Source organism: Gorilla gorilla, chromosome 18, assembly GCF_029281585.2.
Source record: "Gorilla gorilla gorilla isolate KB3781 chromosome 18, NHGRI_mGorGor1-v2.1_pri, whole genome shotgun sequence".
In the NCBI taxonomy this organism is placed as follows: Eukaryota; Metazoa; Chordata; class Mammalia; order Primates; family Hominidae; genus Gorilla; species Gorilla gorilla.
Genome location: NC_073242.2, coordinates 22,630,653 through 22,774,831, shown reverse-complemented (window position 1 = coordinate 22,774,831; position 144,179 = coordinate 22,630,653). Strand labels below are relative to the sequence as shown.

Below are 144,179 nucleotides of genomic sequence, written 5' to 3'. Positions count from 1 at the left end.
TGTGTGGATGAGAGATATCATGGTCAGATTACCTTTAGAACTGGACATGTACAATCAATTCTTTCTATTTGGGGTAGCTATGTTCTATAAAGCTGCCACAAACACTGAATTAGTGAATACTGAACCATTGCTTCTAGAAGAAATATAGAGTTCAGTTCCCGAGAGCCTCTGGTCACAAAGTTTTCATTAACTGATCGATACGTAACTTTGTTTTATGTGTGTTCTTGTTTAAAGTCACCTTATTTAATATAGTTGATTCAATAACATTGAAATAATGGCCAACAGCACTATATAACTCATGCCTGAATAAAGCTTACCTAACACATATATTTTTTCAGTAAGGCACATACAGCCTTCCTGCACTTAGGAATATTAGATAGCACTTCAGCGCTAGGGAGCAAACTCACCAACAAAAGAAAAATGTGAAAATTGTGGCAGTAGGCTGCAAAAAAGGACATGTGTTTACAGTATAAGAGCTGAAACAAGAGGGTAGAGTGTTGCCTTATTTGACCTCAGCTGGGAACAAGCACAGTGGGTGACTAAAATTTTCTGCTGCTTGGCACATGTCCCTAAAGGCATTGCAAGTATTGATTTTAGAGTTACAAATAAATTCTAGTGAAAAATGAAATCCACGAATAATGAGAATTGACTGGGTTTTTTTTTAGTTTTCTTTAAGCCCGTGGGTTGGTTCTTCACCTTTTGGATTTTTCTCCAAGTCTCAGAATACAAAAGATACTCAGAGGTTATGGAAGATGATGTCCTTACAATGGCCCATAAGGCCCTACATGATTTCATTCATTCTCCCTTTTCTTGAGTCTGAGAGTGTAGAGTTAGGTTGTTGATTTGAGATCTTTCTTCTTTTTTAATGTAGGTGTTCACGGCTGTAAATTTCTTCCTAATAACTGCTTAAGCTACATCCTCTAATTTTTATATGTTGTGTCATTTTTACTCACCTCAAAATATTTTCTAATTTCTCTGTTGGTTTATTTTTTAATTTTTCATTTTTTTTTTTTTGAGACAGAGTCTTGCACTGTCACCCAGGCTGGAGTGCAATGATGCAATCTCTGTTCACTGCAACTTCCACCTCCCAGGTTCAAGCAATTCTACCTCAGCCTCCCAAGTAGCTGGGATTACAGGCTTCCACCAACACACTCTACTGATTTTTTGTATTTTTAGTAGAGATGGGATTTCACTATGTTGGCCAGGCTGGTCTTGAACTCCTGACCTCATGATCTGCCCTCCTCAGCCTCCCAAAGTGCTGGGATTACAGGCATGAGCCACCATGCCCAGCCGGTGGTTTCTTTTTTGATCCAATATTTATTTGCGAGTGTCTTAATTGTCACATATTTGTGAATTTTCCAAATTTCTTTCTGTCACTGATTTACAATTCCACTAAATTGTGCTTAGAGTACAACAGCCCCCAAGTGTAGTGTGAAGTGCTATCTAGTATTCCTAAGCACAGCAAGACTGTACGTGCCTTACTGAGAAAGGCATATGTTAGACAGGCTTTATTAAGGCATGAATTATAGCAACGTTGGCCATGATGTCAACGTTATTGCATCAACTACATATTAAATAAGGTGACTTTAAACAGAAACACACATAAAGCAAAGTTACATATTGATCAGTTGATGAAAATGTTGTGACCAGAGGCTCTCGGAAACCTAACTCTGTATTTTGTCTAGAAGCAATGGTTGACCTTCTCCCCATTTTAACCTGAGCTGCCTAATGCACAGTGGGGCTGGGGAGGGGCTGGGGGAAGCAGGGCTGAATCTTGGATCCTGGGGAAAGTTAAAGATGCAGAAGTGATGTCAGCTCTCTGTAGCGCAGTTCCCTTCCTGGTCCTTGCCACACAGCACCTTCTACAGAGACTAGCTCTGTGGGTGGCGGGGACCCCCACAGGCCCCACTGCTTCCCCTCCCCGCTGCCCGTGCTGCTTCTCTGTGCCTGCTGTTGGAGCTCTGATGAAGGAGTAGCTGGCTGCCTTTGAGCTGGAGGGGGCTGGGGCATCTGCCTGGGTCTTTGCGGAGAGCTGCTTATGGGTGTGGTCTGTCCAGGCATGTTGTTTCAAAGGTGGTGGACGTGAGCAAAAGCATCCTCACAGTTGATCAATAACTTTTCTTGTTTTTAAACCATCATGTCTTCATTTTACATTGGAATAAAGCGAGTTTTTGAAACCTGCCAAAAAAAAAAAAAAAAAAAAGAAGAAGAAAGAATGGTTCAGTATTCACTAAGTCAGTGTTTCTGGCAACTTTATAGAACATAGCTATCCACAACAGCAAGAATGGGCCAGGCGTGGTGGCTCATGCCAGTAATCCCAGAACTTTGGGAGGCTGAGACAGGCAGATCACCTGAGGTCAGGAGTGCGAGACCAGCTTGACCAATATGGTGAAACCCTACCTCTACTAAAACTACAAAAATTAACCTGGCATGGTGGTGAGTGCCTGTAGTCCCAGCTACTTGGGAGGCTGAGGCAGGAGAGTCGCTTGAACCCAGGAGGCAGAGGTTGCTGTGAGCCGAGATGGTGTCACTGCACTCCAGCCTGGGTGACAGAGCTAGACTCTACCTCAAAAAAAAAAAAAGAAAAAAAATGTGCATGTCTGGTTCTAAAGGTAATCTGACCATGCTATCGCTCATCCATACAGACTGAATAGGCTGGCTGGACAATGTCCCTTTCACTCCTTCATCCTCCTTACTGTATTCATTTCAACATTGTGAATGGCATTTCATGGGAGTTGGGCATCCCATTGGAGACCTCTGGCACTGCATGATTTCAATCTTTTAAATGTACTTGGTTGGGCTTGTTTTGTGGCCTGTCATATGGTCTATCCTGGAGCCTTACATGATTTAGTAATGTTGCCAGAAGGCTCAGGAAGGTCTCCCGATGCCGGTGAGGCCTCAGTCCTAGCCACTGGCCAGATTCTTTACACTGTCAGGAGAAAAAATTCAGGGATGAGTTAGAATGAAGCAAGAAGCTTTTATTGCAAAGTGGGAACACACACTTAAGAGAGAAGGGCGGGCATGCTTGGGAGAACGAATCTCACACGATGGAGTTTGGGTTTCTAATTCTATGGGTGTCTCTTCAATTAGGGATTGGAATAATCAGTAGGTATTCTGCAAAAGGAGGAAATTTCAGGGACCCCAATTACTGCCTACGTGTTTGCCTGGAAGAGTCATGGACACGTCATCCTGACCAGGGTTTTGGCCATTTTCTCTCCTTTCTTTTGTGTTTTCGGTTATCCTGTGGTTTCTTTGCCTAGTTCTTATTTGAGCTGTTGTTTGGGCTTTTCCATCCTTCTGTGATCACCCAGTGCTGTTCCTATCTCGGTACCACTCAAACCTCAAATCCTACTATTCACCCTGTGTTTATTCCCCTCTAGCCACTCTGGCCTCCTTGCTGTTTTGCAAACTCATCCAGGCACGTTCCTTTCTGAAAGCCTTTGGAGTTGGCTCTGCTCTGACTGGAATGCTCTCCCTCCTGATTTTTGCCTGGCTCCCTATTTCACCTCCCTCAGATCTTTGCTCAAGAGTCACTCTCCCAGCAAGGGACCATTGCTATTTATTCATGACCACGCTATTTAAAATTTCAACCCCATGTACATTTTCTTTTGTTTCCCTGTCCAGCTTTATTTTCTCCATAGTGCCAATTTTCTGTTTAAATTTTTTTTTGCTTTTAAGTATATATATATATTTCTAATAATTTACATCTATGATATAGGTTTCTCTATTTTTATGTAATTTTTAATTTTTGTTGGTACATAGTATGTGCATATATTTATGGGGTACATGAGATGTTTTGATACAGGCATGAAATGTGAGATAAGCACATCATGGATAATGGAATATCCATCCCTTCAAGCATTTGTCATTTGAGTTGCAAACAATCCAATGACACTCTTTATTTTAAAATGTACAGTTAAATTATTATTGACTTTAGGCCGGGTGCAGTGGCTCATGCCTGTAATCCTAGCACTTTGGGAGGCTGAGGTGGGTGGATTGCTTGAGCTCAGGAGTACAAGACCAGCCTGGGCAACACGGCGAAACCCCATCTCTACTAAAAATACAAAAATTAGCCAGGTGTGGTGACACACACCTGTCGTCCCACCTACTTAGGAGGCTGAGGCAGGAGGATCACTTGAGCCTGAGAGACAGAGGTTGCAGTGAGCCGAGATTGTGCCATTGCACTCCAGCCTGGGCAAGAGTGAGACCCTGTCCCAAAAAAAGTTATTCTTGACTTTAGCCACCCTGATGTGCAATCAAATAATAGGTCTTATTCATTCTTTCTATTTTTTTGTACCCATTGACCATCCCACCCCACCACCGTTCTGAGTCTCTGGCAACCATCCTTCTACTCTCTATGTCCATGAGTTCAATTGTTCTAATTTTTAGATTCCACAAATAAGGGAGAACATGTGATGTTTGTCTTTCTGCATAGCATCAATTTCCGTCTGACACGCTGTATCTATTACTTGTTTGTTGTCTGTCTTTCTACATTAGAATGCAGGCTCCTCCAGAGCAGGCATTTCTGCCTTTTGTTCACTGCTCTATCCTCAATCTGAAGAACAGTGCTTGGCACACAATGGGAGCTCAACACATGTTTTGTGAGTGAACAAGTGAGTAAAATAATAGAACCAGTTCTGATTTGGGTTATGGTCATCTCCTCTGTCTCCAGAAGACTATGCTTGAGAAAGAGGTTGTCTCAGACAATGGAAATGCAGGCTGGAGGGTTGAATGGGCCAGTCAGAGACAGTTATGTTACAATTTGTATATTCTATGTGGGCTAGAACTTGGTTATGAATGATAGGCACAGGACCACCTTCATGGGTATGTGACTTGTGTGGTTGTCCAAGGCCCCATGCTTAGAAGGACCTTGGGCTTGGTTTGATGCTTTACTGTCTTGAAATTTTTAGAAATTTTTGAACAAGGGGCTCTGCTCCTTCATTTTATTTCATTTTTACTGGGTCCTGGATATGCAGATTCCTTGCATTTAAGAACACTGATAGGCTGGGCACTGTTGTCCTAGCACTCTGGGAGGCTGAGAGATAAAGATTGCAATGAGCCGTGATTGCACCACTGCACTCCAGCCTGGGCAACAGAGTGCGACCCTATCTCAAAAACAAAAAACAAACAAACAAAACAAAACAAAAACAAAAACAAAAACAGAAAAACTGGAAAACATTGATAAGGGTGGATAATTGCTAGACCAAAACTTAATAGAATCCAACTGAACTTGGAGCTTTTCTAGCAGGAAGAGAGCCAGTACTCAGGTTGAAAACATGGGCTAGACAGTTTAGGCTCTGGAGGAAAAACAAGTAAACTGTAAGCTAACATTCACTAAATTTAAATTCTATGAGAGCAGAGATTTTGTCTGTTTGTATTGGGTAAAAAAAGAAGAATGGATGTTCAACATATGATTATTTCAGCCTGCCTTCCTTCCTTCCCTCCTTCCTTCCTTCCTTCCTTCCTTCCTTCCTTCCCTCCCTCCCTCCCTCCCCCTCCCTCCCTCTTTCTTTCTTTCTTTCTTTCTTTCTTTCTTTCTTTCTTTCTTTCTTTCTTTCTTTCTTTCTTCCTTTCTTTCCTTCTTTCTTTCTTTCTCTTTCTTTCTCTCTCTCTCTCTCTCCCTCCCTCCCTTCCTTCCTTTTTTTTTTTTTTTTTTTTTATGGAGACAAAGTCCTGCTCTGTTGCCCAGTCTGGAGTACAGTGGCATGATCACAACTCACTACAACCTCTCTGCCTCCTAGGCTCAAGTGATCCTCCTGCCTCAGCCTCCTGAGTAGCTGGGACTACAAGTGCATGCCATCATGCCCAGTTAATTTTTATATGTTTTGTAGAGGGAAGTTTTCTCCATGTTGCCCAGGCTGCTCTGGAACTCCTAGGATCAAGCAGTTGCCTGCCTTGGCTTCCCGAAGTGCTGGGATTACAGACATGAGCCAGCACACCCAGCCAGCTTTTTCATATGCTTAAAAAACTTCACAATAAAAAGTTTAGAAAGTAAGAAGTAGAATAACATATGTGGTAATACGTGTAATATAAATATGTATAATGTATAAAATATACTTTGTGGTAGTATCAATGACATAATATGTACATTTCTAGGTTTTTTATTCATTTACAGATGAAGATAATCTGTTGCTCCATGGTCCAATCAATAGCTAACCCGATGATTGATTGATCTTTTACAATGTTTTTAAGCATCTTTTGGTAAATAATCAATTTAAATTAGCAGGAGGGAATTTTGCTATTTGAACCGGTATTAATGGTTTAAGGACTGTCTGTTTTTAAATACTTTGAAATGTGCTTAAATTTTGTTTAATAATATGTTAAGCAATATTTAAATATTAAAATTTTGCTCAATAATCACTAACCCCAGACAAAAAAATTTCACCTCATTGTTAACAATTTTGTGTATTCTTTTAGGCTTAGAAATTATTATATAAATATAGAAAACTACATATATGACCTAAGTGGGCTTATATTTTTCTTTAACTTTTTTTTCACTTAACTATAAATTATGGTAATCTTTCCCTGTAAATCCATAAAGAGGTATCTTATTCTTTTTAACCAGCCTCACAGTGTTTCCAATACTTCTTGGTCTATAGATATTTTTCCTTATCCCATTTAGATGGCAAGTTTTCATGAAAATATGATATAATTATGCAAAAAAGTTTAAAGTTTAAAGTGAAAAGAGAATCTTTGAAGAGATTCCAGGTTTTCTCCAGACCATGCTCATCAGGTTTCCCCCCTCAACTTAATTCAAGATATTTCATAGAAGCCTTCAAATTTTATTTTCTAAAACACTAGATCATGATGTTATTGGTGACTCTGGGGTTGGACAGGGTGCAATCAATTAAGATTACAGTCAGCTCTGAGTATTAGGAGCCCAGATTAATCGTGACTTAAACAACTAAGTAGGCTCAGGCGGAAATTTATAACTCTAATGCATATTTTTTTTGTTTATTTGTTTGTTTATTTATTTATTTATTTTTTAGATGGAGTTTCACTCTTGTTGCCCAGGCTGGAGTGCAGTGGCGTGATCTCTGCTCACTGCAACCTCCACCTCCTGGGTTCAAGTGATTCTCCTGCCTCAGTCTCCTGAGGAGCTGGGATTATAGGCATGTGCCACCACGCCCGGCTAATTTTTCTATTTTTAGTAGAGACAGGGTTTCACCATGTTGGTCAGGCTGGTCTCGAACTCCTGACCCTGTGATCGTGATCTGCCTGCCTCAGCCTCCCAAAGTGCTGGGATTACAGGCATGAGCCACTGTGCCCGGCTAATTTTGTATTTTTAGTAGAGGTGGGGTTTCACCATGTTGGCCAGGCTGGTCTCGAACTCCTGACCTCAGGTGATCCTCCCGCCTTGGCCTCCCAAAGTGGGGGGATTACAAGTGTGAGCCATCGCAATCGGCCTTAATGGATATATTTTAAAAGAATATTTCCTGGCAAGGATGCAGGGAAACTACATCTCTCATATATTGAGAGATTGGTGGGAACGTCATATGGCACAGCCACTCTGGAAAATAGTTTGGGAGCTTCTTGTAAAACTGAACATACACTTACCAAAAAACCTAGCAATTGCATTCTCAGGCATTTTCCCCAGAAGAATAGAAACTTATGTTAAGACAAATACCTGTCTATTTAACACATACATAAATCAGTGTATGTTAAATACCTGTACATCAATGTTCATAACAGCTTTATTTTAATAGACACAAATTGGGAATAAAAGAAATGCCCTTCAGTGGGTGAATGATTAAACAAACTCTCGTGCAATCATACAACGGAATACTACTCAGCAATAAAAAAGAATGAAATATTGACACATGCAATAGCTTGGATGAACCTCAAGGGCATTGTGATTAGTGAAAAAATGTCAATGTTAAGAGGTTGTGTACCACATGTCTCCCTTTACATAACATTCTCAAACTGACAAAACTATAGAGATGGAGAACAGATTGGTGGTTGCTAAGGGACAGGGACTGGGGTAAAAGCATATGGATGGAAATATAGAGGGGCAGCAGAAGGGAGTTCCTTTATGATGATAGACCAGTTCTGTATCTTGATTGCAGTATGGTTACATGAATCTATATATGAGTTTGGATTGCACAGACACCCCTCCCCACCCCACACATAAATGAATGCATGTTAAAACTGGTGAAATAAAATCTGTAGTCTAGTCAACAATTGTGTACTAATGTCAATTTCCTAGTTTTGACATTTTGCTTTAGTTATGTAAGATGTCACCATAAGTAGAAGCTGAGTGAAGGGCTCAAGAAACTCTACGAGGGCCAGGCACAGTGGCTCATACCTGTAATCTCAGCACTTTGGGAGGCCAAAGTGGGTGAATTGTTTGAGCCTAGGAGTTCGAGACCAGCCTGGCAACATAGGGAGATGCATCACTACAAAACAATACAAAAGCTAGACAGGCATGGTGGTGTGCACCTGTAGTTCCATCAACTCAGTTGTCTGAGGCAAGAGGATTGCTTGAGCTAGAGAGGTTGAGGCTGCAGTGAGCCAAGATTGGGCCACTGCACTCCAGCCTGGGTGACAGGGTGAGACCCTTTCTCAAACAAACAAGCAAACAAAACAAAACAAAAACACACCAAGAAAAGAAACTCTATGTACTAATTTTATAACTTCTTATAATTATTTCAAAATAAAAAGTTAAATTTTAAAAAATTGAAAACCAATGATCTAAGCTTCCATCTCAAGCTAGAACAAGAATAGTAAATTAAACCCAAATAAGTTGGAATGAAGAAAATAATAAAGAGTAGGGATCAACAAAGTAATGAAGATACGTTTTTTAATATAAAGTTTTGATCTCTGGTAGTGTAAGTTCTCATTCTTCAAGATTATTTTGGCTATTCTAGGTATCTTGCATGTCCTCATAAAGTTTAGAATTAGCTTGTCAAATTCCACACATAAAAAATGAGCTTGCTGCTATTTTGATAGAGAATGTGCTGAATCTACAGATCAATTTTGTGAGAACTGACATTTTTACAATATTGAGTCATCTAACCATGAACATGCTATATCTTGCCATTTATTTAGTGCTTCTTAATTTCTATCAGCAATGTTTTGTAGTTTTCAGTGCAGGGGTCTTACATGTTTCTTGTCAGATTTATTTCTAGGTATTTGATGAGTTTTGCTATTGTTACAAATGATTGTGTTTTCCATTTCATTTTCTTTTTTTAGAGATGGGATCTTGTCCTGTCATCCATGCTGGAGTGTGGTGTAACAATCATGGCTCATTGCATGATTGAATTCCTTGGCTCAGGTGATCCTCCCATTTCAGCCTCTCAAGTAGGTGGGATTACAGGCACCAGTCACCACGCCTCACTAATTTTTAATTTTTTTTTTTGTTAAGACAGGAGTCTTGCTATGTTGCCCAGGCTGGTCTCGAACTCCTGGCCTCAAGCAATCCTCCCTCTCTGGACTCCCAAATTATTGGAATTTCAGGTGTGAGTTATCACACCTGGTCTTTAATTTGATTTTCCACTTGTGTGTTACTAATACATTGGAGTTAGTGCAGCTGTTCAAGGATGTCGTCAAGAATCAGCCTCTTGTTTTCTGTGGCTTCTCCATCCTTAGCATGTGGTTTTCATCATCAAGGTCACAAAATGGCTACTGCATCCCCATGCCTGGAATACCATTTCCCAAGAGGAAGAAGCAGCAAGTGACAAGGTGGAAAGGAGAGCACTGAGATCAAGAAAGAAAAACTTTCTCAGAAGTCACTACAGATTTCTGTTCTATTTCAGTCATTAGAAGGCAAACTGGGATTTTTAAATTTTTAATTTAATTTAATTTAATTTAATTTTTAGACAGGGTCTCACTCTGTTATTCAGGCTGGAATGCAGTGGTGCAATCACTGGGTTTGAGTGACTGGCTCACTGCAGCCTCATACTCTGGGGTTCAAGTGATCCTCTTGCCTCAGCCTCCTGAGTAGCTGGGACTACAGGAATGTGCCACCGCACCCAGCTTTTTTTTTTTTTTTTTTTTTTTTTTTTTTTAACAGAGACAGGGTCTCACTATGTTGCCTAGGCTGGTCCTGAATTCCTGGCCTCCAGCCATCTTCCCGCCTTGGGTTCCCAGAGCACTGGAATTACAGGTGTGAGCCACTGTGCCTGGATGAAAATGGGATTTTAAAATTAGGTACATTGCTGCTCCAAACAAAATCAGCATTCTATTGGTAAATCGTAAGAGGGGAATAGATATTAGGTGGGAAACCAGCAATGTCAGCCACAACATGGAAAAGGATTTAGCCATGTAGCAGTACATGGCACCATGTACTCCTACCATTCTCTCAATAAGGTTAAGGCACAGTATTTATTTAATGTTCTATGTTATTATGACTATGCAAATATTATCCCCTACTGATCTGTGTCAAGTACTATGATTACATTTCCTCTTTTGGTCAACTTCTGTATTTTCCTTAGAATTATGGCTTCTTCTTTTTGTTTGCTCAGTTTTCTCTGTCACTGTCTCTAATTCTTTCTTTTTTTTCTTTTTTTCAAGATGGAGTTTTGCTCTTGTTGCCCAGACTGGAGCGTAATGGCACGATCTTGGCTCACCACAACCTCCATCTCCCAGGTTCAAGCGATTCTCCTGCCTCAGCCTCCCAAGTAGCTGGGATTACAGGCATGTGCCACCACATCCGACTAATTTTGTGTTTTTAGTAGAGACGGGGTTTCTCCATGTTGGTCAGGCTGGTCTCGAACTCTCGATCTCAGGTGATCTGCCCATCTCGGCCTCCCAAAGTGCTGGGATTACAGGTGTAAGCCACTGTGCCTGGCTGATGTCTCCAATTCTTTCTAAGCTCTCCAACAGAATTGCAAAATTCTGCTAAAAATATTTTTTTCGTGTAGTCAGGCACATCAAGTTTCTCTTTTTTTTTTTCCCCCTCCCTGGACATATCTCTCCTACGGCCTCCTATAATTTTACTCAGTCTGAACTGATTGTTCTCTAAGCATTCTGGAATTTTCTTTGGCCTCTCTCTGTGTTATGTTTTCTGTACCCTGGCTCTCCTGCCGATCTTTATGGCTTAATCTCTCATCTTGGTTGACCATATTTTCCAATAGCTTCCTGACAAAGAAGTCATAAGAAGTACATTTTTTGAGGCAATACTTGAAAATGCCTTTATTCCATCCTCACACTTGATTGATAGTTTGGATACTGGAAATACTAGTTCCTCCTTATTTTGAAAGCATTATTTCATCATGTTTTGCCTCTTGTGTTGCTTTTGAAAGTCTGAGGACATTCTGATGGTCTTTTTTCCTGATTGTCACATTTATTTATTTATATATTTACTTACTTATTTATTTATTTTGAGACAGTCTTACTCTGAGTTAGAGTGCAGTGGTGCCATCTCAGCTCACTGCAACCTCCGTCTTCTGGGTTCAAGCGATTTTCATGCTTCAGCTTCCTAAGCAGCTGGGACTACAGGTGCGCCACCATGCCCGGCTGATTTTTTGTTTATTTTAGTAAAGACAGGATTTCACCATGTTGGCCAGGTTGGTCTCAAACTCCCGGCCTCAAGTGATCCACCCACCTCAGCCTCCCAATGTTAGTTTTTAATGTAACTCTGTGGCCTGTGCTTTTTCATTATAGACATTTCAAAGATATATCTGTTTTCGGTGTTCTAAAATTTCCTATTAGGTTAGTGCAAAACGAATTGCAGTTTTGCCATTACTTTAGCATCAAAATAATTCATGCTTCGGCATGGGTCTTTTAAAAATACATTGTGCTGGATGCTTTTAATCTGGACGCTCATGTTCTTCAGTTCTGGACATTTTCTTCTATTATTTTCTGATGGAGATTACTGCTCTTCTTTTATAACTCCTGTCAGGTGATTTTTAATGTTCAATGAATTATCTAATTTTATTATGATTTTCTCTTTTCTTTGCATCTGTTTTTTTTTTCTATTCTACTTTTTAGGAGATTTCTGCAAGTTTATTTTCCAATTCTTTTTCCCTCTTCTATCAAATCTTTAGTCTGGGTGCGGTGGCTCACGCCTGTAATCTCATCACTTTGGGAGGCCAAGGCAGGCAGATCACCTGAGCCTGAGCTCAGGAGTTCGAGATCAGCCTGGCCAACGTGGCAAAACCCCGTCTCTACTAACAATACAAAAAATTAGCCAGGCATAGTGGCACACACCTGTAAACCCAGCTACTTGGGAGGATGAGGCAGAAGAATCGCTTGAACCCGGGAGGCAGAGGTTGCAGTGAGCCGAGATCATACCATTGCACTCCAGCCTGGTCAACAGGGTGAGACTCTGTCTTAAAAAAAAAAAAAAAAAAAGGACCTCATGGGGACTTGGTAAAGAGTGCTGAAGATTACCTGGGCAAAAACAAAAATTTAGAAGATGCTGTCAGTGACCATGTATATAATGCAATGGATAATATGTACTTGAATTCAAAACTTTAGAAATGAAATTTGAGGATAGAGGAGGAATTTTTAAAAAACTGGTGTGAGTTAAACATATCAATTTTCTTCTGCTCCACGCCAGAATTTTACTAAAATCAGAGTAAAAGAGTAAAAAAGATGTAGAACCACAACAGAGAGCTCAGAAGAGGAGAACCCAGTCAATGAGAGATTGTGTAAGTCAAGATTGCATTGGAAAAGCAGAAACCAACTTGTATATTTCAAGTAGGAAAGGTTTGAATATGGGGAATTTCAGGCTTACCCCACCATTGGAAGGCTGGGAAATGAAGGGCAGGCAAGCCACTGCCACCAGTCTTAGACGATAGCACTGAAGTGAGTGAATCTCACGGCCTCCCATGGAAACTCTGTGCGTCTTTTAAGGGCTGGGCTGGGACTGGAGTAGGACTAGTGAGGGAGTCTTCTCAGGTACAAGTTTTAAGGGGGCATCAAAGAATATTTTAGTGCAATATATACATATATACACATATATATACACACATATACACACACACACACACACACACATATATATATATATATATTTTGTTTTGGAGACAGAGTGTCACTCTATTGCCCAGGTTGGAGTGCAGTGGCATGATCTTCGCTCACTGCAACCTCTGCCTCTCGGATTCAAGTGATTCTCTTGCCTCAGCCTCCCGAGTAGCTGGAATTACACACACCCGCCACCACACCTGGCTAATGTTTGTATTTTTAGTAGAGTCAGGGTTTCACCATGTTGGCCAGGCTGGTCTCAAACTCCTGACCTCAAGTGATCCACCCACCTTGGCCTTCCAAAGTGCTAGGATTACAGGTGTGAACCACTGCACCCAGCCATGCAATATATTTTTAAGCATTATTTATTTATTTATAGAGGTGAGGGGTCTTGCTATGTTGCCGAGGCTGGTCTCCAACTCCTGGCCTCAAGCAATCCTCCCACTTCAGCCTGCCAAGTAGCTGGGACTATAGGCTTGAGCCACTATGCCCATCAAAATTTTTTTTTTCATTGACAAGGAATAATTATGTGTTTATGGAGTACCATGTGATGTTTTGATCTATGCATGCATTGCAGAAAGAACCAATCCAGCTAATTAACATTTCAATGCAATATTTTTTAAAAACAAACAATGTGAAAAAAATCCATGATCAACAAAATGTCCGAATTTTTAGTAAAAACAACATCCAATCCTGCACTTGCACAACCCTCTCTCACTCACGTCTCCCTCATCTCATCTCTGCTCAAGAGCTCTGTGAAGACTGAGTTACTGTCTTCTTGGCAACCCACAGCCCTGAGACGGGTCATTTGCAACAGCATGCCTGAAAGCCAATGAGACCTCAGGTCTGCAGTTTTATTCATCCAGTCTGCCCACAACTGCTGCCAAAGAACAGCTTTTTCTTTTGTCTTCCAAATCTTTGCAAGTACCTCTCATTGGCAAACTCTAATAAAGAGATTCTTGAAAATGTAATTCTGTGATGCAGAGAACACTGTAGAAGAGGGAGGGAATGCTGTCAGGTTAATAACAGACAATCCAGCAGAGAGATGTCAAGAGGTTTCAAAAAGCTGGAAGTCAGGTAAAGATATTAGTAGTACTGAGAATTGTGACTCTCAAATACTTGCAGAGAGGAAGCCAACAGCATGCACATTGACAGAGCAGGAGCATCGCCATCTTGGACAAGCACTGCCATTCTAAATTTCCCCTTGATCAAAAACTGCCTGATTTTAAAGGGCATCAACCTAATGGCTAAGGTCAGCATGAACGTAAACCACAAATGACTTCTCTGACCAGAAACATTCCAAACCCCTCCTCGACCAGAGATATGCCAGCCCTGAGATAACCTCCCCTCTGACCACAGAGATGTTAGCCCCAAGATAACCTCCCCTCTGACCAGAGAAATTCCAGCCCTGCCATGAACTTCTCCCCGCAAGCCTATAATAAGCTCTCACCCTAAAACTGAAAAATGCTCTTAGTCTGTAAGAGAGAGCGCTCCTGACAGAAATCAGCCAGAAGCCCCTCTTAGGTTTATTCTCCAAAATAAACCTGTCTTTGTTGAGCCACTTTTCGTGTTTCTTTCCTCTTTCTTTAACTCTTGCACACATCTTCACAGTCTCTAACATGTCAGCGTTATGGACTGGATTGTGTTCCTCCAAAATTTATTCATTTATTTTTATTTATTTATTTATTTTGAGACGGAATCTCACTCTGCTGCCCAGGGTGGAGTATAGTGACACGATCTTGGCTCACTGCAAGCTCCACCTCCCAGGTTGAGGCAATTCTCATGCCTCAGGCTCCTGAGTACCTAGGATTACAGGCATGTGCCACCACTCCCAGCTAATTTTTTTGTATTTTTAATAGAGACAGAGTTTTGCCATGTTGCCCAGGCTGGTCTGGAACTCCTGGCCTCAAGTGATCCACCTGCCTTGGCCTCCCAAAGTGCTGGGGTTACAGGCATGAGCCACCACACCTGGCCTCCTCCAAAATGTATATGTTGAAGTCTTAACCCCTGGTAACTCAGAATATGATTGTACTTGGAGATAGTTTTTAAAGAGGAAATTAATGTTAAATAAGGTCATTTGGGTGAGCCATAATCCAATATGACTGGTGTCCTTATAAGAAGAGAGATTGGGGCACAGACACAGAGGGAAGACCATGTGGAGACATGGGGATGAGAAGATGGCCATCTACAAGCTAGGGAGAGAGGCCTCAGAAGAAATCAACCCTGCCAACACCTTAATCTCAGACTTTCAGCCTCCTAAATTGTGAAAAAATAAATGTCTGTTGTTTAAGCCACCCGATCTGTGATTTTTGGTTATGGGAGGCTGCATTAGTCAGGGTTTTTGAGACGGACAGAACTAATAGGATAGATGTGTATGTGAAAGGGATTTTATTAAGAATTCACTCATACGATCACAAGGTGAAGTCCTGCAATAGGACATCTGCAAGCTGAGGAGCCAGGAAGCCGGTCCAAGTCCCAAAACCTCAAAAATTGGGAAGCTGATAGTGCAGCCTTCGGTCTGTGGCCTAAGGCCCAAGAGCCCCTGGCAAACCGCTGGCGTAAGTCCAAGAGTCCAAAAGCCGAAAAACTTGGAGTCTGATGTTCAAGGGCAGGAAGCATCCAGCACGGGAGAAAGATGAAGGCCGGAAGACTCAGCAAGTCAAGTCCTTCCACGTTCTGCGGCCTGCTTTTATTCTAACCACACTGGCAGCTGACTAGATGGTGCCCACCCAGATTGAGGGTGGGTCTGCCTCTCCCAGTCCACTGAATCAAATATTAATCTCTTTTGGCAACACCCTCACAGACACACCCAGGAACAATACTTTGCATCCTTCAATCCAATCAAGTTGACACTCGGTATTAACCATCACACAGCCCCAACTAACATAGTTGGGAATTGGAGGCATCAGATGCAGCAAAAGCTGGGTAAGCTTAAGCATGGGGCTTAACATAGGGACCCTAGTTGAAAGTCTGTATGTTTAGACCCTTAGGGAACCTCACTTATCACACACATCCAGGCAATTACACTTCTAGCCCCAGCCCTCCAGCATGAAGTGCAGTCAACAAAGACATTAAACTAGAGAGGCTCCAAGTTCAGAGAAGCAAGGCTCCAAGTTCAGCAAGCAAGTCCTTTACCTAGCAAAGGGATGGAAAGAAAAATAATTCTGAAAACTGGGGAACCAATAGAAGATTGCAACTTAAAGATTAAGACATCAGCCCCTACCTAATCTATTTCTGCCTTTTGGTCCCAGACTGGTGTAGGTGACAGCAGGAAATTGGGCATTCTTTTCAGGAGAAATAGACAAGGCTCTGAAAAGGTCTGCATGCGGTGACATTTGAGGATCTGACACAAATGGCTGGCTTCCTTCTGAACATCTTACATTTGGTCCTCTGAGTTGAAAAGCCCCACCTCACGAGCACAACCTTTTAGTATTTCACTGTTAAAGATAATAGCCCACAGCCGGGCATAACCTCCCGAGTAGCTGGGATTACAAGTACCTGCCACCGCACTGGGCTAATTTTTGTATTTTTGGTAAAGATGGGTTTTCACCATATTGGCCAGGCTGGTCTTGAACTCCTGACCTCGTGATCTGCCTGCGTTGGCCTCCCAAAGTGCTGGGATTACAGGCGTGATTTATTTTTATTTCTTGCTCTGTCTGCAGGCTGGAGTGCAGTGCGATCATAGCTCACTGAAGCCTCAAATTCTTGGGCTCAAGAAGTCTTCCTGCCTCAGCCTCCCACGTAGTTGGGACTATAGTTTTTTTTTTTTTTTTTTTTTTTTTTAATTAGCCGCCACACCTGACTAATTTTTTCAAATCTCTTTTTCTTGTTTTGTTTTGTTTTGTTTTGTTTTTGCCTGCCAGGCACGGTGGCTCATGCCTGTAATCCCAGCACTTTGGGAAGCGGAGGTGGGAGGATCACTTGAGCTCAGGAGTTCGAGACCAGCCTGGCACCATGGCAAAATCCTGTCTCTACAAAGGAATACAAAAAATTAGCAGGGTGTGGTGACATGCACCTATAGTTCCAGCTACTCAGGAAGCTTAGGTGGGAAGATTGCTTGAGCCTGGGAGGTAGAGGCTGCAGTGAGCCATGATTGTGCCACTGCACTCCAGCCTGGGTGAAAGAGCAAGACCCTGTCTCAAAAAAAAAAAAAAAAATTTAGAAATGGGGGTTTTACCATGTAGCCCAGGGTGGTCTCAAACTCCTGGAATGAGGTCTTACATTTTATGATCCTTTGCCTGTCTCCTCCACCTCATCTTTGGCCATTTCCTGCTTTGCTCAGTTCATGGCAGCCACTCTGATCTGCTTGTTCTTCTTGGAACAGGCCAGACTTATTTCCAACTTGGGCCTTTTGCAGTTCCTCTTTCCTCTGTCTGGATGGTCCCCAGATTTCCATAGGTGCTTGTTGCCACACCTCATTCAGTTCCCTGCTCAAATATCCTTCCTCAGAGAGGCTATCTTCAACATTCTACATAACATACTCTCTGCCCACCACTTCCTGTCTCTTTTCTTGGTTTTGTTTTTCTTCCAAGCAATTAACAGTAGCTGAAATTTTATTACACACAGTATTTGTGTGTTTGCTTATTTTCTGTTGTCTTCCCCTGGCATGGAAAATACTTTGTATTTTCACTGTGACACCCCCAAAATCTACTTTTTTTTTTTTGAGATAGGATCTTGCTCTGTCGCCTAGGCTGGAGTGCAGCCGCGCAATCACAGCTCACTGCAACCTGTAACTCCCGGCCTCAGGTGGATCCTCCTGCCTCTGCCTCCCAAAGTGCTGGGATTACAAGCCTGAGCCATTGCGTCCAGCCTGTCCCCAGCTTTGTCTCCCACTATGGAAGCTGGAGGAAGGTGATGGTTCCTTCCCTACTTTCCAGCTGCTAGTGACCAGACCTAGGACCTAGCCCAACCAAATGGATGCTTCCATTTTGAGCTCAGAATGCTGAAGGTACTATATTGGTCCATTTTGCATTGTTGTAAAGGAATACCCAAAACTGGGTAATTTACAAAGAAAAGAGTTTCTTTTGGCTCATGGTTCTGCAGGCTGTACAAGAAGCACCGTGCCAGTCTGATGCTTTCACTTATGGCAGAAGGTGAAAGGAACTCAGCTGTGTCACATGGCAAGAAAGGGAGCAAGAAGGAAGGGAGGAGGTGCCAGGCTCTTTTTAACAATTGGATCTCCTGTGAACCAACAGAGTGAGAACTCACTCATTACTTCAAGGACTACACCAAGCCATTCATGAGGGATCTGCTCCCGTGACTCAAACACCTCCAACTAGGACCCACCTTCAACATCAGGGACCCTTTCCTCCCCTCTCCTCTCCCTCCTCCCCTTTTTTTCCTTTCCTGCATCTCTTTTCTTGTCTTTTCTTTTCTTTTCCCTTCCCTTCCCTTTCCTTCCCTTCCCTTCCCTTCCCTTCCCTTCCCTTCCCTTCCCTTCCCTTCTCTTCTCTTTTCCCTCCCTTCCCCTCCCCTCCCCTTCCATTCCCTTCCATTCCCTTCCATTCCCTTCCATTCCCTTCCTTTCCCTTCCTGTCTTCCCTTCCTGTCTTCCCTTCCCTTCTCGACTCTTCTATTCTCTTCTTTTTTGAGACAGCGTCTTGCTCTTGTCACCCAGGCTGGAGTGCAGCAGCATGATCACGGTTCACTGCAGCCTTGACTACCTGAGCTCAGGTGATTCTCCCACCTCAGCCTCCCAAGTAGCTGTGCCTACAGGTGTGCACCACCATGTCTGGCTATTTTTTTTATTTTTTGTACAGATGGGATCCCTCTATGTTGCCCAGGCTGGTCTTAAATCTCTGGGCTCAAGCAATCTTCCCGCCTTTGGCCTCCAAAGTGTTGGGATTACAGGTGTCTGCCACTGCACCCAGCCAGGGATCACATTTCAACATAAGATTTGGAGGGGAAAAATATCTAAACTATATCAGATAGGAAAGCAAAAGTTCAGAGACATTTGGAAGTTATTCAAGGTTACATAGTGGCTACAGCAGAACTAAGAGGCAAGTGGTGCGGCTACCACTGTCTGAAGGTGGTGCCAGCTTCACCGATGGCGCCAACAGTGACATCTTAAGCAGCATTTTCTGGAGCAGAGTCCTGGCTATGTACTGTCTTCCTTGGTTTCCTAAGTCAGATTCTGAAGCTTTTCTAGCAGTTATGTAAGCTGTTGATATCCTTCTAAAGATCTCCTTTTCTGCTTAAGTTAGCAAAAGTCATTTATGTTGTTTGCAACTAAGAACTTACGATGGGTATACAGGTCAAAGGAGAAAAATGCAAAGCCTCATCTCTGTTGATGCCCAGAAGGCATTTGATAAAATTCAAGACCAATTCCTGATAATAACCCTTCCTGAAGTAGGAATACATGGATACCACTTTAACGCAATAAATAATATATATCTCAAACCAAAAGCAAGCATGCTTAATGGTAAAGCACTGGATGAAATGCTACTAAAGGCAGAAACAATGCAGGCTTTCCTACTCTCCTTACTATTACAGACAAAATTCTGGAAGGGCAATTAGACAAGAGAAAAGAAAGATGAGGTACAACTATTATAAACAAAGTGGCGAGGTTTTTATCTCGTGTGTTGATATAAATTCCTGAAAAACCCAACAGGATCAACTGAAAATTATGAGAAAGAACTAAAGTACATCAAGGTGGCTGGTTACAAAAATATTTTTTTTCCTGTAGACAAACAACAGAAAATATAATGACATAAAATGTCCCATTCATAATAGCAACCAATAGGAATAAACTTATTAGTATTATGCAAGACCTATGGGAGGAAACTATAGTACTGGGAGGGGCATTAAAAGCCCTTGCATAATTTTTTGAAGACAGACTTTATTGTCAGATCAGAAGATAAATATTGTGTTGATGCCAGTTTTCCCTAACTTAATCTATATAAATTAACCCCCCTAAAGGATTAAATTCATTTGAGAGAATAAGCAAACAGACAGATAATAAAATACTAGGAGATAATGCTCTATCAAACATTTCAGCATATTCTAAACCTATGCTATCCTGGAATACAGAGGCTTATCAATGGGATAGAACAGAATTTTTAAAAATCTTAAATATACGGGGCATTTAATAGGTGATAAAAGCAGCATTTTAAAGTAGTGGGAAAATTACATTTAAAAATGGTGCTGAGACAATTGGCTAGCCATGCAGCATGCAGAAAAGGCAAGATCCCTATCTCATTTCTCATGCAAAAATAAATTCCAGATGGAGAGCATAATAATAAGAAAAAAACCCAGAACTGCACTAAATTAAAATACAGATGAATATTCTTATGATCTTGGAGTGGGGGAAGGCTAAGTATGTCAAAAATATTGTAAATCTTTATGAAAAAGACTAATCTGTTTCACTATATAAAATAATTTAGGCTGGGCTTAGTGTCTTACACCTGTAATCCTAGCACTTTGGGAGGCTGAGGCAGGTGGATGGCTTGGGTGGGTGGATGGCTTGACCCTAGGAGTTTGCGACCAGCCTAGATAACGTGATGAAACCCTGTCTCTGCTAAAAATACAAAAAGTTAGGTGGGTGCAGTGGCAGGCACCTGTAATCCCAGCTACTGAGGAGGCTGAGGTGGGAGGATCGCTTGAGCCCGGGAAGTCAAGGCTGCAGTGAGCCATGATCACACCACTGCACTCCAGTCTGGATGATGGAGTGAGGCCCTGTCTCAAAAATAATAATAAAATAAAAATAATAATTTAAGTTCTGTATATGATATGAAAACACTGTAAACATGGTTGAAAGGGAAGTAGGGAATGGTATAGATTGAAAAATAATATAATTTATATAGAAAATAATTTTATGGACCAGGTGTAGTGGCTCATGCCTGTAATCCCAGCACTTTGGGAGGCCAAGGCAGACAGATCATTTGAGGTCAGGAGCTCGAGACCAGCCTGGCCAACATGGTGAAACCCTGTCTCTATTAAAAATACAAAAATTTGGCTGGGCACAGTGGCTCACGACTGTAATCCAGCTCTTTGGGAGGCCGAGGCGGGCGGATCACGAGGTTAAGAGATCGAGACTATCCTGGCCAACATGGTGAAACCCCATCTCTACTAAAAATATAAAAATTAGCTGGGTGTGGTGGTGCGTGCCTGTAGTCCCAGCTACTTGGGAGGCTGAGGCAGGAGAGTCGCTTGAACCCGGGAGGCAGAGGTTGCAGTGAGCTGAGATCGTGCCACTGCACTCCAGCCTGGCGACAGAGCAAGACTCTGTCTCAAAATAATAATAATAATAATAATAATAATAATAGTACTAGTACAAAATTAGCCAGGCGTGGTGGTACATGCCTGTAATCCCACCTACTTGGGAGGCTGTGTAGGGGTGGGTTGCCCCTACACACCTGTGGGTCTTTCTCGTAAGGTGGAACGAGAGACTTAGGAAAGAAAAAGACACAGAGACAAAGTATAGAGAAAGAAATAAGGGGACCCGGGGAACCAGCGTTCAGCATATCAAGGATCCCGCCAGCCTCTGAGTTCCCTTAGTATTTATTGATCATTCGTGGGTGCTTCTCGAAAAGGGAGTTGTGTCAGGGTCACAAGACAATAGTGGGGAGAGGGTCAGCAGACAAACACGTGAACAAAGGTCTTTGCATCATAGACAATGTAAAGGATTAAGTGCTGTGCTTTTAGATATGCATACACATAAACATCTCAACGCTTTACAAAGCAGTATTGCTGCCTGTAGGTCCCACCTCCAGCCCTAAGGCGGTTTTTCCCTATCTCAGTAGATGGAGCATACAATCGGGTTTTATACCGAGACATTCCATTGCCCAGGGACAGGCAGGAGACAGATGCCTTCCTCTTGTCTCAACTGCAAGAGGCATGCCTTCCTCTTATACTAATCCTCCTCAGCACAGACCCTTTACGGGTGTCGGGCTGGGGGACAGTCAGGTCTTTCCCTTCCCACGAGGCCATATTTCAGACTATCACATGGGGAGAAACCTCGGACAATACCTGGCTTTCCTAGGCAGAGGTCCCTGCGGCCTTCCGCAGTTTTTGTGTCCCTGGGTACTTGAGATTAGGGAGTGGTGATGACTCTTAAGGAGCATGCTGCCTTCAAGCATCTGTTTAACAAAGCACATCTTGCACCGCCCTTAATCCATTTAACTCTGAGTTGACACAGCACATGTTTCAGAGAGCATGGGGTTGGGGGTAAGGTTATAGATTAACAGAATCTCAAGGCAGAAGAATTTTTCTTAGTACAGAACAAAATGGAGTCTCCTATGTCTACTTCTTTCTACACAGACACAGTAACAATCTGATCTCTCTTGCTTTTCCCCACAAGGCTGAGGCACCAGAATGGCCTGAATCCAAGAGGCAGAGGTTGCAGTGAGCTGAGATCGTGTCACTGCACTCTAGCCTGGGTGATGGAGTGAGACTCCATCTCAAAAACAAAACAAACAAACAAAAAACTTCTATGAGATAATATCTATAAAGGAATACACCGAAAAGAATAATGGGCAAACGGTGTGTGCAGGTGAATCACATCAGTAAAAATAAAATCGCTAATTAAAAGGTATTCCTAGTTGTTTTCTTGATTGCAAACAGCAGAAACTGACACTGGTTTGTTTCCCCAATAAAGGAATTTACAGGAAACCTATCAGGTTAGCTCACAGAAAGAACAGAGCCAGAGAAACAGGCTTGGGCAGAAACCCAGGGAGACAGACCCCAGTAAGAACTTGCCACTAGAGTAGCAGCTGGACACTTGCTGCTACCACCCCCACACTGTACACCACCGTACTGCCACACTGCTAAATATATAGCTGCTAGATTCATTAATTCACTGCATTATCTCCAACCAACCGTGTATCAATACTTCTAGAGCCAAAGTCTAGGTAGGAACATATAGTTGGTCTTGCTCTGTCACCCAGGCTGGAGGGCAGTGGCACGATCATAGCTCATTGCAGCCTCCACCTCCTAGGCTCAAGTAATCCTTCCACCTCAGCCTCCTGAGTAGCTGGGAGTACAGAAGTGCACCACCACACCAGGCTTATTTATTTATTTTTTTTAGAGACGGGATCTCGTGATGTTGCCCAGCCTGGTCTCAAACTCTTCCCGTCTCTGTCCGCCTATGCTGAGATTACAGGCATGAGCCACTGCACCCGGCGGTGGTCTTTTTTAGGTCATGTTCCTGGGCTCTAGCTTCCAGGGGTAGGAAGGGGAATACCTGCTCCCCGCCACCCTACCCAGTTTTCATAGTGGGATCTTGAGTTGTCCTGCCTAATTTGGTATCCCTTGCAGACAGGAAGTTGGTTGAGATGTTGGATAGCAGAGAGACTGGCACATGATGTTCAACCTTACTCATACAAACAAAAAGTGCATTAATATGCCATCTTTTGTTCATCAAACTTGTCAATGTGAAAAAGACTGGAAAACTCAACAGTATGTTGGGATTGGGAAATGTGCGTTTCCCATTCGTTGCTGGTAGGATAAAACCTTTCTGGGGGTCAGCTTGACAATAGGTGTCATATATGGAATACGCATACCCTTTGATCCAAGGTTTCAGCCTAAGGAGATAGCTACGTGATGGACAAGGTATAGGTCATGATAATATTCACTGCACTGTTGTTTCTAATTTACGTTTCCCGAGCTTAGGGGTAAGGGGTGGTACAGAGAGGGACAATGAAAGATTCACTACAGAATGTTCAAGGTGAGTCTTCAAGAATGATCATCTGAACATTCCAATGAGGAATTTTTTCAAGCCTGTGTCAAATTTTGAGGCTCAGTGGAGACCTATAAGACCTATAAGGTTAGTGAGAGGGGCCCAGACTGGGAAGGCAGTTCTTAGGTATCCCACCAAGAAGTTCAGATATTGTTTAGAGGCCGGGCGCGGTGCCTCATGCCTGTAATCCCAGCTCTTCGGGAGGCTGAGGCAGGTGGATCACTTCAGGTCAGGAGTTCGAGACCAGCCTGGCCAACATGGTGAAACCCCGTCTCTACTAAAAATACAAAAATTAGGGCAACACGCTCGGGTCCCCTTCCACGCTGTGGAAGCTTTGTTCTTTCGCTCTTCACAATAAATCTTGCTGCTGCTCACAAAACAAAACAAAACAAAAAACAAAAAACAAAAATTAGCCAGGTGTGCTGGCAAGTGCCTGTAATCCCAGCTACTCAGGAGGCTGAAGCAGGAGAATTGCTTGAACCCAGGAGATGGGGGTTGCAGTGAGCCGAGATCCCGCCACTGCACTCCAGCCTGGTTGTTAGAGTGAGACTCCATCACACACACACACACACACACACACACACACACACACACACACACACACACGACATTGTTTAGGTATAAAGTTGCCAAATAATCAACCTGTTATATGATGGCTACCTTACTGGGTACCCAATAATGAGTAAGATGGGTCTCTGCTGGGTTGAAGCCCACATATTAGTGAAGGTGATGATTGTAAACTGAATTGCAATATGGTCAAGTCAGTGTCATGAATGAGAGGTGCCAAGAGGGCCTGTGGAAGGGACATCTCCTGGAGGGGGTGATATCTAAGGTGAGACTTTAAGGATGAAAGGAAGTTAGCTAAGTAGAAAGGTTCTAAGTTAGCTAAGGAAAGGTTCAAGGGAGAGGGAACGGCTCCAACAAAGGCCCTCGAGTCTAGATCAAACTGCCCAGAAGTTGAGGGCCATTGCATTCACATTTTAGTGTGAATAATCAGATGGCTTTCTTCCTGGTGTCCAGATAAGAATTTTGACTAAGAGGAGAGTGGAGGCGATTAGGGACAGTGCAGAGCACCCTGGAGATGTCATCATAGAGCCCTACTTACAATGGGGAGGGAGGTCAAAGGTAAAAACCATTCACTTTGAAACATGGTGTAAGGTGGCCTTCATGTTTTAAAAAGGAGGAAGGGCTCTCCCTTCCCTGATTTCTCTCTTCTGCCTCAGGACTCAGACTAGCCCTTTTAGCAGAGGGGAGCCTATAGAGAGGAGGTCATATACTAGTTGATTTTGGACTAAAGGCATCCCAAAGATGTACTATTTTTTGCTCCCTGCACTATTTTTTTTAATGGAACCAACGTTTAAAAATAGGATTTCTGCCTTCACTTAAAACATCAGATGATCTGGTAACGCTGGGCTCCTGTTCTCACATGGGAACAACTGGCTGGAGCTGAGTGGCAGCCACCTCTTTAGAAAGATGTTAATTTGAAGTTTGCTATAGTCCCCATCATTCCTTATATTTCCCCCAACACTGAGACCCAAGTCACTTGAAAGTCAATATGATGATTCAAACACCAGGATTCTTCACTCATTTGTGGGTTTGTGACCTGTGATATTTGTGGATTCGTGACCTTTGGTTTAGAGGTCAAGTATAGGGGTTGTGAATAAAACTTGGGTTTGAATCAGATAAGAACTGTACCAATCTCAAAGACGGTGAATTAAAGATTAAAGAAAATATTGCATGCTTGGCATAATGTGTGGAACACAACAGCTATTGTAAACACCCAGTAGGAATGTAAGCTGGAAGAGGGCAGGTAGAAACCGTGCTAATTTAATCCGCTGGGGATATGACATTTGATTCTAATTTAATAGATTTAATTCTTTGCAATATCCCCAGTAACTTCTGAATGAATGAGTGAGTGAATGAATGAATGGAATGATGAATGATGGGAGAGCCCGGCGGAGTTTTAAAGGCTGGAATGGAAAGGAAAGTAGTTATGATAACAGCGTTTCGCTGGGACTCCAAGGTGCAGCCAGGAAGAAAAGCCCGCTGGGACGTGCCAGGGTCTGTGACTGCGCTCCGCTGGCACCCAGAGGGTAGGTATCTGCAACGTCCCTTGGGAGCCAGACAGGGCTGACTTGCCCAGGACCTGTCAGGGCCATGTCCACCAGCTCTTGCACGATCTGGTAACTGACAGCATCCTGATTCCTGCACGTTCCCGCCTCTGCCATCTGACCAGCAAAGACAGAGACCCACCCCGGGGATCCGCCATCCAACGGGAGCCCAGCCTTTTCCTCCAAGCCGGGACGGCGCCCACACTAGACATGGCCTCCCTCGGGCTTCACGCAGCAGGACCGCGCCCGCAGCCTCCAGGCATCGCGTCCGGCTGGAGAGGCAGCTACCGTCCCACAGTGAATATGGCGGCCGAGGCGGCTTCAGCGCCGGGCGGGCGGCGCCGGGAGGCGCGTCACGTGAGCGGCCCAGCTGGGCGGACCGCGCGCGCGCCCGCTGGCCCCGCCGGCCGCCGCTCGCTCGCTGGCTCGGCTGCGCTTTGAGGTGTGTGGGGCGTCGAGCCCCCGGGCCCGGTGAGGCGCGGCGCTGTGGGATGCGGCGGCGGCCGTGGCGGGGCCGCGGGCCGGGCGGGCGGGCGCGGTGATGAGTGTCTGCGGCCGCCGCCATGTCCAAGGTAACGGCGCCTGGGTCCGGGCCGCCGGCGGCGGCGAGCGGGAAGGAGAAGCGCTCCTTCAGCAAGCGGCTGTTTCGGAGCGGCCGCGCTGGCGGCGGCGGCGCGGGGGGCCCCGGGGCGTCCGGGCCGGCCGCGCCCTCCTCGCCCTCCTCGCCCTCCTCGCCCTCCTCTGCACGCTCGGTGGGCAGCTTCATGAGCCGCGTTCTCAAGACGCTGTCCACGCTCTCGCACCTTAGCTCTGAGGGCGCCGCCCCAGACCGCGGCGGCCTCCGCAGCTGTTTCCCGCCCGGGCCGGCCGCCGCGCCCACGCCGCCGCCGTGCCCCCCGCCGCCGGCCTCTCCCGCGCCGCCCGCTTGCGCCGCCGAGCCGGTGCCCGGCGTGGCGGGGCTCCGCAACCACGGCAACACGTGCTTCATGAACGCCACGCTGCAGTGCCTCAGCAACACCGAGCTCTTCGCCGAGTACCTGGCGCTGGGCCAGTACCGGGCGGGGCGGTCCGAGCCCTCGCCTGACCCGGAGCAGCCTGCGGGCCGCGGCGCGCAGGGCCAGGGCGAGGTCACTGAGCAGCTGGCGCACCTGGTGCGGGCCCTCTGGACCCTGGAGTACACCCCGCAGCACAGCCGCGACTTCAAGGTGAGCCCGCGCGCTGCCGCGCCCCCACTGCACCCGGAGCCCCTGGGGCACCTGCCCGCCCGGGTCTTCCTTCCCTCGGTTCCTCTTGGCCCGGCAGGCTTCTGCATTGGTTGCTCCGAGTGGTCTGGGCAATCGACCAGTAATTTTAAGGAGATTCATTTATTCACTCACTCACTCACTCACTCATTCACTCACTCAAACATGTATTTATTGAGAACTTACTACATACGTGCCCATACTCTGTGATAATAGGCAGTGGGGGTGAAGTTGCAGTGAACAAGACTGTCCGCCTTCATGGAACTTGCATTTTTGTGGGGTGGGAGTGTTGAGCATGGGTTCAAATCCTGGTTCTGCCGCTTACTAGCAATGTGACCTCGGGTAAGTTAAGCAGCCTCTCTGTGCTTACAGTTTCTTCATCTGGGACCTACTTTATAAGGTGGTTGTGAGCTGCAAACAAGTTGATATATTAAATCGAACACTGTGGAATTACCCATATTTAACCGTTTTTTATTTACAGATTGGCACTTTTATAGGGTTCAACCTGGTAAGTAAAATACTTAAATATCATGTGTATTTGCTGCTATTATTTTTGTTATTAAAGACTTGAAGAAGTTAACGAGATAATATCAGATAGTGGTTTGAAGAAAGAAAAACCTGCTGATGTGATTGATGTGCTGACAGGCTACTTTTTATTTTTATTTTATTTTTAGAGACAGGGTCTTGCTCTGTTGCCCAGGCTGGAGTGCAGTGCTCACATAGCCTCAAACTCCTGGGCTCAAGCAATCCTCCCGCCTCAGCTTCCAGAGTATTTAATAGCTGGGACTACAGACACACACCACCATACCAACTATTTTTTATTTTTAAAACACTTTTGTAGAGATGGGGGTTTTGCTGTGTTGCCCAGACTGGTCTTGAACTCTTGTCCTCAAGCCACCCTCCCCGCTTTGGCCTCCCAAAGTGCTGGGATTACAGGGGTGAGCTATACATCCCTGGGGGTATGTATGGCCCTTGGCCAAGCCCTCCTTTGCTGTTTGCTGGTGGGGCTGCAAGTGTAGTGAGAGGGTGAGATTTGAGAGCCGAGTGGTGGGCTGGGACCGGATGGTATGGGACCATTTAGGATGCACTAAGAAATTGGGCGGCTACTCTAAGCAGAAGGGGAACATGATGTGAGATTGTGTAAGGGATACTTTTAGGTGGGACATGAATATGGTATTAAACAGCATGGAATCGGGCGGGGCGCAGTGGCTCATGCCTGTAATCCTAGCACTTTGGGAGGCCAAGGCGGGTGGATCACCTGAGGTCCAGGGGTTCGAGACCAGCCTGACCAACATGGAGAAACCCCATCTCTACTAAAAATACAAAATTAGACGGGCGTGGTGTTCATGCCTGTTACCCTGGCTACTCAGGAGGCTGAGGCAGGAGAATTGCTTGAACCTGGGAGGCGGAGGTTGCAGTGAGCCGAGATCGTGCCGTTGCACTCCAGCCTGGGCAACAGGAAACTCTATCTCTAAAAACAAAACAAAACAAAACAAAACGAAAACAGCGTGAAGTCGCACAGGGAGAAGGTTAATTCCTTTTTTTTTTTTTTCCTATCCTAATCTTGCCCAGGACGAAGTCTCAGCTTGATGTTAGCCTGTTTTTAACACCTCTTGTTCATCCCCCACCCATTTTTTTTTTTTTTTTTTAAACAGAGAGAACAAGCTTCAAGTCTAGAAGCGTTGGCAGGTAACAGTAGCTAGAATTTAATAAGGTTATGTTTTTATTGGGTTTCCATTTGTCTTCAATTCATGGCAAAAGGTACTGGTTTCCCATTGGTGCTATAAAGCTTCTTTATAACAACATTTAAGTGAAAGGAGATGATTTTGTTAAAATATGAAAAGGTCATCTAGCTGAGGATCTGCACTTGTTAAGGTCCTGCTTTCTTGCTGACGAACTACATGGCCAGTGTGCATCTCTCCCCGTTTAATACTTTTTACTTATATTTTATGCTGCTCAACGCTGTTTTTCTTGGAAAAAAATCGTTGCTGTTTGATCTTGGCAATTTGAATGGAAGTACTTGACTGAGATAGGGACTGGAAAAAAATGAGATCTATGTCAGAGATCTCAAAATTATTATTATTATTATTATTATTATTTTTGAGATGGAGTCTCAGTCTGTCGCCCAGGCTGGAGGGCAGTGGCCTGATCTCGGCCCACTGCAACCTCTGCCTCCTGTGTTCAATCAAGCAATTCTCCTGTCTCAGCCTCCCAAGTAGCTGGGACTACAGGCGCCCGCTACATGCCCAGTTAATTTTTGATCCACCTGCCTCGGCCTCCCCAAGTGCTGAGATTACAGGCGTGAGCCACCGTGCCCAGCTGAGATCTCAAAATTAGAAAGGGAGAATGATCAGGAGAACTGACTACTGTAGGTCCACCCCCCGCCCCTCACCCCACCCCGCCCCTCTTTGCTTACAATTGCCTGTAAGTAGCCACAGCATTTGTAAACTTTTCGAGGTCAGAGCCTGGTATTTAAGTTTGGTTTTCTCCTCTTTTCCAAAATGTGAAAATCAGTTTCTACAGCATCTTTGTATGTGAACATTTCCATTGCTTTTTATGAGTTTGTGTTCACTTTTTTATCCATTAAGCTGTGAACAGAAATGGGTCAATAATTCTAGAAGTACAGAGACTGATTTATAGGCATGCTTTGGCAGACATGAACAGATTCTTAGAGGCCTGGCTTTTTAAAAGTAATCTCCTGAACCTTTAGTAGGTTTCACTCTACATTCATTCATTCACCTCCCATTTATTGAAGGCTTCCTTAATCAGTTAGGAATGCCTTCAGCCCAAGAAAGGAAAATCCCTAATGATAGTGCCTTAAGCAATAAAAACCGTTGCAATTGGCAATTGGCACACACAGTGATTCCGGAGGTGGATGGTTCTATGGTTCAGTGGCTCGTTGGGCGCAACAAGGATCCAGACCATTTCTGTATTTCCACCGGTTGTCTTTTTAGCTATCATTGGCTTTTTGTTCTTATGTTTGTCACCTCATGGTTGTCCAATGATGGCAGCCACACCACCCGGCATTCTACCCAGGACGGCAGGAAGTCATTAGGGAAATAAAAATTCTTCCAGAAGCCCCCTCAGCAGGCTTCTGCTGATATTTCCTTGGCTATAACCATGTCAGTTGGCTGTCACGGAGGCTGGAGGGTGGGTATTTGGGTTTTCCTGTCTTCATAGAGGAGATGAGTAAAGGAGGGGTTTACCTCCCAGGGAGCTATGAAGAGCTGAGTCGAGTAGGATCTAGGAAGTTCCCTGAGACAGCGCTTCTCACGCGTCAGTGTGCACATAATTCACCTGGGGATCTTGCTACAAAGGAAATTGAGATTCGGTAGAGCTGGAGTGGTGCCCAAGATTCTGCATTTCTAACAAGCTCCCTGGTGATGCCAGTGCTTTTGGCTCAAGGACCATCCTGTGTATAGCAGGCATCAAGGAACAAGGAAAGCATTACCAAAAAGGTGGCTCCTGAGCAGTGTTCTGAAAGATGAATAGAAATTTGCGGGGCAAGGAAGTGGTGGAGTCGCATGAAAGGGTGTGTGGTTTTGGGAAATAGACATTTAGTGGCTGGCTGCACCGTAGAGAGCAGTGGGGGTGCAGGAAGCCTGGGAGAAGAGTGTTGGAAACGCACTGTGAAGGGCTTCGTGAGCTATGCTGGTTTGGATTTCATCCTCTGCAAGTTGAAAATCCAGAGGTGATTTTTAAGCAAGGAAGTGATATAATTAGATTCTTTTCCCCTTTTTATTCCCCCGGTTAGGTAACTCTGGCAAATTGATTACTTTTTAAAAAAAGGTTTTATTTTAGCTAAATTTGATGGGTATTATTTTGAATATAAAGAAAGTTGAATGCTAAGGCAGGACGCAGTGGCTCATGTCTGTAATCCCAGCACTTTGGGGGGCCAAGGTGGGTGGATCACTTGAGACCAAGAGTTCCAGACCAGCCTGGACAACATGGTGAAACCCTATCTCTACTAAAAAAATACAAAAAGTAGCCGAGCGTGGTGGCACACACCTGTAATCCCAGCTACTCGGGAGGCTGAGGCACGAGAATCTCTTGAACCCAGGAGGTGGAGGTTGCAGTGAGCAGAGATCATGTCACTGTGCTCCAGCCTGGGTGACAGAGTGAGACTCTGCCTCAAAAAAAGGAAAAAAAAAAAAGTTAAACACCAGAAGATGGACCTGAGGCATACCTCACTGTGCTTCGCCTGCTTGGGGTGGACATCGTTATTTCATTCAGATATTCTTCACTTTCAGATCGCTCACATTCAGCCTTAGAATCCTGCTCAGTTCTAGAAGGGCTCCAGGCAGCCACCACCACCTAGTTGAAGTTGGCAGAGGAGATAAAACCAATTTGGCATCTTGAGATAGTTTACCTTGAGGTTAGAAAAGCACTTACTATGTCTTTGTGCTTTTATTATCTTAAAACTTTAAGTTACTAATGCTTTTCTTTGTAAGTTTTTCAATTAGAGTTCTTTCTTCCTTTTTAACCACATTGATTTGAGTTTTAGGAGCTTGCCAAGTAGATGGTTTTTGGTTTTGGATGGGCTAGATGGTTGTTAAAGTTGGGTTTTCATTTCCCAGGATGAAATGAGTTGACTAGCTCAGCCTTGATATGCTGTAAAAAATGTCACTAGCCATGACCTTTATCCTTTCTCTTTTTACACAGATTTTTTGTTTGTTTGTTTGTTTCCTACTCTTAGAGCACTGGTTTTCAACACAGGCACTTTTGCCTGTCCTCACCCCACCCTGCTCCCACCCCCTGGGACATTTGTCGATGTCTAGAACCCTACTTGGTTGTCACAGCTGGGATCAGGGTGCTACTGGCATGTGGTGGTAGATTCCAGGGATGCTGCTAAATGTCACACAATGTGCAGGACAGCCCCCCTTAATAAAGGATTTTCACCCCAAAGTGTCAATAGTGCTGAGGCTGAGAAACTGTTTGGAGGAAAGTTCGGAGACTCAGCGCAAGTTTCCTTTTACTTCCCCAGCCTTTAAAATGGTTACCTTGTTATCTCTTGCTCTCTCTCTCTCTCTCCCCCCCAACCTCTCCCTCTCTCTTTCTCCTTCTCTGTCTCTGAGTGTGTATATGTGTTTGCAGCAGCACTAGGGCAAAACTTGGGCTTCACTGGCAGGACCCTTGCATCACTTTCCTAGTAAAATAGTGAGAGTAAATAAATCACTTTGAATACATTAATATGCCATTTTAAAGGGAATCAGCTTATTGCTTTCATAGGAGCATGGGTGCCCCAGATTCTTACAAATGCTTTCTGAGTTTTAGAGCTCAGAGCCGTTTTGCAACAAGTAAAAAGATGGATGGTCATCTTTCAAGCAAGAAAGATAAATTTTATGGCAGCAGTTTTTAAATTGTGCTGGCAAAGAACAGCTAGCACAGAGTGATCTATTGATAAAAGAATTGTGGGGACTCCTTCCAGATTTGCAGTGAAACAAATGGTAATTGATGAATAGAATTCTCTCTCCCATTTTTTTTTCCCTTGAACTTTGGTGCCTTGTGGTGCTTATTTATTAGTGAGAATTCTCAAGTCACAAAAGGAATAAACTTGTATAAGAGGCTAGTGGTGAACAACCTGGCAATCAGAGGCTCACACTTGCTGAGTTTCCCAGCCTGCTTTTCCATGCACTCATGCTGGGGGTTCTGGTGCTATGCTGCAAACCCATGGTACACAGTTTTTTTCTGGTTTGTGTCGAGCTCTTTAGTATACTGATATTTCAGTGTTTTCCACAAAGCACGCTGACTTCAGGGTGTCCCTTGGAAAAAATGAAATTGTGTAGGTCACATTTAGCTTTGTGACAGAGTATAAAATAAAAAGTACATCCCTTCCTGGTCAGTTCTCTGGTCCATCAAATGCCATCTCTTGAGTTTTAGCAAAGCTCCACATCTCTGAGGGAGAAAGTTGATAGAATCATGAAGTTTTAGACTTGGAAGGAGACTTGGATGTGGTGTGAGTAGTCCCTAGCCTTTCAGGATGAGGGAACTGAGTTCACCCACTAGCTAGAGGTTGAGGGAGCAGAACCAGAATTCTGACTTCCACTGACTGTGAACTCTGTGTACCCCTGCACTGCTGGTGCACAAACTGCGTCCTGGGCCTGGGTGGCCTTATCAGTAGAAGCAATGAAACGACAGGTCTCAACAGAACACATACATGGGCAGAGGGGACGTGCTGAAACGTGTAACATTTTTTCCTCTGAGACTGTGGTGCTGAATTGGAGTGAAAATAAGGTCATCTGCAGCTAGCTTCACATTTGTGCCATTGCTCCTCAGGCTTAGGTGTTTTTGGAAGTCTTTCTTAAAACACATTCCTTTCAGACTGTTTCAACACGTATATCAACACATGTGGATCTCTCTCCAGTAAGCTTTGAGCTGATGTTTGCCACATCTTACCAAGTTTGGTAAAAGTGAAGTGTAAGAATTAAAATAAATTTTCCCTGAGGACTAATTGAGGAATAAAAATACATGGGGTAATTATGAACTCCATATTTTGGACCTGTATCACATTTGCTGCACAGTTATTGTTAGTTTAGGTAAGGGGCTGGGAATACAGGATTAAGTACAAAGGTTATAGGACTAGGTTCTTGCTGTCAGAGAACTTAGCTGCTTATAGAGAAGCTGTTTTAAGTTGTACTGATGAGGAAAGTTCACTGGGAGCTCAGAGAGAGGTGAGATCATTGTGTACGAAAGTGTAAGTAGAAAGATTTCATTTATTCATCCTTTTATTTGTTGTCAGCAATTAAGCATCTACAAATTTGATTTTCTAACTCCATGCCACATATTGTACAAGTCATTTGTTATATAGTGGAAAACAAAGTGATATGATAATGGTAAAAAAATTGTAAAAGGCCATGTGGTCCCTTCCTTTATGGAACTTTTATTGCCACAGAGGAGGCAGATATTATTCAATAAACACTGGTAAATATGAAATTAAAAATTACAGTAGGCCAGACATGGTGGCATGCGCCTGTAATCCCAGCACTTTGGGAGGCCGTGGTAGGCAGATAGCTTGAGCTCAGGAGTTCAAGACCAGCCTGGGCAACAGGCGAAACCCTGTCTCTCCAAAAAGTACAAAAATTAGCCGGGCGTGGTGGCACACACCTGTGGTTCCAGCTACTTCGGAGGCTGAGGTGGGAAGATCACCTGAGCCAAGAGGTCAAGGCTGTGGTGAGCTGAGATTGTGCCACTGCCCTCTGGCCTGGGCTACAGAGTGAGACCCTGTGTCCAAAAAAAAAAAAAAAAAAATTATTGTATAAGTGCTAAAGAGAAATAGATAGGTGTATGAGAGGGAATAATGGGTGTGACCAGGCAGGAAGAATAAAGTGCAGAAGGCGCTATAGTTGGAAAGAGCTGAGGGTACACTTGAAAGTCTGACAGATCTTGTTTGCAGCTAGAGAGAGCCAGGAGGAGAGCGGGATGGAGGAGGTGGAGAGGCAGGGGCCGGGTAGGCAGAGGCCGAGTCTGCCTTGTGTAGCTGTAGTGCCTTACAGACCAAGGTAAGGGGTTTAGATTTTATTCCAAGAGTCAGGGGGGCTGTTATAGGCTTTAAACAGAGTCCTGGTATGATCTTGTGAAAATGTGAAGTGGTCATTCTGGGCTCTGAATAGTGAGTAGAATGGAGGCAGAGACCAGTCAGGAGGCTTTTGTGATGGACTGGGTAAAAGGGATGGTGGAGGGAGGTGGAGAAGTGGATGGATTTAAGATGTGTCTGGAGGTAGACTCTTGACAGAACTTGCTAATGGATTGATTTGTGGCAAGACACTGGAGCAGAGAACGTTGAGGAGAGCATCCAGAATAACTCCCACCTGTTTTCCTGAGCAACTGGGTGATCGCTGGGGCTGTATACCTATTTGAGGAGAAGCAGTTTTGGGGGAGTCAGGAATTCAGGTTCAGATATGTTAAATAGTACACTCATGAGATGTCTAGTAGGCAGCTGGGTAAGGAACTCAGAAGATAAGATAAACATTTTGGAGGCGTTACCAGTAGATGGTATTTAAAGCCATGGGCTATAGACTTAGAATGGGATTTGAAGATAAATAAAACATTGATAGTTAAGGGGAAGAGAGACGACATTCTAGGTTGCTAGGGAAATATTCTGAGCAGAGGTATAGATATAGCATGGTCTGGGGGCAGAGAGCCTTGATTTGGAGCAGATTCTCGGCCTTGGCACTGTTGCTATTTTGGGCTGGCTAATTCTTTGTTGTTGGGGGCTGTCCTGGCACTGTAGGATGTTTAGCAGAATCCCTGGCCTTCACCCACTAGATGTGGTTGTACTCCCCCCTACTCCAAGTCATGGCAATTAAAAATGTCTCCAGATACTGCCAAATGTCCCTTGGCAGCAAAATTGAGAACCACTGATTTGGAATGAAGGGGAGATAAATTTAGATAACTGGGGAGAGGAGAGGGGGCACATTATGGATGGCTTTGAGAGTCTGTCACAACAGTTTAGCCTTGAGGCTGCAATCAGTAGTGATTCAATTGAGCCTTCTTTTTTTTTTTTTTTTTTTTTTTTTTGAGACGGAGTCTCGCTCTGTCGCCCAGGCTGGAGTGCAGTGGCGCGATCTCGGCTCACTGCAAGCTCCGCCTCCCAGGTTCACGCCATTCTCCTGCCTCAGCCTCCCGCGTAGCTGGGACTACAGGCGCCCGCCACCACGCCCGGCTAATTTTTTGTATTTTTTTAGTAGAGACGGGGTTTCACTGTGTTAGCCAGGATGGTCTCGATCTCCTGACCTCGTGATCCGCCCGCCTCGGCCTCCCAAAGTGCTGGGATTACAGGCGTGAGCCACCGCGCCCGGCAAATTGAGCCTTCTTGAGTTGTGCAGAGAGATTGATTTGATGAAAACGATTTTAGAAAAATGGGTCTGATGGTGAGTGAAAATGAATCAAATGGAGGAGAAAATAAATACAGCGAGAAAACAATCACAGGAATGAAGTGAGGAAAAGGAGGAGGAAAGGTGAATCCAAGTGACATTTTGGAGGACATTGGACATTATTAAGAAAACTACAAGAGGTGGAGTGGTAAAGGGAATACTGAGATTTCAGGCCAAGGTGATAAAGAAATAATAGGGATATTTGATATAAATTTAATAGCTGATAGAAATTGAGCACTTAGAAAGGGAAGTGGTTTGTGGAGCATGAGGAGCAGAAAGATTGTGCATTTAATTTGAATATATGGGGTTGGGAGCCATAGGATATGACCTTCCCACTTAAGAGAGGAAGCCTTAATAGACAGTTGGAAATCAGGTGCAATTTAGGACTAGCTGTATAGACTTGGATTCAGCTGCATAGAGGTGATAATTGAAGCCAGGAGCATATTTAGAAGGTCTGAGGCCCATGACTAAGCCTTTGAGGGAAACTAAAAATGAGAGGACAGGAGGAGAGAGAGGACCTCTTAAGGGGCAGTCAGAGAGGTAGCAGGAAAACCAGGAAGGCAGAGTCATGACACCTGGTTTGCTTTACAGTTTGACTACCTGCTCTTAGCGCTGAATACAGCGTAGAGCTGCAGAAATATCAGTTTATTTTACTTTATTCTTTATTTCGAGACAGAGTCTTGCTCTGTTGCCCAGGCTGCAGTGCAGTGGTGTGATTAGTGTGATCTCGGCTCACTGCAACCTCTGCCTTCCGGGTTCAAGTGATTCTCCTGCCTCAGCCTCCTGAGTAGCTGGGATTACAGGTGCGCATCACTGTGCCCAGCTAATTTTTGTATCTTAGTAGAGATGGGGTTTCACCATGTTGGCCAGGGTGGTCTCGAACTCCTGACCTCAGATGGTCCACCCGCCTCGGCCTCCCAAAGTGTTGGGATTACAGGCGTGAGCCACCGTGCCTAGCCTGAATTATCAATTTATGCCCATTAAGAAACAAATCAGGTTGGTATTTTGCAGACAGGATATATAGATTTATTAAGTCTACAGATTTATTGAGCACATTTCCTGTGCTGGTCCTGCATTAGAAGGCACTGGGGATGTGAAGATGAGTGAAGTGGCCCATGCCCTCAAGGAATTCAGGGTTTAGAAGGGAAGACAAATGGGTATAAAAATAATTGCAATAGGATAGGATGAGTGCTGTGCAAACCTGGGGGTGAGGTCACCTGAGGGAGGAATGGGGCCTGCGAGTCAATACCTGCTCCGTGTCTTGAAGGATTTGGTAGGAATTTTCTAGGTGGATAGTGGAAAGGTGGGAAAGTCCTTTGCAGGGCAGCAAACCCTGTAAGTGCAAAGGTTTGGAACCTCAAACAACATGGCTTCTTTAGACGATTTCAAGGTCTAGGGTGGTTGTAGCAGAAGGGTACAAGGTACAGGGTAGGATGGGAGGAGGCCCACTGAGTGATGGTTTGAGCAGGGCTGGATCTGGAAGTCCTTCGGTGCCATGTTGCAGAATGGCATTCTGCAGAGGTAGGCACCAAATAATTTTAGACAAGCTTGTGGTATGATTGTCTTTTCTTTTATTTTTAAAAGAATGGTCACTCAGAGGCTAGGGACATGGATGGGTTGAGTGATGATGAGAGAGGGGAAGGGACAGAACCTGGTTCAGGACAAACAGTATATATCTTAGCCTCTTTGAAACTGGTTACATTTGGGAAACTGAAGCAATTTAGAACTTTTCAAAGATGATAAATTCTATTTTAGACATGTTTTATTTGTGGTCCCATGGTAATTCATGAGGGGAAATATTTGGTAGTTTAGGATAGAGTTTTGGCTAGAGATTTCTATTTGTTATAACACTCCAATTCTGAGATTTAAAAAAAATGTCTTCCCAACCAACGATGTAAACTAGCACTAAATCTGTCATTCTGATTTGACCTAGTTTGGTTCTTTACACATTTGCAGGGGCGGAGCTTCAACTTGAACTTAGGGCAGTGTGACATACGTGCTCTTACTCTGGAACACGTTGCCCTAAGGTGCCATTGATTTACATTTTTGTACTTCTTGTCCACTTACGATATTTTATATGGTTGTTATTCTGGTCAGGCCACTTTGGATTATGATTTTTAAATGCAACTTGTAAAACATTTTTTACATGTTTCTAAAGAACATTCGTAATACTGTTTAATGTTTAATGATTTATATGATATTATCACATTGCTAAGTGATAATTTACTTATTCTGTCCTCTTCCTTTGGATGTTTTCCTCCCTACTCTTTTGTTTGTTTGTTTGTTTTACTGTAATGAACATGAATCGTGTTAATAGCTTTTTGCTTTGTTGGATTGTTTCTTTAAGATATATTTCCAGACATATACTTAGAACATCAAAAACATATGGACATCTTTTTGATTTCTCATGTGTTATATTATGTCGCATGTGTTATATATATGTGTATATATATATATATAAAACACATATATATGTCATGTGTTACATTATGTAGGGAGGAAAACGTCCAAAGGAAGAGGACAGAATAACTAAATTATCACTTAGCAATGTGATAATACCATATAAATCATAAAACATGAAACAGTATTACAAATGTTCTTGTTTGAGTTCTTGTTTTCTTGAATCTGTTTGAGTTCTTGTTTTCACTTTTTTCAGATCATATAATTCTATGTTTAACTTTTTGAGGGACTGTCAAACTATCTTCCACTAACTGCACCATTTTACATTCTCACCAATAATGGATGAGGGTTCTGATTTTTCTGCATCTTCACCAACATTTGTTAGTTTCCATTTGTTTTTGATTATAGCCATCCTAGTGGGTGTAAAGTGGTATCACATTGTTTTTTTTTTGTTTGTTTGTTTGAGACAGGGTCTTGCTCCGTCGCTCAGGTTGGAGTGCAGTGGTTCAGTAATGGCTCACTGCATCCTCAACCTCCTGGGATCAAGGGATCCTCCTGCTTCAGTTCCCCTGAGTAGCTCAGACTACAGGTGCGTGCCACTATGCCTGGCTAATTTTTGTGTTTTTGTAGAGATGGGGTTTTACCTTGTTGCCTAGGCTGGTCTTGAACTCCTGGGCTCAAGTGATCCACCCGCCTTGGCCTCCCAAAGTGCCGGGATTACAGGCATGAGCCACCACACTAGGCCTCATTGTGGTTTTGATTTACATTCTCCTAATGAATAATGATGCACTTTTCAAGTGCATATAGGTCATTTGTATATCTTTGGAGAAATGTCTCTTCAGGTCTTTGCTAATTTTTGAATTAGTTTTTTGTTAGTGGTGGTGATGAATTGTTAAGAGTTCTTTATATATTCTAGGTGTTAATTTCTTATCAGATATATGAATAGCAGCTATTACCTTCCACTCTGTCATTCACTCTCTTGGTAGTGCCTTTTCAGGCACAAAAGTTTTTTTTTTTTTTTGAGATGAAGTCTTGCTTTGTTGCCTAGGCTGGAGTGCAGTGGCACGATCTTAGCTCACTGCAGCCTCCGGCTCCCGGGCTCAAGCAATTTTCCTGCCTCAGCCTCCTGGGTAACTGGGATTACAGGCGCCCACCACCATGCCCAACTAATTTTTTGTATTTTTAGTAGAGACGGGGTTTCACCATGTTGGCCAGGCTGGTCTCGAACTCCTGACCTCAGGTGATCCACCCACCTCGGCCTCCCAGAGTGCTGGGATTACAGGTGTGAGCCGCCGTGCCCAGCCAAGTTTTTAATTTTGATGACATCCACTTTTTCTAGTTTTTCTTTTGTTGCCTGTGCTTTTGTTCATATTCAATAGATCATTGCCAAATCCAGTGTCATAAAGCCTCTATGTTTTCTTCTGAGAGTTTTATAGTTTTAGTTCTTATGTTTAGGTTTTTGATCCATTTTGAATTAATTTTTGTATTAATTTTTGGTAAGGGTCCAACTTTATTCTTTTGCATGTGGGTGTCCAGTTTTCCCAGGACTATACCCTGGTTGACAAAATTGTCCTTTCCCTGTTGAATGATCTTGGTACCCTTGTTGAAAATCAATTGATCATATATGCGAGGGTTTATATCTTGACTCTGTGTTCTATTCCATTGATTTATATGTCTGTTTTTATTAGGCGTTATCTTTATGTATCTTTACCCCACTGTTCTCATTGCTGTGGCTGTGTACAGTAGTAAGTTTTGAAATCAGGAAGTGTGAGTCCTTCAATTTTGTCTTTTTTGAGATTGTTTTGCTTCAGTGTCTTGAGATTATTCCATATTAATTTTAGGATGGACTTTTCTATTTCTTCAAAAAGATGCTGTTAGGATTTTGACAGAGATTGCCTTGAATATGTAGATTGATTTGGGTAATATTGTCATCTTAACAATATTAAGTCTTCTAAGCCGTGAAGATGGGATGTCTTTCCATTTATTTATGTCTTTAATTCCTTTCAACTATGTTTTGTGGTTTTCAGTGTACTGTTTTTTTCCTTCCTTGGTTAAATTTATTCCTAAGTATTTTATTCTTGTTGATGCTATTGTAAATGGAATTATTTTGTTTTATTTTTGGATTGTTCATTACTAGTATATAAAAGTGCAATTGATTTTTGCATGTTGATTTTGTATCCTGCAATTTGCTGAATTTATTAGTGCTAACAGATTTTGGTGTGGAATCTTTAGGTGTTTCTACATACAAGATCATGTCATTTGTGAAAAGAGATCATTTTTCTTTTTCCTTTTCATTTTTAATGGCTTTTGTTTCTTTTTCTTGCCTAATTGCTCTGGCTAGAACTTCTCATACTATGTTGAATAGAAGTGGTAAAAGTAGGCATCCTTGTCTTGTTTCTTGAGCTTAGAGGAAAAGCTTTTAGTCTTTGACCATTGAGTATGATGTTAGCTGGGGGCTTTTTTATATGGTGCTTCTATCATGTTGAGGAAGTTTCCTTCTATTCCCAATTTGTTGAGTGTTTTTTTTTTTTTTTAATCATGAAAGAGTGTTGAATTTTGTCAAATGCTTTCTTCTGCATCAACTGAGATGATCATGGTTTGCTTTTTTCTCATTATTTTGTTAATGTTACGATCAATTTTCATATGTTGAACGTCCTTTCATTCCAGAAATAAATCCCATTTGGTTATGATGTCTATTTAGATTTTGAAGACTGTTTTTGATTTTTAAACTTTATAAGAGCTCTCTATAGAATATGTGTGTGTGTGTGTGTGTGTGTGTGTGTGTTTATAAGGTAACAACTTTAAACATTTGGTACATTTGATAAAAATATTTCCCTCATTCTATTCCTCTTTTAGTTTGGTACTTTTGTATATTACAGAAAGTTTTAATTTATATTTTTTAACCTGACCTTTTCCCTTACTGCTTTTGTTACTATATAGCTGAAAATGGTATTCTTGTATATAGGATAATTTTTCTTTGTTTCTTTCTTTTTTTTTAGCTTTGTTTCTACTGTGTTCTAAAATATTTACCTCTTTAGAATATGGAGTTTACTTTGGTGTATGTGTACAGTGAGGATTTCCTTTAAGGTTTGGTATTTCCCATCTCGTGTAGTATAGTGAGTGGTTAGTGTTCAAATCCTGGCTGCACCACTTGCTAGCCTCGAGACCTTTGACACTTAACTCTTTGGGCTTAATTTCCTCATGTGTAAAGTGGAGATAAGAGTATATCTGTTTCATAAGGCTGTTTTGAAAACAAATGAGAGAAAAACTTGGCAGGGGGCCTGGCATTCCATCAGGGCTCACTGAGAGCTAACTGATGTTGTTACCATTGTTACTCCAACCTTATGATCATCCTGCTTATTTACAAAAGGTTTCTCTGTATTTAGAGTTATGGTTTATTTCTGAATTTTGTATTCTGTTTCATCAGTTCTTTTACTGGTGCTGTTTAGTGTTATTGTTGCTTATTCTTCTTTCTCATGCTACTTAAAGTTTCTCTAAATTTTAGAATCATTTTGTCAAGTTTCAAAAACAAAGTAATCTGTTCGATTTGTGTGTGTGTGTGTGTGTGTGTGTGTGTGTGTGTGTGTGTGTGTGAGAGAGAGAGAGAGAGAGACAGGGTCTCATTGTGTTGCCCAGGCCGGAGTGTAGTGGCGTGATATTGGCTCACTGCAGCCTTGACCTCCCAGGCTCAAGTGGTCCTTCCACCTCAGCCTCCCGAGTAGCTTGGACTACGGGTGCATGCCACCACGCCTGGCTAACTTTTGTTATTTTTTTGTAGAGATGTGTTTTGCCATGTTGCCCAGGCTGGCCTTGAACTTCTGGGCTGAAGTGATTTGCCCATCTCTTCCTCCCAAAGTGCTGAGATTATAGGCATGAGCCACTGCACCTGGCCAATCTGTGTGAATTTTAATGTTAAATATATGCATTAATTTGGGGCAGGTAACCACGTTTGCTGAATGCCTGCCTGTCACTGATAAAATCAACAACTTTCCACAAAATATCAACTAAAAATGCTATAGTAGGAAAGCCTGAATTGACTGATAACTGAGGAAGAAATGGAAAGCTATTAAAGAACTGCCTGTTCCCTCAAAGGGTAGCAGGATTGGATGGATTTTTTCGTGCATTCTTCCAAGGATCAGATAATCCCCATGTTGTATGAACTGTTTAAAAACATATAAAAATCAGTCTCAGAGGCAAAATGATTCAGTTTCCTAAATCCATTGCCGTCTCACCCCAACTCCCTCATGTGCAGTGATTATGTCTTATTCAACATCGAATCTCTGTGCCTGGCTTGTAGGAGGTGCACAACGTGTTGATTAATCTGAGAGGAACATGGCACAACCAAAGACAGCTTGCAGAGCAGCCAGCCCCAGCCTCTGATGTTATAAATGTAGATGTGCTGGTGGTGGGCCAGTTCTGTTGTGGGCTTGGGTCAGACCTCACTTGAGGACTGTGATTACTCTTGGGCTTTAAGCTTTGAGAGGGGAGAGGAGAAATTAGAAAAGGAAATGGCGGGCCTCGTATACAGGATTTATGAGCAGGTTGTCTGAAAATAGGATGAGCTGCCTCACATAATAGTATTTTTCGTATCATCGCACAAGCTTAAGCAGAGTCTTGGGTGATACTGTAGGGGGGCAGTCACATGCCTCATGGTGGATTGGGCTGGATTCACTTACTTTCTTTTCTTTGTCTCTTGCTGCTTTCTTCTGACTTTTGAGCTTATAAAAATGTATGTTAGAAGCAGTGTTGACAGTGTTTGGCAGCTTTATGGGTGTGTGAAGAGTGGATAAGGAGGAGGAGATGAAAATAGCGTAGAGGTTTTAAAACAGGGTGTTTGGGGATGGCACTCTTGACGATTGGAAAAATAAAATGGAAAGCCATTCTGGAGGTGGGTGGATAAGTTTCATTTTGGTTGGGCCATACAGTATTTGAACCTAAGAATCCCAAGAAAACTTTTATTAAAAGCTATATTTATTGAATGTTACCATTTTCAGGTACTGTGCAGTGTGAATCATTTAAGTTTTTGGTGACCCATGTAGAAAGGAACTGATCTAGTCTAAACATGGAACTATCTCTTAAATCAAGATAACAGCTGTAATCATATAGATGCTTTTCCTGAGTTAGTTGTTTTACGTCTTCCTTTGTGTGACTTAAAGTTTTTAGTTTGACTCTGCTACTTTTGTTCTATTTGTGCGTGGCTTGATGGATTTTTCCTGTCCCCATCTATACACTTGTCACAATGAGGGGCTACTAAATAGGGCAGTGTTCTCTGTTTGTGTAGTCCCCACAGCTGTTTCCTATAGTAAAGACTGGAAAACAATGACCTCATAGTTTCCACAAAAAAAAAAAAACCTTTTATATTTAGTAGGGGAAAAGAAATCATTCAAAAGTCAGTAATTTAAAGTTATGTCCTCTGTTGCTTCTTCCTTCAAAAATATTATTGTTTGCTCTGCTAATTAATTGTTCATTGGCTGTTCCTCAAATGACCTTTTATGTTTAACAAACAACATTTTTGCAGTGGAGCACGTCGGGATATCTTGTCTTTCGTTTGATTGTGATCTTTCTCTATTTAGAAATCATTGTTTTAAGCCATGGACTGTGGCAGTTCCTAGAGCAATTGGCCAGTCACTGAACATCTGTTGCTTCTTCCCTCCAGCTGTTGGGTTCGGATGGTAGCAAACAGTGTGTCCACAAATAAACAGTTCACGCTTTAGAAGATTTCATAGGACTGGTCAGGAAATGCCTTTGTTGGTATCTGCTTCTACTGGAAGGACCCCTTCTTTGTAAACACATCACTAGCTCAGTATATGTTTTGGCTTTAATTCTTGGTATTCTTTTGATCTTGAAGAGCAAGGCAGAGAGCCATCTGATTGTCAGGAGATTTAAGAAACAATAATAATCACAGTGATGGAAATGCCGCTTATTTGTGTAGGGCCATATCATTTACAAAGTGAATTCATGTACACAAGCCCAGAGAGAAAAGCAAGCTGATGATGGCAGGTTCCATGTGCCTTTTATGGTTCATTAGAGTTCTTCAGCATCAAATGCCCTCCCATTCATTGCTACACTCATTTTACTGCTTGCTCATTTCAGTCCTTTGGTACTCTAGTGACACAACAGGTTTCTGTGTTTGATCCGGTCCCCAACAACATTTTTGCCAGTGAGTTGGATGAGGACCTAACCTAGGTATATTAATTGAATTTGTAAATGTCTTCTACAAAAATTTGGCTGGGCATGGTGGCTTATGACAGTAATCCCAGCACTTTGGGAGGCTGAGGGTGGAGGATTGCTTGAGCCCAGGAGTTCAAGATCGCCAGGGCAGCATAACAAGATCCTGTGTCTACAAAACTAAAATAAAATACAACTTTAAATTGTTACTATTTTTAGACAGTCTTGCTCTGTCGCCCAGCCTGGAGTGCAGCGGCACGATCATAGCTCACTGCAGCCTTGAATTGCAGGGCTTGAGATCCTCTTGCCTCATCCTCCTGAGTAGCTAGAACTGCAGGTGCACACTACCATGCCTGGATAATTTTTGTATTTTTTTGTGAGATGGGGTATGTTGCCCAGACTGGTCTCAAATTCCTGGCCTTGAGTGATCCTCACACCTTGGCCTTCTAAAGTGCTGGGATTACAAGTGTGAGCCACAGCACCCAGCTGAATTTCTAAATGTCTTGACAGGTATAGCGTATACTCCAAGTTAGAGAATGCAGGTCCGTTAAGATCTTTAATTAAAATTAACAGCTAAAATGGAATAGAATCCTGCATCTTGCATTTGGATCCAAAAATGAACTAACTACCCCATAGCACCTATGTGAAAGGACCTGGGTGTGTTACTAGCACGTGACTTACGCTGATGTATCTGCTAAAAATGTTTAAGGTTTTTATGCTACCTTCAAAGAAGTATCTTGATCTGGGGTGGTGGGTGATACTGCTGTTCCTGTCAGACCACACCTAGGATTTTATGTTTACGTGTCATTCTGGAAACCTAGGATATCATGTAATTTCTGGGCTGACAAACTGTAGTGTGTCTAGAGTTGGTGGTGGAAGACTCCCTAGGGGAGTCTTTCAGCAGGGAGAGGGGATTGCTTTGAGAGAAAGCATTTGTCTTTGCACATAATTCCAACTCCTGTAGTTCCGGCCTTCATTATGTCTCAGTCACACAATTGCAGTAGCCTTCTAGCCCCTCTGCTATTGCTAAACTCTGTCCTTTCTAATTGGTAGTTTTTCTTTTTTAAAATTTTATTTATTATATTAAAAAATATTAGATGGGGGTGTCACTTTGTTGACCAGGCTGGACTCGAACTCCTGGCCTCAAGTGATACTCCCATCTTGGCCTCCCAAAATGCTGAGATTATGGGCGTGAGCCACCACGCCTGGCCTAATTGATAGTTTTGGTTGCTGCCAGATGAATCTTATTAAAGTTTACTTGAAATTACATATTTTTCTTTTCAAAAATTGCCATTGCTTTTTTATACAGAAAGTACCATGTAAATTTCTTAGCTTGGTATTTAAGCTTTCTCATGATGAAACCTTATCTTCCCCCCGTCCCGGAAAGGCAGAGGAACACAGGGAAAGAGCTGTAGCATCAGAGACTTTGGTTCAGATTCTGAGACCTGAGGCAAGTGATGCATTCTTCATAGGACTGATAATCAGGAATAGGTGAGAAATGTATGTAAAGTGCCTAATATGGTGCCTGGCATAGAGAAATCTGTTAGCATTATTATTTCACAGTCCCCTGACTACTTTGCTGGCTATTGTTTGTGCCCTATACCCTCCCACCTGTAGTGCTTTTTCTGTTTTCTCCTTCCTGGGTCCAGAGTACACCCCCACTTTACTAGTTTTAGAAATTACTCTTACATTAAAGTTCCCCTAACCCCTGTAGTTGGACGTTATGGCTTCCTCATTTGAAAGCAGATAACATTTTACATGGAACCATGTTGAAGTACTTGTACACTTCTCTCTTAGTTATGTTTAAATAATAGTAATAATAGCCAAATGTTCAGAAAACCTTTCTTTGTGAACATTTCAACTATATATAACTAAGAGGGGAGAGCAGTACGATGAGCCTGCATTTCCCTGTCACCCAGCTTCAACAACTACCAATTTGTGGACAATCTTATTTCATCTGTATAACCTTTGCCTTTATTCTCCCCACACTTTTGAAGCAGCTTCCAAATGTATTTCATCCATAAATATTTAAGTATATATCTCTAAAAGATAAGGATGCTTTAGAAAAATGATAATGCCATTGTCTGCCTAAGGAAAACTAATATTCCTTAATTAGTGTTCATATTTCTCTGATATTGTTTCTGTCTGTCACACACATATATACGTACACACATATGTACAACTGTGCATATATATTTCCTACACTTTATTTAAGGATCCAAATAAGTTTCCAAAATTTCAGTGGATTGATACATCTGTTGTCGCTCACATCCTCTCTCTCTCATTTATTTTATTTTTCCTCTGGCAGTTTATTTGTTGAATGCGTGTTTGTCTAGTAGAGCAGAGCTCTTCAAATTATTTGTGGTTTAGGACTAATTTTTAAAATTTCCAATCTATTGTGGGCTGTTTGTAAAATACAATACAAATGAATTAATAGAAAAGTGACATAAAAAAGGCGTATGTAAGACCAGCCCCATTAAAAAATTGTTAAATTCAGAAGACATAAAGTTATGGTTTAATTTGTAAATACTTCTAAATGCTTACTCTCAATTTCTATAATCTCATCATGGATGGCAACGGAAACTTCATAGTCTTGATTTTTTGTATTATATTCCAGTAGCTTCAATTAAGATGTTCCTCTGTCCATGTATTTCCTGTAAAATGGTAGTTAGAGCTAGAGGTTTAGAGACTCAAGTTTGAGGTTTTTTTCTCCTTCTCTTTTTGGCAAAACTTTCTGTCGTGGTGTTATAAACTTCCATCAGAAAGCCTGCACTGTTGGGTTCTATCTCTTGTGGTGCCAAGAATCCCTGGTAGTTGTTCCCTCACCAGTTAATTTATTAAGGGTTGAAAGTGGTGAAATTATAATTCTAACATTCCTTTTTTACTTGTTAGCTGGAACACTTCTACAGAGACTCTTGTCCAGTTATTTGGTTTCCCTGAAGTAAATTTTGCAGAAGAAAGGCTAGATAAAAGCTTGATTTTTCCCCCTCCTTTATTTTTGAGTTTTCAAAATAATTACTTGATTTCCAATTGTGTTTAGTGAATTTTTGTAACCTTATGAGCTCATGGGTTTAAGCATATTTGATGTATTCAGTCAGTTATAGTTTTTAACCTTATTGATGCTTAAAATTGTCCCATTTTTGTCCAGTGGGACAAGTCGACTCTCAAGTCGTTTTGACACTGTACTAGTAGCCTGGCATGTCAAACGAGAATGCAAGGATGTTAAGATGTTCCAGGCTCATCATTTCTTGCACCAGATCTGGAATTAGTCATTTCCAGATACTGGAATCAGGTTCCTTTGGTACAGCGGTACTGAGAGACCACAGTTGAGGCATGAGGGATGCACATGGTTTCTAAGAAAGGGGTGATTTCTTTTAAAGCTAAATCATGAATTCACATTGATTATTCCAATACAGGGTTTCGGGGTTTTATTGACCCTCATTGGTCTTGTATCTGTGGCTTGTTCCTCCCATGCTGAAAATCCTATTTGTAACACCAGCATAAATTCTCATTTGCCTTATCCCACAGTATGCTCCTAAGTCTCAGAATAATAATCCCAGTACTACCACCAACAATGTTAGTATTTGAAAATGGCTTAAGACTTATTTGGTAGTTTTTTTGTCCATAGCATATATTCTACTAGGACCGTATGGTACAAATTACTGTGTTTTAAAGTTACTTGGAATAGTTCTCTATGTGGTTTTGTCATCACTGGATATATAGTTAATATTAGTTGTTTCAGCCAGGCGCGTTGGCTCACGCCTTTAATCGCAGCACTTTGGGAGGCCGAGGCGGGTGGATCACGAGGTCAGGAGTTCAAGACCAGCCTGGCCAAGATGGTGAAACCCCATCTCTACAAAAAAAAAAAAAAAAAAACTACAAAAATTAGCCAGGCGCAATGGTAGGTAGGTGCCTGTAATCCCAGCTACTTGGGAGGCTGAGGCAGGAGAATCACTTGAACCCAGGCGGCAGAGGTTGCAGTGAGCTGAGATCGTGCCACTACACTCCAGCCTGGGCGACAGAGAGACTCCATCTCAAAAAAAAATCAGTTGTTTCTTTTTTAATCTTTTTTAAAATGAGGTTTTCTTTTTTTTCTTTGAGATAGAATATTGCTCTGTCGCCCAGGCTGGAGTTCAGTGATGCGATCATAGCTCACTGCAAGCCTGCCTCCCAGGCTCAAGTGATCCTCAGTCCCTGGAGTAGCTGGGACCACAGGTGCTCACCACCATGCCCAGCTAGTTTTTTATTTTTTGTAGAGATACTGTTTCACTAGGTTGCCCAGGCTGGTCTCGAACTCCTGGGCTCAAGCAGTCATTTTGGCTTGGCCTCCCAAGGTGCTGGGATTACAGGAGTGGGCCACCACACTAGTCCATTTGTTTCTTTTTTTGCTTTTGATTTTGATAGATTGGTTCCTATCCTAAATTTGATTTTGTTGCATCATAATTATATTAAAAAATACAATATATGGCTGAAGTCAAATCTGCAAAACAAGATCTATTCAGAAATCTAGCTCTGTCTCTGATCCTTCCACTCTATTGCCTTTCTCCCTAAATTTTATGATTTATTGTTTCATTGTTTAAATATAAGGCAGTATGTGTAGGTATATATTAATATATGTGTGTATTCATATATGGGTGTGTATTCATGTTCTCTCTTATTTAGATAAATGGTAGCACACTATGGATAATTTTCTCCTCTTGCTTTTCTTCGTGTCGCTAACGTATGAGTGCATATCACATGCCCTGCACAGTGGATTATTTTATTTGCTCCTTATAATGTTGTAAGGTAGATGCATGTGTTACAATTTCTGTTTTATAGTTGGAGACAGAGGTATTTCTGTGTAGACCTTTACTTCTCTGAGTCCCTTTTTTATTTCTTTTCTTTTTTTTTTTTTTGAGACAGAGTCTCGCTCTATTGCCCAGGCTGGAGTGCAGTGGTGTGATCTTGGTTCACTGCAAGCCCCACCTCCCGGGTTCACACCATTCTCCTGCCTCAGCCTCCCAAGTAGCTGGGATTACAGGCGCCCGCCACCATGCCCAGCTAATTTTTTTTTTTTTTTTTAAGTAGAGACGAGGTTTCACCATGTTAGCCAGGATGGCCTCCATCTCCTGACCTTGTGATCCACCCGCCTCAGCCTCCCAAAGTGCTGGGATTACAGGCGTGAGCCACTATGCCCAGGCTTTTTTTTTTTTTTTTTTTTTTTTAAAAAGAGACAGGGTCGCTCTGTACCCAGGTTAGAGTTCAGTGGTGCAATCACAGCTTACTGCAGCCTCAAACTTGGGCTCAAGCAATCCTCCCACCTCAGCCTCTGTGGTAGCTGGGACGACAGGTGCCTGCCACCACTCTCAGCTAATTAAAACTTTTTTTTTTTCTTGTAGAGACTGATTCTTGGTATATTGCCTCGGCTGGTCTTGAATTCCTGGCCTCAAGTGATCCTCACGTCTCGGCCTCCCAAAGTGCTGAGATTATAGGCATGAGGCACTGTGTATGGCTGCTATGATTCCCTTTAATCCCCATAGTAACTAGTCGTGACCCTTGTGTGCATATTCATGAGCAGATGAATGAGCAGGGAATTAACTTCTCTATTTACTTTACTTTGAGCAATGATGGGAGCAGAGAAAGGCTGTTTCCAAACTCTAGAGAAGGAAATTCAACGCTTTCTTTATTTGAAGGTTATGGCTCTCTGTAGCTGGAGAAGAATAATAGTAAGAACTTATTCCCTCACCAGAGTTGCTCCCAGTAATTACACAGACACATTAAGTTGGAAAGTTCTTTAATCTTCTAAAAATAAGAGTTCCTTTATAACAGTACAGTGACAACTTGGTAAATCTTCCTCATTTTAGAGTCTTTGTGTCATGGAAGTTATAATAAACTAGGGTAGCTAAGGAAAAGGACAAACTCCTTTAAAAGCAACAGCTCGTGGAAAATATCTACTAGTTAATGATTTCACAATTTTGATAGTGACAGGAAGAAAGGAGAGTAGCTTAATTTCCCTTCAGATGGGAAAGAAAGGAGTATTGGCTGCTTTTTATTTTATATCCAGCTGGAGGAAGGGGTTAGTTACCCTTCAGGCTCTATTGTGATGTCAGGCAGCTGGTTAAGCTGTTGTAGCTGCCCCCACCGCTTCCCGGATTCTGTCAAGCTTCAGAGGGTAGAGCTGGGGGAGGTGGAGGGCATCCAGGGTCAGAGGCTACTCTTTTCCTTTTGAAAATCTGTGAGCCTATGAGTTTTGAATGTAGTGAGACTCCTAGTGCAGCTGAGATCTTGGGCAGGTCACTGAGCCTCAGTTTCCATATTTTCCTTTTCATTGCCACATAGTAATACCATCCTCACAGATCGTGGTGTTTAACAACCATTGACTCCTTTACACCTGAGTGGTGAAAACATTTTAGCAAGAACAACCAACCAACACACCAACCAACCCAGCCTGTGACAGCAGGTCTGGGACATAAGAAAGGGATGCTGGTAGGAGAGAGCTGTAGAAAGGATCTTGCAAAATATCACCATAGTTAAGTGCTGATGAGAAGTACGTTCCACCTCTACACTTTCACTGGGTCTAGCTTTGCAAGTCTGATTGTTTTATAGCTTACCTTTGATGCGTAGATGCTCTAGGGTTTTTTTTATTTTCTTATTTTTGTGAGACAGAGTCTCATTCTGTCACCCAGGCTGGAGTGCAGTGGCATGATCTCAGCTCATTGCAACCTCCACCTCCCGGGTTCAAGCAGTTCTCCTGCCTCAGCCTCCCAAGTAGCTGGGCTTACAGGCACCCACCACCACACCTGGCTAATTTTTGTATTTTTAGCAGAGATGGGGTTTCACCATGTTGGCTAGGCTGGTCTTGAACTCCTGACCTTCGGTGATCCACCCACCTCAGCCTCATGCTGGGGTTACAGGCATGAGCCACCATGCCCGGCCATGATGCTCTAGGTTATGACCACTTGAATTTCAGACTATTTTAGAAGAGGTGGTATTTATTTATATCTCCAGTGTTCTAGTGCTGGATGACTCACTGAGGAGTATGTCCCGGAGAGGGCACTCACTTCTCAGTATGATACATTCTGTGCCATTGTATCGTCGTTGAATAACACAGTGATAATCCGTGTGCCTGGCGTTTTGGGGAATGAGTCTTTTACGTAAGTGACTTCTGAGGTAACTACTTATTTGAACATCAGATCCTTACAATTTTAACCTTTTCTTTTGATTAGATGGCTTGATCATATTATTTTGTACTCTTTGCCAGGGTGAGAATCCTAGACATACTCAGTTGTTCCTTGGTGACTTAGGGTTGTTATGAACATCATAGATTGATCTCCTTTTAGGTAATGTGGAGGTTTCTTTTAGGGCTAGTGGGACTACATAGGCCCTATTGAGTGGTTCTGGATTGCTATATTGTTCGAATTCTTATTTCTGCTATGATATTTCCTTTCATTGCTCCCTACCATCTTCATGCTAGTTTTCTCTTGCTTTATCCTATTTCTGGGATCCTGTACCTCCTACTTCCTCCTGTACTTTTCTTCTTTTTTTTTTTTTTTTGAGACAGAATCTCACTCTGTCTCCCAGGCTGGAGTGCAGTGGTGTGATCATGGCTCACTGTAGCCTTTATCTCCCAGGCTCAAGTAATCTTCTCACCTCAGCCCTCCGGTAGCCGGGACCACAGGTGTGCGCCACCCATGCCTGGCTAATTTTTAAATTTTTTGTAGAAACCAGGTCTTTCTTTGTTGCCTGGGCTGGTCTCAAACTCTTGGCCACAAGTGATCTTTCTGCCTTGGCCTCCCAAAGTGTTGGGATTATAGGCATGAGACACCATGCCCGACTATTTTGCAGTTTCTAACCTGCTTTTTAGTTAAGTAACTAGATAAATAGAATCGGCTCTAAATAAGACTAACTAAACTGAGTTAGAGTCTGAGCGTCTGACTAAATTAAGAAACTTTAGTGTTTTTCCTTTTTAATGTCAACTTTCTTATTTTTTATTTTATTTATTTATTTATTTGAGATGCAGCCTTGTTCTGTTGTCCAGGCTGGTGTGCAGTGGCATGATCTCGGCTCACTGCAACCTCCACCTCCCAGGTTGAAGTGATTCTCCTGCTTCAGCCTCATGAGTAGCTGGAATTACAGGCGGGCACCAACACGCCTGGCTGATTTTTGTATTTTTAGTAGAGACAGGGTTTCACCATGTTGGCCAGGCTGGTCTCGAACTCCTGACCTCAGGTGATCCATCCACCTCGGCCTCCCAGAGTCCGAGGATTACAGGCGTGAGCTGCCGCGCCCAGCCTAATGTCAACTTTTTGAACGAAGTAAGGCATACATACAGAAAAATATATATGGCGTTAGTGTACAGCTTGATGTATTATCCTAAAGTGATAATTTGTCACCCAGATCAAGAAATAGGACATCTCTAACACTCCAGAAGGTACCCTTTCTGGAATGTTAGACTGTCTTCTAACGCCATCCATTAGATCGTCTTCTAACACCATTGATTAAACATAGACTGTCTTCTACCACCATCGATTAGTTTTGTCTGTTGTTGGACTTTATTATGAGTGAAATAAGTATATATTGTTTTAAAAACAGCTTTATTGAAATACAGTTAACCTACGATTTAATTCATCCATTTAGTGTACTGTTCGATTATATTCTTGGAGTTGTGCAAACATTATCACAATCAATTTTAGAACATTTTTAATTATCCCCCCCAAAAACCCCATACTCATTAGCAGTCACTCCCTATTTCCCTGGAATATTCCAGCCCTACATGAACGCTAAGCTACATTGTGTCTCTATCTAGTCTGGGTATTTCAGATAAAAGGAATCATATATGTGGCCTTTTGCATCTGGCTTCTTTCACTTAGCATGATATTTTCAAGATTAATCATGTTGTAGTATATATCGTACTACATTCCTTTTTATAGCTGCAAAATATTCTATTATATGAATATTTCACATTTTGTTTATTCATCTGCTGATGGACATTTGAGTTGTTTCTACTTTGGCTATTATAAATAATGCTGCTGTGAACATTCACATACAGATTTTTATGTGGAGATATGTTTTTGTTCCTCAGGTATATTTTAGAGATGGAATTGCTGGGTCATATGGTAACTGAGTTTAATTGTTTGAGGAGCTGTCAGGCACTTTTCCAACGTTGCTATACCATTTTATTCCCACGAGCACTGTGTGAGGGTTCCAGTTTTTCCATATCCTCATCAACACTTGTTAACGTCTGTCTTTTTCATTATAGCCATTTGAGTAGGCATGAAGTGGTATCTCATTGTGGTTTTGGTTTGCAATAAGTATATATTCTTTTGTGTCTGAGTTCTTTTGCTAAAATTTGATATTAGATAACATCTATTTCTGTAAGAGTAGTGTCTAAAGTTTTGTAGAAAACATGGAAAATATATGCAAGTTGAAATAATAAAATTGACTTACTTGCCTTCCCCTCCCCTGTGTGTGTATAACATAATTGATATCAAACCATATATCCAGATTTTCATCATGTGATCTTTATTTTGTATTGTCTTATGAGTAATTTTCGTCATAAAAACTTTTCAGATCATTATATGAAGGTACTGTAACCTATTTTTGGACATGTAGATGGCTTCTGGTTGTAATGAATGTATTTTGTACATAAATCTTTCACTTTTGATTATTTCTTGAGGCTATATAAAACGAGGAAATTCCTTTCAGTAGTTACCTATTTCAAAGGCTCTTAAATCATATTATTACCTTATTTACAGAAGGATTTTACCACCTGCATTGTTAAGAATGTGTGGTACCCCACTGTTGTAATTAAAAAAGAAATCTTTTAAGTTGCTAAGTAGAAAATAACATTTCATTGTTTTAATTTGCATTTCTTTGGTTAGTAGTGAGGGAGAACAGCTTGATCTATTCTTTGAAGTTACTATATGATAGTAACATTTTGATACTAGGGAATTGCCCTATTGTGATTTCACACTCTTCTCTTTGTTTGCTGTCTGTATATTCACACACTCATCCATTTAGCATCCACATAAGACCAAGGCCTCAACTGACTAGAATTGGTAAAGATTGGGCCGGGCCAGGCCAGGCCTAGGCTGGGAAGGTTCTAAATTGTACTTTGCTAGGAGAAGACTGGAGCCAGGATGAGCTGGAGGTGTCTGTGTTGGTTTTTAGGAGATCTAATTCTTGTGTCCAGGATTGAAAGAATGGGCGGAGGCTGTGATTGATTGGAGGCCTAAGAGTCAGCCTGGCTTGCCTGTCAAGTATCCATAGGGTTGGCTGTGTAGAGTGCCACAGCAGGTCTGTGACTTACAAGCGTCTCAGGCAGTTAAAATTTACTGGGAGTACTCTGGGTTTATGGCGATGTGAATGCATAATTTATAGTGAAACTTGCTGGATCTGCTTATGAATAATCTCCCTTAGTTACTACTAAGTGATGTTGCAGTTATAAAAATGCAATAGCAGAATAATGAGTCAACGCAAGGTTATTTCCAGAATATTTTGGATCCCCTTATAAAATCGGCTGTTCAGTTAAAAACATTTTAGGTCTGTTGTAATAAAATGTCAATGTATTCAAAATCAAGAGGATTTTGCCTCTTGTGTGTGTATATATAATCTGTGTGTGTTTATAGAAGAAATATATGCATCTTTGGCTTAGGGGTAGTTCAAGGCCTTATCTCATTTTTCCTCTAGTCCTTGCCTTTCCCACCTTATTCTGCCTCCTGGGATGTATAGGTCACTTTACTTCCACTTCGGAGAGGAGCACCACTCAGCGAAGAACATTGATTGGCTCTTGTGCTGTGGGCAGGGTCATTGTGCTGAGTTCGTATGTCTGTATGTTCCTCCTCTGCCTTCTTTTACTTGCTCAGAAAGCTGCCACTGCCATTCTTTTTTTCTCTTCCTAGGTTTAAGCATTCATCTCCCACCACCTGGCAAGCCAGGATGGCCTGAAAAGGCCGCTGGATGTAGCTGTAGGGATACATTCTTTTTCTCTCTCTAATTTTTCTTTGATGCTGGCTGCTGTCTCTTTCCCCAGTGGTTAAGATCCAGAGGTTGGTTTGGGCTTTGGGTTTAGAGTTACTATAAATGGAAAACTTTCGTTTAAAGCTCCATAGGTCTGTCTCTTGTTTTTAAACAGCCTGAGATATCATTGACATATAAAAATTGTGTATATTTAAAGTGTACAACTTGATGCTTTTTAAACCCTTACCCATTTGTAATGTTTCATAACAGGAATATATAATAATTTATTAGATATTTAGATTGCTTTTCAGTTTTAACTTTAACTCTTTCAGATTATCATTCTTCCTGTATGATGACCAACTTGCATTGGGACTGGGCGTTTGCGTTTTTATGTTGATTGTAAGTCAAAATTTCCGCTCTTCCTCCTTAAAAAAGGGGTTGTTTTACTATAGTTTTGAATTGTAGATTGTGTTGGAAAAATGAGAAAGAGTCCAAAAAGAAGATACTTTTGAGTTACTTGAGTTAGTTGATTGGGTAGTTAAATACATTTTGGTGACCTGAGCTGACTCTAAACTTGGAGTCAGCAAGTCTTGGCCACTTAAGTTGTGCGGGGAAGGATGGACTATTGGTGGAATTAATCTCCACCAGAAGAGCAGCATGAGCATTTAAGGTGAAGAACACCCCCTTTACATTACTGATGAGAGACAGATGGAGTTCCCTAAAGCCAGATCTTTGTCTCTGGTGTGTTTGCTTTCTCTAGCATCCTGGGACACTTGGGCAGGACATAGTTCTTCACATGCTGCAACTTGATCTTTCTACATCATCTGCATTCCTCCTTATTTCTCAAATAACATGCCAATTAGATAAATGGCATTTTTGTTTCTGGGCCATATTTCAGTCATAGGAAGAAATACAAATTGCAACAAAACACAAACTGCTAAACAAGGAGTTATTTAAGAGCAGATAAATTCCCTGAAGCCTCAAGGTTGGTGCAGCTGTAGCTCAGTCGTGCTTTATGTCTAACTGAGAATTGACATTTAGAATGAAGAACCTGAGCCCTGTATGATGCTGAGTCCTATATGGGGACAAATCATTTTAAGGTACTTTGTTGAAGAAGGATTATGGGCAAAAATATTTTAAGGCTTTTTTAATCAGCTGAGGTTGAAGAATAGTGGTAATTGGCCGGGCACGGTGGCTTATGCCTATAATCCCAGCACCGTGGGAGGCTGAGGCAGGCTGTTCACTTGAGGTCAGGAGTTTGAGACCAGCCTGGCCAACCCGGTGAAACCCGTCTCTACAAAAAATACAAAAATTAGCTGGGCATGGTGATATGCGCGTGTAATCCCAGCTACTTGGGAGGCTGAGGCAGAAGAATCGCTTGAACTCGGGAGGCGGAGGTCGCAGTGAGCTGAGATTGTGCCACTGCATTCCAGCCTGGGGGACAAAGCGAGACTGTCTCAAAAAAAAAAAAGAAAGAAAAAAAGAAGAGTGATAACTTTGAAAAGTTACTTTCTTTCTCTGAGGCTAAGTTTTTTCATATATAAATAAGAATACAGCATAGGGAATTTCCTAAGGGTGAATTTATTTATTTTATTTTATTATTTTTTTTGAGACAGAGCCTTGCAGTGTCACTCAGGCTGGAGTGCAGTGGTGCGATCTCAGTTGACTGCAACCTCTGCCTCCTGGGTTCAAGCGATCCTCCTGCCTCAGCCTGTAGCGTAGCTGGGATTACAGGCATGAGCCACTGCACCCAGCCATTAAGGGTGAATTTTATAGAAAATAACATCTATAAGCAATAAGCGTAATGCCTGATACAGTATAAGCACTCAATAAGTATTAACTGTTATTGTTACCCTTTGCACCAAGCACTGTATTTGCTAGGTATTGGGGAAGTAATATTGAGTAAGACATTATTCCTGTTCACTGTCTAGTGATACATGTGAGATGGTATGTCCTAGAGATATGAATAAAACGTAATATAAGAAGTCATATAATGCACTTATGACAAAGGAGCCTCCCGTAAGTTTTGGTGCTTTTGGAAGTGAAACTCCGGAGCTTTTCCAATGTGGCTGTGTTCGTTCTCAGACTTGGCTTCATATTAGAAATAGTCATTAAAAATAAGTCACACTTGAAAAAAAAATTAGCAGTGGGCTGCTGCCAGGACATGGTTTTTATTTTTAACTTTCCCCAGGCAATTCTGATGTGCAGCCAGGATTGAGAACTAATGCTTTAGATATTTTCTCGTTTTCTTTATCTTTGGCATTTTTAAGGATTATGTAGTATCATAGGGTGATTCTTTTCTTTTTTTATTCTATTTTTCAAAACTAACATAATAGCATCTGTACAGAGTTTTAGACTTTACAAAATGCTTTTATGATCTCATTAAAGCCTTACAGTAATCCTTTTAGAAAAGCATTACTATCACCAGTCCCATTTTGCAGAAAAGATGACTGAGGCTCAGAGAAGCACATGTTAAGTAAAAAATGGTAGAAAGTTTGGGTGCAGTGACTGACACCTGTAATCCCAGCACTTTGAGAGGCTGAAATGGGAGGATCACTTGAAGTCAGGAGTTTGAGACCAGCCTGGCCAACATGGTGAAACCCCATCTCTACTAAAAATACAAAAATTAGCAGGACGTGGTGGCGTGCACCTGTAGTCCCAGCTACTTGGAGGCTGAGGCAGAAGAATTGCTTGAACCCGGGAGGCGGAGGTTGCAGTGAGCTGAGGTTGCGCTACTGCGCTCCGGCCTGGGCAGAGAGAGACTCCATCTCAACAACAACAACAGAGAGAGACTCCATCTGAACAACAACAACAACAACAAAAAAAGGAAAAAATCAAACGTAGTAGAATGAGAACTTGAACCCTGGTATTCATAATCCAGTCTTTCTTTTTCTACTGCATAGTTTCTAGCAGAAAGTTTTTACCATTGTGTAAGTACTTGCTTGGAGTCTTCTCTTGCTACTTGTATAACCTGTTGGGACAACTTTTGCTCCTTTGTTTGTCTGGCTGAATCCACTTATAGGATATTCCTTTCACTATTTCTCCCTTTTATCCTGGCTCTTGACCATACTTCAACCGTTAGTTTTGTGGTTTCACGAGTCAGTTATAATTTCTTGAAATGCAGTAACCATTACTCAACCCCTTTATTATAGCCTTTTCTTTTGGGTGAGGAATGCATACTTTACTAGTCATTATTCAGCAATGAATCCTTGCCACCAGCTCTTTGTGGTACATATGAATTTGCTTAAAATGCGACACTAATCTTATAGCAGTGCAGATATTCTTTGCTATGCAAATCTGTTTGGTTCCTGAGTTTGGATCCTGAGAACATGGATATGATGGACACCTATACTTGAGTTATCCTATGCTTGGCCCTTGTGCCTGGAAGGATCAGGAGCTCTGTACAGGTTGAGCATCCTAAATCTGAGAATCTGAAATCTGAAATGCTCCAAAATTTGAAACTTTCTGAGCACTTACATTATGCTCAAAAGAAATGCTCATTGGAGCATTTTGGATTTTGAATTTTCAAATTTGGGATACTCAGCTGGTAAGTATAACACAAATAATCAGAAATCCGAAAAAAATATGAACTCTGAAATACCTTTGGTTCTGAGCATTTTGCATAAGGGATACTCAACCTGTACCAGGAATAACATCCTTTTCTCTGTGGCCAAATGTGAACAGAGTCCAAGGAATGTGTGTGGCATTTGCCCCTGTCCTCATCAGGTTGTCTTTCCATCCTGGATGGAAGCCCCCTTTCCCTGTGCCTCATTTCTCTCTCCTTTCCCACCAGGGTCCCCTGCTTATCTTTCTGAGGAGGGAGAGTGGTTTGAAGGGTGTGGTGGAGGGCATTCCAGCCCTAGGGGAAGTACATATGAAAGCCTAGAGGCCTTAGGGTCCCTTTCAAGGGCCTTTTGCCCCAGCCAGCAAATATTAGGGGCCTCTCAGTCTTATTTGTCTCCTCTCCCCTCAGAGGAGAAGATAAGGAGGAAGAATGGATGAAGGGCACAGAAGGCCCTATTTATTCTGTGTCCTAGTATGTCACACTATTGCATGGACACTATATTACCATTTTTTCATGAGTCGTATCTGTTTTTACAGTGTTCATCTATTTGTACAAATTTTATCCCTTATGTTTTAGCTAATTATTCTTCATCAACTTAGTAGGCATCCTGAAAGTAAAATTCAAAAGATGAAACTTTTCTCAAGACAAGTGCTTATTATTTTATTTCCAGCAGCAGCCCATAAACCAGATTTCACTTTTAGATACCACCCAGCTGTTTGCATTTCATCTATTTCTGTTTCTAAAAATGTAAATACTATTGTCCTCCTGAGTTCTTCTGGTTTTTTTTTTGTTTGTTTGTTTTTGTTTTTGTCCATGATCACTGGAAACAAATTTTGTGTTTCTTCTGGCATAGAATCAAAGAAAGTGGGCAATGATTGGGTTTGATGAGTCTTGCAAGCTACCCTTCTTCCCAAAAGAGGAGCCCAACTCCCGATCATTCATGTCAGACCAGTATTGCCACATCCATTTCCCATGGGTGGAAATCACCAGTGACCGACCATTGCTTTTTCTTCTTCTTCCTGGGGTTAGGTGAAGGATGTCTTGGACCAGTCAGTATCTTTTCCCTGGAGCCTGGGATGCTTCGACCTCTTTACTAGGGCTCTACAGGAAGAAGGACCCTCATGTCTAATTTTATGGCTCTTTTCTGACCCATGTTTCCAACTCTTTTTTTTTTTTTTTTTCTTTAAGGGAAAAAAATAAAAACATTCTCTCTTTGAAGGGTAAGGAGAAATTTTGTGAAACTTGAAAACCCGGTAAGTGTTTTGCCTTTTACTTTATTATTTAGTAACTATATGCTAAGGATCATCCCAACTGAGGGGATAATAGGAGCAGGGGTCAAACGTGTTTATAGTAGGATGTATAGGATTTAAGTCAGGAGACCAAGAGACTCAGTTTAATATTTTTTTCCAAACAGAAACACTATACCCACATTCTGTAAAATAGACACAAATATGTAAGATTAATTTTAAGAAGGTGCATGTTCTATTTTTTCTTTTCTTTTCTATTTTCTTTTTATTTATTTTAAATAGAGACGGGGTCTCGATATGTTGCCCAGGTTGGTCTTGAACTGGGCTCAAGCCATCCTCCTGCCTTGGCCTCCCAACATGCTGAGATCACAGGCATAAGCCAACACACCTGGCCCACATTCTGTTTTCTATAGAAATGACATACTTAAATAATTTCTCAGATTGTAGCAATGCTTCTATTTACAGAGGACATTGATAATCAACTTTTTCAAAACTGCAAACATACAGAAAGATTAATTTAGGACATCAAATAAACTAAGGTTTAATTATGAAAAAAAATCGTAAAAGGCAAATCAAGGCAACATCAGATGTGACCAAAAACGTATACCAGATCACTTGCCGCGACTCTTGGAGAAGGGCTTGGGTGAAGATTTGGGATGCAGGGGTCTCATCTGCTCATTTGATGAACCAGGATTCGAATCACAGGTTCAGTGAGTTGCCTCTGATAACCAGTGGTTTGTGGCAGAGCCGGAGCTTGAGCTTAGGATTCTTGACTCCTACTGCTTTTCTTTTTTTCTGTGATACGTACTAAAGGATTGGCCGTTAGATTCTTCTATGTTTTGTTTTGTCTGGGGAAGAGGTATAAGATAAGTAGTCCCCTGGGTATCTGCAGTGGGAATAAGTTACCATTGTGAGGGGTAAAAAGAGGCAGAAAGAGGACCTTTTGTGTTTGTGTTATTAAGATTTTCTTTTCCTTAAATTTCCTTTAGGGTCTGATATAGTGGTTTAGGGTGGGGTTGGCCCAGAATGGTTTTTGCCCTAGTTACGAGGATTGTGGACGTTCTGTTACCTGTTGGGTCGTGCCCAACAAACACGTTGTTGAGCAGCCTTGGCACTCTGCCTTAGAACACAGCAGTTGGTGGATAAGTGTGGATGAGTTGAAGTGATAGTGGACAGAAGCGTAAACAAATTTAATGCAGTCTTGATAATTGAACATAGTCTCCACCCTGAAATCTGAATGGATGCTGTGTATAAAATATCTGCTTTGAAATATAATGAAGAGTTTGATTTCAGTTAATTTGTTTGGAATGTCTATGTTGAAACTTTCTTTTTTTTTTTTTTCTATTTTTTCCCCATTGGGAGTCAATTAAGAGAGACGATTCAGGACAGAAGCTTGCTGTACTTCTGACAGTTTGTGTGGCCCAACTCTATGCCATGAGATTGTCATTACCCCTGTTACACCTAAGAGCTCTTCTTGGCAGTTGTCCTCTACTTTCTTTACAAAATAAACTCAAAAAACCAGGTTCCCTGCCTTCCTGTCTCTAGCTTATCTGCATCCAGGACTATCTTTACCTCCTTCTCTTCCATCTCTCCTACCGACCTTCTGTTTAAGGCCAGTTCCTCTGCAGCCTCTTTTAAATCAATCTCTCCTTTTCCCCTTACCAAAGAATCACCATTTTTTTTTTTTTTTTTTTTTGAGTAAGGGTCTTGCTCTGTTGCTTAGGCTGGAGTGCAGTGATGCGATCTTGGCTCACTGCAATCTCCACCTCCCAGGTTCGAGCAACTCTCCTGCCTCAGTCGCCTAAGTAGCTGGGATTACAGGCACCCACCACCACGCCTAGCTAACTTCTGTATTTTTAGTAGAGATGGGGTTTCACCATGTTGGCCAGGCTGATATTGAACTCCTGACCTCAGGTCATCCACCCGCCTCAGCCTCCCAGAGTGCTGGGATTACAGGTGTGAGCCACTGCACCCAGCCTGAAGAATCATCTTTATTCAGATATCTCCTTTCTGTTAGCTCCTTCCCTTAGCCTGTGGGTCCCTCTGCTCCTGAAGGTCCCCTCCAGATGGTCACAGCATCTTTCCTCCATCCTGTTATAACTGAGCTCCTTGGTGATGAAGAATGATCTCTGGCAGTCATTCAAACCCTTGCCTTGTTTCTTTTAACCCTCTCTGATAAATATTCTGCTTCATTGAGATTACATGAGCAAGCAACCTCTTAATTTGCTATTCTGGAGGATCTGCCTCAGAGCCTGCCTGACTTGCCTTTTCTGCGGTAGTTTTCATTGTTGCTTCCGCCTGCGTGGAGGTTTGTCTGTCCTCACTTGTATGATGCCACTCTCTCTCCTGGCTGCCACCTCTTTGCGTCTTCACGGGCAGCTTTTCCGTGACCTTTTCCAGTGTTCAAGATTCTGTCCCGGTTGCTTCCTCTTCTCACCATATGTCCCCTGGGTTCTGTCTCATGTGATAGGTGTGTGCTGCTCTGATTCAAATTTCCAGCTCAGATCTCCTTCCTGAGCAGCAGATTTAACCTCACTTGGGATCATGTTGATACCTCAAATGCAGCTTGTTCAAAACTGTGGTCCCCTAATCTTTTCCTCTATTCCTGGTTCATTATCTACCTAAGTCAGAAATGGGAGACCTTGGTGTCATCTGCTTTCCTCTTTCGATCCGTCAGTATAGTGACACCTACATGTTTGTCTTCCATCCCAAGTCAACCAAGGTTTCGTTAGTGCTAATGATGTTTTTTAATCAATTCTTTTTTTGGGGGGGGACAGAGTTTTGCTCTTGTTGCCCAGGTTGGAGTGCAATGGCGCGATCTCGGCTCACTGCAACCTCCACCTCCCGGGTTCAAGCGATTCTCCTGCCTCAGCCTCTCAAGTAGCTGGGACTATAGACATGCACCACCGCGCCCGGCTAATTTTGTGTTTTTAGTAGAGACGGGATTTCTCCACGTTGGTCAGGCTGGTCTTGAACTCCCGAGCTCAGGTGATCCGCCCACCTCAACCTCCCAAAGTGCTGGGATTACAGGTGTGAGCCACCGCACCCGGCTATTCATTTTTTTAAAATTAGGAAATCTTCTCTTCTGTAGGTCACATTCTTCCATTATACATACTAATGCCTTTGGTTTTGATTCTTCTAAATGAGGGGAACATAAGGCCATAAGCCAAACCATTTCAAGATGGAATAAGATTTTTTTTTTTAATTATTATTCTTTTTATTGAGATGGAGTTTCACTCTTCTCGCCCAAGCTGGAGTGCAATGGCGCGTTCTTAGCTCACTGCAACCTCCGCCTCCTGGGTTCAAGCATTTCTCCTGCCTCAGCCTCCCAAGTAGCTGGGATTACAGGCATGTGTCACCACGCCCGACTAATTTTGTGTTAGTGGAGACAGAGTTTCACCATGTTGGTCAGGCTGGTTTTGAACTCTTGACCTCAGGTGATCCACCTGTCTCAGCCTCCCAAAGTGCTGGGATTACAGGCGTGAGCCACCATGCCTGGGCCTTTTATATATATATAATGCTAAAGGGAGATAGACATGAAGACTGAGAAAAAAGCACTTGAATTTGGTGATTTAGTGGGGAGGTTTTGTACCATGGTGAAGACTTCCCATCATGCCTATTCCTCCTTGTGTTCTGAGATGGTATCCAGTGGTCCCTTCCAGGTATTTGAAACTTTATTGCTATCAGGATCCTTCTCCCTTGTTCATTTTATTCAGTAAGTTGTGTCAGTGACACCTCCATATTCTCTGTGATATCCCTTTGTTTTTTTCCTCCCGAATCTGAATCTCAAGATCTATAAATGAATATTTTCTTGTTGATTCAGATCAAACTGATCATCAGATTGTGATGCAAATCGCAAATCTGTTCCTTCTTTTCACCTCTGTTATCGTTGTCTTAATTGGAATATAGTAGACAGTTTTTAGTTCTCTGGCCTCTTTTATCATTCTTCAACATTTCACACTGTTGATCACCCTTTTCTTCATGAAGCTCTCTTCATTTGACTCTTGGACACCATTCTCCTGATTTTCTCACTACATCTTTGATGGTTTTTTTCTTGCGCTTCTTTGAGCCCCCCACCTAAATATAGGTTACCTCTGTATTCTGTCCTCTGGCTCAATCTCTCATAGATGATGTCTGAGCACTCTCAGCCTTAGTTGAGGTTTCTACCACCACGCATCTGTTGAATTCCAAATCTTTGTCCTTAGCACAGACTCCTGCAGTGAGCCCACAGATCTGTATTTTTCAGTTGTTTACCAGATAACTTCCATTCAGAGCTTCTGTAGAACTTCAGCCACAATGGATTCGAAAGGGGGGACTCATTCCGGGAACTCTTTCCTGGACTTCCTCCTTTTTTATTTTCTGTCTTGATGCAGGGTACTACCAGTTGCTCATCATCTAGGTAAGACACCTGAGTGACATTAATGCCTCCTTCCTCCCTCTCCACATTCATTAGGTCACAAATCCTATTGATTCTACCACTCGAATTCCTAAATCTCTCCCAAATCTGCCTTCCCATTCTGTCCTCACTGCTTTAGCTTAGACTGTCATTATTTCTTGCCTCTTTAGTTTGTTTACTAACTACTCTCCCATTGTACAGTTACCTCCCCTGCTTTCTGTCATTTATTTATTTATTTATTTATTTATTTATTTATTTATTTATTTTTGAGATGGAGTCTCGCTCTGTCGTCCAGGCTGGAGGGCAGTGGCACGATCTTGGCTCACTGCAAGCGCTGCCTCCCGGGTTCACGCCATTCTCCTGCCTCAGCCTCCCAAGTCACTAGGACTACAGGCGCCCACCTGTAATTTTTTGTATTTTTAGTAGAGACAGGGTTTCACCATGTTGACTAGGATGGTCTCGATCTCCTAACCTCGTGATCCACCCTCCTTGGCCTCCCAAAGTGCTGGGATTACAGGTGTGAGCCACTGTGCCCGGCCCCCTGATTTCTCTTTACTCCCATATATAATATGGCTAAAATTTGAGTGCTGGTTATATCTCATTTACAAGTGAAATGTTTGGCATGCATTCTCAAAATCTGTTCATCACACTGAGTCATTATTATCCATTTTACTTTGGAGGAGAGTAGTCCCAGGCCTCACAAATAAGAAGTGGGGCAACAGAGATCTGAACTCAGGCTGTATGCTCCAGAGCCCGTGATCTTAATTTACCAGTTCATTTATGGCTCCCTGTGCCATGTTTGACTGGCCTTTAAAATCTTTCCTGAGCTGGCCTCTAACTTTACTGTTTCATCTCCTCCTACTCTGCCTAATCTGTTTACTGTTTGATCTCCTCCCATTCTGTCTAATAGACCTGGAATTTCAGGCCTATTTCTACCTTGTTGGTCTTCCTTGAAGGTGTCATATTGTATCTTTGTGTGTTTGTGCATGTTGCTTCCTCAGCCTTGAATCCCTGCCTCTTAATCTTCAAGGCCCAGCTCAAATGACATCTCCTGGAAGGGTTTCTTGTCTGTTAGTTAACACCACCGTCCTCTTACTTCTTAATTAGCCTCTATTCTTTTCCCATGATACACATATACACAACTGCCATATTTATATTTATAGAAAGTTTGTAAATATATATATTCATATTTAAATAAACTTTTAGGATAGTTTTAGATTTACAGAAAAGTGGCAAAGGTAGCATAGAGTTTCCACGAAGCCCAACTCAGTTTCCCTTTTGTTAATATCCTATGTCACTGTAGTGCATTTGTTATAACTAAGAAGCTAACATTGGTACATTACTATTGATTAAATTTGATACTTTATTCAGGTTTCCCCAGTTAGTCTCTTGTGCCTTTTTTCTGTTCCAGGCTCCCATGGGATAACACATTACATTTAGTCGTCACATCATCTTAGTCTCTTCTGGTCTGTGATTGTTTCTCAGACTTTTCTTATCCTTGATGACCTTGATAGTTTTGAGAAGTACCAGTCACCTTTTTTTTTTTTTTTTTTGTAGAATGTCCCTCAGTTTGGGTTTTGTCTGATGTTTTCCTTATGATTAGACTGAGGCCATGGGTTTTTGGGAGGAAGACCAGAGGTTAAATGTTCTTTTCATCACATATCAAGTGCACATGCTAGCAACGTGACTTACCACTGGTGATGTCAACCTTGCCCAGCTCTCTGAAGTAGTGTTAGTTACTTTGTTAGTAACTATAAGTTACTTTCTACTCCTCTTTCCATTCTCCTGTCTTTGGAAGTAAGTCACTATCACAAGCCACATTCAAGGTGTAGGGGAGGTAAGCTCTACCTCCTGGAGGGGGGATTATTGATATAAATTATTTGGAATTCCTCTGTAAGGAAGATTTGTCTCTTCTCCCTATTTGTTCATTCAGTCATTTAATTATATCAATTTATACCTTTTTATACTTTGGGTTATAACTCAATATTGTTTATTCTGTTGATCAGATTGTTCCAGCTTTGGTTGTTGGGAGTTCTTTTAGATTGGTTGCTGTGTCCCTTTGACATGTCCCGTGTCCCAATATCCTCGAAACGGCCATTTCTCCAAGGAGCCCTAGTTTTATATTGGAAAATGGTATTAGAAACCAAGATATGGGCACTATCGGATGTGCACGTTGTTACTGGGGTGTCACTACTTCTTCGCCTTTCAGTGTACAGATATATGGATGTGAACCCAAGTTTATATAAATATCTGTAATTATTTATCTGTTCATCTCTATGTTAAGCTAAATAGGAGTTTATACCGACTTCAGCTGATTCATTGCCTTCCCTCCTTGCTTATCTGTAACTTCCCTCTCTGACTATGAGAAACTTGGCATCCATCACCACCATCCCATTAGCTACACTGTAAGCGTGGACTTTCTCCCTGTCCCCCTCACTAGGCTGTTAGTATCTTAGACACTTATTAAGTCTTTGTTGATGAGTGATGAATCTTGAAGTTGTTATGTATCTTACATAATAAAAGTTTAGCATTTTAGCAAAAGCAATGTAAATCAATCTTGTAAAGTTTGAAACAAAACTTTTAACTGCTTTGTTATGTAGCATGTATTCATTGTAGAAAATATGAAAAGTGAGAAGGAAAAAAAGCACCTGTTATTCTATCACCCAGAGATAATACTTAATATGTAGGTATGTGTTTAGAACTTTTTCTTTGTATGTATATGTCTACACCCCCCTAAACGATTTTTACAAGAATACATTCACATTTCACACTATTTATTTATAACCTTTTTTCACTTATATAGTATTTCTTAAGGATGTCATGTAGTTGTATCATAATTTAACTGTTTTTACTGTTTCATCTCCTCCTACTCTTAACCAATTCTCTTTTTTAAGATGTCCAAGTTATTACCAATTATTTGCTTTTATAAACCCTGATTAATATTTTCTTAGAAGTTTTGACAGGCTGTTCTGATGATGTCTTTAGATACACTCCTAAAAGTAAGATTGCTGGATTAAGTGTATTTTAAGGGTTCTGGTACATGTTTCTAGGGGTGAGGTTTTTACACTGGCATCTGTTTTTACTTTGCACTCCTTCTGGGAAGTACTCTCTAACACCGTTGAGATCTTGCATCCCTTTTGGGATTATGAATAAATAGTTTTTCTTTAAAGCCAGGAACTCACAGCTGTTCATGCTGATTTATTTACCTGCATAGACTATTGTGTCAAAGAATGCACTGCAGTACCGGGGAAATTCCCAGCATGATGCCCAGGAGTTTCTGCTGTGGCTTTTGGACCGAGTTCATGAAGACCTCAACCATTCAGTGAAGCAGAGTGGCCAGCCTCCTCTGAAGGTAAGGACTCATGCTGCCCTAGGGCAGTCAGCCAGCCATGAGAGTGTGTAGATTCTTCTACTGAGGACTTGTTGCATTGCGTTAATACAATGAAATTGACTAAGCTCTGGGTGAGTATAAGATTCAGTGGCTACTTAAAGGACATTTCATTTTGTTTACTACTGTGCTGGCAGTGTAAGATACAAGAGCTGTTGTCCCCAAGGAATTTATAGTCTAATGAGAGGGGAAACATTTGCATGTATGATGAGCTTCAGATTAAAAAAAGTGATTCCATTTCACTAAACTGTTTTTAAAGCAGAATATGTTTGCTTTCTATTCTAGTAAGACACATACTCTGTAGTTCACTGGAATGAATACACGATCATAAAGGAAACGTATGGATTTTCTCTGCTGTTGGGATTGGATTTGACCATAGTAGCCCCAGAATGTTCTTATTGAGAAACATAGCAATTAATTCTTAATTTTATACATGTAGTCTTACAAATATGGGTAAAATGACTTATATAATGGAAAAAAATTAGACTAAAGAGTTGCTTCCCTTGGGCAGCTTTTAAAGATTTTGATAATTCTGCTCTGTACTTCAAATTTTAAATTTCTAAGTTTGGTAAGTTTTAAATTATTCTGATTCAAGGTCCTTTTGTGCCTGAACACTCTATTCTGTCATATGACTATATGCGTGTGGCTGACTCTCCCACCAAATTGAGACATCCTCAAGGTCAGGCACTGGGTCTTATTATCTTTGTATCCTAATGTTCTGTACAGTGCTCTCTGCATGTGGTAGCAGGTGCTCAGTAACTAATTGTTAGGCGGAGGGACATGAAAAGTTAAATACAACATGAAGTAGAGTGTGATTAGGCACCAACATACACAGCACAGGTAATAGGTACTAGGGAATTTAGGCATGGGAAGCATTAGTACTTTTTTTTTTTGAGACGGACTTTCGCTCTTGTTGCCCAGGCTGGAGTGCAATGGTGCAATCTCGGCTCACCACAACCTCTGCTTCCTGGGTTCAAGTGATTCTCCTACCTCAGCCTCCTGAGTAGCTGGGATTAAAGGCATGCGCCACCACAGCCAGCTAATTTTGTATTTTTAGTAGAGATGGGGTTTCTCCATGTTGGTCAGGCTGGTCTCGAACTCCCGACCTCAAGTGATCTGCCCACTCCTGCCTCTCAAAGTGTTGGGATTACAGGCATGAGCCACTGTGCCCGGCCAGTATTAGTACTTTTAAAGTGGTTGGGGATTACTTCTTAGAGGAGATTGGGATGGGGGCTTTGAGAATTGGAGGGAAACTGGAGCATCCTGGGGAAGGGGAGCTGCCTGGCTGAGTGCTGTGCAGAGACGATTGCTGGCAGAGTCTGTGTGAGGGGATGAGTCCACGCGACCCACATCCTGCTGCTGTGCTCTGGCTCCTTTAGCAGGTGCCCGTCACTGAAGTATCTGCACTTGATGCATAGCTTGTAAAGGAAGTCAAGATCATATGTGATTCTCTAGCTTCATCTTCAACCAAGAATTGGTCTTTGTAGTCTGTGAAGTTGTACTTTCTTTTTTTTTTTTAGCCACCATCAGAGACTGATATGATGCCTGAGGGACCATCTTTTCCTGTCTGTAGCACTTTTGTACAAGAACTCTTTCAAGCGCAATACAGGTATGAGAAAATCAGATGTTTCCACTTATTTTGTTTACCTGACATCATTCTGGGTGATTTTAATGTCAAGCATCTTACCTTTTTGTTTTGAAGATCTTCTTTGACGTGTCCTCATTGTCAGAAACAGAGCAACACTTTTGATCCTTTCCTTTGCATTTCTTTGCCAATTCCTCTACCCCACACAAGGTAAGAATGGATTTAGTAAAATGAAGACTGTATTTTCTTATGGTATCCCTTTTCCTCTGTAGGCTCCTATTAGGTCTTCTTACTTATTTAGACAGGTAATGGGATTAATAATGGGATTGAATAGAGTCATTGCTACAACCTTACAAGAATAAATGCCCTCCTGAGTTTGCAGGGTGAGCAGGCACATGAGGCAAGCAGGGGCTGTGTAGTCTGGCCCAGTTTGTCATCCACACATAGTATCGGGGTGGGGGGAGGGGGGCTGCTGAGTGACTTCAGGATTCTCTAGAGACCTTACTTTACATTTCTTGTTTCTTAGTTGCTTTATTTTGAACAATTTCTCAACATTTCCAGGAGTTATGCTGTTCTAAAGAAAATACAAAGCACAGAATCAAGTGTAGATATATTTTTGTTTGCTTCATAGAATGTTCATTTTATGAAGATTGCCTTTTCCAAAGATCTTGATGATTGTTTGACAGTTCTGCTTAGAGCCAAGTGAAATTTTTCCATTTGGGCTTCCGAGTAACAGTGTGGGTTAGCTTTGGTTTTTTGTTGATTTCATCTCAGGTTTATTTTGCATCTTCTATATTTTAGTTGAAATAAGTGACTAATGAGAAGATCTGACTTTGATCTGTACAGGCCTCTCTATGTCACTGTAGTGTATCAAGGCAAATGTTCTCACTGCATGAGGATTGGTGTGGCCGTACCTCTGTCTGGGACTGTCGCCAGACTTCGGGAAGCAGTGTCTATGGAAACAAAGATCCCCACTGATCAGGTAATAAGTCTGCTAAGACCAGTTACACATGAGCCACAAAAGTATTGCTTTCTGGTCTCTTAGAATTTTTTACAGTTCTTTGCCAAGTATGGTTGGATAGAGATTTAAAACCAGTTGCATTTAGAGTTTAGGGAAAAAAATCAAGACCCCAAAGACTAAAATGTATAGAGAAACTTTTCATGTTTCATTTAATTGTGTATATAATTTTAAAAGAAGCTGTGACTTTACACCAAGACCTTCTTGTAGCTTTGTTCATAAGGTATAATTACTTAACCCTTCTTAAATCATTCCTGCGGATGTGTATGTGGGCAGTGGAGCGTCCTCGCAGTGTTTGATAGTCAAAGAGGCTTTGAAAACTTGAGCAGTGACACTAGAAAACCCCTTCCCATTGTGATGATAAGAGTGGATATCTTGCTAGTACAATGTTCTGTACGTAATAGATGCTCAATACGTTTTGTTTTCTCATTACGGCTGGACCAGTCTCTTACCTTGTTTAGAGAAGAGAAAGGAAAGTTGTGCCCATGCCGCATCCCTTTTGGGGTAAATGTTTGATAAGCAGTTATGTTGAAATTGACCAAAAATACTTTTGACCTGTTTGGACTTGACATGTTTTTGCATATAGCTTTTACTCAATTTACTATTATTATTTTATTTGGAAAAACATTCCTTATTTAAGATTTATTAAGGAAAGATGACTCAGTAGCTAAATTGCTTTCCCTAGATAGTAGCTTCTGGAAGCTACTGTGTAATCCCTGGAATAATAAAGGTGTTTTGTACTTTGGCCTCATGTGGCCTCATTTGGGAAGTTACCACAGTAAAACAAATACAATCAGCAGTGTTGCCCTAATATGGCAAATATCTCATATTTTTGCAGGCCAAGTACTGGCATGTTGATAAATGTTCATATTCTTTCCTACTCTGAAAAGCCCATTGGCTCTTTCTTCTCTTCAGGATGAGGGAAAGGCAGAAAGGGAGGGAGCGAGGCTTCGGTGGTGTCCAGGGCAAATCTGGTTGCATCTTTAGAGCTTCCAGCACTGTCTGGCTCCTTTTGCATGTGGTTTAAATTGGTGAAATAATTACAAGTTTGCTGTTGACCTCAGTTTGCTGAAGAGAGTGAATTTTACTTGCGTGTTCACCGGCAGAAAAGCAACATGGTCATTAAATTCATTAGAAGGAAAATGTGCCAGGAACATTTTTGCTGGACTATTTGTGGAATATACCACCAACCCCTTTTACCTGGTAGATTTGCAGAATGTTAGTGCTGGTTGAGGGGACCTCATAGGTCCAGTCCAACTCCCTTATTTGAAAGAGGCTCGGAAAAGCCATGTGACTTGTTCAGGTTTGCAGGGCTGGTTGATGACAGGCCGGACTGGAACCTGCATGCCCAATCCAGTGCTTTTTCACTAGACAGCGAGGCTGAGCATATAATGAAGTCTTTAAATGTCTCCAGTGTTCTCCTCTCCATCTTTTGTTTTTCTGTTTTGTTTGTTTGTTTGTATGTATGTATGTATGGATTGGTTGAGACAGGGTCTCACTCTGTTGCCCAGGCTGGAGTGCATTGGTGTAATCATGGCTCACTGCAGCCTCAACCCTGTGGGCTCAAGCAGTCCTCCCACCTCAGCTTCCCAAGTAGTGGGGACTGTAGGCGCATGTCACCACACCCAGCTGACTTTTGTATTTTTCATAGAGACGAGGTTTTGGCATGTTGCCCAGGCTGGTCTTGAACTCCTGGCCTCAAGCAGTCCTTCTGTCTTGGCCTCCCAAAGTGCTGGGATTACAGGCTTGAGCCACCATGCCTGTCCTGTTTTTCTGTTTTATTGTAAAATAACCATTTCAGAAATATAACAGAAAGAGGAAGTATCTCATACTAGGTATCTTAATGCGAAGGGTTACTAACTTTAATACTATGTTATATAGTATCCATTTAGATTTTTTCCGTGCATATATACATTATTTTATATAAGTAGAATCATTTACACATATTATTTTTACCTTGCTTTGTATTTACTTAGATTTTTGCATGTTAGTGCAAATATATATAGTTTATTCTTTTTAGTAGCTTTATAATTCCAGTAAGGCTATACTACATTTAACTAGTTAGTATTTTTGGACATTTGAGTTGATTTTTTTTTCAATACAAATATCCATGGTTTAGGCTTGAAAAATAGAAAATTAAATGATATGGGAGAAAGCCTCAGAGTCAGATGTGGACTCTGTCCTCGACATGAGGCTGAATCGTTGTAGAACTTTAGGCAAGTCTCTTGGCTTCTCTTCTTTCAGTGAAACGGAGGTTAGACATTATGATCTCCTGGTTCTCTTCTACACTAAAACTTAGAGAAACTCTGGAGTTAGAGTCATAGAGTTCTGCATCAGAGTACAGGTGTCCCTCAGTGTCCATGGGATTGGTTGTAGGAACCCTTGCACTAGGATACCAAAATCCACAGTGCTTTAATCCCTTTTATAACATGGCATAGTATTTACATAGAACCTAAGCATATCATCCTGTATACTTTATTTATTTTTACTTTTTATTTTATGGATACATAATAGTTGTACTTCCAATATACTTTAAATCATCTCCAGATAACTTACAATATTTAATACAGTGTGAATGTTATGTAAATAGTTGTTATGCTATATTGTTTAGGGAATAATGACAAGAAAAAATAGACTGTTCAGTATACATTCAATCATCCTTTTTTTTTCTTCTGAATATTTTTGATCTGCAGTTGGTTGAATCCACAGACGTAGCACCCACAGATATGGAGGGGTGACTGTATATTGTTATATAATTACAGAGGGTACTGTGCTTCCAGGATTCTCTCATTAAAGGCAAATAAAGTGGGCTCTGCGAGATGTTTCTCAGACCACTGCCAGTCCTGATGGTCTGGAGAAGTTCATAGAATTGGGAGATCAATTAGTATCGAATTTCCAGTTACCCAACTGTTTACATTTTTCCTATTTTTAGATTGTGTTAACAGAAATGTACTATGATGGGTTCCATCGTTCCTTTTGTGATACAGACGACCTGGAAACAGTCCATGAAAGCGACTGCATTTTTGCCTTTGAGACTCCCGAAATATTTAGGCCTGAAGGAATTCTCAGTCAAAGAGGTAAGGGAGCTCCTGTTTCCATAATGCCACCTGGGTTTGCAGGTTTAACTATAGTCTACCCTTTTAGTTGTCTATTATATAATGATATACATTTTTTTTAAATTGTGGTAAAATACACATAATTTTTTTATGATGGTATAATGGTAAAAATCTTATAGTAATATTTTCCTAGAAGAAGGCAGCTCTTACTGTTTTAGGCAAAGATATATCCATAGTTTAGTTGGGAAAACCTCTTATTGAGATTTAGGACTGACTGTGACCTCCTTTAAGTAGCCTTTTTGGCATCTTATCATGACATTCAGGAAGATATACTATGCCATAGGTTTGTTTTTTTTTTGTTTTGTTTTTGTTTTTTAATTTTGCTATCAGCTCTTAAGATTCTAGCATTTTTGCTATAGAATGTTTTCTTGGTACCTGCTTTTAAGAAATTTGCATGTAACTCTTCATTGATAGGCAGCAAAATGAAGTAAAGCCCTGGACAGTATTTTTCCTCTTACTGCGGTTTGGGCTGTGATTTGGAACTTAGCTTGTCTCCCCACTGTGCCTGGAGTTACAGGGTTATTCTGATTTTAAGAGTTACCAAGCAACTCAGACTTTGCTCCTTGCCACAGCATTCTTCAGGGTTCCTCTTAGGGCTCCTCTTCTTTTGCTCTACCCCAGTGGTTATTAATGCATCAGTATTACCTGGGAACTGGTTAGAAATGCAAATTCTTGGTCCCTACTCCACACCGAGTAAAGGAGAAACTCTGGTAAACAAGCCCTTTAGGTAGGTAATCGTGATGCAAGCTAAGTGAGAACTGCCGCTCTTATCAGGATTTTCCACGCCTTGATTTTTTGAACTGAATTCCCCCACTAGCCTCCACTTTTCTTTTGATTCCAGTTCCATTGCTTGACTTCCACCTCCCTACTGGAACTTCTACTTAGAAATCCTACAGGCATCTTACCCTTAGCATTTCTTTCTTAGATTGGTTGCTCCTGCATTTTTTCTAGAAATAATGGCACTACTGTCCTCCTCTTCACTCAAACTGGATCCAAGCTTGATAACTTCTCCTTCAAAATTCTCATAGAGCTGTTGACACACACTGCATTTTCCCCCTTTATTCTACTGCCACTGAAGTAGTTCAGGCCAGTCCCAACTGAGCTTTTCCAGTAAGTTTTTATCTTTACCACTGAACTTTCTCCTGTCTAGTTATTTCTCCACAGACTTACTCTAATACACAGTTCTGATCATGTTACATGCTATTTATTTACCAGTGGTTCCCCTTTTCTAAGATCAAATCTAAACACCTTGAAAGGAGCATAACCCCCTCCTCCCCTGCCATGATTTGGTCCTTGCCTTTCTTTCCAGTCTCTCTACTCCATTTTCTCTCCTTCCTCGGGTCTTCTCTTTCAGGTTACTCTGTTCTCAGACATGCCATGTGCTTTTCCATGTTCCCTACCATTTGCTGTGCTGAGGATTCACTTCTCCAGCTTCTATTCTCGTTAGCTCCTGCTTTGTTTTCCCGAGGTATCTTCCAGTCTCCCCATCCTGCCAAGCTCTAAGCACTCACTATTCAACTTTCTCTCTCTCTTTTATTCTTTTTGAGATAGAGTCTTGCTCTGTCACTCAGGCTGGAGTGCAGTGGCACGATCTTGGCTCACTGCAACCTTAGCCTCCCGAGTAGCTGAGATCACAGGCGCATGCCACCACACCTGGCTAATTTTTATATTTTTAGTAGAGATAGGGTTTCACCATGTTGGCCAGGCTAGTCTTGAACTCCTGACCTCAAGTAATCCACCTGCCTCAGCCTCCCAAAGTGCTGGGATTACAGGCATGAGCCACCACACCTGGCCCACTATTCTGCTTTCTGTTTCTACAGATTTCCCTAGTCTAGACTTCTATATAAATGGAATAATAAAATACATGGTATTTTGTGACTGGCTTTACTTAGTGTGATGTTTTCAAGATTCATTCATGTTGTAGCATATATCATACTTAATTCCTTTTTGTGGCCAAATAATATTTTATTGTTTGAATAGATCACATTTTGTTTATTCATTGTTAATGAACATTTGGGTTGTTTCCACCTTCTGGCTAATATGAATAATGCTCCTGTGAACATTCCACACAAGTTTTTGTGTGGACTTATGTTTTCGTTTCTCTTCATACCTGGGAATAGAACTGCTGGGTTGTGTGGTAACTTTATGTTTAGTCATTTGGGGGAACTTACAGACTTTTCCAAAGTGGCTGCACCGTGTTACATTTTTATCAGCAATGTTTGAGGGTTCCAGTTTCTCTACGTCCTCGCCAACACTTGATTATTATCTGACTCTTTAATTTTAGCTATTGTAGTGGGTATGAAGTGGTATCTCATTATGGTTTTGATTTGTGTTTGTGACTGACATGATGTTGAGCATCTTTTCTTGTGCTTGTTGGCCATTTGTAGATCATATTTGGAAAAATGTCTATTCAAATATTTTACCCATCTTAAAATTGCATTGTTTGCTTTTTGTTGTTGAGTTTTAGGAATTTTCACATATGCTGAATACTAGACCCTTATCAGATATATGATTTGCAAATATTTTCTCCCATTCTGTGGGTGGTCTTTTAACTACCTGATAATGTCCTTTGAAACACAAAAGTTCTTAGTTTTGTTGAAGTCCAGTTTATCTATTTTTTTTTGTTGCTTGTGCTTTTGTTGTCATATCTGACACTTTATCAAATCCAAAGTCATAAAGATTTACCCCGTAATTTCTTTTAAGAGTTTTATAGTTTTAGCTCTTATATTATAGTTTTTTGAACTATTTTGAGTTAATTTTTTATGTGCATGTGCATGTGTCTTTTTAGTAGCATGATATATAATCCTTTGGGTATATACCCAGTAATGGGATTGCTGGGTCAAATGGTAATTCTAGTTCTAGATCCTTGAGGAATTGCAACACTGTCTTCCACAGTGGTTGAACTAATTTACACTCCCACCAACAGTGTAAAAGCATTCCTATTTCTCCACATCCTCTCCAGCATCTGTTGTTTCCTGACTTTTTAATGATTGCCATTCTAATTGGTGTGCGATGGTATCTCATTGTGGTTTTGATTTGCATTTCTCTGATGACCAGTGATGATGAGCATTTTTTCATGTGTTTTTTGGCTGCATAAATGTCTTCTTTTGAGAAGTGTCTGTTCATACCCTTTGCCCACTTTTTGATGGGGTTATTTTTTTCTTGTAAATTTGTTTGAGTTCTTTGTAGATTCTGGATATTAGCCCTTTGTCAGATGGTTAGATTGCAAAAATTTTCTCCCATTCTGTAGGTTGCCTGTTCACTCTGATGGTAGCTTCTTTTGCCGTGCAGAAACTCTTTAGTTTAATTAGATCCCATTTGTCTATTTTGGCTTTTGTTGCCTTTGCTTTTGGTGTTTTAGTCATGAAGCCCTTGCTCATGCCTGTGTCCCTAAAGATACTGCCTAGGTTTTCTTCTAGGGTTTTTATGGTTCTAGGTCTAAGATTTAAGTCTTTAATCCACCTTGGATTAATTTTTGTATAAGGCGTAAGGAAGAGATCCAGTTTCAGCTTTCTACATATGGCTAGCCAGTTTTCCCAGCACCATTTATTAAACAGGGAATCCTTTCCCCATTTCTTGTTTTTGTCAGGTTTGTCAAAGATCAGATGGTTGTAGATGTGTGGTGTTACTTCTGAGGCTTCTGTTCTGTTCCATTGGTCTGTATCTCTGTGTTGGTACCAGTACCATGCTGTTTTGGTTACTGTAGCCTTGTAGTATAGTTTGAAGTTAGGTAGCGTGATGCCTCCAGCTTTGTTCTTTTTGCTTAGGATTGTCTTGGTGATGCAGGCTTGGTGATGGATTTTTTGGTTCCATATGAACTTTAAAGTAGTTTTTTCCAATTCTGTGAAGAAAGTCATTGGTAGCTTGTTGGGGATGGCATTGAATCTGTAAATTACCCTGGGCAGTATGACCATTTTCACGATATTGATTCTTCCTATCCATGAGCATGGAATGTTCTTCCATTTGTTTGTGTCCTCTTTTATTTCATTGAGCAGTGGTTTGTAGTTCTCCTTGAAGAGGTCCTTCACATCCCTTGTAAGTTGGATTCCTAGGTATTTTATTCTCTTTGAAGCAATTGTGAATGGGAGTTCACTCATGATTTGGCTCTCTGTTTGTCTGTTATTGGTGTATAGGAATGCTTGTGATTTTTGCACATTGATTTTGTATCCTGAGACTTTGCTGAAGTTGCTTATCAGTTTAAGGAGATTTTGGGCTGAGACGATGGGGTTTTCTAGATATACAATCATGTCATCTGCAAACAGGGGCAATTTGACTTCCTCTTTTCCTAATTGAATACCCTTTATTTCTTTCTCTCGCCTGATTGCCCTGGCCAGAACTTCCAACACTATGTTGAATAGGAGTGGTAAGAGAGGGCATCCTTGTCTTGTGCCAGTTTTCAAAGGGAATGCTTCCAGTTTTTGCCCATTCAGTATGATATTGGCTGTGAGTTTGTCATAAATAGCTCTTATTATTTTGATACATGTTCCATCAATGCCTAGTTTATTGAGTTTTTAGCATGAAGGGCTGTTGAATTTTGTTGAAGGCCTTTTCGGCATCTATTGAGATAATCATATGGTTGTTGTCATTGGTTCTGTTTATGTGATGGATTACATTTATTGATTTGCATATGTTGAACCAGCCTTGCATCCCAGGGATGAAGCCAACTTGATCATAGTGGATAAGCTTTTTGATGTGCTGCTGGATTTAGTTTGCCAGTATTTTATTGAGGATTTTTGCATCGATGTTCATCAGAGATATTGGTCTAAAATTCTTTTATTTGTTGTGTCTCTGCCAGGCTTCGGTATCAGGATGATGCTGGCCTCATAAAATGAGTTAGGGAGGATTCCCTCTTTTTCTATTGATTGGAATAATTTCAGAAGGAATGGTACTAGCTCCTAGAATTCGGCTGTGAATCCGTCTGGTCCTGGACTCTTTTTGGTTGGTAGGCTATTAATTATTGCCTCAATTTCAGAGCCTGTTATTGGTCTATTCAGAGATTCAACTTCTGCCTGGTTTAGTCTTGGGAGGGTGTATGTGTTCAGGAATTTATCCATTTCTTCTAGATTTTCTAGTTTATTTGTGTAGAGGTGTTTATAGTATTCTCTGATGGTAGTTTGTATTTCTGTGGGATCAGTGGTGATATCCCCTTTATCATTTTTATTGCGTCTATTTGATTCTTCTCTCTTTTTTTCTTTATTAGTCTTGCTAGCGGCCTATCAATTTTGTTGATCTTTTCAAAAAACCAGCTCCTAGATTCATTTATTTTTTTGAAGGGTTTTTTGTGTCTCTGTCTCTTTCAGTTCTCCTCTGATCTTAGTTATTTCTTGCCTTCTGCTAGCTTTTGAATGTGTTTGCTCTTGCTTCTCTAGTTCTTTTAATTGTGATGTTAGGGTGTTGATTTTAAATCTTTCCTGCTTTCTTCTGTGGGCATTTGGTGCTATAAATTTCCTTCTACACACTGCTTTAAATGTGTCCCAGAGATTCTGGTACATTTTCTTTGTTCTCATTGGTTTCAAAGAACATCTTTATTTCTGCTTTCATTTTGTTATTTACCCAGTAGTCATTCAGGAGCAGGTTCTTCAGTTTCCATGTAGTTGTACGGTTTTGAGTGAGTTTCTTAATCCTGAGTTCTAATTTGATTGCACCGTGGTCTGAGAGACAAGTTTCTTGTGGTTTCTGTTCTTTTACAGTTGCTGAGGAGTGCTTTACTTCCATTTATGTGGTCAATTTTAGAATAAGTGCGATGTGGTGCTGAGAAGAATGTATATTCTGTTGATTTGGGGTGGAGAGTTCTGTAGATGTAGATTAGGTCTGCTTGGTGCAGAGCTGAGTTCAAGTCCTGGATATCCTTGTTAACCTTTTGTCTTGTTGATCTGTCTAATGTTGACAGTGGGATGTTAAAGTCTCCCATTATTGTGTGGGAGTCTAAGTCTCTTTGTAGGTCTCTAAGGACTTGCTTTATGAATCTGGGTGCTCCTGTATTGGGTGCATATGTATTTAGGATAGTTAGCTCTTCTTGTTGAATTTGATCCCTATACCATTATGTAATGGCCTTCTTTTTCTCTTTTGATCTTTGTTGGTTTAAATTCTGTTTTATGAGAGACTAGGATTGCAACCCCTGCTTTTTTTTTGCTTTTCATTTGCTTGGTAGATCTTCCTCCATCCTTTTATTTTGAGTCTACTTGTGTCTCTGCACATGAGATGGGTCTCCTGAATACAGCACACTGATGGGTCTTGACTCTATCCAGTTTGTCAGTCTGTCTTTTAATTGGGGCATTTAGCCCATTTACATTTAAGGTTAATATTGTTATGTGTGAATTTGTCCTGTTATTATGATGTTATTTGGTTATTCTGCCCGTTAATTGATGCAGTTTCTTCCTAGCATTGATGGTCTTTACAATTTGGCATGTTTTTGCAATGGCTGGTACCAGTTGTTCCTTTCCATGTTTAGTGCTTCCTTCAGGAGCTCTTGTAAGGCAGGCCTGGTGGTGACAAAATCTCTCAGCATTTGCTTGTCTGTAAAGGATTTAATTTCTCCTTCACTTATGCAGCTTAGTTTGGCTGGATATAAATTTTGGGTTGAAAATTATTTTCTTTAAGAATATTGAATATTGGCCCCATTCTCTTCTGGCTTGTAAGGTTTCTGCCGAGAGATCTGCTGTTAGTCTGATGGGCTTCCCTTTGTGGGTAACCTGACCTTTCACTCTGGCTGCCCTTAACATTTTTTCCTTCATTTCAACCTTGGTGAATCTGACAATTATGTGTCTTGGGGTTGTTCTTCTCGAGGAGTATCTTTGTGGTGTTCTCTATATTTCCTGAATTTGAATGTTGGCCTGCCTTGCTAGGTTGGGGAGGTTCTCCTGGATAATATCCTTGAAGAGTGTTTTCCAGCTTGGTTCCATTCTTCCCATCACTTTCAGGTACAGCCATCAAACATAGATTTGGTCTTTTCACGTAGCCCCATATTTCTTGGAAGCTTTGTTCATTTCTTTTTACTCTGTTTTCTCTAACCTTGTGTTCTTGCTTTATTTCATTAATTTGAGCTTCAGTCACTGATACCCTTTCTTCCACTTGATCGAATTGGCTATTGAAGCTTGTGCGTGCATCACAAAGTCGTCATGCCATGGTTTGCAGCTCCATCAGGTCATTTAAGCTCTTCTCTTCACTGTTTATTCTAGTTAGCCATTCGTCTAACCTTTTTTTCAAGGTTTTTAGCTTCCTTGTGATGGGTTTGAACATGCTCCTTTAGCTCAGAGAACCAACCTCCTGAAGCCTACTTCTGTCAACTCATCAAAGCCATTCTCCATCCAGCTTTGTTCCATTGCTGGCGAGGAACTGCGATCCTTTGGAGGAGAAGAGGTGCTCTGGTTTTTAGAATTTTCAGCCTTTCTGCTCTGGTTTCTCCCCATCTTTGTGGTTTTATCTACCTTTGATCTTTGATGTTGGTGACCTACAGATGGGGTTTTGGTGTAGATGTCCTTTTTGTTGATGTTGGTGCTATTCCTTTCTGTTTGTTAGTTTTCTTTCTAACGATCAGGTCCCTCAGCTACAGGTCTGTTGGAGTTTGCTGGAGGTCCACTCCAGACCCTGTTTGCCTGGGTATCACCAGTGGAGGCTGCAGAACAGCAAATATTGCTGCCTGATCCTTCCTCTGGAAGCTTCATCCCAGACAGGCACCTGCCTGTATGAGGTGTCTGTTGGTTCCTACTGGGAGATGTCTCCCAGTTAGGCTACATGGGAGTCAGGGACCCACTTGAGGAGGCAGTCTGTCCATTCTCAAGAGCTCAAATGCCATGCTGGGAGAACCACTGCTCTCTTCAAAGCTGTCAGGCAAGGACCTTAAAGTCTGCAGAAGCTGTGTGCTGCCTTTTGTTCAGCTATGCCCTGCCCACAGAGGTGCAGTCTACAGAGGCAGCAGGCCTTGCTGAGCTGTGAGGGGCTCTGCCCAGTTTGAGCTTCCTGGCCGCTTTGTTTACCTACTCAAGCCTCAGCAATGGTGGATGCCCCTCCCCCAGCCAGGCTGCCGCCTCGCAGTTTGTTCTCAGACTGCTGCGCTAGCAGTGAGCAAGACTCCGTGGGCATGGGACCCACCGAGCCAGGCACGAAAGAGAATCTCCTTGTCTGCCAGTTGCTGAGACCTTGGGAAAAGCACAGTATTTGGGCAGAAGTGTCCTGTTTTTTCCAGGTACAGTCTGTCACAGCTTCCCTTGGCTAGGAAAGGGAAATCCCCCGACCCCTTGAGCTTCCCGGGTGAGGCGACACCCCACTCTGCTTCAGCTCACCCTCCGTGGGCAGTACCCACTGTCCAACCGTTCCAATGAGATGAACCAGGTACCTCAGTTGGAAACGCAGAAATCACCCGTCTTCTGCGTCGATCATGCTGGGAGCTGCAGACCAGAGCTGTTCCTGTTCGGCCATCTTGGAACGGATCCACTTCATTCCTTTTTAATGGCCGAACATTATTCCATACATACGTATGCATGTACCACATTTTGTTTATCCATTAATCTATTGATGGGCATTTGTTTTTTTCCTACCTTTTGTCTATTATGAATAGTCCTACTATGAGCATTTGTGTACAAGTATTTGTTTGAATACCTGTTTTCAGTTCTTTTGGGTATATACCTAGGAATGGAATTGATGGATCATATCATAATTCTATGGTTGTCTTCTTGGGAATTGCCAAACTGTTTTCCACAGGAGCTGGATCATTTTACGTTTCCACCAGCAATAGATGAGAGTTCTAATTTCTCCACATCTTTGCCAACATTTATTTTTCATCTTTTTGATTTTAGCCATCCTGGTGAATGTGAAGTGTTACTTCATTGAGGTTTTGACTTGCATTTCTCTAATAGTAAATGATGATGAACATCTTGCCATGTGCTTGTTTGGCCATTTATATATTCTCTTTGGAGAAATGTCTATTCAAGCCTTTTTCCCATTTTAAATTGCATTATCTTTTTGTTGAGTTGTTTTTGTTGAGTTGTAAGAATTCTTTGTAAGGATGTATAATACTAGACCCTTATGGGATATATGACTTGCAAGTATTTTATTTCATTCTCTGGGTTTTTTCTCTTTCTTGATAGTGTTCTTTGACGTACAAAAGTTCTTCATTTTGATGAAGTCTGTTTTTTCTTTTGTTGCTCATAGTTTTGTTGTCATATCTAAGAATCCGTCACCACATCCAAGGTCATAAAGATTTACTCTTGTGTTTTCTTCTGAGTTTTGTAGTTTTAGCTCTTACATTTAGGTTGTTGATACATTTTAAGTTAATCTTTATAAATTGTATGAGGTAGGGACCAAACTCCATTTGATTAAGAGATTGTACTGTCCTCATTGAATGGTCTTGGTGCTCTTGTTGAAAGTCCTTATTTTAATTCCTCTTTTACTTCACCCTCTACTTCCAGAGGCCTCTGGCGCCTCCAGTTTCTGATTCTTTCGGTGATCCTGTATATTGGGTTGGCCAGCTTTCTCCAATGCCAGCTTACAATTCAGTTTTCTCTGGTCTACTCATATTTACAATATTTTCTAGATAGTCTATTATTTCACTTATTCTTCTTTGACCCAGGTGCTTGTTTGTCTTTCTTTTCCAGTTGTTACGTTTCCCTGTATGTGTTTTTGTTTGGATTGTTTCTAATTTTATTGCATTACAGTAAAAAATACCTAAATTATCTTGTCCAGAGAGCCTTTCCTCACTCCCTTTACCTGCAGGCTGGCTGGCGAACTCCTGCTCTTCTGGGCAGTTAACTTCTGTTAATCTCTCACACCAGCGTGTTATGTGGAAATGATTTGTTTTCTTCTCTGTCCTTCTCACCACACTGTGAAGTTCTTTGGAGCTAGGGCCACATTTTGCTTTATCTTGCTATACCCAGCAGTGCAGTGTAGTTCTTAATATGCAGCAAGAGCCCAGGTAATGTTTGTTCAACTGAAAGTTTCTCAAAATCCTGTTCCCACCCCAGTTGCTTAGGGTTAACACTAAGCTTCTATTTATAAGTGAATTTGGTGAATCCAAAGGTTATTGTGTTCTAGCCAGAGACTGCCTTATTGAGTGTGCGTTAGCCTCTATCTTAAGGCCTTAACAGATGTTTTATTCAATACATAATGAGGCTACTGCTTTCCCCACATTACTAGTGAGGAAGCTGAGACTTGGAGATGAAGTAACCACTCCCAGCTCACACAGCCGGCAGTAAATGGGTCCACAGTTTGAACACAGAGCTTGATTTCTGTGCAGTTGACAATGTGGCATCCCCTTATCTCGTCAGGAGTCCACATCAATTCTAGGAGAACAGATCTTCCCACCCTTACCTCTGCCAAGAACCTGGGAAACGAGTTTATTGTCTCAACTTCAGATATCTATTATTTTTATTTTCTCGTACCAGAGTTTAAAATGGTTAGGAAGTAAGATCTACTCCTGTTCCTTTTGTGATTTCTTTATGGTGTTTAAGCTTAAAAAGTTTTCTTCCCTCTAGTGGCTTGACAAAGATTCAGCTTTTTTCTTATTTCTAGTTTGTATGTGTTGTTTTTTTAAACTCTATCTGGAATTTATATTGGCATTAACATTGGCATTAACTATGTACTTTGTCATTTTGAATTGTTATAATGTTGAGGTATCTTAATAGGTTCAGTGAGTCTTAGATTGCTGAGTATTGAGGTTATTGCCAGCATTTTGCTATAAATACTTTTGTGTAGGCCATTTGTATTTTATTCTCTTTCTGGTGGTATTATTATTTATGGTGGTGGTAGGAGGGGTTTCTTCTATTTTCCAGCTGGGATGTCATTTCCCTAGGCTGTACTTCCAAAGGATTAAAGGAATGAGCAGGTAGTCAGGCATTTATTGGGGTTGTGCTGGGTGCTGAGTTGCTGGGTACTTTGATTGACAGGGAGCTCTGCTTTGGGGCATTTGGGAGGATCAGTACTGTGCCTGTCATATATATTTTTGTTAACTTTAATGTGGATTGATCCAGTCTAGTAGACTGTATTCCCAGTTGGAAGATTCTCCTGATGGCTCTGAGTCTAGTAGGTGTAGTGTGTAATTTACCTTTTATTTCTTATAAGTCTGGCTCTTTAATCAGGGAGAAGAAACTGCTATTGAATATTGAAGAACATTCCACATCTTTATTTTTTAAAAATTTGTTTGATTACTGGTTGCATGACCTCACTACATTTTCTTGGTGAATCATCTCAGCACACATGCCCTTCTAAAACTGTATCTAACATTCACTGAAGTGCAGTTTTAATTTTCAGTTTTTTAAGATAGGTAAGGCTAGTTTAAAGGAAATAATAATGGATGCTAAAGAAATTCTCTAACGGCTAGATGAGTAATCTAAGTAGGATGTTTCTTTTTTTGATTGCAGTTTAATTTACATAATGACTTTTTTAAAAAAATTTTCTCTGTTGGGTAAATTTCTTCATAACGAGTGAATAAAAATAATTTTGAAGAGATAAAATGAGTTGTTTTTATTCTGTTTCAGGAATTCATTTAAACAACAACCTAAACCACTTGAAATTTGGCTTGGATTATCATAGACTGTCTTCTCCTACACAAACAGCAGCAAAGCAAGGGAAAATGGATTCGCCCACATCAAGAGCAGGCAGCGACAAGATTGTCCTGTTGGTGTGTAACCGAGCCTGCACTGGGCAGCAAGGGAAAAGGTGAGAACCAGATTATTTTCCAGTAAGTACCTAGACTGTAACAGTCAGTATTTTCAAACATGTTAAAAAGCATGGGCAAAAAGTTCTTACTTTCAGTAGTTAATTTTTGATTCTGATATTTAGAAAGAATACATGTACAAGTTGACCTGATTTGGGTGGTTGGTCGGGGGAGAGTAAAATTAGGAATCTGGGGTTTTGTTGTTGTTGTTGTTGTTGTTTGTTTGTTTGTTTTTTGATATGGAGTCTTGCTGTGTTGCCCAGGCTGGAGTGTAGTTGTGCGATCTTGGTTCACTGCAACCTCTGCCTCACAGGTTCAAGCGATTCTCTTGGCTCAGCCTTCTGAGTAGCTGGGATTATAGGCGCCAGCCACCACACCCAGCGAATTTTTTATATTTTTAGTAGAAATGAGGTTTCACCATTTTGGTCAGGCTGGTCTCAAACTCCTGACCTCAGACGATCCGCCTGCCTTGGCCTCCCAAAGTGCTGGGATTATAGGCGTGAGCCACTGCATCCGGCCAGGAATCTAGTTTTTAAAGTCCCATTTCATATGTGTATTTTCAGTTCAGGCTCCTCTTGGGGCTCTAGACCCATTTCCAGCTACTTTCCTGACAGCTTTTTTGTTTTTATTTTTTTAATTGTTAACATGTCTACTTGGATGGTGCATGTCCCTCAGTCTTCTGTCCCAAATTGAACTTATGTCTTATGTCCCAAGTTGAATTGAAGTATGTCCAAATTTTCTTTCCTTTTAAAACTGGCTCTCCAGTATTTCCCATCTTGGCAAATGGCACCACACATTCATTCAGGTTTGTAAGTCAGAAATTTGGGAGTCAGAAATCTCTCTCAAATTTGTCTAATGCCCTCTGTAAGAGTGTATGGGTGTTTTAGACTATCTTTTAAAGTAACTCTGTCACAGTAGGAATGTAACCTGAGTATTAACAAGAGACAGATATGTTTCAAGGAGAAAGGACTCAGTGTTTCTTAACATTTGTTAGAATAGCCTTTATGTTAGCCTTTGAAAATTTTGCTTTGAAATAAGTTCCCTGCATAGTAAATAACATAAATGTAAAATGTGTTGATATGCATATTTATGCTATTCATTGACAGGTATTTTAGTGTTTACAGTGTGTTGGGCATGGTTCTAAACACTGGGGATTCAGCAGGGAACAAGACAGGCAAGGTCTGTGTCCTCATGGAGCTTCCATCCTAGCTAGGACAGACCGACTATGAACAAGTAGACGTCTTTAACTTCAGACAGTCCGTACCATGTCGAAGGCATTAAAACAGACTAGAATGATAGAGTGTGATGGTGGGAGGCTGGCAAGACTACATTAGGAAGGGAGGTCAGGGAAGGCGTCCCTGAAGAGACTGCAGCCAAGCTGAGCCCCAGTGTGCTGTGTGAACATGAGGGGAAAGGATCCCATGCAGAGCGAACACCTGGTACATGCACACAAGACTAGGAGGAGCTTGGTGTGTGTCAGGCACAGAAGGAATGAAGTAAAGAACCTGTGGAATTCCCTTCATGATGCTAGTCTCTCGAAGAGTGAAGTCATTATTTTAAAAAAATATGGTTGGGTGATTTACATGTACTTGTAACTCATTTCACCTCACAGTAGTTTTTAGGCAGATTGGTTCACTGTTAAGCACCACTATAAGCGAACAGTTCGATAGTTGTTGGAAACTGGTTTCTTGGTGATCTTAGCACCTCTACTTCCCTCTGGGCCTGAGTCAGAGTTAATCTGTTAGATCATTTGTTCATTCATTCATTCATCTATTTAGATGAATCTAGAGATTGTTTGCGCTACTAAGATAAATAAATAAATAAAACAGTGCTTGCTATCAAATAACTCACAGCCTATTGGTGGAGGCAGAAAAATAAGCAGGCATTGTTTATAGCACAGTATACACAGGGAACAAGCCAACAGGGTGCCTCCTGGAAAAGAATACCTCCACTGGGTCTTCACATGAGTGAGTAGGAGACAGCCTAGACTCGGAAGGGTGGGGAGGGTGTTCCAAGCAGAGGGAGTTCCCTGACAAAAAGACATGGATGTGTGAGAGTAGGACACATTCAGGGAATTCAGGTTTGACTGACTGGGCGTGGATGAGAGTTGAGGCTAGGATAGTGGTCCTCAACATTGGCTGCATATTAGAACCACCCAGGGAGGCCCTAAAAACATCTCAGTGCTCAGATCATATTCCAGACTGATTTCATCAGAATCTCTGGGGGCTGGACTTGGGCATCATTATTTTCTAAAGCTCCTCTCGTGATTTTGGTCTTCGGTCTGTGCAGCTGAGGCCAAGAACCACAGTACTGCTTGGACTCTGTGGGACATAGCTCTGGAGCTGACTTTCACTGTCACTTGCTTGCCAGTGCCTCCCTTGTTGTCAGAGACTCAAGAATGTGGCTGCCTGTCTGTGAGACCTTCCAGCCCTATCTAGTCCTCTGGCACCCAACCCCTTATGAGTTCGACCTGTGCTGTTTGCCAGGCTCATGTCCACTCCCACCCACTGTGCTCTCCATCTTCACTGATCCTGCCCCGTTGCCACCTGCTGTCCTAGCACCGTACTCCCCTAGAAGCCATTTTGGTGTATTGGCTATTAAATTTCATTTAGAAATCCAAGGTGTTCATCTCCTTATGAAGAGTTACCATTAAATTTCCTGTTTCTTTTATTTTGAGAACTGTCCTAAAGCCAATTATATTGTGATTCCGTTTTAAGAGATCAAGAACAAAAGATAACAGTGTTAAAGGAATTACTGTACTTTAAAGGTGATTACGTTGTTGATGTGTGTTAGATTTGGACTGCCCTTTGTGCTGCACTTAGAGAAGACAATAGCTTGGGACCTTCTGCAGAAGGAAATCTTGGAGAAGATGAAGTATTTCTTGAGGCCCACGGTTTGCATTCAGGTTTGTAAGCATTTTGATATTCCAGCATAGCATGGATATATACTCAGTGAAGAAACAAACATTACAGTGAAATTTGAGTTTCTTGTGTTTGGATTTCCAGGACTGAGAATTTATCCCTCATTTTATGAAAGAGCTAGCCACTGCAAGGTTTTCCTTGAACTGCTGCATATTCCTTTATAATATTTATCTAATAACGTTCAATACATGATCAGCTTGGAAAGGATTTAGTAGAATGTCTATCTGTATATTTTAAAAATTATTACTATGTTAAGGTATCCGTGGAAGACCATTAAGCTGATGTTTAGTAAAGGCAATGTGTTACTTGTCTTGCATAACATATTTGATACGTAAATCGCATTTGGGTAAATAACATTTAAAGTGTATTAGAGTGGCTCAACAACCTTATAGAATCTTATAGTGAAGCATTTTGCAGAATAAACAGTTTACTGTAACTCTAATCTGTTTTGGAAACGCCACTGTGAAACAGATGCCCTTGAAGAAAAATTTGGCTTAATTCTCATCTAACATCTGATGCAGGTGTGTCCATTCAGCTTGCGTGTGGTCAGTGTTGTTGGAATAACATATTTGCTGCCCCAGGAGGAGCAGCCCTTGTGCCACCCAACAGTAGAAAGGTAAAAAAAAATTTTTTTTTTAAATTACCTTTTAGAATCTCACATATATTCATGTGTGATTTCAAGTGATGTCTTATATAATTTCCACATAAGTGTGCAGGGTTCTTTAGGCTTATTTCGAAATTAAGTACTTATTTTACTTTTGATTTGTGCTTGGGTATATGTTTGATGATCTTTCTTGAAATAAGAAAAGCCCTGGAGGACTTGGGTTAGGAAAGCAAATTAACGTATGTCCTAGGACTGTAGATAAATTACACTTTCATATTCACCAGGAATGAAGTTTTGTAAAGTAACGTTCTAATCAGGCCACATTCTTCCTTAAAACCCTTGTATGGCAACTCGTGGCCTAAAAAATAAAGCCCATGTTCCACAATGTAAGAAGTTCTTCACAGTTTGAATTCCGCTTACTTTTGTCAGGCTTTGCTCTACCTCTCCCCACTTATCCCAAACTTTCAGCAGCATTAAAGTACAGATGATTGTTTGAACAGGCAATACTATTTTATATGCGTGCTTTGCATGTGTGGTTTCCTCTGTCCATAATACCTTTCCTTTAAGCCCTGTTTTATACTTTTCCTCCTCCCACCCCCGGCAACCTGCCCCATAGAATTAGTCACTCTACTCTGCTACCTCTGTGCTGTCTAAATCTGTTATAATGCTCTATTGTATTAATAAAATAATATACATATATACACACTATATGTCTATGAATATATAATATATGAAAACTCACATTTTTTATAATAAAAATTATTATAATGATTTTTTCAACAAATATTGTAGTGCCTATATTTCAGGATTCTAAAAAAGCATACAACATGGTCCTGCTTGAAAGTTCACTGTTTGGGTTTAGAGATGAGAGTTAGTAGACAACAATCCAAAATATTGCAGAACATAAACAAGATGAGATAGGTAATATTAACTGAGTTCTGGGTTTCTCAGGAGATGGCAAGGAGCCAGTGAACTTGGGACGGGGGTAGCTTTGGAGGAAGGAGGAAGAAGGGTGCAGTCTAGAGCAGGCATGGCATGTTGGTGGAGAGGTGGAAAGGTGCAAGGGGCGACTTTGTTCCCAGGGGACTACCGTCCATTGTCTGTTTGGGTGGGTGAAAAATTGGGCAAGAAGTTGGGAAGGTCATAATGACTATCTGAGAGTGATCATCAACCTTATAACATGACACTAAATTTCTTCCAACCTCTTTATTATTAATACTGTATTGGGCTTTTTTAATTTAAGGGTTTTTCAGTTTAGTTGAAATGTAGTTATTAAATCAGTGGTTATAGTGGTCTTGCTGAAAACTTTTTTCTGATGGGGAACTACGATGAAGATTTTCATTAATCACCTGAAATTATGATTTCGGGTAGGACATAATCACATTAAGTAAAATCATTTGTTTAGAAAATAATATGTGGCTTCCCTCTCCACTTCCCTGGTTCTATAGGGCATTAAAATCTTGTGGACCAGGTGGCACCGCTCATGTGAAATTAGTAGTCGAGTGGGACAAGGAGACAAGAGATTTGTGAGTATTTTTAGAGTTAGTATTTATAGAAACATTGATTTAATTATCATTTTTATAGCACACCTTTGATATGTTAAATGAGCTGAAACACAAATCTCTCTTCTCTTTAGCTAAGTATCCAGGTGTGTTGTTAACCCTTTATTTAAGCAGTTTATAATTCCTTTCCTATACATTCTCTCTTCCCAATCCCAGAACCTTAGAACATTTGTTCACTGCTGAAAGAGAAGCTGTATACTCATTAGCTACTATATAGGTTCAATTTACTTTGATTTTTATTACAGGCCCATTAATTCTAGAAAGCAATGTCAGATGCATGTTCTTAGATGTAAAGGACAGGAATATGTGGTTTAACCAGTACAGTTCATGGCCAAACCCAGAAAAATCAAGTTAGTTCTGGAAATAACTTTGTATACAGAGAACTTTTCAAGAACATTTTGGAATATAGAAAAGTTGGGTCACTACTTTTGTTTTCTTACACATTGATTTTTTTTTTTCCTTTGGTTATGAGTTTGTAGTCGCTTCATGAAGCCGTAATTGTATTTTTCCTTCCATTTTGCAAGACATTCCCTGATAGATGCTTTTCCCCCTAATTGCAGCTTGTTTGTAAATACTGAGGATGAGTATATTCCTGATGCAGAAAGTGTTCGTCTGCAAAGGGAGCGTCATCATCAGCCTCAAACCTGCACTTTATCCCAGTGTTTCCAACTGTACACCAAAGAGGAGCGGGTAAGAGACTGGGCAGCATTTCTTGGTTGCTCAGGGCAGTGGGGAGTGGGGCATGGCAAGGTGATAGTGGAGAAACAAATCACGCCCCAGAAGTCGCCGCAGGATTTTGCATATATGTAAGTCTGCACATGTAATGAGCATCTTAATGCTCTTGCTTTTAGGACTTTAACAAGAAGTTGTAAGTTTCTAGAAAACCGTGATTAATTGAAGTACTCTGGAAATGAACCTTCATAGTTCTTTTTAATGGTTAATGATCAAGTTTTCGTGATTTTCTTTCTCAATTTAGAAGTCTTAAGATCTTTTCCTTAGTAACTTAAACAGTGATTCTTGACTTTTTGGTACTAAGAACATAGGTGCCAGGACCTATTTAAATTTAAATTAATTAAATTTAAAAAATTAAAATTAAGTGAAGTAAATAGTTCAGTTCCTTCGTTGCATTAGTCATGTTTCAAGTGCTCAGCAGACACGTGGTGGCTAGTGGGTCCCATATTGAACAGCGTAGATATAGACCAGAAAGTAGAGAGCAAGGCTTTGCAGGTAGTAGGGACCCAGTAAGTATTTAAATGAATGGATGGACAGAGAGATGGATAAATAAGCCTCTTTGAGTGGGGCCCAGGCCTGTGTGATTTTTATGCACCTTATAAACATTGACCAGAGTACTTGGAGTCATCTAACCTTGCATTGATATCTAGGATCATAATTTTGACTACTAGTTGTAACTCTTCACTCTTAAATTAGAGGGAGTCATGCAATTTCAGGATTGAAGGGGACTTTAAAACTCTTTTATTCTAGTGGTTGGGTTCTTCTTCTACTTAATTTCAAATAGGTGATTGCTTAGCCTGAGTTTGAGTATCTTTTGTTATGAGGTAGTTTGCCTCCTTAAGACAGAGATAGACCATGTTTTCTCTGGATGGCTCTGATGGTAACTGAAGTTAACCTGAAATATGTCCACTGGTTACTATACCCAACAGTTGTTCTCTGTCTTAAATTCATTATGACTCAGAAATCCTAATATTATTTTTGTCTGTTGTTCGAATATTTGAAAATAGCTTTTGTATTTCCAGTGAGTCTTCTCTCCCCCACACTGTTTGTAGCTAGTTTCTTTAATAATAGTTTTTCATAAGACATGGGTTTTTTTTTTCACCCCTTTTCCCCCCACCCAGTTTTGCACTCAATTATGAAATAGTTGGCTTTGGAATTGGTTGACTGTAGATTCTCTATGACGCCTTGCCCTGTTTAGCTTTTTTTTTTTTTTTTTAAATGACTTTGGAGATGTTTGATAATGGCACAAAGATAATGGATGAGCAAATCTACTAGATGGCAGCACTGGTATTCCACAACACATCTCACTGATCTAGAATGGTAGCAGGATACCTTTTAACAGGGGCTCATTCATTCAGTAGGTGTTTTTTGAGTACATATCATGTTAGGTATTGTACTGGTACTGAAGAAGTAGCAGGGGCCAACATAAACAACATTTTTGCCTTCATGCTGTTTGTAGTCTAGTGGAACAAGTAAATAAAGGAAGCAAAGTTCCTGGAGGAGGAAGCAAAAGCCCTTTGGCAAGATTGTCAAACAGAAATGAAGCCAGTATGGCTGGAGGACAGGAAGTGAGGGACAGAATTGAGACAGTATATGCTCCATGAGAGCAGGTACTCCATCTGTCTTGATCACTAAATAATTCCAGTATCCAGAGCAGTGCATGGCACATAGAAAGTGACATCTGGCCGGGTGCAGTGGCTCACGCTTGTAATCCCAGCACTTTGGGAGGCTGAGGTGGACGGATCGCCTGAGTTCACGAGTTCAAGAGCAACTGGGCAGCATGGCAAAACCCCGTCTCTACCAAAAATACAAAAATTAGCTGGGTGTGGTGATGCGTGCCTGTGGTCCCAGCTACTGAAGAGGCTGAGGTGGGAGAATCACTTGAGCCTGATGGGTGGAGGTTGCAGTGAGCCAAGATCACGCCACTACTCCAGCCTGGGTGATAGAGTGACACTCTGTTTCAAAAAAAAAAAAAAAAAAAAAGAAAGAAAGTAACATATTTAACATTTATACAGTATTTACCGATTTAGTCGTTCCTCTTTGAGGGATAATCTATTCAACAAACCAGAATCTGTTTAGAGTTTGGGTGCCAGCTCTGGCCACTTTTTATTGTGTTATTCCATTGATGCCCAGCATCTGCAGTTTCCAGAGAGATTTTGAGTTGCACCATGCCCTGGCTAAGGCATTAGTCCAACCGTAACACAGTCTTGCATTAAGTAGCACTTACGGGAGTCATGCTTCTGTTTTCAGCTTGCCCCCGATGATGCCTGGCGTTGCCCACACTGTAAGCAGCTGCAGCAGGGAAGCATTACATTAAGCCTCTGGACTCTGCCTGATGTGCTTATTATACATCTAAAGAGATTTCGGCAGGTATGGAAATCCTTTATCCTCAGGAACAAACAAGTTGTGACAAGTTTCTTATGCCCCCTGCTGATGGGCTCTGTGGGGGTTCTTTGGTATACCTGTTTGATCCAGTGAGTCCTGTCTGTGTATGTTATAGACACACTTTTGCCCCTGTGTTTAGGGTAATGTTTTGTTCTTTCCCAAGGCAAAATTTGATTTTAGTTCAGATTGAAGATATTTTACTTGACTTGTAAATGTCGTGCCTAAATTTTGTTAAGTGTACTCTGGGATTTAAAAAGAACTAAGTAGAGATCCTTTCTGGGGGAGGTAGAATTCTATTTCTACCTAATGTAATATGGGTGTTCTGCTCCTGAGAAGCTGTTGTATGGTTGGGGAGATGAGTCATAAATAAATACAAAGAAAATCTGCTTTGAATTGTATTGCTTTCTGAGTCAGTTTTTCCAAAAAGGCTGTCTATTCCCTGAGGTTAGGATTGTCTAGACAGTCTCATTGTAAGAGGTAAATGGGAAGTAAACATTAGCGGACTCCACAAGGCCTGGCTCTGAGTTTGTATCTGAAAGATGAGCAAGCTTTTACTAGGTGAGGTGGAAGCAGGGATCTCCCACGCGGGGGCAGAGAGAGCAGTGTGTGCAAAGCCCGACAGTGGAGAAAGCACAAGCCTGCACGAGAGGCTGGGAGCAGGCCAGGTGGGCAGGCAGTCCAGAGGGGTGGGCAGTGGCGGGAGTTGATGGAAGACGTGGGTGGATGCTGGTTGTCCAAGGAACCCTTTGGGGGCGGAGTAGGATTCCAATGAAGGGTTATAAGCAGAGAAGCAACCTTACTAAATCTGTATTTTGAAAATATTATTCTGGATATTGTGTAGATAACAGATTAGAGGCTACAAGAATGAAGATCGGGAGACCTGAAGGAGGCCCTTGCCGTCATCCAGGGTGGGCTGCTAGTAGATGGGATAGGTTATGGCAGTAGAGACGGAGAGATGTTCAGGACTGTCTGAGGAGGCAGAGGTATCAGGGGCAACACACAGATGGTCCCCAGGTCTGGGGCTTTCACACAGAGGTTTGAGGTTCAGCTCCTATGGGAGTGAAGAGTGAGCATTTGGCACCCACTGTGTATTCCGTTGGGATCTGCAGGTGGAAAGCTGGCTGAGGGTTTGGATCCCAGCCTGCTGTGTCTCCTTCCCCAGACACAGAGTAATTTCCTGGGCTTTCTGTTTTTTTTTGAAGGCATGTCACCACCCTTCCAGCAATCCAGAGGCAAACCTGCAGTGTCCTCTTTGACTCTTCTTTCTTGTCCCTCTCATCTAGGCATGGCCATGCCTCTTCATTGACTCCTGTGTGTCCCCTCCCCATTCTTGCTGTCAGCGTGCTGGTTCAGACATTTTGTTGCTTTTCAGCTGGTCACTGTTGCAATGATTTTAATTGATTTTTCACCTCCATTACTCCTATTTCTAACATGTTTTGTGCACTGCTTACACAGTTCTTGACCCACAACTCTGGTGACATCACCTTTTCCATAAAAGCCACAGAGGATACACTCCAGATTCTTCAGGCTGGCCTTCCTGACCACCCAGGACCCATCGTCCCTTTCTCTCATGAACATTTTTCTTCCCTTCACAGACCCATACGTGGCTCCTTAGGGTGGACATATCGATGCCTGGTTAATTTTTTAAAGTTCCCGTAGACACAGGAAACATTCAGTCATTATCTCTTCAACTGATGGTTGGATTTCAAAGCATTTCCCTATAGGTTTAATGGAAAATACAGATTACCAAAGATTGCCACTGAGTGGATATGTTAAGCTAAGTCAGTGTTGCCTTGTGATGTGCCTGTTGGAGGATGTGGAGGGGAACAGGCACTGCTTATCAAGAGGCTCTTCTGCACCAGGCGCTGTGGTTTGCCCTTCATGGAGCCATCACATCATTAGTTTTCATGTCTCTTTGACAGAGGTATCAGGAAGAGCCACCTGATACTGTCATTTTTTTTGTAAGTCAAATGCTTTAAAGCCCTTTAACAGATAAGGAAAGGAAGACTCAGAGAGGCTCATTTCCCCCCTCTATATGGATCCTTACTGGTTCCACCTTAGCTGATATTAAAACCTGTTCCTCTAGATAGCTAAAACTATCATCTGTTTCCCTGATTTGTATGTCTTGGGAAACATCAGATAGGTAACTCACACTGCTTTATCTGATAGGATCCACATTCCCCTCTAAAGTGATCTGCCATCTGCTTGCATTAAAATATCACCAGAACTTGTTTTTCTTCTTGCAACAGGAAGGAGACAGGCGCATGAAACTTCAGAACATGGTCAAGTTCCCCTTGACTGGCCTGGACATGACACCTCACGTGGTTAAGAGGAGCCAGAGCAGCTGGAGTTTGCCATCGCATTGGTCCCCGTGGAGACGGCCCTATGGACTCGGGAGGGACCCTGAGGACTACATCTATGACCTGTATGCTGTGTGCAATCACCATGGCACCATGCAAGGGGGGCACTACACAGGTCTGCAGTGTGAGAGGCTGCGTGTCTGTGCTGGCGAGTCCTTCAGACGGGTTTGCTTGTGGCAGGGTGACTTGACTTTAGAGCCTCATTTCCCCTCCGGTAGGCAGTGTGCCAACCGTGAGGGCAGTTTCCATCCTCTGGATCTCTGCCCAAGAGCAAATAAACGAACATTCTTCCTCCTTTTCCTGAGTGGGGTCGTCCAGTAGGTAGCTGACTGATTGGGGAGTGGTATGTGCAGATGGCATTGTCTGGTCAACTGAGGATTTGCTCTTTGTTTACCTAACCTGCACTCCCCATTTACGGTTTTGCTAGGTAGAGTTCCTTGAGTTCTGTCTTCTCTCTCATTTTAAATGATTGTGAACTACTTTTTTTTTTTTTAATTAAAGATGAGCTGTTGCTGTGTTGCCCAGGCTGGAGTACAGTAGCTATTCACAGATGTGATTATCACACACTACAGCCTTGAACTGCTGGGCTCAAGCAAGTCTCCTGCCTCATTCTCCAGAGTAGCTGGGATACAAGCGCATGACACTTTTATAGTGTCTTTAAAGTGACTTAGAAGGGTTTTTCTTTTTGTTTTAAGGTTAAATTGACCTTGTCATTTATAAAAGCAACTATGTTCATCATGAAATTTAGAGTCTAGAGGTGGAAAGAATACCATCATCCATGGGCTTATCACTGAGATAACCACTGGTAACATTTTTTAAAATTGTGATAAAATATACATAACAAAATGTACCATTTTAACCATTTTTAAGTGTACAGTTCAGTGACATTAAGTACACTCACATTGTTGTGCAACCATTATCACTATCCATCTCTACAAGTTTTTTAATCTTCCCAGACTTAAACTCTGTACCTAATAAACACTAATTCCCATTTTCCCTTCAGCCATGACAAGCACCATACTTTCTGTCTCTGTGAATTTGACTACTCTTGGTACCTCTTTTCAATGGAATCATTCAATATTTGTTCTTTTGTGACTGGCTTATTTCATGTAGCATAATGTCTGTAAGGTTCATCCATGTTGTAGCAGGTATCAGAATTTCCTGCCTCTTTAGGGCTGAGTAATGTTCCACTGTATGTAGGTAATATTTTGGTATGTAGTATATACTTGATGTGTTTTTCTCTTAAGTTTTTGCCATTATTTTCCACTGTTGGGATTATACTGGCATTTTGTTGTTGTTGTTCAAGTGAACATTTATTGAGCCCCTCACATCCTGCTTGCCCTGGGCTCTATCACAGCAGAGATCAATAGGTCCCCAGCCTCTGTCTTCTGAGAGTGTAATCAAGTAGGGGGAGATGTGGGTACAGATACGGTTTAAAAAGGAGTCCCACATCATGGGTTCTGTGGTGGAGGTGTGAGCAGTGGGCAGAGATCAGAGCCAGAGGAGAGAGTGGCCAGAGCGTGCTGGAGGGGGAGGGTCAGCTGTTGGGGAAAGGAGCCTGCTGCCTCACCTCATGGGCTAGAGTGGGGTGGATAGACAGGTCACAAATTCAGAAGCACAGCAGCACAGTGAGGGGTGAGTGGCACATGCGCTTCTGCATCCTCATCTTCACGCCTAGTATTGTAACAGAAGTAGCTTGATGTGGACACTTAATTTTTTATAAATACTTTTTTTTTTTTTTTTGCGATGGAGTCTTGCTCTCTCACCAGGCTGGAGTGTGGTGGCGCGATCTAGGCTTACTGTAACCTCCGCCTCCCGGGTTCAAGCAATTCTCCTGCCTCAGCCTCCCGAGTAGCTGGGACTACAGGCACACACCACCACACCCAGCTAATTTTTTTATTTTTAATAGAGACGGGGTTTCACCATGTTGGCCAGGATGGTCTCGATCTCCTGACCTGGTGATCTGCCCTCCTTGGCCTCCCAAAGTGCTGGGATTACAGGCATGAGCCACTGCGCCCGGCCTATAAATACTTTTTAATGACCACAGAATGTTCTGTTGGTAGACCTCTAATGTTATCTAACCCTTCCCCATTGCTGAACATCTATATTGTTTCTGGTTTTTAACTTTTCGTGTAACATTGTTGAATATCTTTATGCTCTTTCACTTTTTTTGAATTTTAATTCTGTATTTCCTTGAGATTGAGTCTTGGAAATGGAATCATCGGGCTAAGGGCCTGCATGAGCCTTTTGGGAGCCAGGCAGATTTCAGGGCTTTATTCGTTGATGTGAGGGTTGATGTGATTAATTTGATTATCCGTGTGAGTGGCTAGGATTTGGATTTCTGCATCCTTCACACTCAGTGTGTTACATATGTATACTTCTCAGGGACTTTCTTTATTAATTCAGTGGTTTCTGCAACAAGACCCCGAGTGCTAGTGCTGACCATTGATTTATAAAGGTAGGGAGAGGTGTGGGGGAGGGGTGGGGTCTGGCCAATCCTGGGTACTATTAAATCTCTGGGACTCTTTTCTCTAGTATTTAGCCATGAACCTCCCTCCCCATCAGCCAAGACAGAGGAGTCCGTTGGCCTTGCTACCTTTCATACTCACTTGTTTCAGTCTGCTCTGTTCCCTTCCAGGAGGGCCAGGGTTGGGGAAGATTACTGGACACAATAATCTTTTATTCTTGAAACCCTTTTAGTTCAGGTTCTTTAAATAGATATTTTTCTTTTTTTCAAACTCATTTTACTGCCTGAAGTTCTTTAAATATTTAAATGCTGCAGGCAGCGATTGTTTGTGAGAGGAATGATCCCAACTTTGAGCGCATCTTGTAATGGAATGGCTTGGATTGCCTCTGCCTGCTGTAGGAAGCGCTTTCAAGGAGAGAAAGAAGCTAGAGAAGTTTAAAAGATGCTCTCACTTCATAGAAGTCAAAAGTTAATGTGAATTAAATGTTTAGATATATTTTGCCTTGTACTTTGGTTTAAACCATATTTCAATGATGATAATAGTATATTTGGTATCTTACATATTTTAGGTTTCTATTTTATGGGGGCCATGTGTACAAATATTGTGTCTTGTTGGATTTTTGCTTTTGTGGCATTACCAGTCATGTCTGTGTTCTTTGGCACTGAGTGATGGAATTCTATACTTGTGGACTGGTAGAATGGAAAGGGACGTGGAGGCCATTTAACTTCACAACTCACCCGGTGTTGTAACACCTTTGCCAGCATCCTTGATTGACGTTCACCAGCTCAGCTTTGGTAAAGAATGCGTTTTCCATTTATAACACTATTTCTCAAGAAAATATGGACTGGCTTGTTACATAGTTTCTGGGAAGAAATTGTTGGGAAGAATAAGACAGGGCTAGACTTTAGCATCGTGTTGCTCTTTATATATAGAATAGATCTTGGAAAATGCCTGGAAACCTCGCAACTACCTTAGAGGCAGTACAGTTTGGTGGAAGGAGCTTGGGTTAGAAGCCAGACACATCTTTCTGGCTCTGTGTCCTGGGGCAGGTAGCTGTTCACTAATTTGGCTACCATGTTAGTGAGCCAGAAGGTGGTCATGCTGATCTCAAGGAACCCATTACCCAGGATGTGCTCAGATGTTTTCTGTATTATTTCCCCTTTCTCATGCTGAGACCCTACCACCACTTTTCCTAGTATATGAGATGTTTAGAGTCTTAGTTTAGAGAACATTTTAAATATTCTTCGCATTGTTGAATGAAAGATACTCTTTTTAAGTTTTTTCTTTCTTTTTTTTTAACATCAACTTTTAAAGTTCAGGTGTACGTGTTCAGGATGTGCAGGTTGGTTACTTAGGTAAACATGTGCCATGATGGTTTGCCACACAGATCATCCCATCACCTAGGTATTAAGCCCAGCATCCATTAAGCTATTCTTCCTGATGCTCTCTCACCCCTCATCCCCGTTTTTAAGTTTTCATTTGGAATGTTTATTTTATTTTTTGAGACAGGGTCTCACTTTGTCACCCAGGCTGGAGTGCAGTGTGTGATCGTGGCTCACTGCAGCCCCAGCCTCCCGGGCTCAAGATCCTCCTACCTCAGCTTCCCAAGTAGCTGGGACTACAGGTGTGCGCCACCACACTTGCCTAATTTTTAAATTTTTTTGTAGAGTCAGGGCCTATACTGTGTTGTCCAGACTGGTCTCGAACTCCATATCTCAAGCAGTCCTCTGCCTCAGCCTCACACAGTGTTGGGATTATAGGCATAAGCCACCATGCCTGGCCTGGAATGTTTATTTTGATGTAATCTTTATTTTGCACTGTTTCTAGCTATAATCGATGGTATAATGATACAATCGATTGTGTAAGGATTCTAGAACAGTGCCTCTCACACCATCTGTGATGAAGAACTTGGTTTTTTCTACTTTAAAATTTCCAGTCCTTTATCAACTAGTGCATTTGTAAGAATACAATAAAAATATCACGGCAGTATCAGATTGCTATAAAAGTTTTTTAAATGCTTTTCTCCTTTTTGGTGCTTCTCTCGTGTGGGCTCGTGTCAGTCCGTGAGCCATAATTCTAGTAGCACTGGCCTAGAGAATACTTCAGAAAGTAGTTCTAGGAAGAAAAGCAAGTAGAATTATTTTGTAATTAATGAGTTTGCTGTGCTGCCTCAGTTTCCACACTGTGACTGAGAAGAGACCATTCTGAAGAGGAGCAGGCTGAAAGGAGGCAAGGCTGTTCTGTCTCCTTCTCTTGGGCATGTCCCTCACAGCTCTGCTCCCACTCACCACTCCAGAAGAGCAACTACTCCCCAGCTGGGTCATGTGTGCATCAAGCCTGACCTGACGCCACTGGCAAATTGCTGTTTCCTTAGAGCTCCATTTGCTGCTTACATTTTAAGTTCTTTCCCTTCTGGTTCCGGCAAGTTCTCAGCTGCAAATAACTTCCCTGCCTCCGTTCATAGGTTCTTATTCTGCTCTCATTTTGGGGGACTTGTCTGGTGTAGCCCTTTCTCACCCGAGTCTCTTTTATCCCTTAAGTCTCCATACTTGCGGAAATGGTTATGGCCCATTGAAGGAATCACTCCTGGTGCCTCTCAGGACCTTATCTGCCCCATCCCTGGGGCCATCCTGAGTCTGTTCCTGCATTCATCTAAATATTCTAGCACTCGTTTATTCTCACCCCAAATAAATGCATATTTTTAGAAAATGTGATCTTAATGTGCTTTTCTGGATCAAGCTTATAACACCCTTTGATATATCCTTGCAGGATGACTGGCTTTGTGAACTCTTAAGTTTTTGTCTGTTCTTGCTGCTACTTGAATGTTCTTTATTTCTAGCTCAGGCTTAGAATTTGGACTGAAAGAAGTCCTCCTGCATTCATGAGCTCATGTATTCTCAGTCTGCCAGGGAACTTCCATGGAGCCTGGTTTGTGCTCCTCCCTGAGGGAAGCAGGGCAGGATAGGGCTTCAAGTGCAAGCCAAGGACTTGATAAGCCTGAAATGAGCTGGGCTCCTGCCTTTCACCAGCTGCACGACCTTGGGCAAGCAGGTTAATCTTTTTCAACCTCTGGAAATTGGGAGTAATAAGAGAACAAATCTGAGGATTAAATGAGATGCTTGGCACATAATAAGTGTTACATATATTTATCTGCTATCATATCATTATATTGTTATTTCTATTCATATTATTTGCTATTTCTAATAGACACTAAAATGTTGCAACACACTGAACTCAGGGTTTCTTCACCCTGGCACCGTTAATATTTTGGCCGGACAATTTTGTCTTGCAGGGGGCTGTCCTGTGCATTATAGAATGTTTAGCAGCATCCGTGGCCTCTACCCACTAGATGCCAGTAGCACCTCTCCCTTGAGTTGTGACAATCAAAAACATCTCCATTCATTGCCAAATCCCACTCCCCCCGCCACAGACACAGTTCCCTGGTTGCGACCCATTGGTTTAAATAAGTGTGCGTTTTCTAAGATGAACTGGAACTGCATCTACTTGGAATAGTTTGGAATTTCTCAAGACATTTTGCTCAAGTGTGATACAGAATTTAGAATTTTTTTTAAATCTCTTTCTGTGTTGCTACACGCAGCCTTAAAACGTTCTTGAGTTAATTAGATGAGCCAAAGAGATGGTGTCTGTGGGTCGCATGAAGTGGCTGGTGCAGCCTCCCCTGGTGCTGATGGCGGGCTCTCTTTGGCAGCGTACTGTAAGAACTCTGTGGACGGCCTCTGGTACTGCTTCGATGACAGCGACGTGCAGCAGCTGTCAGAAGATGAGGTCTGCACGCAGACAGCATACATCCTCTTCTACCAGAGGCGGACAGCCATCCCGTCATGGTCAGCCAACAGCTCGGTGGCAGGTGAGGTCCACTCTTGTTCTTGGGCAGTTTTTTCTAGAGCAAAAGATTGTAATGAATGGTCTAGAGGACCTCTCTGGAGGCTCTCATGACTCTGTCAGTTTGATCAGATGAATCCTTACGTTTCCATTTAATCTGGAAACTAAAATGACTGCAGTAGAGGAAGTTGGGGAGGAATGTGACAGCAGCTGTGGCCCAGTGGAGTTCACTGGGGACAGTGGGTTGGACCTGGCGCAAAGAAAGCTCATGATGTGTTCTTGTGGATAAATGCATGGGTGAGCTGAAAAGCAGCGTGGCATACTACCCCCTGTCCTGGGGTTATCCTGGAGCCTGTCCCATCTGGGCCACATAGCAATCATCTGTAATACAGGTGTAATAATAATGCCTACCTCATGGGGTCGTCGTAAGCATCCAGTTAGATAAATGTGTGTTAAAACATTTTGTAAAGGGTAAAGGACCATTAGAAATAGTCTGCTTTTCCAGTGAGAAGATTGGCCTATTCTGTTAGGAGAAGGATTGATGGCTGTGATAATATTAGGTGGCTTGGGTTTAGCCGGATGACATCCAGCCTGTTGTGTTTAATAAACACAGGGACCAGTACCCACACACAATATGAATGCAGCCACACATAATCCAAACAAGTGGACACACGTTTCTGAATGCAGAGTTTGACTTCAAGAGAGCGTGACAGAGGATTGGAATGTGGTGATGTGCAATCAGGTTAGGGGCTATGAATCCTTGCTTCTCTTGAAGCTTGCAGGGGGTGAGTTCAAAGCAGTGAAAACAAGGCATCTCTCAAGCAGAATGACGCCCTGCTGGGGGCCAAGCCCACCCAGTGTACAGCCACTCACTCACTTAACACAGCGGGAACTCCAGTGCTCTTCCACCAGTCTCACATGTGCTCAGAAATGACACCTTCTTGAGGTCTACTTGAGACAGTCATGCTGCTTCATGTACTCTGTTTCAAGAGCAATTTCTCTTGCCCTAATAAATATTTAAGGACATTCCTGGAACAGACAGGGCAGATTGACATATAGCTGTGTGTGTGTATATTATTAATATTATGAAAATGGTTACAAATTTCCTTAAAACAGTGAGGCTGAGAGAAAAAGAGTACACTGCCGCATCCTCTCTTCTCTTTGTGTAAGAAATATTACTGCAATTGCTTAGAACAGTGCCTGGCATGTAGATGCTTAATAAATATTTGTAGAATGAATGTATGAATGCTTGTCTATTCCATTCTCTTGCCAATTCTTTAGACTCAGATTTACATTATAAAGTATTCATGCCTATCCTTGCATTTTATTACTACAAATTTCATGCGTCAGGAAGTCTGCCTTACATCTTTTCATCTTAACTGGGGATATTCGGGCAGGCGCGACATGACACAGGGTCTGGGAATTGATGCTGACCTCGGGGTGAGGACATCAGCGCCCCCCAGCTCAGCTCGTAGCACCTTCATGAGGGTGTGTGTGGCTCAGGGCTGGCTGAGGGACCCCAGCCTGACCTCTATGCCTGTTTTCTTCTCTGCAGGCTCCACGAGTTCTTCCCTGTGTGAACACTGGGTAAGCCGGCTCCCGGGCAGCAAGCCAGCCAGCGTGACCTCTGCAGCTTCCTCCAGACGCACCTCCCTGGCGTCGCTCTCTGAGTCCGTGGAGATGACTGGAGAAAGGAGTGAAGATGACGGTGGGTGTGGGTTTTTGGTGACAGATTTCCAGAATGGTAACTCACAGACACAGCAGAGTCCCTCGTGTTTTTCCCAGGAGCTAAGTCCCAAGGAGATGGTAGGAGAACCCAAAGGGAGCTACAGGGAGTGGAGCTGTGTAGCTGTGAGTTACGATCCTAAGAAGCATTTTGTATTAACAGAGTCATTTGCTTTTCCTGTGTCCCAGTACTTTCTCCTTCCACTTCATTATTTTCCACTTGTAAGGTCTCTTGTGGAGGCTGGAGCTTTATATACCAATGTATACTTTTTTTTTCCCCCAAAGTGTTTTAAAAAGCAGGATAGCTGGAAGAGGCTCAGAGAGATTGTGCTTTGCCCAGGCCACCTGGTGGGGAGTCGGCTCCAGGCTTGGCACGGAGGCCCCTGGCTCTCTTGGCCCCAGGAGAGCCTCACCTTCCAACATGCTGCTCCCCAGGGAGGAAGCTGTGGAATGTTCTTTTTAGTACAGAAGCATCTAAAACAAAAGCTATTGTTGCCTTTGCATAGAGATAGTAAAAAGTCCGATAAAAATTGAACTTTTTTTTTTTCTTTTTAAACTTTCACTTTCTGCTTGGGTAATGGCAGGATAGACCTTAGTTTCGACAGGGACCCAGGTGGTGTGGGAAGGACCGGGCAGCCACAGTACTGGGAGCTGGAAGGAGGAGTGAGTGCAGCTTCTATAATGAGCACAGTGACTCAATCTGCCAACAAGTCTCAGTCTGCAGCCAGCATTTCGATCACTGTAATCTGCTTCTAGTGGTGATGGATAATTCTGAGAAAATGAAATTGAGTTAAAATTGCAATAGGCTGGAAGAAGAATGCCAGGCAAAGAGAGCTGCACCATAGCTCTAGCTCTGCTACCTCTTCTGGCTTGTTGCCTCTTCCTGTTTATTTGTAAAATAAAAACATTGGACTGCAATTCCTAAGCTCCTTCCGGCTCCTCACATCTTATGGAAAACTGACTGGTGAACCTTTGCTTGTTTAGGCAGAGGTTATTTTCAGTACTGCCTTTAAACTTAGAATTCACTGTCATTTTAACGATAAGCCTCAATAAGGTTTGCCTCAATCTATTTTTAAGCAGTGCAGTTGGTGAAATCAATATCCTTTTAAGCATCATCATTGTATAATGGTGCTGGGTGGTGCCCACAGAATACAGCCTATTTCTTAGGCTCTATAAAGACAGAATTTTGTAAATATCACAACTGTAGTATCATTGTGTAGAAAATTTAATTTAGAATATTTTCTTAGGACGTTTTGAGCCACACCAAATAGGAGTATGTGGTTCTGATTATGAGTATTTTTTTTTTTTTTTAAACGGAGTCTCTCTCTGTCTCCCAGGCTGGAGTGTAGTGGCGCGATCTCGGCTCACTGCAAGCTCCGCCTACCAGGTTCACGCCATTCTCCTGCCTCAGCCTCCCCAGCAGCTGGGACTGCAGGCACTTGCCACCACGCCTGGCTAATTTTTTTGTATTTTTAGTAGAGACGGGGTTTCACCATGTTAGCCAGAATGGTCTCGATCTCTTGACATCGTGATCCGCCCACCTCGGCCTCCCAAAGTGCTGGGATTACAGGCGTGAGCCACCAGGCCTGGTCTCTGATTATGAATATTTTTTTGGAAGTTTTAAGTTACTGGAATTAGGAATATATGATATCCAAGTCTTTTTAGCTCTTTGCGTTGATCCACATCTGTAGTCAACAATGACAGGCCAGCTTACATGTGGAATTGAGTGGTGCGGGGGGTCAAGGGGTTCTGGGTTCTGGTATTAGTTCTTCCTTTAATGAGTTGTGTAATCTTGGTCAAGGACTTCATTTCTGTGAGCCCCAGATCACCTTCAGGAAGGTAATGAAGCTGAGTCAATAGCTCACAGCATCTGTGGAGTGCCAGGTGCTCTGTTGGGCACAGGACGTGTAAGATTGTATTTAATCATCACACTTGCCCTGTGAGTTAGACCAGAGGTCAGCAAACTGTAGCCCCATAGGCCAAATACAGCCCACTGCCTTTCTTTGTAAAGATTTTTGGAACGCAGTCAGACACGTTTTCTTACGTGTCACCTGTGGCTGCTTTCATGCAGCAGTGACGGAGTTGGAATGTTTGGCCTGCAAAGCCTAACATCTGCCGTCTAGGCCTTCACAGGAAAAGTTATACCGAGCCCTGATGTAGGGCAAGGAGGCGAATAGAAGTTTGCTGTGTTAGAATGATCCTGAGTTAGAATGTCCCTATTTTATACATAAGGAAACTGGGCTCAGAAAAGTCAAAGCCACACAGGGACTCCCTGATCCCAGATGGGCTGGCTCTGAAGGTCATGCTCCTTTCATCCCATGAGGCTTACCTTCGTTTCACCTTCAGTGTCTTACAGTGTTGTTAGAATGTCTTCATTGGCTTAACCTAACAGTATTCTCTTTACTGTGTTCAGGAGGCTTTTCAACTCGACCATTTGTGAGAAGTGTCCAGCGCCAGAGTTTGTCATCCAGATCTTCTGTCACCAGCCCCTTGGCCGTCAATGAAAATTGCATGAGACCTTCATGGTCCCTGTCTGCTAAGCTGCAGATGCGCTCCAATTCTCCATCCCGATTTTCAGGGGATTCGCCAATTCACAGCTCTGCTTCCACCTTGGAGAAGATTGGGGAGGCAGCAGATGACAAGGTCTCCATCTCTTGCTTTGGTAGCTTGCGGAACCTTTCTAGCAGTTACCAGGAACCAAGCGACAGTCATAGTCGCCGTGAGCACAAGGCTGTGGGCCGGGCCCCTCTGGCTGTCATGGAAGGCGTGTTCAAAGACGAATCGGACACCCGCAGATTGAACTCCAGTGTCATAGATACACAGAGCAAACATTCAGCACAAGGGGACCGCCTGCCCCCGCTCTCTGGTCCATTTGATAACAATAATCAGATCGCTTATGTGGATCAGAGCGACTCCGTAGACAGCTCTCCAGTCAAAGAGGTGAAACCCCCCAGCCACCCAGGCTCACTCGCAAAGAAACCAGAGAGCACAACTAAGAGATCCCCCAGTTCCAAAGGCACTTCTGAGCCAGAGAAAAGCTTGCGGAAGGGGAGACCAGCCTTGGCAAGCCAGGAGTCATCCCTTTCAAGTACATCCCCTTCTTCTCCTCTTCCTGTAAAAGTCTCTCTAAAGCCCTCCCGCTCCCGCAGCAAAGCAGATTCTTCTTCCAGGGGTAGTGGACGGCATTCATCCCCTGCCCCTGCACAACCCAAAAAGGAGTCATCCCCGAAATCTCAGGACTCCGTGTCATCTCCTTCGCCACAGAAGCAGAAGTCAGCCTCGGCCGTCACCTACACTGCTTCCTCCACATCTGCCAAAAAGGCCTCGGGCCCTGCCACAAGGAGCCCTTTCCCACCTGGGAAGAGCAGGACTTCAGACCGGAGCTTGAGTAGAGAGGGCTCCAGACAAAGCTTGGGTTCTGACAGAGCCAGCGCCACCTCCACCTCCAAACCCAACTCCCCTCGGGTGAGCCAGGCCCGAGCAGGGGAGGGCAGGGGGGCCGGGAAGCACGTGCGGAGCTCCTCCATGGCCAGCCTGCGCTCCCCCAGCACAAGCATCAAGTCTGGTTTGAAGAGGGACAGCAAGTCTGAGGACAAGGGGCTGTCCTTCTTCAAATCAGCCTTGAGACAGAAGGAAACCCGGCGCTCGACGGATCTTGGCAAGACAGCCTTGCTCTCTAAAAAGGCTGGTGGGAGCTCTGTTAAGTCCGTCTGTAAGAACACCGGGGACGACAAGGTAGAGAAAGGCCACCAGCCTCCAGCTTCCCAGCAGCCAAATGCAAATACAACAGGAAAAGAGCAGCTTGTCTCCAAGGACCCTGCTTCTGCCAAACATTCCCTGCTGTCCGCTCGCAAATCCAAGTCTTCCCAACTAGACTCTGGAGTTCCCTCGTCTCCGGGTGGCAGGCAGTCTGCAGAGAAATCCTCAAAAAAGTTATCTTCTAGCATGCAAACCTCTGCACGGCCTTCTCAAAAACCTCAGTGATATTTCTGCAGTCGAAGTGTTTTATCTGTAAAGATGTTTATTTATTTAGAATCCCTGCCCTCCCACCAAAGCCTCCTGTGCTTTTGTTTTGTACTTTTTTGAGTCACGTGCCCGACTGTGTGTGTGTGTTTGTGTGAGTGTATGCGTGTGTGTGTCTAATTCAATTGCAAATTGTTCAGAGCGTCGCCTTATTCTGCCATTGAACCAAATAACAGCCATAGGCAAAACATTGACACCAAGCTAACTGGAATAATTGTAGACGATACCCAGGACGGTCCCTTTAGCAATTGTACATATTTCTTTCTAGAGAACTCTAATGACTTTCTTTGGATATGAGGGTTTTGAAACCTGTGAACCAGAAAAGCTACCATTAGTGCGTAGAAGGAGGAAGGAGCTGACTCGTGTTTCTTCTGAGCAGGACTTGTCCTTACTGTGGATTGTGGGTGGCACCAGGAGCTCTAAAAACTGTGACTCTAACAATGAAACAAATCGAGGGAAAAACTCTTGCTTTCTGCACTTTCGCCCCATCTACCAGTCTTTGTAAAGGGCAATATTTTAACACTAATGTTTCTCAGGTATATACTCAGCTAGTCTAGGATGATTGCACACCAGTAAATGGATTAAAGAGGAAGGTGCCATGTGGGTGACTGTGTCATTTCTCCTACTGCCACAGATGGACATTTTCGAGGTAGAAATGAAGCCTTTCACCACCTTCATATCTGTGGTGACATGTGCACCAAAACCTGTCTTGGCTCTTGGGATAGGTCCTAGGAGGTGGCAGATTGGATAGCCAGAAAGCCAGTCACTCGTTTAATTTTTTTTCCTTCTGAAATTACTAGCTAAGGCTGTTGGAATTTTGCACTGTAGTAGAGCAGTTAACACCTTTGACAGATTCCTGGAAAAAACTTCTAGATTCTAAACTGGGTGAAAGACTGGACATCATTTTCCTTGTCAGGTGTTGCATTTTTCTGTTAGAGGTGGGAAGCTCCATGATGCCCTGTGTCTGTGGGCTCATGTTCCCTCATCTTGTAGCTTGGAGAAGAAAGAAGTTGCCTTCTGCCAAAAGCCAATGGTCGTATGTTGAAGCGTTGTGTGATCAAGTATTACATGTGCACTTCAGATCCTGTCTGTCAGTCTCTGTTAGGGCTGCCTTTCAGTAACTCATTTATTATTTCTTCTTTGTTCTTAAGATTTCATCTCATGCCCAGAACTCACAAGCAGGCTTTGGAGTGTGTTCCATCTGGCTGTGTCAGTGCAAATTGCATTTCTTACAAAGGAGAACCTCACAAAAAAAAAACTTCACAGATAAGCAAAGTACATAGTTTTGCAAGCTTTTTCAAGGTCTCCTGGCAATACTTTCCTGCTCAATTTTTAGCTTTTCTTTTGTTTTTTAAATGTCAAGAGAGTGAGGGTCTTGATTCTCTCTGAATAGCATTTGTCACTTTGCCAGTAAATACAGCATGCTAAGTTTATGTGCTTTTAAATATTAGCGTTTTTCGTCAGACTCTTCAAGTTCTTCTTGAACCCTTGGTGCACAGATCCATATATAACCTCCCTTTTCAGTATTGCTGTGTGTGAATTAACTACAACACATATGCATGCATAGCTATGAATTCTGCACTACCTTTTTTTTCTTTTTTTCCGCCAAGAATATCTCTTGGGAAAAGTTTTTAGTACGTACTTAACTTTATTTTGCTGCTAATTTGCGCATTAGCCGGTAACTTGCAAGTCTGGAGACGACTTAACGTTGAGGGTAGCTGGAATTTTAGACCCTTGGCAGTATTTAAGTTTTAGACATTTAGCCTTGTGAAAGTTACCACAGTGCTCCATGTGATTCATTGACTGTGAGCCTGTTGTCCATTGCACTCAGCCCTGTACTCACCTCTTCACTCGCTGTCCTGGTTTTACTGTTCAGATTTTGGTGGGTTCTCAAAGCAGTACCACTCTCATCTGCTTAGTGCATCTGCAGCAACTGGCTGCCTTCGATGCTGTCATTGCTTTCAGCCCAGCACATCACAGCCCCATCAGTGTGTAGCCACTGCTCTCGTTTTTCTGTATCGCTTTTATCTCCTGAAAAAGGTGCACCAAATAAGAGATCATCTATATCAGGAATTGAATGTCTAACTCAAACCTCTCATTTTTGTTTAATAGGTAGATCTCATTTGAAGTCTCCTATCTGAATCTCTGAAACAATTATAGTTTGATTAGACAAAGGTTTTTAATCACACTTCTTTTTTGCTGTAGTCAAGCATTAATAGAAACTAGTTTAATTTTCACAGTGGTAAATATTTTTATTCTTGAGTTATCTAGGAATGGATTTTCCACGATGTCTAGTGACTTAAAAAAAAAGGAAAAACGTTTCTACAAATCCCTTTGGTTTTCCATGGGATCTGGAATAAAATATCAGTGTCTATAAACTGTGTGTCATGGAGTTTAGTCCTTGTTTCAGGTTTAATAGAAAAAATCAGGAAGTATCATGGCATTGTCTAGACATCATGAAGCTATTTTATTTTCATGGTTGGTAAACAGTGAAAATTTCATTATCTCCAACTACTAGGTACAACTTTAGGCCACAGGAAAGGTTATTTGGCCCAAAAGTTTGGAGGTGCTCCTTGAGGTGGGAAGTATCTTGTGGGAAAGTAGTTACTTGATTCAGTTTAGTTCATTGGTAGGGTTGGGGACTTGGTGTTGGTTTCTTTCTTTTTTTTTTTAATTTTCCCAGCAATATTTAGCACAATGAGCGTGTATGTGCTTTGGGGTTAAAAATTATCTGCTAGGGATGATAGGCCTGGGTTTCTGGTTGACATCTAGATGGGCCTGATTAGAGCAGTCGTCTCCTGGTAGGCACAAAATAATCACCAACAGTAATGTTGTATCTGTAATGTTTGCTTTTTAAAAAAAGTTTTATTCTTGATTTCTTGTAAACATCCATTGCACTGAGGCCGTATCATTCCTTAAGACAGCCCTACATCTTGCCTTGGTAATCCCTTAGAAAATGTGGAAACTCAAACCATTAGGCTCCAGTCATCTTAGACCATTTCCCATCCGTTTTGTATTTTCTCATCCTGAAAGCAGCTGAACTGAAAGTAAGTAATAATATGCTGGACCAGTGGGAACGGATGTGGGAGTATTTGTGGTGTGCTAAAATACTGTAATTATCTGTGAGGCTGCCTGACACGCTTTTGCAATCTTGTTTTCATCATTCATTCTGCAAACATTTATGGAGGGCCTGCTTTGAGCACAGAGGCAAAACTGAAAGCTTCAGGGATTTGCTGTAGCTGAGGAGCCCTGGGAGCACAGCCTATCAAGCAAGGGATGTGATGGTGTCCTAAATGGAGTGACAGTTCTGGGAAAAGAGATCACGTGGATTCCGGTCAAATTGGCTAAGGCTTGTGGTTCTCTTGAGCAAGTCTGTTCTGTCTGGAAACCAAAAGTGCCCTTCATCTTTAGAGACATTCTACTCTTCCATCCACCTTTTCAGACTGAGCTGTCTCTACTATTTAGGGGTTGAAAATCCATTACACAGTCACTTTACGTTAACATTGGGTCATCTATGTTTGTATGAGACGGATGTGGGATTTGAGGGGAACATTGTCATTCCTCTAAAATAACTATCATGAAAAAAATAGCAACAGTATGTAAAGGGACCAAGAGTGGCAGCCTTTAGGGAAAATGGAGCAGAGAAGAGCTGCGAACAAAGCTCATTTATTTGAAATAAGTGTGCTTTATTTCACATAGAGGGGCATCAGACGTTACATTTCATTCGGACAAATTACTGAACAGCCGAAGTGATTGTTTCCTATGTAGGTTATTATAATTATTGGATACAAAGATTTAACTAGTGTTTCTAGTTAAATTGGATTGGATTTTTGAAACAGTATGCAAATCATAAGCACAGTTTCAATAAAACACGTATTCTGGAGGTGCGTGGAACTTTGTATTATTTGTAGTTGAGAAAGGCAAACTTTGCTGACAAACCAGTACCTATCGTAAACGAACACAAAAAGTAGCTGTTACTGTGCAGGCTGTCTTTAACTTTCATTTCATAAAGGGTACATTATTGTTAAACTCTACTACATGGTTTGGGGAGAAATCCAGTGCTTTTATTTAAATGAACACTCTCACACTGCCTTTTGATCAACTTTCAAAGTATTTTGCAGATGCATTTTGAGCATGACCATTTTTTTCCCCAAGTAAAAACAATTGTGCGAGGCCTCCATATAACTCAGAAAGCATGCTCTTACTACCTATGCAAGCAAACAATAAAACATATGGACATGAAATGTTAAGTCTTAAAAAAGAAAGGCAACAATTATGGAGCTCTATTTTTAAATTTGTGATTTTCAAAATGTGGCTTACTCATCATTGTGTAGAAGAGCATGAATGCGATTTCTTGTTTTGCTCTGCATGTATTTCTCTGCTGTTTTTCTGATCATTGGCGAGATTGTAAAGTATTTTGCAAGCAGAAGTGGAATTGGATATGTTGAACACACATCATTGGTGTACATACTGTATTTAGCCTGAAGACTTTCCTAAAGTGTTTTGTTCTAAAAATAACCTGCCATTTTCTATAGATTTTAATTTTTTATATCTTCAAGGGTTCTATTTTGGTCACAAGGAAAGAATGTGGCTTCTAATAGTGCTAAGAATTAAAAGATGCTTTTGTAGAGACTTAGAGCTATTTTGAAAAGCTTTGGGGCTTCCCAGCCACTGATCACAATTAGACTAAGCCCATGGAATTTCTGGGAGTGTTGTGCAGTGGATTCGGTTCTAGATCCATCTTACATTTGTTTAGTGTTTCCCAATTTTTGGGAGAAGGGGTGCACAGCAGATTTGAGAGACTTTTTTGAATCTCACACATGTATTTTCCTCAAGATTCTTTTAAGCCTCTTCTGAATGACTTGTCTGAGATAGTGAAGACCCACATTGACTAGAATCAGCTGGGGAACTTAAAAAAATACGGTGCCTGGGTCCCAGTCCCTAGCTTTTGATCTGATTCATGTAGGGGTGGGATCCAGGAATTACCATGTATTTTAAAAGCTTCTGGGTGTTTCTAATTTGCAGACAGATTGAGAACCACTATGATATGTCATCCCTTTGCTGAGAATTATGGCGAGAATCACTGCCATTTGAATTACTCAGGAGTGACTGATTCCTCAGTTGTGTAGGAGAGGCAGAAAAAATAAGAATAAAAAGAATTGAGAGATACTGATATCAAACTCCCATTTGAAATACAAGGGCCCTTCTGATTCAAGGCCCAGTTGGGGAGCTTGGAGCATGTTGTGAATGGCCTAGCACTCGCCAGTCTGGTGGAAATTGGTGGTCGTAGTTGCTGGAGCAGGCTGAGTGTCCCTGCAGGGTTTGCATCTGTCCCCAGAACCTTTTCCCCAGGCCCGTGGGGGAATAGGGAAGTCACTCTGAGCCAGAAATTGTCGAAGAAGAAAAGAAACAACCTTCCTAGCGTTGGAAAGCGTGTCCCTGCTTTTGATAGAATTATTGCCTTTTTGTAGGAATTACAGTGGCAAACCCCAGGCTGCCGCTGAATTTCCTACTTTTGCTCATTCTCTAGGATAGTTCTTATCCAGAATGTGGTTTCAGGAATTCTTTTTTTTAGTTTGAAAATGAATGTGAAACATTTTATTTGGTGTCTTTTAAAAAAAAAACAAACCCTTATTGCTATTTTTTCGTGTTTTTGTTTTGTTTTGTTTTTTGTTTGTTTTACCATTAAGTAATACACATCCCAGAATTTGGCACTCTGTGTTAACTGTGGAGGCAAATAAAATTTAGTTTTAATCTGTGGTGAGCTGAATGCACTACAACACCTTCGAAGTAATCTGATGGTTTCATTCTGTCGAGCCTCATGCTGCCTACAAAACACCACAATTTACCTGGTGTTTTCAACATTTTAAGGAATAAAGATACAAGTAAACATGCAAGTTGGAAATGTTTCTTTAGAAAGGCCATCCAGAATAGTGATATCTGTTGCAGTCGTCCAAATGCAATATGAAATTTCCTAGGTGCTATTATAAACGGTGTGGTGTCATACCAAATGCAAAAGCAGTTACAGTATTTCCGAAGTTGGAGTTCTCTTTGTAGGCCTTTCAAATACGTGTTTGCATTCCATAGAGGTCTGCTCACCAACTGTGCCTCTCACCACTGGTTAAAATTGAATTTAAGCCCCATTGACATAAGTCGTTTCTTGATTGAACTCTTCAGTTTTTACACTGGAATTTCTGTGGTTGTCTTGAAAGCTGCATGTCACATCACTGTACACAAAGTGCTTTGATATTACTCATGCACCGTGGATAGTGATTTCTGTGTCGTTTTCATTTTCAGTTGTACAGTAATAATGGAAGGCAGGATGTCTTTCCTAGAGGCTGGAAGAAAAGTGTATCGTACATTTTAAATTTATTTTAGAACAATTGCATGAGATGTGTCACTGATTTCTGTTATTTATTTGTATGTTTTATTATTCAAAGTGTATGCACTTTTAAGAAGCAGAATTTATATTTTTATGTTTGAAACATTTTATTTCTGAAACAGCGTTGATTATATAGTATACAGTTGGAATTAAGAGAAAAGTGGAAAATGTAACAAAATACAATAAATTTATTACAAGATGTCCTCTTCAAGCCACATTTCTCCTTTCTCCCCCTTGCCAACTGATATCTTTTTGGTGTTGACTATAATAATAATTGTACTGCATCAGTCTTTACAAAATGCCTTAAAATTGCAGTGTTTAAAACACAAGTTACAGAAAGATGTATACATATGTTTTCTGTGTAAAAGTTTAAAACAAAAAATCACATCCATGCTTGTATAATTTTCACAATCAGGGATGGTTCTTCCCATTTCCTCCATGACAGATTAGAGATAGTTTGTCCTGGGCCATGGAACTGGACAAAAACTCACATTCTGGTTCAATCCAACAGATTTTCAACATTTCGCATTATTTTCCCCCTTTTACCAAACTTTTATGATGGGAAGAAATAGCAGTATAAAAGGGGCCATTCTTCCTGCGCTGTCTCATACCCTAGATATTTAATATTTTTGATACAAACAACATTTTTCCAGCTGTCTTTCCCACCCTTCAGGACAGAACTCCCTACTGAGGATGTCACATCACCTATGGCCACGTGGGGGCACTAAAGATCTCTATTATGCATTTTAGAAGTCCAGCCTGCAGGTGGTTAACCTCTGAGTGTGGAAATGTTTATTCAGTATGAGTTGGGGAGTACGGTATCAGTGAACAGGGGTTTCTGTTTAGGGGAGTGCCACCAGCCATCATTTGTTCCCAGAAAGTGTTGAATACAGATCAGGACAGATCTTGTTTCCCTAAAGCACAGCATTATGGTTTAGGGTTGGGGTGGGGGGAGTTGATGTTCCTGACAAGTGTGAACCACATGCCGTGCTAGGTACAGCACTTCTAAAGCTCTCTAATTTGAAATGGTAAGATTTCGCTTAGGTTCTGTTAGAGAGTTTAACCATGTAGTAAGCTGATTATTCAAGAGGCTTCATTATGCCACAAAGTGTTCACATGTCATAAAATATGTAGATTTAATAGTTATGCAGATATTTAAGGATCATTTTGCCCGTCTCCTTAGGATTTGGAAGATTATCTTTCAATACTTGAATGGTCAACGTCTCTCTGAATACTTTTCGGGTCCCTGTAAATCTTCCTGAAGAAAGCAAAGGTGTGATAACACCCCTTGCCCAGAGCTGCATGTTCCTGTGTGTTAAACTGTCCCGTGGGTGATTCTAGGCCACTCTGACTCCGTGGGATGTAGCTTGAGGTCCTCCCCCACCCCAGTATCCCCTTTCTCTCTCCCAGCTGGGTTCCGTGTCATATGTTCTAATTCTGTGTACGTCATCTAACAGAACGTTGAACGGTTAATCACTTCGATTTACTAATACATTCACTTTCCATTGCTCTTCACTCCTTCCTGGGTTCTCCCAGATGGATGCTTCAGGTTTCCTCTCTGCGACCCTGTTCCTTTCTCAGGCTTCTCCACGAGGGTCATCTGGTAGATTTCACCTTGCTGGGTGGGTTGGGTCTACCTTCTGCAAACCCCTCTGGAATTCGGTCTTGGTTTGGTCTGGTCTTAGCTACGTTTTTCACTCCCTGCCAACACCTGCTATACACAGAGGACAGGGCTGTCCTCTCCCTTGGTGGTGCATTTTTGCATGCCATATAACCCAATGGCCTTGCACTCGTTTCTTAGAGCTTTCAGGGATTTGATATCAGTTTGACTTGCTCTTTGGATGTCTTAACAGCTCCATTTTTCTTGTGAAACGTGAGAAGATGGTGCAAATGAGACTGCAGTGCGTAGTTGGAATCAGGCCTCCCTGCCCCCGGTGGGGTCTCAGGGATCTTGCATCCAGCACACCACCCCTATGCCTTCTCTTTGTTTAGGAGGACTCCAGAGAGGCCCACAGTGCACAGATCCAGTTCCAGAGACACAGGGAAAAGGGTGTAATACGTCTTTCCTCTCCGAGAGTCTGGAGTGGACAGTGTGTGGGGATTGTGCAGTGGGGACTGAGGATGAATAGCACCAGCCTCAGGGTTCCAAGTCCACAAAAGTTGTGGTGAGGAAGGTGCCCCTTTACTGTTCCACTCAGAATCGGAGTCCAGGTTCCTTCATTTAGCAATGTCTTCTGTGTGCCCAGCTGCTGGGGTTATGACCATACTTGGAGGGGCTCACTGGCCAGTCAGGAGGTCAGGTTGGCCAATAGATAACGTTTCAGCAAGTTTGCCACTTATTCCCTGCTCTTTCTCAAGGCATCGTCCCTAGAATGCTCTTCTCCGAGATGCCAGCCCGGCTCATTCCCTCATCTCCTCCACATCTTTACTCACATATCACCTTATTGAGGCCTTCCCTTACTACCCTTTTAGAACACTGCAACCTGCTTCACACGCTCTCCGTACTCCCTATTTTATTTTCTGCATATCACTTATCACAACTACCATAGGTCATATGTGAGCTGATGGGTGAGCTTACATGAGAGCAGGGAGGTTTGCCTGTTCTATTCACTGCTCTTTTTCTCAGCATCTAAGAGGGTGCAAAGCTTATAGCAGTTACTTAGTAAATACATACTAGCTGAATTAGTAATCTGCCTGAGTCTTTCTATCCAGAAGACGGAGGATACTGGTACTTGCATCATAGAGTGGTGAGAGTTAGATGGGAATGATGCCTATAAAGCCTTCAGCACAGTGCCTGGCACAGAGAAAGCGCCGGCTGAATGGAGCCATTTGTAATGATAACAATAGTGATGAGGAGGAGGGGCCGACCCTCCTGGGGTCAGAGGAGGGGGCAGTGGGCCATAACTCACACTTTCCAGGCAGGGGAAACTGCTTGCACTCTCTGGAAACCCTGAGTCCAGTCTTCCTGGAATGTAGGGCAGGAAGGCAGGAAGCTTTGGATGAAGGGGGCGGGAGATCCCATCTAGAGGGACCTTTTATGAACTGCTCCATTTGTCCTGTAGTAAATGAAAATCCAGGAAAAGATTTTAATTTAGGGGAGAGGAGATCCAGTTTGCACCTTCGCATGGTCACCATGACAAGATGTGTCATGAGAGAGTTGGTTCGGAGCTGGTTGCAGGAGTCTGGGTAGAGTGTGCGGAAGGGCTGACCGAAAGCAGTGCTGGGTGGCTGGAGAACAGGGAGATGCTTGGAAAGGCACCGTGCTCAGGGTCCAGAAGCAGGCTGCGGGGTTCGAATCGTGATACCACGACTTGCTAGCTGGACAATCTTGGGCGGATTACTCAACAGCTCAAATTCTTCACACCTGTAAAATGCGGATAACGGTGTCTACATGATCATCACGAGGCTTAACTGGAATGCCTGGTTTATTTACATTTAATATAATCACTAATGTATTTGGTTTTTTGGTACTATCTTAACTGTTTCTTGGATATTTGTCCTGCTTATTTTATATTTATTCTTCTTGCTTTTCTTTGAGATGTATCAAGGATTTAAAAAAATTTTTAAAATTTTTCTTCTTAACCCACAGAACAAAGCATTTTTTTAATTCTAATTTTTCTCCTCAGTTTGTTATTTTTTTTACTCTCCTTTTGTGGTTATCCTTGTAATTTCAACACACACTTTTGATTTATAAGATTGTAAGAAAAGGGCCAGGCACGGTGGTTCACGCCTGTAATCCCAGGACTTTGGGAGGCTGAGGCAGGTGGATCACCTGAGGTCAGGAGTTCAAGACCAGCCTGACCAACATGGTAAAGCCCCGTCTCTACTAAAAATACAAAAATTAGCCGGGTGTGGTGGCGGGCACCTGTAATCCCAGCTACTCGGGAGGCTGAGGCAGGAGAATCGCTTGAACCCAGGAGGCGGAGGTTGCAGTGAGCCGAGATCACGACACTGCACTCCAGCCTGAGTGACAGAGCAAGACTCCGTTCTCTTCCCCATCCCCCCTTCAAAAAAAAAAAAGATTCTAGGAAAAATTTGTATTTGTTTACCCCTTGAAGGGCTTTATTTAGGACACTAATTCCATTTACCCATTTCCACCACTTGCTATGTTTTTCTTGCATTCTAATTCTATGCACATCATCTAACCTAACTTTATTAGTAATCCTGAGTAGTCAATATTCACTCAGATTTACTGATATATTTACTTTCCATTGCTCATCACTCCTTCAATCCAGTGTTTGATTGCTTCTGCCTGAGATCATTCTCCTTCAGCCTGAAGAACTCCCTTATTTCTTTTTAAGCCTGTGTCAGCGATGCATTCTCTCAGTTTTATTTGATTGGAAATGCCTTTATTTGGTCTTCTTGAAGGGCGTTTTCACTGGGAATAGAATCCTAGGTTGGAAATTACTTTCTTTCATTTTCATTCCATGGCCTTCTGCCTTTCACTGTTTATGTTCATAAGTCAGCTATCAATCTTATTGCTGTTACTTTGAAGATATGTGTGGTTTGGGTTTGTTTTTTTTTTTTTTTTTTCCTGACTGCTTTGAAGATGCTTCTCTTTGGTTTCCATCAGTTTTGTTAGGATGGAGTTTTGTTTTTTTTTTTATCCTTCACTTCATAAATCAGACTTGGAAACTTCTCAGGTGTTATTGCTTTAAATATTGCTTCAAATATTGCTTCTGACCCATTTTTTTTTTTTTGCCCTCTTCTAAGACTCCAATTTCATGTATCTTAGACTTCCACCATGTCTCAAATATTCCTTTCACTCTTTTTTGTATTTTCTATTCTTTTTGATCCCCATACCTCAGTCTGGATAGTTTCTACTGAATGAATCTTTTCAGTTCTATCTAATCTTGCCAGATTAAATAAAGGACATCTCATTAAAGTTGAATTTTAGATAAATTGTGAATAATTTTTTAGTGCATGTCCAAAATTTTGAATGAACATACTTATATGAAAAATTATTTGTTGTTAATCTAAAATTCTAATTTAACTGGACATCTGTTTTTATTCGCCAGTTCTGTCCATCTTAGCTAAGTCTAATCTGCTATTAAACCCACCTAATTGTATTCTTTATTTTGGTTATGGTGTTTTCAATTCTAGAATTTGCATTAGCTCTTCAGAGACTCTAGGTCTCTGGTTAAATTCATCATTTGATTGTCTATTTTCTTAAACATATTAGTTATTTTAAAGGTTGGATCTGATAACACTAGTATCTAGTCGCATGTGGACTTCTTTCTATTGTCTGTTTTTTTTTCTTTTGTTCTACTTCTTGGTGTGCTTTTTGATTAATGCTAGGCAGTGTGTAGGAAAAAATGTGTAGGCTCTGGCTGATGATATTTGCCTCCAGAGAGAATTCATCCTATTTCCTGGTCGGTAGCTAGGGACTGAGTGGACTCAAAGTTGGGTTGTAGTTGTTCTAAGACTCTGCTGCCTTCAGGTCATCTTACATAAGAATGAGCATTAATTTAATCATTCAACACATATTTGTGGATCACCTGCTATGCCAAGCACTGGCCTGGGCATGGGTTACATCAGCACACCAGACAGGAAAATAAAACCCTTCCTCATGTGGAGTTTATCTTCTAGTTCATCTGTCCAGAAATTAATAATAATTAATAATAATAATTGACCTTAGCTGGGACCAGCTTCCAGAAGGAACAGAAATGTGGAGGTAAGTTGGTATTAAAGCAATGTGGAGATACACACCAAAACATGATTCTCTGCTCTCTTCCCACACCCCAGCCTTCCTGTGTTGGTAAATGACATCAACATCCAGTCCAGCTGCTCAGTCCAGAAACTAAGGATCCATCCTTGATGCTGCTTTTCCCCTCAACTCCCTCCTTACATCGAACCCATTCACAAGCCCTGTCCAGTCCTACCTCCACAATTATGTTCTCAATGTGCCTCACTTCTCTTTCCACTGATAACATCAAGTCCAAGTCACATGATCCCTACCCAGACTGGGCTCCTGTATCAGCCTCTTAAATTTGTCCACTTCTCCAATTCCATCTTTAGTCTGTTCCTGCTGCCATTACAAAATACCTTAGACTGGGTAATATATAAACAATAAAAATGTATTGCTCACAGTTTTGGAGGCTGGGAAGTCCACGATCAAGCCGCCAGCAGATTCAGTGTCTGGGGAGGGCCTGTTCCTCATAGATGGCACCTTCCAGCTGTGTCCTCATATGGTGGAAGGGGCAAACAAGCTCCCTCAAACCTTGCCTGCAAGGGCACTTATCCCACTCATGAAAGCTCTGCCCTCATGATCTAACACTTCCTAAGGGGCTCACCTCTTAACACGATTGCACTGGGGGTTAGGTTTTGATGTGCAAATTTGAGTGAGACACCAACATTCATATTATAGCACCATCTTATGTCACTTTTCTTTCACTTTGGGCACAGAACCCACCTTTTAGTGTCTTGAACACAGGGCCTTGGCTGTTTTCCTCTTCCAGGAATGCTCTTCCCCCAGATGGTCACGGGGCAAGTTCTTTCTCATCTCAAATGGACCCTTAGAAAGGCCTCCTTGGACCACATAACCACAGTTACCCTTTCACTCTACACTCATTCTCTGTCAGGACCCTCTTTTATCTTGATAGTATTTCGCAGTCTCTGAAATTCTTATTTATTAGTTCATTGGTTTATCATCTGTCTTCCCCCAACTGGAATGTAGTTACTGTGAGAGAAAAATCATTTACCTGCCTTTTCTCTGATACTTGTGTCATTTTGGATACTTTCAGCTATAAGTAACAGAATCTCCAATTAATCTAGGCTTTATTATTTTAATTTTATACTTTTGCATACTGAGTCCCAAACAGAGTAAGTAATCCACCTAAAAGTCACACAGGAAATAACTGGTAGGTTTTGAATATTAACCTAGACCTGTTTTATTTCAAAGTTTTTATTTTTTTCCACTTATTCCTTCAATACCCTACACTATATTAAATAGGAAAACTTAATAATAAACATATACAACTGCATTTTGTAATGCAATTACTAGATGGGGGAATTTTTCTAGATTGATATAGTCCTTTTCTTTGTAATCCCTGAGTAACTTTTACTACAGCAAATTCAGGAAGTGATGCAATGTCTACTTTTTGGTAACAGAATTTAGGAGAGCCTCCTTGGGTGGTTTTTTTACAACTTAAAAATAATTTTGGACTTATAGAAGGAGTTGCAAAGATAGTTGAGAGAATTCCTATATACCCTTCAGCCAATTTCCCCTAATGTCAACAGCTCGTATAACTGTAGTAAAATTATCAAAGCCAGAAATTAACATTGGTACAATACTATTAACTACAGATTTTATCTGGATTTCACTAGTTTTTCCACTAATTTTTTTTGTTGTTCTAGAAGTTAATCCCAGATTCCACATTGCATTTAATTATCCTGTCTCCTCAGTTTCTGCAATCTGTGACAGCTCAGTTTTTCATGACCTTGACATTTATTTGTTTGTTTGTTTGTTTATTTATTTAGAGACAGAGTCTAGCTCTGTTGCCCAGGTTGTAGTACAGTAGTGTAGTCATAGCTCACTGCAGTCTTGACCTCCCAGGCTCAAATTCAGCCTCCTTAGTTAGCTGGGTCCAAAGGTGTGCACCACCATACCCAGCTAATTTGTTTTCTTTTTTGGTAGAGATGGGGTCTCCTCATGTTGCCCAGGCTGGTCTTGAACTCCTGGGCTCAAGCAATCTGTCCACCTCGGCCTCCCAAAGTTCTGGGATTATAGGCATGAGCCGCTGCTGTACCTGGCCAACCTGGACACTTTTGAAGAGCACTAGCCACTTATATAGGATGTCCCTCAGTTTGGGGTTTGTCTCATGTTTTCTCATGATTAGATTGAAGTTTTGCATTTTAGGGCAAGGATATCAAAAGCAATGTGCCCTTCTCAGTGTTTCAAAGGAGGCAGCAAGGCATCAATATGTCTTATTACTGGTGATATTAACCTTGATCACTTGGTTCAGGTGGGTTTCACAACTGTAAGGGTACTATTTTATCTTTCATCATTAATATGTATCTTGGCAGAGATACTATTTTTAGACCATGCAAATATCCTGTTTCTCCTCAAACATTGACCTGCTAATTTTAGCATCCATCAGTGGACCTTGCCTGCAACAATTTATATGACTGTGGGATTCTAATGGTGAGAGAAAGACATTTTAAAAGCCTCACTTAATGAGGAGGCCAGAGGCAGGGCAGGTGCAGAGGCTGGCTGTGCGCCTCAGCAGTGTCACCAAGGACCCAGGCTCTTATCCTTCCTGCTGCTGTTCTCAGCATAGTGGCCTTTTGTTCTCACATTTGGCCTTCAGTGGCTGCCATGGTTCTGTTAACATGACAACATCCAGCTGAAGAAGATGGGACCTTTCTCTACCTAGGTTCAGAAAGGAAAATATTGCCCAGAACCACCTCTGCTCCCTGAAAATCTTCTCTCAGATCACCTGCCCATGACCAAGTTGCAAGGAAAGCAAACTCTTTGGCATTTCTAGCCACTGCTGGGGGTGGAGGGCAGGCTCCGGCCCAGAAGACACTGGAGAGTGAGTGCTGGGGACACAGCCTACTGGCTCTGCCCCATTGTGTCACTCCTAGCCCCTGAGGAAGTGCCCTGCACCTGCCAACACTCAGTAGATCTTTTGTGGAGTGAATGAGGTTGTCAGTTGCCTAGAGGCTTCTAATCTGCCATTCCCTGCAAGCATCAGGGCTCTTAAATGTGGACTCCAGAGAGTAGAATGACTTGGAGAGTGGATCAGAGGAGTGGTGAGGTCAGTGTGGCAACCTTTAGTGACAGAGGTTGGTCCCTGGTAGAAGAGTTCCTGGCTCAAGGACCCCCTTAGCTCCATGGCACCTTAGCCTCCAGCAGGGTGCCACACCCCTGGCCCAGAAGCTGCCTGTACCAAAGCCTTGAAAAATCCTTAGGAGGAACCTGCCTGCTAGACCCAACCCCCTCTACTAAAAAGGTTTCCCTGGAGGAACAGGGGAGCTGAAGGGAAGTCTCTGTACACTCAGGACTCTTGCACTGGGGACCTCAGACGCAGCCTAGTAGCTTGTTTGGTAAATAATGACATTGTTATAAATATTTAATAAGTCGAGGGACTGCAGTGCATGAAAAATTGATGTCCCTGTGTGGGAAATGCGGGCTTTTCTCTCTACATATGCTCTGGAGGAGGCAGTTAGAGTCTGACGTCTGCTCGGGCTGACACCTGTATTTGTGGTAGGGCTGATGAATGGCCGGAGAAATATTCGCCATGTTTAGGAAGCATCAATCCGTCATGCTGGAGTTTAGGCTGAGGGAGGAATTCGCAGCCATCAATATTCTCCATGTTTATTAAGCAGTGTGCACGTTATGTGAGGCGGCAAGTCCTGCACTGGTCCCGGGAGTGGCGCCTCTGGAAAGGGCACGGTGGCTCCTTGATGAATGACTTTAATAAGAAGCAGCTTGGAAGTACCTTCAAGTAAGAAACTAATCACAATAATTAGATGTTTCTTAATCATTTATTTATTTTATAATGTATGCCCTGCCTGCTTCCAGAAAAAGAATGAAAGTGGCTGGCAATGAAAACACATCTACCCAGGATGGTGCAAATGAAGATAAACCGGAGATCAGAAGCCATATTGGGGGAGTGAATTTTTCTTAATCAACTTTCCTACTTCCGGCTGAGAATATTGTATTTGCTATGCCAAGAAGCCACCTTTTGCTTCACGGAGCCACGGGAGCAGATGTAAAGCAGTGGCTGAAGGTGTCGCAGGGACAGGGGATGAGGTGGGAGCATGATGTGACCTGTAGCTTCAGCATCTCAGCACGGGGCTTCCAGCCACATTTCATTTATCATCACTCCAAACAAATCTGTGTGTCTGCAGCAGGGCGGCATGAAAAATTAATGACCCTGTGTCAGGCAGAGCTTGTCAGAGTGACAGTGCAGACAGGGAATAACAAAAGGGTAACACGCATGGTCCTTTCTACTTAACAGCCACTCTCGTGTTCCCTGAATGCCTTCTCTTGAGCCTGCATGTTGGGGCTGATGGAGCAGCCAGACCCTTCCTGTAGGCTGAAGGTGGAGAGCCTGTCTCTGGGCAGTAGCTCAGGCCATGTTTCAGGAGTTTGCTTGGCCTCCCGACCCAGTGAGGGCAGAAGTCACTGTGGTCAGAGTTGGGTGACCAGTCTTTGCTGAGCCATCTTGGATACAGAAGAGGAGAAAGAAGGCAGGCTTCCCAGCCCCCAAGGATTCTCAGAAAGTAGTCAAGGGCAGTGGTGTTCTAGAGAGGCTCCTGTGTAGAATTAACTGGGGGACAGGTGGATGAGAGGCTGGGATGACTTGAGCATCTGTTGCTTCAGAACCTTCTTGAGATGCCAGCCAGGGGCAGTGGCTCATGCCTGTAATCCCAGCACTTTAGGAGGCTGAGGTGGGTGGATCACCTGAGGTCAGGAGTTTAAGACCAGCCTGGCCAACATGGTGAAACCCCGTCTCTACTAAAAATACAAAATTAGCCAGGCATGGTGGCGCATGCCTGTAGTCCCAGCTACTCAGGAAGCTGAGGCAGAAGAATCGCTTGAACCCGGGAAGTGGAGGCTGCAGTGAGAGAGCCAAGATCATGCCATTGTACTCCAGCCTGGGCAACAAGAGCAAAACTCCATCTCAAAAATAATAATAATAATAATAATAAACCTTCTCGAGAGGTAGATTGACTGGAAGTTTCCCAGCACGTGTAGATGCTCAACAAATTTTGGTTTAGTCTGAATCCAGTACTGGTTTCTTTCTGACTTATGGTCACAGCAGTGGAAATAGCCACTTCCTTCCTGCAGCAGGAATGGTCTGGTATAGTGATAAAGATTGTGGATTCTGGAGCCAGACTGCCTGGGTTCAAATCCCAGTATCACCACTTCTTAACTTTGTGACCTTGGGCAAATTGTTTAACATCTTTATGCCTCAGCCTCATATGTGTAAAGTTTGTATAAAAATGTTTGGTGCTTGGTATTAGTTGCATTCGTGGTTATTATTTCCCTGATCATCATCCAAGGTGAGTGGATGAGGAGGGGATGTGAGACTCGGAGACCTAACCTTGGGCTGTGTAGAAAACGTCATGTGGCTAGAGTTTTGGAGTGTGAGTTAGGAGCTTGTTGACTTGCCCAACGGCCTTGGGAAAAATTGACATCCTCTTCTGTCTTGTTGACCTGTTGAAGAAAAGAGATGCCTCCTGCCTCCCTTCCCTAGCAAGGATCAGCATAAGAGTGATGTTGGGTTTATGAGATGAACCACCTCCATACAAGCCAGGGCCAGGCAAGGCACCCTCTTCTTAGGCAGTAGAAGGGAACACAACTTTTCTGCCCTTTGTGGAAATGTAGTATTATTTCTGAATGTTAATGCGCTGAATATCTTCCCTCTTGCACATTAGGATCCCTGAGGAATTTTTAAAAATTGCTGAAGTCTAGAACCTTACCTAGAGATTCTGATCTGACTAAGATGAGGTCTGGATAGTAGTATATTTTTATGGTTCCCCAAGTGGTTCTGATGTTCAGAGGGGGTTGAGAACCTCTGGCTTAAGGTACTCTGATTATTGCAATATTTAATTCTGGAATACATTTTTTTTCTATTACACAAGGGAAGAGGTAATGAATGAGTGAGGAGAATCTGCAGGAGGTGTGTGGGCCTGACAGGAGGGATGTGTGCACCTTTGGTATAAGGGCTGTGATGTGATTTTGCATGGGACAGGGATGAAACTGTGGTAGGAATGGTAAAAGTGGTTTAAAATGGCATGGGTTTGAGAAAACCTGGGGAGAGTATTCACTGTGCTTTGGGGCTGGATGGGGCATCAGCTTTCCTGCTGTAGCCCAAGAAATAGGAATTTCTGTGGACATTTAGGCAAGCGTTAACAGGCTGTATTAGTCTGTTCTCACACTGCTGATAAAGACATACCTGAGACTGGGTAATTTATAAAGGAAAGAGTTTTAATGGACTCACAATTCCACATGGCTGGGGAGGCCTCACAGTCATGGTGGAAGGTGAAGGAGGAGCAAAGGCATGTCTTACATGGTGGCGGGCAAGAGAGCGTGTGCAGGGGAATTCCCATTTATAAAACCATCAAATCTCATGAGACTTATTTACTATCACAAGAACAGTATGGGGGAAACCGCCCCCATGATTCAGTTTTCTCCATCTGGCCCCACCCTTGACACATGGAGATTATTACAATTCAAGGTGAGATTTGGGTGGGGACACAGACAAACCATATCAGAGGCATTGAAAGATAAATTTATTTCTTTGGTTTAATTATATATATATGTATATATAAAATATAACATAAAATATATATAACTATAAACTAGTTATATATAAATATATAATATATGTTTTATGTATGATTATATATAACATATATAAATATATAACACATATATATATATTAAAAAAATAATTGTTTGGCTGAAGATCTTGCCCACTGCAGTAGACACTGCTGGTTTTCCTCCATAATCCGTTCTTTTCTGCCCTGCTAGAGGCCACATTTCCCAGCCTTCCTGTGGATAGGTATGGTCATGTGACTACATTCTGGCCAGGAAGGTGTGAAAGGACTTAATATGTCCAACTTCCAAATCACATCTTTAAAAAGAAGCTGGGTGCCCTTCTCTTCCACTCTTTCCCCATTCTTGCTGGTTGGGGAGAAATGGCAATGTCTGGAGCAGCTGCCCAGGACCCAGAAATGGAAGCCACATGTCAGGGAGATTATTGCCATCTCCCAGGTCTGGACTACTTCCATCTGGGCATGTGAGAGGAAAAAAAAAAGCCGATTATTTATTTAATTTATCATATTATTGGGTCAATACCCAACTCCATTTGGCACTAATTGTGTCACTCTCCCGAATTCTAGGAAGAGGGTGGGACGAGTAGAAAGAGGAGAGAGAAGAGAATAAGGCCAGAAGGAAGAGTAGAAAGGCTTTTCCCTCCCTTTGTCACCTACTGGATCTGAATCCCAAGTCCCAAGAAAGCTTTCCCTGACTCAGTGACCAGGCCAACCCCCGCTCCAACCACACTATCAAATGCCTCTTTCTTTCCTGCACCCTGATCTACAGCATCTATCACAATTGCCACGTCACACCGTTCTTTGGCCCTTGTGTCTCCTGCAGGTGTGCTTTCAATGGGCTCAGGTTCTAGGTTTGTTGTCCAAAGCCTGCCAGGGCAGGGGGAACAGGACGTGATTCCTTGACCCCTTTGTCCCATTACCACCAGGAAACAGTTATCTGCAGCCAGACTCCATGCTCTGTTCCTGTGGACAAAACATGGAACTGCAGTTCCAGCAAACGCCATACATTTCATTGTCGATTTCATGGTTTTGCTGCCCATGGTTTTGCTGAAGGTGATTTGCTCATTCATCCAACAAATATTCCATGAATGCCTACTAGGCATCAACTACAGTATACTAAACCATGGAACTATAGTGTAGAGCAAAAACTGATATGTTCTTTGCCTTTATGTAGCTTACAGTCAGATGGAGAGAAAGATATAAATTGAATAATCCTATTGACTCACATTATTCACAGAGAAGCATTTGTATTTTTCTGCTTTGCTCAGGTATATCAGAAAAATAAGAGAGGAATATTAGCCATTAGCAGCCTTTCTCTTAATAACGAGGGGGGGTAATTTTAGTATCATTTTAAGTTTTATGATTTAGGCTTTCCCCTCTGATGGTATAGTGAAGAAATAAGCTAGAAAAAAGGATTTTACAAAATAGATAACTTCAAGCCATGCACCTGACTCTTCCTCTCTTTCAGTCTCCCATTGAAGTGTCCTAGCTTAAATAAAAGGAAAAGCTCTAAGCCAGTAGTAGAAATAGAAGTGGAGTCCTTCCACACCTAAAACCACAAAAGACATCAGTAGCAAGCTAATTGTCGGGAAGGGAATGGCCCACTGGAACCCACTGCCTTGAGAAGATACTTGAATACTTGCCAAGAAAGTGGTAAAATGATTCCCTCACCTCCAACCTCTCTAAACTCCATGGCACCTGTCGAATCAGTAAGGGGATAGACACAAGGATTAGTAGGTGCAGAATAACCAACAGGGCAAGTCCTGAGCTTCCAATAGTGGATGGAGGCTCCAGGGGGAGTGGGGATTCTGCAGTGATAGACCTGCACTCAAGCTGTAAAGGCAGAGAGTGGGGGTCCTGCTAGGATGAGGACTTTCCAGGCAGTCAGTGGAGAAGTTATGAAAACCCTCGGCGGGGAAAAAACGAAATACATCTGTAAGTGAAATAAGAGGAGGAGGCTTTTCACAGACTGAAGATAATAATATGTCATAAAGTGAGGTATGTTTATCTCAATTTTCTGCAACTAAGGTCAGTTAGATAAACAATCCAAAGATCAAACAACATAGAATTTCCTTCTCTTTGGTCTCAGAATTCATCAACATGAAGAATGGTTAATGAAGCACACTCTCAGCTACTGGCATTGAACTATCCTGACCTTATTTCTGAGAAAAATCTCCACATACGTGAAAAAAGTCCATCAGAATAAAAGAGGGGAACTACTGTGAAAACAAGTAATATGTTGTAAAGCCAAGTGACTGCAGTGAGATTTGGAAGGATAAGGCAACGACATAAGCAAAAGCAAGAGACCATGGTATTATCAGAGATGCAAAAGGAATTTTTGGAGACACAAAGTATAATTGGGAAAAAAATCGAATAGTATAGTCAAATTAATGAATGAAAGGCTTTATCAAGAAATTCTTCTAGAACTTAGTAAAAAAAAGACATAAAAGTCATAAAAGACAAATATGAGACTAGGTCAAATGACTCAATATGTAAAAGGAGTTATAGAAATACACAATGAAGTAATGGAGGACAAGAAATAATCGAAGAAGAAAATGTTCTTAATCTGAATACTTAAATCCTTATGTCGAAAGGGCTCCCGGATTATGTTCAAGATTAATTGAAAAAAGAACTGCACTTGGACATAGTTTGTGAATTTTAATAAATTCTAACTAAAAAATATTAAAATCAGATAAGTATAAATATAACTATTAAAAAAGGAAAAAAATAGACTGGCATTGAATTGTTCTCCTGCAACACAAAATGTTAGAAGGCAAAGGGAAAGAGTTTACAGAGTTCTGAAGAAAAAGGACTATGACCCCAGAATTCCATACCCTCCCAAACTATTGTTTTTGCATAAAAATAAAAAAAATTTTTAGACAGTCAAGAACTCATAAAAGATACCATCCGCATATAAGAAATTTACTTGAGGTGCCTCTCCAGAAAAATTCTAAAAATCAAAATAAGTAATTTAACAAAGGGAAGACATGATATTCAGAAAATAGTAGTTTCGGCTATATCCATAAGAACATCAAATGTGAGTGGATTAAATACCTGAATGTAAGTGCTAAGACTATTAATGTCTTAGAAGAAAACAGATGTGTTTTGACTTTGGTGTAGACAATGGTTTCTTAGATATGACACTAAAAGCACAAACAACAGAAGAAAAAACAGATAAATCTGACAATCATCAAAATTAACAAGTTTTGTGCTTCAAAGGACATCATCAAAAAGTGAAAAGGCAACCCCCAAAATGGGGTAGTCATGGTTTTTGCAAGTCATATGTCTAATAAAGAACTTGAAAAACTCTTTATATACAAGCATGTATACAAAATCTCTTTATTTTTATACATTTGGGGGTACAGTGTAGCTTTGTTACATGGATATATTGCACCGTGGTGAAGTCTGGGCTTTTGGTGTAATCAATAGTGTACATTATACCAAATAGATAATTTATTTTTCATCCCTCACCACCCTCCCGCCTTGCCACCTTTTGGAGTCTTCAGTGTCTATTCTTACACTCTGTATGTCCGTGTGTACCCAGTGTCTAGCTCCCACTTATAAGTGAGAACATGTGGTATATGACTTTGACTTATTTCACTTAGGATAATGGCCCCCAGTTCCATCCAAGTTGCTGCAAAAGGCATGATTTTATTCTTTTATATGGCTGAGTAGTATTCCATGGTGTATATATATATATATATATACTACATTTTCTTCATCCTATCATGGATTGATGGACACTTAGGTTGATTCCATGACTTTGTTATTGTGGATAGTGCTGCGATAAACATACAAGTGCAGGTGTCTTTTTTATACAATGATTTCTTTTTCTTTGGGTCGACACCCAGTAGTGGGATTGCTGGAGTGAATGGTAGTTCTATTTTTAGCTCTTATATAAACAACTCTTACAACCCAATTTTGCAAAGACAAATAACCCAAGTTAAAAATGGATAAATAGTCTGAATAGACAGTCCCCCAAAGAAGGTATACACATGGGCAGTAAAGCAGATGAAAAGATGCCAACATCATTAGCTATCAGGGAAATGCAAGTTAAATGCACAATGTGATACCATTTCACACCCATTAGAATGAAAATAATTAAAAAGGCAGATAATAACAAGGGTTGGAGAGGATATGGGGAAATTAGAACACTCATACACTGTTGGTGGAAATGTAAAATGATGCTTTGGAAAACAGCCTGGCAGTTCCTCAAAAAGTTAAACATAGAGTTATGAAACAACCCAGCAATTGCACTCCTAGATACACCCAAGAGAATTGGAAACGTGTTCAAACAAAAACTTGTACACAGATGGTAGCACTATTCATAATAGCCAAAATAAATACATAAAGAAATAACCAAATGTCCATTTACCAATGAATGAATTAAGAAATGTGCTATATTATTCACAATAGCAAAGACAAGGAATCAACCCAAATGTCCATCAATGATAGACTGGATAAAGAAAATGTGGCACATATACACCATGGAATACTATGCAGCCATAAAAAGGAATGAGATCATGTCTTTTGCAGGGACATGGATGGAGCTGGAAGCTGTTATCCTCAGCAAACTAACGCAGGAACAGAAAACCAAACACTGCATGTTCTCACTTATAAGTGGGAGCTGAATGATGAGAACACATGGACACATCATGGGGAACAATACACACTGTGGCCTGTCTGGGAATGGGGAGGGAGAGCGTCAGGAAGAATAGCTAATGGATGCTGGGCTTAATACCTAGAGGATGGGTTGATCTGTGCAGCCAACCACCATGGCATACGTTTACCTTTGTAACAAACCTGCACATTCTGCACATGTACCCCGGAACTTAAAAGTTGAAAAAAAGTGCTACAGTCATACAGTGGAATCATTTTCAGGAATAAAAAGAAATGGAAGTACTGACATATGCTACAAATGGATGAACCTTGAAAACCTACTAACTGAAAGAAGCTAGTATGATTTCATTTACATGAAATACCCAGAATAGGCAGATCCATAGCGAAAGAAAAACAGATGAGTAGTTGTCCAGGGCTGTGGGTTGGGGGAGGAGGAAGGAGAGAGGAGTGGGTTGAAATAGGAAGTACTTCTAATAGGTACAGGGATTCTTGTTGGAGTGATGAAAATATTCTACAATAGACTGTAGAATCTATTGTAGATTCTACAGCATGGTTGCACAACTTTGAATATAGTAAAAATGATTGCAGTATATACTTTAAATGGGTGCATTATATGGTATGGGAATCATATCTCAATAAGGCTGTTATTTTAAAAAGGTACAGTGTTGAGTTAATAAATCGATGAAAGTTAGAGTTGGCTAAATTAGTATGGATGTTAAGCCTATTATAACTGATAATGTTTTATTGGAAAAAGTTGAATTTTTGTAAAGAAAATGTATATTTTATTATAAAATTTTTCATATATAAAATAAAAAATATAATGGATCCCTATTTACCCATCACTCAGCTCAACAGTTGTCAACATTTTGCTAATCTTGTTTTCTCTCATAGTATGTTTTTAATAGATAATGATAATCTGGAAACCATATAAACTCTTTTGCATATAGACACACCTTGTTTTATTGCATTTTGCTTTATTGCTTTTGGCAGATACTGTGTTTTTTACCAGTTGAAGGTTTGTGGCAACCCCGCATTGAGGAACTCTATCGACACCATTTTTCCAACGGCATGTATGTCTCTATGTCACACTTTGGCAATTTGCACAGTATTTCAAACATTTTCATTATTATTATATCTGTTATTGTGATCTGTTATCAGTGATCTTTGATGTTACCATTGTAATTTTGAGGGGGGGGGGTGCCACCAACTGCACTCATATAAGATGGTGAGCTTAATTGATAAATGCTGTGTGTGCTTTGACTCCTCCACCCACTGTTCCTTGGTCTGTCTCCCTCTCCTCAGACCTTCCTATTCCCCGAGACACAACAATATTGAAATTAGGTCAGTTAATAACCATACAATGGCCTCTAAATGTTCAAGTGAAAGGAAGAATCTCATGTCTCTCACTTTAGATCAAAAACTAGAAATGAGCCAGGCATGGTGGCACACACCTGTAGTTCCAGCTACGTGGGACGCTGAGGTGAGAGGATCGCTTGAGCCCTGGAGTTTTAGGCTGCGGTGAGCTATGATTGTACCACCGCGCTCCAGCCTGGGCGATAGTGAGACCCTGTCTCTAAAAATAATTAAAAAAAAAAAACAAACAACAACAACAACAAAACGCGAAATGAGTAAGCCTAGTGAGGGAGGCATGTAGAAAGCTGAGATAGACAGACTGAAAGCTAGGCCACTTGCACCAAACAATCAGCCAACTTCAGGATGCAAGGGAAAAGTTCGTGAAGGAAATTAAAATTGCAACTCCAGTGAGCACACAAATGATAAGAAAGAGAAACAGCCTTATTGCTGATATGGAGAAAGATCTGGATAGAAGATCACACCAGCCACAATATTCCCTTAAGTCAAAACCTAATCCAGAGCAAGGCCCTAACTCTCTTCAATTTTGTGAAGGCTGAAAGGGGTGAGGAAGCTACAGAAAAAAGTTTGAAACTAGCAGGGGTCACAAGGCGCAAGGAAGGAAGCCATTTCCATAACATAAAAGTGCAAGGTGAAGCAGCAAGTGCTGATGGAGAAGCTACAGCAAGTTATCCAGAAGATCTAGCTAAGATCATTTAGGGAAGGTGGCTACACTGAACAACAAATTATCATTGTAGATGAAACAGCCTTTTATTGGAGGAAGATGCTGTCTATCTAAGACTTTTAGAGGTAGAGAGAAGAAGTCAAAGCCTGGCTTCAAAGATTTGAAGGACGGGCTGACTCTCTCGTTAGTGGCTAATGCAGTTGATGACTTTAAGATGAAGCCATTTACCATTTCCAAACTCCTAGGGCCCTAATAATTATGTGAAATCTACCATGCCTGTGCTCCATAAATGGAACATCAAAGCCTGAATGGCAGCATATCTGTTTATAGCATGGTTTACTGAATATTTTGAGCCGACTATTGAGACTTATTGCTCAGAAAAAAAAATATTCCTGTCAAAATATTCTTGCTCATAGACAGTACACCTAGTCACCCAAGAGCTCTGATGGAGATGAACAAGGAAATTAATGTTATTTTCGTGCCTGCTAACATAACATCCATTCTGCAGCCATGGATTAAGGAGTAATGTTGACTTTCAAGTCTTACTATTTAGGAAATTCATTTTGTAAGACTATAGCTTCTGTAGATAGTGAATCCTCTGATTAATCTGGGTAAAGTACATTGAAAACCTTGTGGAAAGGATTCACCATTCTAGATGCCATTAAGAATATTCTTGATTCATGGAGGTCAAAATATCAACATTAACAGAAATCTGGAAGAAGTTGTTTCTAGTCCTCATGGATGACTGTAACTAGTTCAAGACTTCAGTGGAGGAAGCAAGCTGTGATTGTACCAGATGTGGTAGAAATAGCAAGAAAACTAAAATTAGAAGTGGAGGCTGAAGATGTGACTGAATTGCTGCAATCTCATAATCAAACTTGAATGGATGAGGAGTTGCTTCTTATGGATTAGCAAAGAAAGTGGTTTCTTAAGATGGAAACTACTCCTAGTAAAGATGCTGTGAACATTGTTGAAATGACAACAAAGGAGTTTTATTTTTATTTTTATTATTTTTAAAACAGGGTCCCACTCTGTCACCCAGGCTGGAGTGCAGTGGCACAATCTTGGCTTACTGCAGCCTCAACCTCCCGGGTTCAAGCAATCTTCCCACCTCAGCCTCCTGAGTAGCTAGGACTACAGATGCATGTCACCACAACTGGCTAATTTTTTTTGGAGGCGGGGGGGGGGTCTTTTTTATAGAGATGGGTTTTCACCATGTTGCCTAGGCTGGTTTTGAACTCCTGGGCTCGAGTGATTGACCTGCCTCAGCCTCCCAAAGTACTGCGATTGCAGGCGTGAGCCACCGAGCCTGGCCGACAACAAAGAATTTAGAATATTTTGTAAACTCAGTTGATAAAGCAGTGGCAGAGTCTGATAAAGTTAACTCCAATTTTGAGAAAAGTTCTACTGTGGGTAACATGCTATCAAACAGCATCACATGGTACAGAGAAATCTTTCCTGGAAGGAAGAGTTGATTGATATGGCAAACTTTATTGTTGTTTTATCTTAAGAACTTGCCACAGCCACCCCAATGTTCCACAACCACCACCCTGATCTGATCAGTCAGCAGCCATTTGCATCGAGGCAAGAACCTTAACCAACAAAAAGATTACAACTTGCTGAAGATTCAGATGGTTATTATCATGTTTTTTGCAATAAAGTATTCTTAAATTCAGGTATGTATATTTTTAAAAGACATAATGCTATCACACACTTAATAGACTACAGTATAATATAAATATAACTTTGTTGTTGTTGTTGTTGTTTGTTTGCCTGTTTCAGACAGTCTCATTCTGTTGCCGGGGCTGGAGTGCAGTGGCATGATCACAGCTCACTGCAGCCTTGACCTTCTGGGCTCAAGTGAACTCCCCATCTCAGTCTCTTGAGTAGCTGGGACTACAGGTATGTGTGACTATGCTTGGCTAATTAAATTTTTTTTTTTTTTTTTTTTTTTTGTAGAGACAGGGTCTTTGTATGTTGCCCAGGCTGGTCTCGAACTCCTGGCCTCAAGCAATCCTCCTGCCTTGGCTTCCAAAGTGTTGGGATTATAGGAGTAAACCACTGTGTCCAGCCCAATATAAGTTTTATATGCCCTGGGAAATAAAAAAAAAAATGCATGCGACTTGTTTTGTTGCAATATTCACTTTGTTGTGGTTGCCTGGAACTGAGCCCATGATATCTCTGAGGTATGGCTGTATTTAGAAATGCATATTTAGCACCATTTTCAGTTGCTCACATAATACTTCCAAAGGATTATTAGTCACTGAGGGTGGTAACAGTCTGTCTTGTTTACATGCTGAATTCTTTTATCGATCAGAAATGCATTCAGATGAAAGTAACAAGAAATTCAACCACAATGGCTTATACAAATATGAGTCTTTTGTTTGTTTGTTTGTTTGTTTGGAGACAGGTTCTTGCTCTGTCACCCAGGCTGGAGTGCAGTGGTGCAATCTTGGCTCATTGCAGCCTCAAACTCCTGGGCCCAAGTGATTCTCCCTCGTCAGCCTCCTGAGCAGCTGGGACTACAGGCCTGTGCCACCAAGCCTGGCTAATTAAAAAAAAAAATTTAGAGATGGTGTCTTGCTATGCTGCCCAGGCTGGTTTTGAACTCCTGGCCTCAAGTGATCCACCTGCCTCGGCCTCCCAAAGTGCTGGGATCACAGGCATGAGCCACTGCACCTGGGTAATTTTATTTTTTCTCTTCATATATGAAGTCTGGAGGCAGGAACCTTTGGCCTTAGTTCAGATGCTCAACAATGTCAAAGCAAATATTTCTGGGATTCTTTGGCCTTTTCACATTGGCAGTCAAGGCAGGAAGGAGGAGGAGGGAGACAGGGCAGCATCAATAGCAGAAAAGCAAAAGCAAAACGCTTTTTTGAGACCCCTGCCACCTGCCCCTTCTACTTATGTTTGGGTCATGGTCACTTCTGGCTGGAAAGTAGATGGGAAAAAGAGGGTTGGAAATGGAATGGAAGGCAGGTCACCAACTAACAATATCTGCCAGACAGTCCCTGGTATAAGCAGGAGGTATCTCCATAGCTCTTTATAGACATCTGTTAAATGCATATGGTAGAATATTCAGGAATATTCAGTGCTTCTCCTTTTACAGAACAAGACATCCATGCTCTTACTTAAGTGCAGGCATTTGAATTTTTTTGGTCAATGAAATGTGCACAGGAGTGGCTTTAAGAGCCATGCTCTCTTTTCTCCACCTCTGTGATCACAGAAGCACATGTCGAGATGGAGCTTCCATTGGCTTGAGTCCCTGAGTGACTCTAAAAAGAAGAACTCCCAGCTGACTGCTCAGAAACATGTAGCATGAGCAGGGACCAATCTTTGTTATTGAAGCCACTGAGATTTTTTTTGGTTGTTTGTTACTGCAGCCTAACCTGACCTACCCTGACTGTTGCAATGCAGCGTACCAGGTTATAAAGAAGTCCGTAACAAATTCTCCAAGTTACGAGTTTATAAATTATATTTCCTGATCTCATTAACAGCAAGAGTTTGCCTAAATTAAGATAAATGATAGCTACTTGGAAATTAAAGAATGTAAAAAGTAACCTTTTATCAAGGTGGAAATCAATACTGAAAGAGTGGGCTATTTAGACATTTAAGACAGTGAAAGCCGCTGTCTAAAAATACATATGAGGGGGTGGGACTAAAGTTATTCTTAGCAAAATCCATATATGAAAGCTGTTATTATTAAAATAAATATGGTTATTGAGAGTAATTGAATTAAGAATTCAAAATAAGTAGAAAATGAACAGCAAAATAAAAGTAAAGTGAAGGGAAGCAATTAATAGAGATGAGAGCAAACATTAATCACAAAACAAAAAGTTGGTGGAGGTGATTAATCAAATCAAGAATCAGAACTTTGAAGTGATGAATAAAATAGACAAATCTCTGGAAAGTTTAATTCCCCCGACACAAAAGGAAACACAGATATTCAGTGTAAGGCATGAGAAAAGGACAGCATACCTTGGCACATTTTTGGTGAGTGGTTTGACACACCTGTCAAAATATCCAATGTGCATGCCTTGAAAATGTGATGAATATATAAATGTTAGATTGAACTGAATGAGCTTTTGAAGGCTTATGCAAAAATATTACTTTTTTATGGGATGTTGGGCCCCTGAACTTGCTGAACAGGGTGTGAAGTGGGATCCTTCTTCAACAGCATTCAGAGGAGGATGCATCTCAATCATTCTGGTCCTGCAAATGGGCCACATGTTTTGGTCTCCATGATCCTGTAGATCCAGTACAAGGGGGACGGTCTTGGCTATCCCACCTCCCTTCCTTCTTCCTCTTCCAGAAAGTTCTGCTGGGTTGTCCTCATGCTTTAAAAGATAAAATTATTCCCAGGATCCCCAGCACCCATGGACTCTATGGGTGGTTACAGTGATGCCTTATTCATTCACTAAATTGTCTCTGGTCTCTGATGCCTCCACAGAAGCTTCTTGTGTCAATTTGCCTCTTCTCTTGCTGTAAATCAGAGCCTTTTTCTGAGCTCAGGCTCAAGCTCCCACCTCTTTCACCATTTTGCCTTAGTCTTAGAAGAATTAGCATTTGCAGTGGGAAGGCTGGGGCAATTCTGAGCTCTGGATCTCAGTTTGCCCTTTGCAGCTCCATCTCCAATGGGAAGATTTCCTCTTGAATGCCCAGAATCCTAGAATGCAAGGTACAAATACATCCAGGCTCCTGGCCTAGAGTAGATCTTGACCATTGGAATTCATGGCCAGAAAGAAATGACAGACTATTCATTCATTTGTGCATGTTTACATTTATTTGTTTACTCATTCATTCGCTCAAAAATATTTATTTGTGCAGCTACTTTGTTCTGGGTGTTTTTCTAGACACTGGGGATTCAGAAGTGAAAGCAAGAGGGAAAAATCCTTGCCCTCCCGGGCTCACATTTTGGAAGGGGAGATACACAATAAACGCAATAAATAGGTCAACTGAAATATATGTCAAATAGTAGTAAGATCCATAGAGAAAAATATGGATGAAGGATAGGGAGGGTGAGTTGGTTGCAATTTTAAATAGGGCAGTTAGAGGCCTCCCTGACAGGTGACATTCGAATAAAGGCACAAAGAATGTGAATGAGTGAGCTGTGCAGATTTCTGAGGGAGACATATTATAGGTAGTGGTAACAACAAATGAAAAGCCCTAAAGAGGAAGCATTGTGAAGACTATTCGAGAAAACAGCAAAGAGCTCAGTTTAGATGGAGCTGAATGAGTGAAGGGCAGTGTCATTGGAGCTGTAGTCATAGGTAACATCAGGATGGAGGGCATTGTCAGATGGAAACTTGGCTTTTTTCTGAGTGAGCTGGGAGCTACAGAAAGGTTCTGAGATGGGGAGGGACAGGGCCTTCCAGTGGTTAATAGGTTGGGAACAGACTGCGGTAAAGCCCAGATAAGTGCAGGCAGCCAGTTAAGAGGCTTCTACAATGACCTAGATGAGAGGTGATGGTGGCTTGGCCCTGGATGATGGCACAGAGGTGATGAGAAGTGGCTAGATTCCAGGGATACCAAAGGCAGTGCTGTGGGGATGGGTGTTAGGGAGAAAGAGGAGTTAGAAAGATGCCAATGCCAGCTTTGAACATCAAGAATCTGTGCCTTCTATAGGAAACCACACAAGGTAACATGAACTCTCATAACTCCTCTTCCTCTCTGAGGACTTGCATGAGATCATCTCCAAAAGCTGTTCCCTGGATCAGGGTAAGTCTCCCCCCAGAGGGCTCTGCTTCCCATTGTTGGACCAAAAAACGGAATAGGAGGAGTGCACAAAGTGAGCCTGGCTCATCTAAATTCTGCCTCAGTCCCCTTCTCTCTTCAGTGACAGCAAAGAAACATCATTGTATAGCCCACTCAATGAAAAACAATATTTAATTAGGGCTGAGAGAGTTAGACAAGCAAACAATTAAATGTTCTATTACGATCAGTCTTGAGCCATTTGAGCTTCAGTTCAATAAGGCATCATTATACAGGTCTAATAGAAATGAAAATATAAATAGTGCAGTTTTATGTTGCATTTCAACCATCTCCTTGGCCTTGCAGATCTAAAGTTTGTTTGACCATGGCAGATGAAGGCTCCCAGCCACAAGGATGATTGAGTTGCATCCTCCTCCAAATGTTGCTGGAGAAGGGTCTCACTTCATCCCCTGTCCAGCACATTCAGGGACCGAAACACCTCAAAAAAAAAAAATGTTTTTGCATAAACCTTCATATTTGAGAATCTCATTCTGTTCAATCTAACATTTATGTAGTCATGATAAGGGGATTTAGCACAGACCTGATGGAGGCAGAAGGCAGGCATGTCTACCAGTGGCTAGGGAAGCAGGAGAGGAATCTGTCAGTTAAGCTGGCTTGAACCAACACAACAGGGATGTTTTCATCTTATTCTTGATATCTGAGTAGCCACACGAGTATCCTGTCTGGGAGGAAAGAGAAGTAGCTTAAAAGAAAACCCTGGATGTCTTGTGAGATGCTGGATTATAGAATAAATATGTCTAATAAAATTCCCCTAGTTGCTCAGCTTTGAGGATTTGGAAATAACTTCAGACTGTTTCATGAAGGCATTGCTTCACTGCAATTGGGAACATACCTGCTCAGGGCACCACAATCACAGGAGAGGTCTTTGGGATGAAGATACCATCCATCTCTGAGGTCTGAGTTCCTGCAGCCAGGACTCCTGCCCAGGCCTTTTGGAACATGGAGGCACAAACTCATGTCACCTCTTCCTGGAACCCTCTCAACATCTTTCTTCCTGTCTTGAGGCATCCCAGTCTCCTCTCTGGATTACTCAGTGTATCATGAGGATATGGTTTGGAGATAGTCTTAATCTAAGCCAGGTCTTTGGTGTTGTGAAAAATGGAAAACCCAACCCAAATTGGTTTAAACCTTTTGACTCATGCAATTTTTTCTGTAAAGGGCCAGAGAGCTAATATTTTAAATGTTAGATTGATCTGTCACAACTACTCAACCCTGTCACTGTGGTGCAAAAGCAGCCATGGACAATAAGTAAATGAACAAACAGGTATGGTTGAGTTCTGATAAAAGCTTATTTATGAAAACAAGTTATAAGCCAGGATTGGGCCATGAGTTGTGATTTGCTGACCAATCTCTGATCTAGAGCTCTGTTGCAGGCTGGTCTCTTTAGAACGCTGTAGTGGAGTTAGAGGGCAAAAAGTTTTGAGGAGAGTAACACTTGTGAAAAGAAAATGAGAAGAGACAGGGTTGTGCTGGAGGAGCTGTAAAACCAAATTGCAGACCTCACAAGGTCTCTGCCAGCCTAGCAGGGAGCTCTGGAGCAAAGGATGCTGATATAGTTTGGCTGTGTCCCCACCCAAACCTCAACTTGAATTGTAATAATCTCAAAGTATCAAGGGTGGGGCCAGGTTAAGATAATTGAGTCATGGTGGTTTCCCCCATACTATTCTCGTGGTAGTGAATAAATCTCGTGAGATCTGATAGTTTTATAAATGGGAGTTCCCCTGCACAAGCTCTCTTGACTGTCACCATGTAAAAAGTCCCTTTTCTCTTCTTTCATCTTCTGCCATGATTGTGAGGCCTCCCCAGCCACGTGGAACTGTGATTCCATTAAACCTCTTTTATTTATAAATTACCAGTCTCAGATATGTCTTTATTAGCAGCACGAGAATATACTAATACAGATGGCCATTACAGAAGTCCTCGTTGGGCAGAAATGGCCAGGTCCTAGTACTCCATCTTGCTCAGTCACTAGCCAGGGGCCACCCCAAGAAGATTATGCCTTGGTTCACAAGCTGAGCATCCTGAAGTTGCTGCCAGTTGGAGGCTGTCTGTTATCTGCACTCCTTGATGCTGGGCTGTGTGTTTTCTCTCTAAGGGGGATTTGAACAGTGCATTGCCATGTTCTTCCACAAGATCAAGGAGTAAACACAGGGGGAAGGAGCCAAGGAAGAAGACTCGCAGTCACTTCCTTTGGAGTAGACTTTGGCATGTCCCTAGAATGGGGCATAAGGTTTATATTTGGGACAAATGCCTTTTGGTAGAAAAACAGTATGATTTTGCCTAGAACATCCTTTCCCTTGAGAACCCATGGTAATCTTCAGCAGCAGAACAAGAAGTCAGAGGTCCTGAGTTCTGGCCAAACTCATCGTGGCCACCATATTTGAGGTTAATCAAGCTCATTTTGTTCAGTTTTATTTCATTTTTGAGATGGAGTCTCACTATTTTGCCCAGGCTGGTCTCAAACTCCTGGACTAAAGTGATCCTCCTGTCTCAGCTTCCTGAATAGCTGGGATTACAGGCATGTGACACCATGCAAAGCTAGTTTCATTTGCAGTAAGCAAACTGTTGATTATAATTTGCCTTCCCATGTGGTTTTCTCCATAGCCAAGAATGTGCTGACCATTGGGATTGAGTAAGCAATTGTATTTCTCATTGTAAACAAATACTTTGGAATTATAGTTTACACAGCAGCTTCAGTTTCATGTGAGTCCACCTCAGAGAAGTGAATGCTTTGTGAGGGGATAGACAACATATCAGCCTAATCAGCTGAGAACTGGACTGTGAACCTTGGGGATTCACCAAAGCAAATGCCACCCTATAAGGATTTTTGGAACTCAGGAAGGCTGCCTCCCTTAGAAAGTCCCCCATCTTGCCAAGCTCTTTTTTATACCCTCTTCATTGCAAATATGTGAAAAGTTGTTCCAGTAGACGATAACCACCAAATCTTACAAGATGTGAAAAGACCCGTCATTCACAAACATCTGTAACACTCTGAAGGTTAATGCATAGACAGATAGCCAAATCCCCCTGCAGTGGGTCTGAAAGGCACATGGCTCCCAGCTAAAGACTCTATTTCCCTGACTCTCTTGCAGCTAGCTGAATGAGCAACGTATCTAAATTCTAACCAGTGGGATGTGGGAATAAACAGTGGGTACATCTTTTTATTTGTTTTTCTAATGTTTTTCAACTTTTATTTTAGATTCCAGGGATACTTGTCCAGGTTTGTTACAAAGATATGTTGTGTGTTGCTCAGTTTTGGCATACAATTGAACTTGTCACGCAGGAAATGAGCATAGTACCCAATAGGTAATTTTATTTTTTTTTGAGACAAGGTCTTACTCCAATTCCCAGGCTGGAGTGCAGTGGTGCGATCTTGGCTCACTGCTGCCTCAACCTCTCAGGCTAAAGTGATTCTCCCACCTCAGCCTCAGGGTAGCTGGGTCTACAGGTGTGTGCCACCATGCCTGGCTAATTTTTTGTACTTTTAGTGGAGACAGGGTTTTGCCATGTTGCCCAGGCTTGTCTCAAACTCCTGGATTCAAACAATCAGCCCATTTTGGCCTCCCAAAGTGCTGGGATTATAGGCATGAGCCACCACACCTGGCCCCAATAGGTAATTTTTCAACCCTTGCCCCTCTCACTCCCTCTCCACTCTTGCATCCCCCCATGTCTATTGTTTCCATCTTTGTGTCCATATGTTGCGTGCATCTTCTGACTTATGACCTGACAGGGAGAGCAGCATACCCTCCCCACTTCCTCTTTTCCTTTTCTCCTGGCCAGGATGTAGATGTGATGGTAGGACCTGAAGCAGCCATCTTGGGTCACAAGAAGGAAGTCACTTGGTGAGACGGGCAGAGTGACAAGACGGAAGTAGCAGCCGCCACACCAATCACGGACTGCCTGTCCAGACTTTTCATGACAGAGAAATTAATTTCTAACCTTTAAAGCCACTGTTATTCTGCATCCCTCTTTTACAGCAGCTGAACTAATAGCCGAATCCACACAGTCGTTTTATTCCTTATGTATGCAGTGAGAGCGGATCGATAGAAGGTTGTAGGCTCTTGACAAATGTCTAGGAGTATAATATAGGGTGCAGCAAGGTCAAAGGAGCTGTGAGCTGGGGGTGAAAGACTGTTTGGCAAAGGCTTGGCAGGGAGATGAATAGCCCTAACCCCAGTGCCAATGTCTTGTCAACCAGCAAAGAGAGAGAGCAAGACAGAAGAGAACAGAAAACTACTTGAGTGTTGCTGTCTTCCAGGTACCATGCTAGCTCTTTTTAAATATTATATCTTACCCAACCTACTGGCCAGTGAGTCCAGGGAAGCAGGTACTTTAACACTGGCTCACCATTATATTCCCAGTACCTAGAACAGTGCCTGGCACATAGTAGATCCTCAATAAATATTTGTGGAATGAATGAATAAAGCACCCCATTCCAATTCAATTAGATCAATAGCAATAGCCTGATTTCAGCCTGTGAGGAAACCAAGTTCAGAGATGTTAAGTAACTTGCCCAAGGTTGCATAGGTGGCAAATAGCTGAACCAGGATTCAAAATCAGGTGAGTCTGTTGTAAAGCTTTGGTTCTTTTTGGGCAGGGAAGGGGAATGGAGTCTCACTCTGTCACCCAGGCTAGACTGCAGTGGCACGATCTCAACTCACTGCAACCTCCCAGGTTCAAGTGATTCTCCTGCCTCAGCTTCCCAAGTAGCTGGGATTACAGGCACCCACCACCACGCCCAGCTAATTTTTGTATTTTTATTAGAGTCTGGGTTCCACCATGTTGGCCAGGCTGGTCTCGAACTCCTGACCTCAAGTTATCCAGCCACCTCGGCCTCCCAAAGTGCTAGGATTACAGGTGTGAGCCACCGTACCCAGGCAGCAAAGCTTTGGCTGTTTCCTATGCTTAGGTATCATCTCTTTGGGGAGTACAGAGTTTTCTGCTTATATGGTTAGATAAGCAGTATTTCCCTTGGTGCCAGTGTCATTCAAACAACTAGTGGGAAATTCTGCTTTGCAGTGGTGTAGGGTTTCCTCAGGACATTCCTTTCTACAAGCAGCAGGGAGGCTGAGACCACTGTGTGAAGGCAGGGGGGACCACAGGAGTAGAGAAAAAGAAGAATTAGAAAAGAGCACAGGTTAGCAGATTTCTGTGCTTAGGTCCAAGACAATCGTCA

At 41.9% G+C, this 144,179-nt stretch overlaps 1 protein-coding gene across 4 annotated transcripts; it reads left to right on the top strand.

The window, feature by feature from the left end:
- Positions 1 to 26,076: 26,076 nt before the first annotated feature.
- Positions 26,077 to 114,496, top strand: USP31 (ubiquitin specific peptidase 31). Of its 4 annotated transcripts, XM_063700042.1 has the most exons (17): positions 60,051 to 60,133; positions 67,738 to 67,875; positions 68,507 to 68,590; positions 69,432 to 69,520; positions 69,614 to 69,706; positions 70,343 to 70,478; positions 73,447 to 73,591; positions 85,102 to 85,282; positions 88,074 to 88,185; positions 88,723 to 88,817; positions 90,254 to 90,331; positions 90,928 to 91,057; positions 93,350 to 93,469; positions 95,734 to 95,959; positions 102,022 to 102,180; positions 103,711 to 103,863; positions 106,294 to 114,496. In XM_063700042.1, exons 4-17 carry the CDS (start codon positions 69,450 to 69,452, stop codon positions 107,862 to 107,864), a joined length of 3,270 nt encoding a protein of 1,089 aa, XP_063556112.1. In that variant the 5' UTR covers positions 60,051 to 60,133; positions 67,738 to 67,875; positions 68,507 to 68,590; positions 69,432 to 69,449; the 3' UTR covers positions 107,865 to 114,496. The 4 variants fall into 4 exon arrangements, with proteins under 4 accessions (XP_018868266.4, XP_063556112.1, XP_055221464.2 ...); XM_019012721.4 differs by lacking the exons at positions 60,051 to 60,133; positions 68,507 to 68,590 and adding an exon at positions 26,077 to 26,900; XM_055365489.2 differs by lacking the exon at positions 68,507 to 68,590 and having other exon boundaries at positions 60,052 to 60,133.
- The last annotated feature ends 29,683 nt before the right edge of the window (positions 114,497 to 144,179 follow it).

Bases quoted from the DNA above. Each gene is read 5' to 3' on its own strand.
- USP31 (XM_019012721.4), top strand. From the start codon at position 26,259: ATGTCCAAGGTAACGGCGCCTGGGTCCGGGCCGCCGGCGGCGGCGAGC. The intron at 85,283-88,073 runs GTGAGAACCAGA...GATGTGTGTTAG, and splicing joins ACTGGGCAGCAAGGGAAAAG to ATTTGGACTGCCCTTTGTGC. The intron at 90,332-90,927 runs GTGAGTATTTTT...CCCTAATTGCAG, and splicing joins GACAAGGAGACAAGAGATTT to CTTGTTTGTAAATACTGAGG.